General features: G+C 42.0%; 5 protein-coding genes and 2 long non-coding RNA genes across 10 annotated transcripts in view; 5 read left to right on the forward strand and 2 right to left on the reverse strand.

The window, feature by feature from the left end:
- The first annotated feature begins 231 nt into the window (after positions 1-231).
- On the forward strand, positions 232-18,397 carry pard6b (par-6 partitioning defective 6 homolog beta (C. elegans)). The gene is made up of 3 exons (XM_086159789.1): positions 232-598; positions 2,020-2,242; positions 16,650-18,397. Exons 1-3 carry the CDS (start codon positions 536-538, stop codon positions 17,579-17,581), a joined length of 1,218 nt encoding a protein of 405 aa, XP_086015915.1. The 5' UTR covers positions 232-535; the 3' UTR covers positions 17,582-18,397.
- A 3,669-nt stretch (positions 18,398-22,066) lies between these two features.
- On the forward strand, positions 22,067-54,432 carry arfgef2 (ADP-ribosylation factor guanine nucleotide-exchange factor 2 (brefeldin A-inhibited)). The gene is made up of 39 exons (XM_086159829.1): positions 22,067-22,404; positions 25,953-25,983; positions 26,303-26,426; positions 27,720-27,866; positions 29,600-29,779; positions 31,192-31,495; positions 31,592-31,726; positions 31,840-31,943; positions 32,673-32,806; positions 33,173-33,407; positions 33,563-33,662; positions 34,079-34,218; positions 34,396-34,504; positions 34,590-34,779; positions 34,883-34,994; positions 35,081-35,286; positions 36,234-36,318; positions 37,716-37,887; positions 37,993-38,144; positions 38,229-38,357; positions 38,454-38,612; positions 40,551-40,698; positions 41,304-41,400; positions 41,499-41,539; positions 41,621-41,790; positions 44,047-44,198; positions 44,367-44,539; positions 44,695-44,855; positions 44,949-45,079; positions 45,352-45,481; positions 45,618-45,753; positions 46,189-46,327; positions 46,941-46,998; positions 47,121-47,229; positions 47,303-47,442; positions 48,284-48,461; positions 48,826-48,964; positions 50,044-50,161; positions 51,964-54,432. Exons 1-39 carry the CDS (start codon positions 22,239-22,241, stop codon positions 52,126-52,128), a joined length of 5,499 nt encoding a protein of 1,832 aa, XP_086015955.1. The 5' UTR covers positions 22,067-22,238; the 3' UTR covers positions 52,129-54,432.
- Positions 54,433-54,778: 346 nt separating this feature from the next.
- On the forward strand, positions 54,779-85,449 carry bcl2l1 (BCL2 like 1). The gene is made up of 3 exons (XM_086159830.1): positions 54,779-54,925; positions 58,872-59,634; positions 80,965-85,449. Exons 2-3 carry the CDS (start codon positions 59,080-59,082, stop codon positions 81,106-81,108), a joined length of 699 nt encoding a protein of 232 aa, XP_086015956.1. The 5' UTR covers positions 54,779-54,925; positions 58,872-59,079; the 3' UTR covers positions 81,109-85,449.
- Positions 85,450-87,658: 2,209 nt separating this feature from the next.
- On the reverse strand, positions 87,659-94,096 carry cox4i2 (cytochrome c oxidase subunit 4I2). Of its 2 annotated transcripts, XM_086159742.1 has the most exons (6): positions 94,044-94,096; positions 93,806-93,916; positions 90,322-90,421; positions 89,089-89,253; positions 88,252-88,383; positions 87,659-87,915 (listed from the first exon to the last, which is right to left on the reverse strand). In XM_086159742.1, the coding sequence occupies exons 3-6, from the start codon at positions 90,419-90,421 to the stop codon at positions 87,782-87,784; spliced, it is 531 nt and encodes a 176-aa protein (XP_086015868.1). In that variant the 5' UTR covers positions 93,806-93,916; positions 94,044-94,096; the 3' UTR covers positions 87,659-87,781. The 2 variants fall into 2 exon arrangements, with proteins under 2 accessions (XP_086015868.1, XP_086015867.1); XM_086159741.1 differs by lacking the exon at positions 94,044-94,096 and having other exon boundaries at positions 93,806-93,946.
- A 9,435-nt stretch (positions 94,097-103,531) lies between these two features.
- Positions 103,532-110,175, reverse strand: LOC147227388 (uncharacterized). The gene is made up of 3 exons (XR_015107126.1): positions 110,045-110,175; positions 104,584-104,724; positions 103,532-103,752 (listed from the first exon to the last, which is right to left on the reverse strand). It is a non-coding gene; the product is annotated as an uncharacterized LOC147227388 (long non-coding RNA).
- A 218-nt stretch (positions 110,176-110,393) lies between these two features.
- Positions 110,394-112,575, forward strand: LOC147227389 (uncharacterized). Its single transcript, XR_015107125.1, has 3 exons — positions 110,394-110,415; positions 111,686-111,848; positions 112,167-112,575. It is a non-coding gene; the product is annotated as an uncharacterized LOC147227389 (long non-coding RNA).
- An 18,555-nt stretch (positions 112,576-131,130) lies between these two features.
- LOC147227390 (protein FAM110A) overlaps positions 131,131-144,179 on the forward strand; it is a 14,488-nt gene continuing 1,439 nt past the window's right edge. The window contains exons 1-3 of one of the 3 annotated variants that reach the window (XM_086159246.1): positions 131,131-131,282; positions 142,091-142,401; positions 142,758-144,179. The exon at positions 142,758-144,179 is cut by the window's right edge and continues 1,439 nt beyond it. In XM_086159246.1, coding sequence (XP_086015372.1) covers positions 142,768-144,174 — 1,407 coding nt within the window. In that variant the 5' untranslated portion in view covers positions 131,131-131,282; positions 142,091-142,401; positions 142,758-142,767 and the 3' untranslated portion in view covers positions 144,175-144,179. Of the gene's footprint in view, positions 131,283-141,880; positions 142,402-142,757 lie in introns of those variants that run through there. The other 2 variants (XM_086159248.1, XM_086159245.1) reach the window with 2 other exon arrangements.

Raw genomic sequence — 144,179 nt, forward strand, 5'->3', positions numbered from 1 at the left:
GCTATTAATCAGTCAATTTGATTTTCTACTCAGCAATCAGCTGGAGACAAAATTGTATGTCATTAATTTCTTTCTATTGAGTTTAGTTTTCTTTTATTTTTTGGCCAAGGTTTGATAGGAGTGAGCGTCAGGAGAGGAAAAAGACGGGGCTCTTATTTTGAAGGCACGTTGACTTACAAACAGCGACTTCTATTTTGAAGTTTTAGTGTTTCAGGTCTCCAGGCGCAGAAAGACAGGAGCCGCGGAGACCGGCGGTCACAGAGGTGGAGGCGCACTAACTGCACCAAGTATGACGGGAAACAAGTTCACAGGCTGATCCAGGCTGGTTGACAGCCGTCATCTCTGTCTCGGAGAGATAACTCAATCCCGCCGGACTCGGAGAAATCGATCTTTTCGGCAGAAAATATAAGATCGACCGGGTGACATATACGGATTTCGGATACGAAGCGGCAGCAGCAGCGGCGGCGGCGGCGGCGGAGCCGGAGCAGGGCGAGTGTTTGGAGCGCTGTGGCGGCGGTCCCGCTGCTAGCCAAACATGAACAAAAACCACCGAATGCCGAGCAGCCGTTCTCTGAGCGCCGTGGAGGTGAAAAGCAAGGTGCCTATGGAATCTTTATCATTATTATTATTGTTATTTTTTATATGACACCTTATACTTTCTTTATGTTGCCTTCTCACCACACCCTGTGATTATCATTCCGGCTAATTTAGCTTTGCTAAGTGGCTTGTTAGCAAGTTAGGATGTCGCCAAAACAAGTAGTGCATCCGTCAAAGCAAAACCGAAGCTTCTTAAATTGGTTTCCAATCTAAAAAGGAAGCTTACAAATCGACGCAGAACACGGGTTAGTTTAAAGTGGAGTTTCCGCGACAAGTTTTTGCTAATTGTTCTGTAGTTTGAAGGTGGAGGTGTCAGCTGACGACGCGGTGAACCAGTTGTCACCTGTCGCCGCCCCCCGCTCAGTCCCCGCGCGTTTACACAATATTGACTTAAAATTCGGGGTGAGTTGACAACTCCGAGCGTCGTTTTCAACACATTTCCATACATTCAACGGTGGTGGGAAGTCAGTTGACGCCTGGACGACACATTCATTAGCGCTGGCCCGTGAACGGGATGTCCTCAGCGCGGACAGGTGTCAAACGGCCTGCGGCGGGCTAATGGCTACGGCTCCTTCCGCGGCGGGCTGCCTCCCACTCGCCCGCATCCGACAATACGGAAACTTTTTCCCTATTTTTTTCTGTCGTCCGTTTAAAAAAAACAGCTATCCGTTAACATGCACTTCAACTAACTAAGTTTTCATGTGCTTCTCATAAACAAGACGAGTTTGCGCAGGTGCCACCTGTGTGTCCATGCCTTTGTGTACACTCGTAGGAAAAGGAGTCAACAGCCAGGTTTCAAAGCCCAAACTGTATTTAAGTCACATTTTCCCGGGTTTGCACGGTCGCGATCGTCGGGTTGGCAATAATTTGTATCCTCATCATTTTGGCATTGCTGGGTAACAGTAACCACAACACTGTTCTCCTTATCAACATGCAAGTGGAACATTGTGCTTGTCTCAGCTTATTGTTGCTCCAGTTGCTCCATTGATTGCTGTGTTACTCATCAGGCAGCTCGGAATACATGTGTGCCAGGGACACAGCGTTTCATCCCCATACCTCAATTTGAGTCCAGTAGCTTGGTTTAACGACATGATTGGCAATATGCTAATAAGACATAACAGTCCACATTTATAATTCATCATATGGGGAGCTCAAGCTCATCCACGTGGACAATAGAATTGTACAGGCAGTGTACCGTTGTTCTTGAAATCATCTACAAAAAAACCTAGTTGGTCTTATTGATTTGCAGCACTGAGTGTTGTACTTCTTAAAGCGCCGTTCCTTGATATTTTGCACAAACTGTGCAAGAGTCAGCCTATCACTGCCTGACCACAATCTTCTGTAATCTTTGTCCGTTGGATTAGGCAATTTCCCTATCACCGAGGATGCATTATTGTTGTCTTCTTGTCCGACCCATCTCAGTTTGGTGCAGAGTTTCGTCGATTCTCGCTGGATCGGTCGAAGCCGGGCCGCTTCGATGAGTTCTACGGCCTCCTGCAGCATGTCCATCGCATTCCCAATGTGGAGTTGCTGGTGGGCTATGCAGATGTGCATGGTGACCTCCTGCCCATCAACAATGATGACAATTACTACAAGGCTATCTCCACAGCCACCCCTCTGCTCAGGCTGTTCCTACAGAGGAAAGGTAAGACCACAATTCTTGCTCACCACCACCATATAACTAGATTTTTAAGGAATCAAACTGCTGACTCTGTAATAAAAAATATTAATATTAGCAATCACAGCATCATTTGTTACTAACATTAGGGCAAATCATAGCAATTTTTATTTTTAATGGTTTTTTTTTTCTCGCAAATTTGGTGACATTACTTAGTGTGGGGTTACAAATTCTAATCAATAGGACATTTGAAAACGAGTCGTTATTAGTAGTTACAACATCTTTCATTTTCCCCTAAATTCTGAAAATCAGAAAATAATCCACAGTAAAGTAGTGCGGGCCATTATTTATTCAAATTTTCTGGGTCTGGGGAGGTTGTTCTTTTGTCCTGCTCCAGTATGCTGACTTTGCAATGTCTTCATTATTAGTATTAGCTTTGGCCACTCAAGCTACCTTTTAGGGATTACAGGACCATGATTGGTAAAAATCCATCGAGATTTTTTTTCAAGGGAATCCTAACAAACTGCTTGTGACCCCTCGGATGCATGACGGACCTGGGGTCTAACAGTCGAGGCAGGTTTTACCACATGCTCTGTTGTGTGTAAGCTGTACTGGCGGGCCATATGACCCTATAGAAGCTAAGCCACTTTGTCAGGAGGAGATTAGTGAAGTCACTGTTCTGCACTGCATGGGACCATGTTTCAATTACACGCTCCAGACACGAGCCCCCACGCTGGGTTCATTGCTGCTTAGACACACGCATACACACACACACACACACACACACACACACACACACACACACACACACACACACACACGCACAGGCGCATTTGAAAACTAGCAAAATACAGGCAAGCAAAAATCACACATCAGCCACACACAAGAAGCCACACAAACACACACACCAAGACACTACTCACCAAATGTCCCCCTGACACCCTCTGACTTGTTTACCCCCATCTTACTGCTAAGCACCAGGAGTAGTTGGTTAAAGCTTCTGAGCCTCAGTGGTGAGCTGATGCAGCACATTCGCAGCTGATTCACCATCTATTTTATTTCTGCAGACAACAATTATTATACACAATGGCTCCATATTGTGTTAATTTAACCATGATCTGAGGCTGAGTGTGATGCATCAACAACTGATCCCACATCACCAAGTCTTTTTACACTCAAGACCTATATGTGCTTGTATGAAGTGTCAGTTATATTATATTGAGGATATCATCGAATATGATATGACTAAATGTGTTTTACACTGATTGCTTAGTTGCCAGAAACTAAAAATCACACCTGGTCAGTAACTTAGTGGGATTGAGGTCCACCCTGGTCAGCAGGTCTGTCAGGTCTGCACAATGTGTTTGAGTGGACCTGTAGTCTGGACAATGTCAGGTGAAACCCCCCGAAAAAAAACAATTTGAAATGCATAATTTGAATGTGACCGGTTTATCTGAAGCAACTGTTGTGTAAAAAAAAAAAAAAAGCTGTACAAAATCTTAAATTCTTAAATTATATTTTATTTTCACATTTCTTAAGATTTAATGAATTTAACAATAAAACTAAGCTCCTGAGTCATTGCTCCCATCTGCAGCATTGGGGAAAGGTTGGAATTGAAGTGTCACACCTCTTTATAACGCCATCATTCTGGTATCATGTCTTAATGTTGAGATGATGGTTGGCAAGACATCGTTGCTAAGTTTCTATCCTGTGTTTGCATGCTGATATAAAATGCTTCTAGACTACTACTCCTTCCTTCTAGAGGGCAATTTCGGATGTAAATGTATTAGATGAGCTGAGATCAAATGAGATGTCAGGGGCCATTATTGAATGCGAGCAGGATATCAGACAAGGCTGCAGTGTGATTCTGTGTTTTTTGGCCTTGTCTAACTACAATAAAATCCTACTACAGACATCTGGGAAATATGTCAAGACATTCAGTCGCAGTGATTATAAACCAGTTCCCAGGAGAAACTGTCAGCTGTTGTGATGTATATCTTTGTGTGTTTTTAGTTTTCAAAAGAATATGAGTTTTGTCTCTGCATATTTCAGTTCTTGACTGCTATGAGATTATTTTTGGAAATGGTATCTTATTTTTTGAGGAGGACTAAATTTAGTTTACTTTTATCTTTGTCCAGCATCTTAGTGGGTTCTGTTCATCAACTGGCGATGGCTGGCTAAAGGGCTGGGTGTTTTGCTGTGTGTGATGGTGTCTGCTTGTTGAATAAAGCCCACATTGTTGTTCGCACCATCACTGACTGGCCAATACTGTTGTGCAGTTTGCCATTGTAAGAGGCTGAGTGTTTGGGCCTTGGTGCTTGTTTGTGCCCCTTTGTTGGTGTGTTTCAGTCAGATAGCATCAATCAGGCTGGTATTTCTAAAATTGATATAACACACACCAGTACCACTCTGTAGTGGGTATAAGCTCCTCTTCAACCCCCCACATCAACAGTGTGTTGATGACCATTGAGCTTGTGGGGTTGTGACCTTTGTTCACCTGTTGTCATGGTAGCATTGAAGAGGGGCTTGTTTATAGGTAGATTTTAACGTGCTGATTTTTTTAGAGTCTGAATGCTGCAAAGCTCAACATTCTGACATGCAAACAACCTTTTGTTCTTTGCCTTTTCAATGAAATCCTAAAATGGGGGATGTGGGAAAGGGAAAAAACAGATGCCTGTGTTTCCAGTTGATATAACTGAGAAAGTGCATTGGGAATCACATGTCTTCGGCAGATTGATTGAGGACTTTAATTAAGAAACATTTTAAAAAGTTGAACATCGTTTAATTGACTCCACCTAAAACCCACATTTCATTATGTAGATAAATGTTACAAATTCTATATGTTTTGTTATGGTTGTTAAATTTCCCCTCCTGAGTGAAAGGAATTTTTTCTTTGCGTTTTCTTTTTCATTAGCTGGTTATGGATGGATGGATGGATGGATAGTGGACACCAATTTTCATGTAATTCATTGCTGATTTTTGACAGAGGTTTTTTACTATTTTGCCCTCAAGTCTTCATTTTGAAACCAAAACAGCTAATTTGGTGATGGGGAACAAATGATAAGTAAATTCAATTAGCTTTTTGAGTTTGACTTTTTGTGTCATGGGAGGTTGCAGCTGTATGACATTTTCACATCTGTAAACCAGGTCAAAAAGATCTTTTAATTACGATGTAAAACACTTAGGATATAAACCATTTAATGGTTTCCTTTGTCATTGGGAGTCCGGTGAAGTGTCAAGTAAACTCGAAATATATTTAACAACACAATTATGATCGATTTTAAAATACCAGATACATTGTTGGCTGCAGTGTAGTCAATGCAAACTTTCAAACCATGATACACACATCTGAGTTAGAGCCGCAATTATTAATAATCTTTGTTCACTATTGTTTTTTTTTTCATGTTTTTTAACCTGCAGGCTTGAAAAATATCTGGTTTTGTGGGACCGAATGTATGAAATCAACTTTGATTTAGAAAATGATTACTTTTCAATGGACTAATTGTTGCTGCTCTCTTCCAGATGTCCTAGTTCAGGGAGCACTTTTCTTGTTCAAACTGAATGCAGAGATCAGTGGGACTGGCAAGCCAGTGAATTAACAACAGTCTACTGTACAGACAGAAATGCTCAGTTAGGACAATTAATATCTGATGGTAGGGAACCAGTGCCGTGATCCATAGGTTTTATCAATTCACTGAAAAGGAAATGAATTTACAGTCTTCTATGAATGGAAAATTGAAATGAATAGCTATAGGCTGCTCAACCCGGGATGTGAATTTTAAGGATCACCAAAATAAAAGATGACTGACTTAGTGTAACAAGTCACCGTTTTTATCCATTTATTCATTTATAATCAATTTTTTCAGTGGCACAGTGGTTAGCACTTTGGCCTCACAGCACGAAGGACCCTGATTTGATTCCGACAAGGGGACCTTTCTTTGTGGAGTTTGTATGTTCTCCCCCTGACTCTGTGGGTTTCCTCTGGGTTCTACAGTTTCCTCCCAGTCCAAAAACATGCAGCAGGTTAATTGGATAAAATTGCTCTGAATGAGTGAGTGAATGGTTTTCGGTTAGTTTATGTGGCCCTGTGATTGACTGGTGACCAGTCCAGGGTGTTCCCCGCCTCTTGCCTGATGATAGCTGGGATAGGCCCCAACATCTGGCCCCCGCGACCCTGAGTACAGGATAAGAGGCAGATGATTGATGAGGGGATGGATGTATTTGACAAGATTATCTGGTCAACAGTCAGAGTTGGATGAGATATAATTTTTGTTATATGAACATCCCCGTGTACATATTGCAAGAAACACACAACTATCAAGCTTTGATAAACAATCTTGTCTACATCCAGACGTAGATCAAGGTAAAAACCTAGGTCTTTGGTGTTTGTTTTTGCTGTTATTGGTTTATTTCTCACATCTTTTTGATTATTGTCTTTTTCAACAGCACATTTACACATTAAAAAAAAAAATAAATGAAATGAAGCACAAGTGAGCTAATAAGAACGATTGTTTAAAGATCAGTGATTTTATCCTGACAGACCAAACATCCCTCACCTGAATATTGTTGTGTGAATAATAAAAAATAATCAGCATTGACATACCAGCAAAATTAGCAAGTATTTCATGAGAAAAATTAAGATGTTTAGGTATGGATTTTACTGATTTGCCTTGTTGTTAGTTCATGTTCCTTGAATTTGTACACATGCAGTTCGTGTGTTGACATCCATGTCATTATCTTTTTCTCGGGGCGGCAATTTTTTGCATGATGTCACTTGCACAGTTTCAGTTCAGCCTTACTCATATGGCCTCACCTTCCTTATTGAGGTAGAGGCAAAGGTATAAAAAGTGCCAGGAATGTTTGTATTTGCTTATCGTCTCAGGGACTGCCTTGGGAATTAGTAACCAGAGCATGAGTCATCTATCTGGAGAAAAGGACATGTACAGTTTGAAAGTACAAGTAGGGCAAAGTCTACCCACCATGCAAAGTAAGCAGCAGAGCAGGACAACAACAGCAAGTTAATGACATAGCGGGATACTGAAGGTGCAAGATGGCTGGTGTGACACGAACAGAGACGGTCAAAAGCAGAAGAGCAACATTGAAGGGGCAGAGATCAGTTACATTGAGCAAAAATCTAATAATGAAAATGTATCTGATGGCTTTGAGATGAAAGGATTTTAAAGGAGGGAGAGAAAGCGTGTGTAATGGATGCCAGTTTTCCCAGGGGATGTGCAGAGGAGAAGTTTAACTCAGTTTATGGAAAATAATAGAACAGGACCACACTGGTGTGGATTCTGAAGATTTCCCCAGAGCTTGAATCATTGTTCCCTGGGATGCTGTAAAGGAACAGTGCACTCACAGGGCTACAGGAGGAATGCTTGGAGGAGGAGGACATTCTAGGCCTAATGTGAGAGCTGTCAGGATGGAAGGGAGAGTGAATAAACAGTATTAATTCGGGAGTAATGTATAAGGCATTGTTTAGGCAAAGCATGTAATTAGAGATGTAGGGAAAAGGAGAGGGAGTAGTGTAAATGTGATAGGAATGCAACAAGTGGGAGAAAGAGAGGAGGATAGTGGGAATTGTATTAGTGAGGGAGGAATGCAGAGTGAGGCCCACGCTGGGGATGGTGGAAGAGAGAGAGAAAGAAATTGGGTGAAAGAAAGGGAGTGAAAGATGGAGGAAGAAGGGAGGGGGCATTTTGGGTGGAATGTGGCCAGGCTCTGATCATGTCTGCAGGCTAGATTAGACAGGACAGCAGACCAGACCAGACTGGACCCTCTGCTATAGAACTTTGCTTCAGCTATGAGGGGAAGAGAGACGCAGAGAGCGAGTTGTAGAGTGAGGGAGAGAGACTCAGGAAAAGTGCAGAGCTGGAGAGTTAGGATGAAAGTACACGCCGCCGAAGAGGTTAAAACACTTTATCCCTGGAATTCACACAGCAGGAAGACGGGCAGTGATGGGTGAGAGCGAAGGGTAGGTGGAATAAGGTGGGTCTTAACTCAGTCATTTAGGAAATATTTGATTAAAAAAATGAGGGAAAACCAAATGTCCAAAGTACAGTGATGTTGAAAGATTGAGCTGGATGAAACCAAATATATTAAATGCTCCAGCGACTACCACCAGTCTTAAAACAGATGCTTTTTTAATTCTTTGATAAAAGTATTTAATACACTCAACCTACACAAAAATAACCCTATTCATATGTGATCCGTGAAACCACAAGTTCATACATTAATATTACCTCAAAGTTTTGCCCACTAAAGGGAAGTTCTTTTGTATGTCCAATTATCCTATACAAAGCATGATGACTAAATATTTTTGCCAAATGCTGCTGAAGAGAAGGAAGGAGGGTAACGGCAACTTTGAATGTGTGATGTGCAGAAGTATAGATATCTGAACTTTGTCAGCAGAGCAGGCCATTCAGGCGATCATAAATACAAGCTCATAAAGGGCTATTGTTGGAGATATCTCACTCTGACTCAAGAGTTAGGAGAAAACCGCAGTGATTTTAAACTAGCAAAAGAATGTGTTGGCAGCTATTTGAGATTAAAATTGAAAAGGTAACATAGTCAAGCATCTTAAATAAAGTCCTCAAACAATCCAAATATCCCATATGGGATTAGACCTTGAGTCAGTGCTGTGTGTTATCACCACCTGTTCAATGGTTGCAGCAGACCTGGACTCATACTGCAGCGTGCTAGCTGCTTTTCTTAATTAAAAATCACATTGTTTTTGTCTGGGCAGGGTGCCACAGCCACAAGGAGATGAAATATGATAACTGATAAGCTTATCTGTAAATAACTTTCAATGCACTCTTCCAGCATATTTACCCTGGCAGGCACATGAGCAGAATCATCAGGCTCTGACATGCAGCAACCAAACCCTGTTGCCTGACTACAGTTACTGTTTGGACTTGGTCTATTTGCTCCTATTCATCCCGACTGCAAGAGTTTTTCCAGTATTAATATGTCAATAGCTAATGTAGTTACATCCCTGTTTAGCATTTGTAAGCAGTTTGTAAATAGCCTATAAAAGTGTGTAATGTAGTTTTTAAGTGGAAATTGCTGTTAATGTTTGACTGCAATAGTCATTCCAACTGTGTGGTAAAACAACTGGATGCTGTAAAGAAACCGAGGAAATATCATCATATGAAAGTTAATGATCACCCGAAGTTAAAATTAGATTAGCCCAGCACTAAGTGCTGTGATACAGTTATATCAGCATTTTCTCCTGATGGTAACTGACATGATATGTTGGGGTAGGTGTAGCATTATGTTTTAGTATCAAGAAGGGTACATGTCATCTAGCATTTTATGATTTTAGTCTGACCATGTTAAGAAACTATTGTCAGTAAGACCATAAATAGTAATTTATATGATGATAACATTTTATCAGTAATGCTGTGAATAGAGAACAGAAATGCATTGCATTAATTCAAATCCAGAGCAAAGGAGAGTGTGGAAAAGAGGTGAAGAGACGGCAGGTTCAAGCAGGTTTGAATGGGTGGAGAAAAGTGTCAGGGGTACTACGCGATAGAGGACTATCAGCCAGAATGAAAGGAAAGGTGTACAAGACAGTGTCGAGACCAGCGATGCTGTATGGCCTAGAAACAGTTACAATGACAAAAAGACAGGAGGCAGAGCTAGAGGTCGCAGAGATAAAGATGCTAAGGTTCTCTTTGGGAGTGACCAGGATGGATAGGATCAGGAATGAGTCTATCAGAGGGACAGCACGTTAGATGTTTTTGAGTGAACGCCAGAGAAGCCAGACTGAGGGTTAGATGGAGAAGGTCGATTGGCTGTGGCAACCCCTGAAGGGAAATGCCGAAAAGTGAAGAAGAAGATTATTTCAAATGGTTTGCCTGAATGGTGTGGTGTTACTTCAATTTGGGCTACTAAACTTACAGTCAGGCCCAAAAATATTTGGACAGTGACACAGAAAAGTTGATTGAACGGTGCTTCACAGTACAGATGGACATTGATCCAAAACAAACTGCAAAAGCAACCCAGGAGTTTTTTGAAGCAAAGAAATGGAATAATCTGCAATTGCCAAGTCAATTACCAGATCTCAACCCAATTGAATGTGCATTTCACTTGCTCAAGACAAAACTTAAGGCAGAAAGACCCACAAACAAGCAACAACTGAAGAGGAAAAGGAGGACACCCAGCATTTGGTGATGCCCATGGGTTCCAGACTTCAGGCAGTCATTGCCTGCGTGGGATTCTCAACAAAATATTGAAAAGTGATATTTTACTTTGGGTTATGTTTATTTGTCCAATTATTTTTAAATACAGCCACTGAAATGAGGAGCATTTGTATAAAATAGCTACAATCCGTACATGTTTAATCATATATTTTTGTTCAACCCCTTGACTTAAACATTAAAGTCTGCACTTCAATTCTGTTGTAGCTCTTTCATTTAAAATCCAATGTGATGGCATGCAGTGCCCAAACCATGAAGATTGTGTCACTGTCCAAATATTTCTGGGCCTAACTGTGTGTTGGACATGAATAACCGAATATATACAGTGAATGGACACCACTTCACCATGTCTCTGGGTTGCACCAGTTGGTAGCGATACAGAAACTAAAAAAATAGGGAGTGAAGGAGGATGATTTTACGTGAGGGTTCAGGCCCTTGTGCCAGAGCCTGCGAGAGAAATTTCAGCATCTCAAAGCACAACATAATTCTCCTTGTGTTATGTTTTTCCCAGGTATACATCACCATGTAAAATCCCTGATGTGATGTGGTAGAACTCTGCATTCTAAAAAAAAAACTTTGAAGCTCATTTAGACACATACCACATGGCTAAATTGCTGAAAAATTAGATACAATATTTTATTTCCCTGTTCATACACTACAAGCTCATTAGGAATTATGTCCTAAATAGCTGTGTCTCTCTTGGCTTGTCATTGGAGAAGCACAGGCCTTCCTATACAAAGCAATGATGGTTTTGTTTTATTCATGTGTCCCAGTAAGAATTGGTTGTGTGACACAGAATCAGCAAGTACAATAACAGGGCTCAGAAACCAAAGCAGCTAAATGTAATTCAGCCATCATTAATTTTACATGTCTTCTCCCCCGTCATCTCTCAAAAAGGCCTATTTAGGCTCTCAGTTCAATTAAAAATTCTCACTGCGCTTCTCTTGTTTATGAAGTTGTTGAAGCCTTCCCCTTGCTCCGGGTTGGTAATTGTTTTCTCAGAGCCATATGCCAAAGGCAAGACAAATCCAAAAGGATAATGCCTACTTACCCATCTCTCCCCAGTAATGTTTCTATTCACATGTACCAGTATCTATTTTGTTGTCACTTTTCTAGACCAAGTGCTTCATCAGTGTTAGAACTGTGTCCGCTTCTTTCCCATCTCTTATTCCAAAAGAAAAGACCAAGCGAGAGAGACAAACGTCGACCACAGTTTAGGGCTCCGATGAGGGAGGACTTTCAAACCCAGATTAGCAGATGGAGGTGGAAGAGCAGAAAAGGCCTCCTGTTGAAGGATGGTTTAGCGACTGAGAAGTAGCAAATGTTGAGAAAGATGGGAGGGTGAAGGAAGGAGACAGCACAGGAAACAGGGGTCATGTCTTTGTCAGCAAAAAAGAAATTGATTGAATTCCTTCATACTTTGATGATGACACACTCACACACACATACACTCACACTGAAAAATGTAGCCCTTGAGTTTGACCAGGCGAATGAGTCCACCATACCCTATTATTGCTAGTTGTTGTCTGTGACATCAATCCTGGCGTCATCCACAGTGAGGATAATGGGCTCTTATTATTATTGAATTAATTAATGGCGCTATTCGGGACAGAGTAATAAATCAACAGTGATGAGTATGATAGAAAATTCATGAGTGGAGGCCCAGAATCAGGTTAATTAGCTTGACTAGAGTCTTTTGAAATATGGAGTTAATAAGCAATTACTCAAACTGTCAGCTTGCAGGCTTATTCCCTGCCTGGCTCTGCAGGTCTGAACAGCAATGCTTCTCCTTCCCATCAGCACACTGTTTTTGTGTCATTCTATTCATCCTTTCTACTCAACACTCTCCCTTTTACTCACTCCCTCCTTCCCTTTTTCTTGCTCCCTCTCTTATCAGCAGCATTAAGGTGCTTTTATCTGGGCTGTGCCAGGGAGGTATGTGCACCATACCAAGAATAGTAACCCTTCGGGAATTTACTTGCTTCCATGTTCGTTATCGCCTCCTCTCTTTCTTAATTCTGCTCCCTGCTGCATTTCTGTCTTTTTTTCTGCCTGTCTGTTTCTTATCATTACATTTACAGCCACCCAGTTATTTATTATCAACGGCAGCTTATATACAGACACACACGCACACACGCACACATGCATGCATGCATGCACACACACACACACACGCACACAAAACCCTCCTTGAATAGTTCTGTGTCAGGAACACTGTGGCACCGGCTTGTGAGAACGTCCATACTTGTCATCAACAAACCTGACCGTTTCCAGCACACCACAACCATCAAGGACCCCCCTCCAAACACACACACACTTGGCTCACTATGAGTAATTTTGAACCAAATGGTATTAGTCTATAAATCACAAGTAAGGGTCAGGTACTGTTCCTTCCACTGAAGGCTTTACTTGTGTATTTGTCCCATCACTTTTAGGCAGCTGTATAAATATGACAAAGCAAGAGAGGGGCCATCCTGTCATTGGAATAGTAGCATTGGTACTCATGACTGTCATGCATCTTTTTCCTCCAGTATCAGGTTTCCCCTAACTAAATGCCAAGGACAATGATAACAAGGAAGTGGTGAATTGGTGGTGGTGTTATTGTTGTCAGGGATCATTATATTACACAATGAGCCTAAGCCATGTCATCCTTTATTATCATTGCATTTCTGACACTAGCTGTGGAAGTTGTAGTTCCTCGAGAAGTGGGGAGAGCAGAGTACAGTGAGTAAGCCTCTACTAATGAGTGATTGTGCACTAGTATGAGAGAGGAGTATACTTATGCTGTGTAACAGCTAGAGCTCTACAGGTGAATGCTCATGTTCAGTTTCCAAATGTATTGTTATGTGTTTAAAAGGCAGACATTAAATGACACTGACAAATATTAGTGTCACTAGCTGTACTGTGTGTAGAATGCCTGTGCATTTCACTTACTCTGAGCCATTAATGTTTCTTAACAAAGACGGATGGAGTGCAGAGATAGACCTTGGCTTACAGAGAGGGGTGATATGTTTCACCATGGCATGGCCGTTTGAACAAGTGGTTTCCTCTCCTTAGGCCAAGTTGTCGCTTTGAGTGAATTCCCTTAGATTTTGAAGATGCATTAGTTGTTCAGCCTCTGTGCGTGCATGCCTGCGTTTGTGTGTGTGTGTGTGTATTTGCACATTATCAACTATAGAAAGGAATCTCTCAGCATCACTGCGTGTGTCCTCACATGTGAATGGAGTGTGTTGGGCCATCATTTTCTCTTCAGTTGCTTTGCATCCTTTGCTCCTCAGTGAGTCTATTGAAAGTGTGGGAAATCAAAGCAGCCACAGCATATTTGAAATGCCTAACCTGTACAGAACCATGGCAATTGCTGTGCTGGGGATTATGTTTTTTTTCATTCAGAGTTTGTTGAATTATGCCTGTTGGGTACCAGCTGTGACTCAGATAAACTGCAGGTGAGGCTGTCACCTATGATCAGCAGCTTTGCTAAAAGATGAAACTTACAGAGCAGATGAAAGATTCAAAAGATTAAAGAAAAAAAAAACAGAGGCACATGCTAAATTTGAATTTGGTACCATATCTTATGCTACTCTATCACTGTGTCTCAGTTAAGGTCTTTCATCAGACTTTCTTTGCATGAATATGCATAATTATGTATGGGTATATGGGTATAAGTATGGGTATTCCAGAGTCCTTTATATAGTTTTGTTTTACTGATTGCTTTTGAAAAGAAAATGCTGTTGAATAGAAATTACTTCTGGCTACTGGAGCTATAAACACATTTGCATTTAGGGTCAAGTCAATCAGTTCATTCCAGTTTGCCAAGTGAAAAAGGCAAAGACATTTAAGTCAGACCTAAATCATCACCCTCGTGGTTGCCCATGCTACCCATTCACCTCCTGTGTTTTAATTGAAAATGGCATTATGTCAAGTCATCTGCAGATAGTGAGTGTGCATATGCTCGTACAGCAACTTGCCTTTAGGCACTTGTAGCTTGTTAGAGTTAGAGCTTTGCTTCTGTGCCCCAATGACCTGTGATGGAGGTATGGGATACTCTGTGTTGTTTTTGTGTACTGCAGTTCATCACAGCAGAAGCATAATCTCCAACCATATATATGCATCAATGCATGATTGTGTCGGTGTTTAAACGAAGGCCTGCATGCAAATACCTGCATACGCTGTTTTTAGATGTGTACTGGTGTTAAAATCCTTTATATGACAGTCACCACCCGCACTACATTCAGCATGTTCCAGTGAGTGGCCCTGAGGGGAGCATCTGGCTCGCTTTCTTCAACTGTAACTGTATTGCCAGGGTAGGCCTTTAATACTCTGAAAGTACAGGAATGGTTCAGATGAAAAGAAGTCCAGTAAGTCTGAACTGAGTCATGCTTGACTTCACCGCTAGAACCACCATGTACACTCTCGATCTGAAATAAATAAATAAATGAATCTAAATAAAATCGTCTGTTTGGCAAATATCGAAGATCTTGAAATAAGTGTCCTTCCATTAGACTGCCCGGGCCCCTCTGAAGCCTCTTGTAAGGTAGCAAGGATATGATGTTTATGCATTGGACTCCTGGCCTATGGGACCGAAATATGAAACTGGTGCTTTTTCTGGGACAATTGATCCTTTGTTTTGGTTTTAGGGTAAGAGAGGGGAGTGGTGGGGTGCGTACCTGTCAGAACCTGAGAGCTGGGCTCTTTGTCAACCACCTGAGTGCATGTTTTCCCAGGATACACAGGCATGCAAGGGGGAAGAGACAAACAAAATGGGAAAAATGACTGATATGAAATTGAAAGTGCTTTGTATCTAGTTTCTTATTTTAAGAGCAGATTAGCAGTTAGAATGGAAGATTAAAAAAGTGAAACGTGTTGAGAAATTTCTGACAAGTTATTTAAAGCAACAGCCATAAGGTCAAATGGTGGACTTCTTGGTGAAGGTAGTCGCAGACAGAGTGATTGTTACACAACAGTTAATGTTTAGCTGCTGGTATTTCACTGGTTAACTGATAGAGAGCCAAGGTCTTGTATTCATTCTCTCAACTGATCATCCTCATCCAGTGTCCACAGCCAAGCTGTCATAGTGTGACAATTTAAGCAACAGTTCCTCAAGATGCACAGCATTACTGTTAGCTCAGGTTCACATTCAGCTGAAATGTTGGCAGTGACCCTCATACATACACACATCTTTTTTGAATAGCAAAAATACAATTGTATCATGGCTTCTGCCAGCAAAGTTATGTGAAGCACTTGTAATGAAGTGTTGTCACAACGTTAAGTGCATTCACTCTGACAGACACACCTGCCAGTGCTCCACCTCGATCTCCTACATGGGATATCAGAAAGTAGCTTACAGCAAGTCCCTAAAATCTTGCCCCGTAGTGGGCTTTATGAAGGATCCCCAAGATCAGTTGCATGTGCTCTCTGACAGCCATGCAAACACCCCTGGCTCTCTGCTTCAAGCCTCTTTAGAACCCCCAAAAGTAGAAGCTACGTTCAGGGAGGCAAACAAAGGGGGTGGACAACAATCAGCTTGCTTATTTATTCAAGTGCACGACCATGCTGGTACATGGTATACCTCCTGTATTCTGTTGGAGATTGTAGTTGAATGACATTCATCTTGTGTTTTTTTTCCTGCTTTTTCTGACATTTCTCAACTTAATTTTGTCATTTTTGGCTGTACATTTTAGATAGCTATATTATTGCATTATTACTGAAAGTATAGTATTGTACTGGCATTCTTTATATATCTAGCTGGGTGGACAACCAACGTTCATTACAGTTGAGGCCTCTTACCATTAGCACAACAATTCATGAAAGTGGACGATATCTTGGCCATCTTCCAGTTGTAGTTTGCTCGGGTATAATGATGAAGGGCTGGGTAGAGCTGTGGCTCGGGCTGGTGTTTCAATCCAACTGGAGGGGAGTTGTGGAGAATCAGCACTGCGTGTGTTCAGCACAAATAGCCTGCAGGGATACCTCAGGCTGAGAGCTGCTCTACTGCAAAGCATTGTTCATTCTCCTGGAAGGACATGATGCAACAGAATGTCAGCCTAAATAATGACCTGATGTCTCATGAGCACTGAATGATATTAAAGGAGCATCAGCCTGTATTTGATAACACATTGTTTCTCTCTTCCTCTTCTCTCTGCCAATTTCCCTTTCGTCTCTCTTCCTCATCTGTGTCATCTCTCACTTTCCTCCGCTTCTATTTTCTATTTCCTCTACCATTTATTTTGCAGAGGAAGCTGATTATACAGCCTTTGGTACCGATTCGCTGACCAGGAAGAAAAACACTGTACTTTCAGCAGTTCTTCTGCGGCCCGATACCAACAGGAAAAAAACACCGGTTATCATCAGCCTCCCGAGGGACTTCCGTCCTGTCTCCTCCATCATCGATGTGGACATCCTGCCAGAGACGCACCGGCGAGTACGCCTGTACAAGCATGGCCAGGAAAAACCTCTTGGCTTCTACATTCGTGATGGCTCCAGCGTACGGGTTACACCTCTGGGCCTCGAGAAGGTGCCTGGCATATTCATCTCTCGGATGGTGCCAGGCGGGCTTGCGGAGAGCACTGGCCTACTTGCGGTCAATGATGAGGTATTGGAGGTGAACGGTATTGAGGTGGCTGGGAAATCTCTGGATCAGGTGACGGACATGATGATCGCCAACAGCCACAACCTCATCATCACTGTCAAGCCTGCCAACCAGCGGAACAATGTTGTTCGTGGAGGAGGAGGAGGCGGCGGTACAGCTTCAGGCAGCTCGGGGCGCTCATCAGACAGTGGTGCAAGCTACTATGGCTACTCGTCACAGGGTGGGGTAAGTGCTGCATCTTCCATGCCATCGCACATCATCCAGAACTTCCCCGTTGGGGAGCTTGAAAGCGACGAAGAAGAGGAAGACCTGGTGATTGAGGCGGGAGGTGAGGCTGAGCCAATCAAACGCACACCGTCCAACTACAGCATGCCCTTGCTGCCTCGCTATGAACCACATCTCAATCTATGGGCTCCTGCCACACCCACTGTCTCCATCAATGCCAATGGGACCCTGCCAGCCAGCGCCAGCAGCGGATCACTAAGCAACGCCAAGACTACTTCCACAACATCATCACCAGACAGAGCCATGGAAAGGCGCAGCCTGGAAGAGGAAGGCACCGTTATAACGCTGTAGACTAGGCATTCACATACACTGGAAAGCAGAGACATTTACACACTCTTGGGACCAGCACAAGATATTGGAATATCCTGTTTGTCACAGAACCAACATCTGTACACTGACTGTACCTGAGAAGCACACCGTGTGAAAATAGGAAATCTCATTACATTTAAATATTTGTATGTCCTAACAATAACGTATGAAATATCACAGCCCACACTTTGCTCCCCCTCATGCCAATACCTGTGCATGTGTGCCATAGAGAGACATGCCTGGAGAAAGTAATTTTATCAAAATCCATGTACCTCCCCTAATCACGCTTTATTTCCAAAAAAGGTGTTACTGATATACCACTAGAGGGCAGACATAATGCCTCCAAACCCTATGAGCAGATGAATGTCATGTGGAAAAGTGCCCCCACCCATAACACACTGGATCAATATATCAGCTTAAGCTCTTAATGACAATCTGAACATTGACTTTTCATCCCCTGTTCCAGCACCCTACATCAAATTATAATGCTTTCGCGTCCCCTTTCCGCCAGGGACCACAGCATGCTAACCATAGCAGTACCCTACACAGTATATGATCACACAGAGCTGAGATCTGCAATAATTATAACAACAATAACAGTAATGTTGTTTTGTAATTTGAGAAAATTACTTAAACCAGATCTGACCCTTTTGCTTTGACTGAGAGGCTTTTGAACACTCTGCTGTGTTACATGTTAATAATTTTTCAATAATTCTCGGGAACGGTTTATCTTTGGAAATTGTTTTGTCATTATCCCTGTGTGCTTTTTTTTTTTCTTATATTTTTCCAAAAAGAAAAGAATCTGTTCCTTTTGTACAATACTTGTCTCAAAAGTGACTTCATGATTAGTTAGTATTTTTTGTTGGAAAGGTAGTCACAAATCTGATTTGGGAAATGGCACATAACAATGATATTTCTTTTGTGTATCCTGCATATTGCACTCACTATCTTTTCTGTGATGAGGGCTATCCCCCCCTGCATCTGTGGAAATGAAAAAATGGGAAAGTGATAAACACTTTTTTTTCTGTCTACATTCCCCTCCATCTGGACCATGACTCAATGTATGATCCCAGAGCTGACCACTAAACATAACTCTAGTTTTTCCCTGATGGGTCTAGAGTTCACTTGGATGGTTCTCTATGCTGCCTTCACTCTTCGAGTACACTCACAATAAGGCTGTGAGATATTGTCTGTACTCCAAGCAGATATTTGCTTGGCTCTAGGCTGCAAGCGAGTGGCAGGACTGTAATACATTTTGAAAAAGTTAGTTGAGAGAAAACCACTATTAATCCTCGGTCATACTTAGACCTGGTGAAGCAAATGCATGTCTGACTAGACATTGATCTTTATTTGATAAAGGTTAGGCACTTTTGCTGTATGTCTTGGTTCTGATCTGCATTTAATATTTCACTGATGTGGCTGCTCTCATTTAAAGGCTCTAAGAAGGATAAAGTAAACTTCCTCATAACAAATTGGATTGAAAGATTGGGCCTTGGATAAAGTAAAACTCCCTCTTTTACTCAGTTCAAATACCCTTAAGGCTTTTTTTGTGATTTTGAAATATAAAAAGACCAAACGGGAAATTTTGATGGTGGAGTTAATCTTAGTCGTTTATGGCTTTAGATAAAGTTTTGCTCATTGCTTCGACTGGATAAATGACTGTCCAATGAGAGGAGCAATTTTGCCAGATTGAAATCACCTCTTAAAAGTGTATTATACATCCATTGTGTTAACACACTGCTGCTAAATGCCTTTCTGAGAGCAGATGGTCTATTATTTCTCATATTGATTTTCAGGAGTTTGCCCTCCTGTTTAAAGTGCTTACACAGACTTTATCTCACTGGGTGGACTATGGATGAAAGACACAGTCAATATATTAGTGATATTTATGGGCTTCTCAGTTGTGCACTTGTAATGATGCATGTGTTATGGTACGCTCACGAATCTCCATCACTTTGATGTTCTTTTTTTCCCCGTCTCATTGTTTGATTATGTGTTGACCCTGTCCTTTTTAAAAGAGTGTGTGTGTGTGTGTATGCGTGCGTGCGTGCGTGTGTGCGTGTGTGCCTTGCTTTTTTTGCCTTCAAAGGTACAACTGGTGCTGGTGGGTATTCTGTCTTTTTCATACCTGATATTAAGCCCTGTAATGAATGGCAATCTGAATGGATGGGTTTTAGAAATTAATGTTAATTTATTTTCTTTAACTGTACCACTGGACACTGGAATGGTAACCACAGTGAAGTTATTTATTCTCTAATCATTTGTCTGAGTATTTTTCTTTCCTTGTACACTTTCTATGATTTTATTTTTTTTTAATGTTTTTTTTCTTTTAATGATCAATATTTTTTTGTCTTCTTAGATGCTATTGCCCACTAGAGATGATTCAATTAGGTTAAGGTTGATTTGGTTATTTTTGCAAAAAAATAACCAAATAAAAAGACAAAATTGCTTTCCTCATACTGTGAATTATTTTGTGGGAAACAAATTGTATAAGTTGAAAGGTTGTTGTTGTTTTTTTAAGTGATTGAATAATGACCTTTGCTTGCCAGATAAATTCTATAGTATAGATTTGTAATGAAGATTGTCAGTATTTTCATATTGATGCTTTAAAAAATGTACATTTTTATCTTACAATGAAGGTGTTTTAAGTAAGCAGGAGCTATATAAATAATTAGATGTACATCTAATGATTTCTGCTTGGAGGAGCTGGGTAAAATAATAAAGTAATGTGTAGGAACTGTTGGTGTTCTTGCTGACCTTTCTGTAGTTGTTCATAAAAGGAAGTGGCATAAACAGAGCAATTGTTTGTGTGATGTCCCTCATGGTTAAGTGCACAAGTTTATTCTCTCCCCAGGTTTTAAATGTTTAAGCTCTCACCTTGATTAAAGGAAAAAAAAAACAACTTTATTTTAAGTGGCATGTCTTGAAACAGGATTTGCAGCGTTTGACAAAAATGTTTTGAAGCCAGTCATATTCTGTAGGATCCATAACCATAGCAAAGTAGAAGAATTTACCAGCAATTTAACCTGTTAACTCAGGCTGAAGTTTCTCAGTCATCCAGATCATATTATTCACAGACTAATCATACCAACCTTGTTTAATTTCTTGAATCAGAATCCGAAATTCTTTGATTGCCAAGTAGTTTTCTTATACAATAGATTTTCTGTAATTCAGGGCTGCTTACAGACAATATGGAGCAATCATAAAAAGTGAATCTGGAACTAGGGTAGTGCAAAGAGAGTAGGGGTCAACACCATTCAGTGGAGGTCCCAGGCCTTATTGATGAAGCAGGCTTCCGACAGGAAGAAACTGTTATGGAAAGGTTTTGGTGCTGAAGGTCCGTAGTCTTACCTGCAGCCCTGAGCATACAGGTCCTAGGGAGATGGCAGATGAAACGCTGCGGTCTGTCTTTGTCTTTGGTGGTGGAGGCGTACCAGATGGTGATGGAAGAGGTGAGGATGGACTTGATGATGGTGTAGAAGTGCACCATCACCGCTTAACTGGCAGGTTAAACCTGTTTCACTGCCTCAAGAAGAACATCCTCTGTTATACTTTGCTGGCAATGGAGCTGATTTTGAGCTCCCACTTTAGGTCTGGGGAGATTATAGGACTCCATAATGCCAGCTGGGGAGTCCTCCAGGGTGATGGGGGTGGATGGGGCTGGGTTCTGTCTCAAGTCGACCACCATATCCACTGCTTTCAGAGGATTGAGCTCCCAAGATGGTCAATCTTCTACCTGTAGGTGGTCTCATCTCCACCAGAGATTGTTCGATGAGACTGGTGCCTTCCATGAACTTTAAGAGCTTGACGGATAGGTGACTGGAGGAACATGGAGGGAGTAGAGGGGAAAGGACACAGCCTTGGTGGGAACCGGTGCTGATGGTCCGGGCATCGGACAGGTGTTTTCCCAGCTTGAAGGCAGAGCTGAAATCTGCAGAGGGGATCCTAGCGTAGGTTCCTGCTGTGTCCAGGTGTCGTAGGATGAAGTGGAGGTCCAAGTTCCCTGCACAATCCACAGACCTGTAAGTGAACTGCAGGGGGGATCCAGGAGACGTCTTTGATTGAAGACATTGTTAGGTTTTCTCATATGAAGAATACATAGAGTGATACGTCCTGGATTTTAATTTTTTTTTGTATAATTTTCCGCCAATCAACTGTAAATTAGTAATTCTATTGCATGTGCTCTTTCACGTACGTTGGAAGAGGATCTTCCCAGTGTTTAGCGACATCTGCGGGACACCAAAGGAACAGCTTTTGCTATTGACGCGAGCGCCTGTATGCACACGATGAAAATGGCCAATAGTTACACAATAGTTCCATTTAGAGCTCCTTTATTATGCACGTAGTACATTTTGAGTTACGATTTATACATCATTCCTGAAAATGATACGAATTACTGGTTTGTACGGAAGTATGGTTGACGGTTTGTGAACTCCCCGGGGGGCTGTTGTCAAAACCCAGCCAGCTGAATGTCACGTGACATGACGTAGAAGCAGTATGGCGGCGCTGGGCTGAGGTAGCAAGCCTACTGGACTGACACGGATAGCTAGGTTTACGTTAGCTTCTCTTGTCAAATGCTCTTTCGCAGGACCAGGCCAAAGATGACGGCCTGAGAGAGAAGCGGGACGGAGACCGAGAGATGCAGCAGCAACGACAACAACAGCAACGAGCGTCGCAGTTGAAGGCAGAGAACAGTAAAACCAAGAGCATGTTTCTGTCTCGGGCGCTGGAGAAAATTCTCTCGGACAAGGAGGTGAAGAGGAGCCAGCATAGCCAGCTGCGCAAAGCTTGTCAAGTGGCCCTGGGTCAGTGTGTTACCTCTGTATTGTGACTTGTTTAGCCCTGAGTGTTACAGCCCTCTGGGTAGATACGTTTCAGTGGCCTCTCGTCTGTCTTCGATGCTGACTAACTCCCCTGTTAGCATGTGTTAGCATTTGCCTAGCCTCATTAGCAGGTCCGTTGGCGTGTACACGTAGCGTTATGTATGGTTTGTCAGCTTCGTCTCCGCATCTTAATGTTTACTTTGCTGTGTCAACACTCCTTCACGCCACGGTCGCCGCTGCCAACGTCGGTAGGTACGCGGCGGGCCGGTAGCTGCCGTTAACTTGACACGGCTAGGATAGCTAGCAGGACAGACCAATCCCCGTCATGTACGTAGCGCTGTCACCCAGCCGGATTGTCCAGTCTTGTTCTGCGGAACCAGTTACCCTACACCAGGATTCTCTGACGTCCGCGCCTTTCCACTAAAGACAATCAGGGATAGTGTTACACCCACCGGGTATCTTGCCTTCGTGCTGCCCTGCCTGACTGTGCACCTAGGCTGTCACCTGATGTTACTCAAGAAACACCCAAGAAATCTGATCCTGAACTCCATATGTGACAACTGTAACTGTCAATAAATTTACAGTTTGAACTATTAACCAAGACCCAGAACAATGTGGCTGGCATTGCATGTGTTTTGCCTCAACAGATGGATAGAAGCCTTTCAATAAGCACACCTAAATGCCACCCACTTCTCCCACCATTTGAAATACCTGAAATTGAATTAAAGTCACATCAATTTTTAAATGTTGACGTGTCAGATCAGATATTTCATATAATTTGCCAGTTGCTTCTAACATTATGTCAGAAATCATGCTGGACAGGCCCACCTTCTACAATTGGCTTTTTACTGTGTAAAAATATCAGAGCAAATCCGGCTGTGTGACAGCTGAGGCAGAGTAGTTTAAACTGCCCCTGGAGGTGCACATCCTCGGTTGCTGATACTTACTTTTAGGTACATGTATATCCCCATTGAGAAAGTGTTAAACTGTTGTAGAAGCTTTATAGTTGTCAGGTACTTGGCCTGCCATGAACTGAAATTCACCAAGAAATTAAAAAATAGGCAACCATGAGGATTAGCCTGGGTCCTGTGGGGTAATGTGTCCTTTTCTGACAGGAACGTACCCATTATTTATGGTCCCAGAAGAGACTAACAATCCTTTTGACTACATAAAAGGTGTAGTTCCTAACTACTCCACTGTCACAGCAGTTGCCTGTGTGGTGAATAGGTAAACTGGGGGAGCTCCAGGGGCATCTCAGCTTTTCCACTGCCACACATTGACCTGGTATGTTTAAACTTTAAATATGTACAAAGTCACATGGTGCAGTGCACTCGCATTCATCTCCGCAGACTATGGTTAATGAAACATGCAATAGAGAGCGAGATTATTTGTTTGCTTTATGCATTCGTATATTTAGGTCCAGTCCACAGTTTTGAATATCGCTCAATTGGCAATGGAGGGCTGATTTGAAAAACACCTGTGAGGCATCAAACAATGTCCGTTGGAGAAACGTCCGTTATAGCCATGAAGCAATATCAATTTCAATGAAAAGTTATGAGATATCGACATGCACATGCTAGGTGATCCAGTGTATGTTAATCTCATTGATTATGTTTGGTTATGATCATGAGAAATCTGACCATTTTTAAATTTTCAGCTCTGATTTTACTCAAACATTGTGATGAACGCACATGACCTCAAATGGTTGTTTAATCAATGACACAGCTCCTTTGTGACAATTCCATTAGTCACCAAATATGTGAACCTTGAGCGGCCAGAGGAATCTGAGTCTATGCTAGCTGTGTAGCAGTGCCACACTGTAACACTGACTCCCCATAACAATTTTAATATAATTATTCTGTTGCTGGAAGTAGATTTGCACAGATGGGAATTTTGAACTCAAAGAAATGTTAATACACATGCTTATCTTAGGCTTCACTGGAATTTAAATCAAAATTTTACTTTTGTTGTCCACTTAGATGGTATTTCATGAAAGTGTGACAGTTTTTCATGGGCTGGCAGCAGGCCTGGCCAGGGTCAGAGAATGCTAATGTTGCAACGCTCGTGGCTCAATCAGTCGCGGAGGTTTGCCGAGGTGCATGCACAGATAGGGAGCCAGACAGTGGAGGGGAAGTTCAGTTACATTTGGCTGTGCTGTTGGCACAAAGGTATTTGTACTTGTGTACATTTAGTTTTCTATTGACTGTCAAAGCTGAGCATTTATTTTAAAAGCTTTTAAATCACAGCGTTGCATGTGCATAAACTATAAAGTACCATGATGTAGTTCAATATGCATCATATATATATCTATATATAGATATATGTATGTATGTGTATACATATATGTATGTATGTATGTGTATATATGTATGTGTGTGTATGTGTGTATATATGTATGTATGTATGTATGTATGTATGTACCGTAATTTCTGGACGATAAGCCGTGACTTTTTTCACGTAAACAACAATGCGGCTAATATATGGACTTTTTGGGGGGGGCTAACAAGCTTCACGCCGCTAAAACATTTATCCTCGTCACATCGGACCGATGAAATGACCGGGAAATTCTGAGTCTGTTCAACTCCGACGCCGAAGAAGACAACTTTGACGGTTTTAGTGCGCAGGAGGAAGACCAAGATAGCGATTGGCTAGCCGGTGTGGCTTATATTGAGGTGCGCTCAATAGTCCGGAACTTACAGTATATATATATATGTATGTATAGTCAGTCAAGCCAAAGATTATTCATGTCCCTGGCATATTTTAACATAGAGTTTTTTGGTAGTTGGTGTGAGAGAGGAGGATACAGAGAATAGGGTTAGATGGAGAAAGTTGATTCGCTTTGGCGACCCCTGAAAAATATAAATATTTTCAAGGGCCAGTAGCCAGAGTGCAAATATCATTAAAAATTCAAGAAGTTCCACACTGTGACAAATCTCAGAGGATGTGGTCAGAAGGCGAAGTGACACCTGTACTCGGCCAGCAGATATCGTGAGACTAAGGTCATGGTGGAGAATTTGGGCTCTGCTGGTGGCAATGTCTCAAGGCAGACTGTCTATGGACACTGCTGGGTTCCATGAACGCAGACTAGCATGCCACTTCTCCAGATAAGGCACACAAAAGCCTGGTTGGCCTTTGCAAAAACTCATCTGGAGAAGAAGATGACTTCTGGATATCTGTTCGATGGTCAGAAAAAACTAAAATTGAATTGTTTGGCCACAATGGTGTAGCCTTAATGTGGTGTTTAAAAAAAAAAGAAAGACAGACCGAAAGAGGCTGTGTGTGTGCGTGCGTGCATGTTTTATATAGTCACCTCTAACCCACAACAGACACTAGGTGCCACAAATAGAATAACAAAGCTTTGCTGGCATAAGATTTGATAAAGTGCTGCTGCTGACGGGTGCAGGTCTCTCAGTATTAAATGCTAGACTGTAGATGTGAACCTGGATCTGTCATTAAATCATGTCTAAGTGATGCTAACCAAAAAGTCAGATGCTCAGTAGGATTTGATATCTGTGTCTTTGTCCTTACAGATGAAATCAAGGCCGAGCTTGAAAAACAAAAGTGAGTACAATTATACATGCAAGTAACCCCTGGTCCCTGCAGGGATTAAAATTTAATAAATGAATGGACTAAATATCGTGGAAGTATGACTTTTCTTGTGAGGTCTTGTGTCGTGAAGCTGAGGTAAGATTCTGCCTGATGCGGAGAAGATTAAACCATGTCTACTCAGTTGGAAGACTGGTTTGATATGTCTGCTTTTAAAAGAATACATCAATAGTATGGTTTGTGATGTATAGTCTGTTATTCTGATTAATATAAACATGCCGTGTTAGTAATGCTTTTGTACATGAGCTTAACTTTTCCTTCCTCGTTACTGCAGAGATGGCACAGTGGTCCCACCCCGTGCCAACTACGTTGAGGCTGACAAATATGTGCTTCCCTTTGAGCTGGCCTGTCAGTCAAAGTCACCTCGGATAGTTAGCACCTCTCTGGACTGTCTGCAGGTTAATATTCACTGCCACACAAACACACTGGACTGGGCATGCTGGGGATAATTAAACTCAACAGCCTTTACTTCCTGTTCAATCTAGCAGGCGATTTTGCTTGGGACGGGGACGGGGTCCATTACTAGAAGACTGGAAGGATTGAAATCCCGCCACACATGTTTAATAACATGTATTGCTTGCATAATAATAACAGCTCTGCATTCCACACACTCTCATACCCAGAAAGGCTGTTTGCTGTAGCATTTGCTTGCTCAATAAATTTAACCTTTATAAAGGGGTTACTGAGCCCAGTTAGTAACCTTAAAGCCAGTCTCTATCTTTCTAACCTATCCAGTCACTATCTTAACTTTAATATTTTCCTTTCTTGTCCAAGTGACACATTAAATAATAAACCAGAGTGCATGGCGCATCCCTCACAGTCTACACTAATGGCTGCTAAATCACTCTTTCCCTTACCTCTTGTTAATCTTGAAGGATGTAGAAGCCAAACATACACAGGCTGCTATTTCACTTGAATGTGTGCACTTGTACACACATCCCACCCCTAAATTGCTATACTCGTGTAGCCACATTAGTTACAATCCATTAAGTTGGTGAATTTCTGTCTGGTATTTACACCCACTTGAAGGGTAGAAGCTTAAAGTGGAAAACCTGATAACCAGGGTTGACTTGTCTCACCCCAACCACTCGGTATTATGTCAATTTTTTCATTTTGTTGTCATACATTTTTTTTGTGCATGGAAGAGATTGATGGTTTCCCTTGATAGCTGAGGGTATAGCTTGACTTTTTCTTTTATGAAAGTGCTATGTGGCGAGTTGAAAAGAAACAAAGTTTTATATAACTCAGAAACTATGTTTTTATGTTGAATGCATAAATACTCCCAGCTGAAAAGCAATGGAATATGAGGAGGACGTACTAGATATGCAATTTGCATATCTAGGACAGTGCTTATGAATTAAGCACTGAATAGTAGTTCAATATTGTCTGCTGCATATTATCATGTACAGTAAAACTGTATGTGTGAAACTTTAGAATAATCTGTGCATTTCAGCCAAAATATATCTGGCAAGGTTTGCATAATCAGTCCCATGGTGTATGTTTGGCCCCTAATTGAGATCTTCTGTCCCAAAAGTTTTATGTCATCTTTCTGTAGTTTTTCTGCTTCACAATGCGGAGTTAATGATATGAAATGCAACACAAATGCCAATAAAATGAGTCATTACACACATAAACAATGCTCCACTGGCTACCATTGCTGCCTTAACCTGCGCTTTGTCTCTCCATGTCAGAAACTGATCGCATATGGCCACATCACAGGGAATGCCCCTGACAGCAGGGCCCCGGGCAAACGGCTGATTGACCGGCTGGTGGAAACAATCTGCAACTGCTTCCAAGGGCCGCAGACTGATGAGGGAGTCCAGCTGCAGATCATCAAGGTTTGCATGCTCCTTGAATGAGCTTGTCTTGCTGCCAGGGATAGACACTTCAAGCCCTGGACAATTCAAGTTCAAAGTGTTTATTGCCATGTGTACCGGCGGGAAATGTGTTTTCCTGTACAACGAAGACCCTTATCACAGTGGCCAAGTTCATGATGCCGGTCAATGAATTGTAATAAAATGCTTTCTTAGTTTAGGTGTGTTTTCCTGCTGAAAAACAAGTCTCATTCCCCTGACTTAGATGTCGGCACAGGACAAAATATAGTGGTATGATTTAACCTGAATTTTGAAATTTTCCTTATGCTCACCAGGCAGATTGACAAAATCAATCCACAAGTTCATCCATTTCTTCCTCCCGTTAGGGGCCGGGTCGAGGAAATAGTAGACATCGTCTACAACATCCTATGTTCTGGGCAAGAGGCCCATGTCGTGCGCAGGCTAGTTCAAAGCCGTACTTTCCATTATGCTCTGGGATGCCCATGGGTCGTGTATCGCTGAAATCCTGAAATGAGAGTGGAGAACCAGATAGTTTGAAATCTGATCCAACTGTCATACTGCTGCGATCTCCTGACGGACAGGTGGTCTTTTTAATGTACTTTGTCCCCAACCTGTTTTTCCCAAGTGGTGAGTTGGTATGTTTCTAGTATCTTAGTAATCACTTAGTTTGTGTAAACCTACAACCACACATCAATATCCTCAATCTGTCAGTAGCTAGTTGTTCAGTATTTACACAGCACTTGTTTGGTACAAAATTGTGCTGGCAAATACTTGCAGTTTAAGAGCCAAACCAGACATTTTTTTCTATGACAAATATTTTGCCAAACAATTTTGTCTTCATGGGGCATGGATTCATGGTTAATCCAGAATCCAAAACAGCCTTTCCATTCTGCAGTTTGTGCAAGGTGTTTGTTTATTTTAGTCAGGTCAAACAGTCCAGATTGCTGTGGACAAAATGGCATGGCCTTTTGCCAAGCAGCAATACTCGTGGCTTTCTTCTCCCACTTGTATCCTGTGACCAGTGAATTTCTCATCGCATTTTTATCCTTATAAGATTTGAAGGGTCTTCATTCATACATTCTTAATTTGTTACATCCAAATGAGTGTACTTGGCAGCAAAGTCACAAAGAAAGATTTTATTTTATTTTTTTTCCCTTCAGAACAGTTTTAACAAGACCTTTTTTTTTTTTTTTTTTAAGTATGTACTTATGTATATATATTATTTAGTATATATGGTTTTACTTCCTCTTTGTTTGAAAACGGCTGAATGTTCCACTTACATTTGCTTGTCTTGGGCCGGATAGCCTTTTCCTCATTGCTGCTACACCTGATCATACATGGATTTCCTCCTTGTGACTAAAATGCAGGAGCTAGCTGTTTGAAAAGGGCAAAGTCTCCTGCTATTCAAAGCATGTAGTTTTATCAGTGTTGACAAAAGATTAATGGGGTGGATAATAAACATTTGTTTTTCTCTACTTTCACTGTCAGAGGAGACCTGACTGAATATAGACATAATAATAGTAATGACTTGAATGTCAGCCCTGTTTTTATTCTTCCTGCAACAGTCACTGAATTGATAAACGGTTCATTTGGGGATATGGCTCTATAGGAAAGTCCAACAGTCATACAGCAGGAAACCATATAGTTCTCGTCTCTGTTTTTTCTGCAGTTGCACCATCTGTATCCTCTCGGCTAGAGATTACATCTGATAGTCACTTCCCTTTCTCGCTACGCAGGCCCTTCTGACAGCAGTGACCTCCCCCCATATAGAGATTCACGAAGGCACAATCCTCCTTACCGTGAGAACCTGCTACAACATTTACCTGGCCAGCCGGAACCTTATCAACCAGACCACCGCCAAAGCTACGCTCACACAGATGCTCAACGTTATCTTCACACGAATGGAGAATCAGGCTGTTTGTACTATTCATCACTCAATACTAACCATTCTTTGCTGCAATTTTTCTCAGGCTGGGGTGTATGTAACAGAGACGGGAAGTTGTTTTTCATTATGAATATTTCTATCACTCATTAGATTTAACAAAACACGTGTTACATGAATACATGGAGAGCTGAAAGCATTATTTTCATGATCAGATCCCAAATTTATCTGGTATAAATTCATCAACATTTTCAATCAAGTTTCGAATTTGATTATAACTTAACTATTTTTTATAATTCTTTGCTTGTTTTTATTTAGCGCCTTCTTTTTTTCATATTCTTCCCATTGTTTTTGCAGATTTTTCAGGTGATTCTTGTTATGGAAAAAGTTGTGTCCTTAAGTAATTTAATGTCATCCTTACAATTTAGAGGAAGGGTGGGCGGACAGTGGGTGGTGGGTGTGGTGAGCGGTGTGCCGGTGATCTGGGAACAGTTGGTTTGATAAGATGCAGCATCACACGATGGAGCTGAACCCAAAGTTTATACCCATTACCTCTGAGGTCTTTAATTCTGTGATGTATAGAACTATAATAATCTGATATTATGTCATTTTAATTATATATTCAGAATTGTGGGCAAAATACTCTGTTTTTGAGTGTGACTTTTTTCAGAATTGTGGGGAATAATATCACCATCGAACTGAAAAACGTCCATAAAATTGACATGAAAGTTCTTCAAACTAAGACTATCAGACATGAGTTGAACATTTAAAACATCACGAAACCTGTATTTCTAGTTTCATGATTATACATTTCAAATGTCAGTTTACATGATCTTAAATCCAAATGTTAGGCATCTGAGGGCAGGGCTGTCTTCACCCTCATTTACATCAAGGTAACATTTTAGAAAAAGCTGTTCAGTAATCCTGGACTTACTATGGATGTGTGACTCTGGCCTGAGAGTCAAAAGGTCACACAAGACTGGAATTGGCTGCATGTAAAAGTGCTGTGTCTCCACAAACAATTCTCAAAGACTGTCATGGCCAGAAGTATTTTTTTACTTTTACATTTACATTTTACATTTTTAAATTTCTGCTTTTACATTTTTTACTTGAAACTCTGGCACAACAATTTCCTTCAGGATTAATAAAGTTGTTCTCATCTCTCAAGTATTCAAGCTGAATCGTACACCAAAGATTGACCAAGGATTTGAAATGAAGCCATCAAGATATGTATGAAGTGCACAGAGCTTGGTCATCAAAGAAAATGATAATCATTTATTAAGTATAGAATGTCAAGCCTGAGTTATGAATCCAGCCATGAGGGAAAATGTTGAGCTATCCTGGTCTGCATGCTCAGTTGGTTCTCCAACTATCTGGGACAGTTGCCTTTCTCTGTGAGGCCCACAGCCCCTCAAGTGACCTCATCTTTCTCTGGCATCTCTTCAGGCTCTGGAGGCCCAGGAGCAAGAGAAAGAACGGCTGCGTCTCCCCCAGCAGAACCCGTCTCCGATCCCAGGCAGTAGAAAATCTGGGTCTCCTCAGTCCGATCGCACTCCAACCCCGGAGCCCCAGAGCTCCCCCTCTCCAGCAGCCAGTACTCCCGACGTAACTAACACTAACGCCACCTCCACACCACCACCCCCAGACACAGACCAGGACGGAGCAGAGGACATTCCATCTGTTAATGGGGAGTCAGAGGGCCGCAGCACTCCAATAACTGAAGCGGGAGAACCGGTCACACCGTCAAGAGGCAAGTGTCAAGTCTTGCTGACAGGTCAAGTAGTTTTTCCTCATTTCAGATTATATCCTAAAACCTGAGCTCTGCCTTGGTTCACACCGTATTCAGTGTTTGAAGATGAGGGTACTGATGGTGCAGCCCAGAAGGGGGAAGCAGGGGACAAAGCAGAAAGTAAGCCCAGTCCGCCAGCTACCGAAACAGGGGAGGGAGAGCATCAGCCACCAGAGGTTCATGCAGGAGCAGGTCAGAGCCCGCAACCACGGCTGTCTTTGACTCAGTCATCTTCTCCGGTTGATGTCAACATCCCCCGTGTCCCATTATGTTTAAAATTTCTCATTGTGGCTTGTCCCTTGTAGGTGATCAGCTAGCCGAGCAGACCCAGCCAAGGGTCCAAGGAGAGGTTCAGCAGGTGAACGGCATCATCGAGGACCGATCCTCAGTTTCCTCAGCAGACATGCTGGTGAGAAATGTGTGGCATTTCTTGTTTCTTAAAGGCGCAACAACTCACTTCGGTTGTCACATTCCCCTGAGGCACAGAGCGAAAGCTGAGTAGTAATTAAAGAGAACAGGCTTCTGTCAGAAATATTATTTATCCTATTTCCTTCCTTTTACTGATCATAGTTGAGTGGAGCCTTGTGTGATAAAGATCAATACTGAGGGAAGGAGGGGTCAGAGATGTGATATTTGGGTTTGATAGCTGCAAATAATATTTTGATTAAATTGAAACAAAGCGCATGACGTTCAAGGCACTAAATAACTGAAGGTTGGGTCAGAAGTACACAGACATCAAAAAAGTACTTTTGTGTTGATCCTTTTTATATCAAAGGGTTGTAAAATAACAAGTATAAGTAGATTATGGGCTCTTCATATCCATTTTGCTGATTGACTCAGTGCCAAGCAGCTCTGGAGATCTGATTGAAAAATGTGTGATTTAAAATAAACAAATAAAACAGAACACTGTTCTGGGATAGAAAATCCATAACTTTGCTAGAGGAGCAAAAAATTCAGAAGTTAGCGAGGCCTGACCCTGGCCTTAGGGTCTTAAACCTCATCCGCTCCCCCCACAGACATCCCCTGATACAGAGCTCTCTCCACAAATGACAACTTGAAGCGGGATTGTTCCATCCTTGATGTGTTTGTTAGCACGTTCTGCAGACAAAAGGAGACTGACTTTCCTCGTGTATCTCAGGATGCTGAGACCCTGCAAGGAGCCAACAGCGCATCCCGCTTCTCTCATATCCTGCAAAAGGATGCTTTTCTTGTCTTTCGCTCCTTGTGCAAACTGTCCATGAAGCCGCTCGCGGATGGACCTCCCGACCCAAAGTGAGTCACCTATAGATTTTTAAGCAGCTCCATGTCCATTGCAAACGTTGAATATCTCTAGTATTTTGTATGCTTTCTCTCTGCAGTAGTTTCCACAGTAAATATTGCAGCCCTTTTTTGTGCATGGATTTCCCACATTAACATGCACTTTTCTATCCTGTCATTTCCACTTACTTTTACTTTAAAACCCAGTAAATCCACCAGGGAAAAGAAGCTCAAAGAAAAGTCTGTCCTGATAAAACCCCATCAGACCCTTCTGTTCCTGTTCTTCTAAAGTTAGAGTTAAAGGAAATTATTGGAAAACTGTAATTTATGCAAATTTCCTCTGTATTACTGCAGTATAACTGTTGTCTGTGTTCTTCGCAGGTCCCATGAATTGCGCTCCAAGATTGTTTCCCTGCAGCTGTTGCTATCTGTGCTGCAAGGCGCAGGGCCGGTGTTCCGCACCCACGAGATGTTCGTCAACGCCATCAAACAGTATCTGTGCGTGGCGCTTTCTAAGAATGGAGTCTCCTCTGTACCCGAGGTCTTCGAGCTCTCGCTCGCAATCTTCCTCACCTTGCTGTCTCACTTCAAGGTTCATCTTAAGATGCAGATTGAGGTGAAAAGCGTTAGAGTGATGATAATAATGCATTTTAATTGAAGGTGCCTTTCTTGATCCCCAAGGACACAGTACATGATGTTTGTGTTTTGGAATTCTAAGTGAAATCGTGCAACAGTTCTTAAAATCTCCATTCCTCTTTTGCTGTTCCTCAGGTGTTTTTTCGAGAGATATTCTTGAACATTCTTGAGACGTCCACCAGTTCCTTTGAGCACAAGTGGATGGTGATCCAGACACTGACACGCATCTGTGCAGGTGAAAAAAAAAACACAAGGGATCCTTGTATTGATTTTTATCGGAACATAAAGGAAGAATTTTGTTAACATTGGTAGGGGTTGTACTAGTATACAGAAATTAAAATTGGCATCTTTTTTTCATTCTTTTTTCCGCTCCTGTTTTTTCAGTCCTCCTGACATTTATCTTGTAATTGCCAGTGTTGTTGCTTTGCAACGTTGATTTCACTTTTTAGTGACTGAATTTACTAAATGTTACAGTGGAATTCATAAATGGAAAAGGATCTTCTAATGCTGCTGCAGGAAAATAAAGCTCTAGATTGAATGGAAAACATTTTAACATCAAAGTGACTTTGGGTTTGGAAAAGTCAGACACATATTTAATTGTTATTACTCTGTAATGTATGTGTCATCACTGGATGATATTGTCTCTTCCAGATGCCCAGTGTGTGGTTGACATCTACGTGAACTACGACTGTGACCTGAATGCTGCAAACATCTTTGAGCGTCTTGTCAATGACCTGTCGAAGATTGCCCAGGGCAGGAGTGGGCAGGAGCTGGGGATGTCTCCTCTGCAGGTACACACTGCAATTAGTTTGTCTTCCCTTTTACTGAGATGCAAATTTTAGGATCTGAAACTAGGGGTCTGATCTTTTCTGATCAAGGAGAGGCAACCTTTTATCAATGTGCTTGTTTCTGATGTTGTGTTTTGTGTTGAAATCTTCTATGCATATGTGGCTTTGTAAATCTCACAGGAGCTCAGTCTGCGTAAGAAGGGTTTAGAGTGTCTGGTATCCATACTGAAATGTATGGTGGAGTGGAGCAAAGACATGTATGTCAATCCAAACCTTCAAGCTAGTCTAGGTGAGTGTTCAATATGTGAATGATATACACGATACTCCACAAAGTGGACTCAGCACATTATATTTGTGACATGATGTTTCTGCAGGCCAGGAGCATCCGTCTGATAATGAAGGATCTGAGCTGAAGCTATCGGAGCAACTAGTGGGGCGACGAGACAGCGTTAGCTCTCTGGAATCCACTGTCTCTTCCAGTATCCCCACATCCCAGGTGGACCATCCCGAGCAGTATGAAGTTATCAAACAGCAGAAGGACATCATTGAGCACGGCATCGAGCTGTGAGCCTCTTTATCTCGATTCACCATGGTCTGTTTTTGGTATGTCAGTACCGGTATCTAAAGACAGGTGTTCTTCTTTCCACTCTGCCCCCTTTCCTGCCAGCTTCAACAAAAAGCCAAAGAGAGGCATCCAGTACTTGCAGGACCAAGGCATGTTGGGTTCCACAGCTGAGGACATAGCCCAATTCCTTCATCAGGAGGACAGGCTGGACACGGTCGGGGCCACACGAGCAGAACCGTCCAGTGGTGAGACACAACAGTGTCTGTCATGGTTGTGACCCCCTCGCACCTGTGCTCACAGACCCAGGTGGGGGAGTTCCTTGGTGAGAACATCAAATTCAACAAGGAGGTGATGTACTGCTACGTGGACCAGTTGGACTTCTGCGGGCGAGACTTTGTGTCGGCACTGAGAGCATTCCTGGAGGGCTTCAGGTTGCCGGGTGAGGCCCAGAAGATCGACAGGCTGATGGAGAAGTTTGCTGCTCGATATCTGGAATGCAACCAGGGGTATGACTCCTCTTTACTCATAAATTACATAACCCTACCGTAGATTAATATCAAAATGTCATGGCATGGAAGAACTTTTCTTTCTGAGACAGGTACTACTATTATTTAGTCACTGGAGTTTAGATTTCTTTATATTCATATATTCTGTAATCAGACATCTTATGTCCCTCTGATTTAAAAAAAAAATATTCCGTGGTTTCTTTGAAAGATGAATTGCGGTGCAGTTTACAAAAATTGCCCCAAATAAGAACCCTTCCTCAAGTTAGAGGGGACAGAAAAAGAAATGAACCAAAAAGGTGAAGCAAACTCCACATATTGAAATGGACTTCATTTATTCAGCTTTTTTCGTCCTGATCACAGACCACACGCAGCACCTTTACATGATGCACATACATGCATGCATACACAAGTATTCTTGATATAATTGCTCCTGATACTGCTGAATCAGGAGCAATTACAGGGTCTTTGTGTTGCTAGAAGACACTTTTACATGGTTGAACTCCGTTTTAACCAGTCACCTCAGAATGTAAGCCAGTCACTTTACTGCCTGAACAATTGCAGCCCAAGAATTCCAGTAAGAATAGTTGTATGCCAAATTATGCTGGCTTGTATTTATGCTGGCTGTATGAACTCAGGTTGCATTTATTTTTGAAAAGAAAAAAAGGAATATGGATGTCATCTATTGGATATATTGAGATTTATGGAATCTGGAAGAATTTATGAGCATAAAGGTCACCAAGTCCATCACTTAGACAGCCAGACCCTTTATTCATACATAGCTGGTAGAATAATGTTGGCTCTGACAAATACCAGGAAAAAAATAGAAATGTATACAAAATACTTGTATTGCCCAAGTTTTTGCAAACTTCCATATTTGGAACACAGGTTTTGTAAGCAGTCTGCTCAGTATCCCGCTAACATAAGTTCTTTTTGTTTTCCTCCTGCAGACAGACACTGTTTGCCAGTGCTGACACAGCCTATGTCCTAGCCTACTCCATCATCATGCTCACAACAGACCTCCACAGTCCCCAGGTGAGGATTTTTTTACTGTAGGACCACCACATCATGGCATTTAGCAGCACAAAGGCTATACTCGTGCCACGTCTGGATTAGCAGCGTTCTTGTTTAGTCACCAAAACACCACTGCATTGTTTAGTGCCGGGCACTTAGAGGAAAAACAGCATTTCCAGTCAGAGAATCACACCCAGTTGACCAAACATTGCGCCGCAGTTTATTGCATCCTGTGTGTGGAAAGTCCTGGGCCCTTTGATTTCCGTGTCTTCTTTGCACCGTGGAGATGAATGACAGCTTTCTGCAGTCTATCCATCACACAGTGGCTCCGCAGCTGTTGCATTTGAGACTGATTTATCACCAATGATAGGCTGCTATGGCAGAGGAAATCACACCTGAAATTTAAAGTCTGGGAAAACCGGAGCCTGACACACAAACTGAACAGCAGGAGACACAGTGTGTGTGAGAAATAGTGAGGCATCAGGCAGCAGCAGAAGTTTTATTGACTACTGTAAAAACACGCTGTAAATCCAATGACGCGGTCTCCTGTGAACAGAGCAGAAGACCGTCTTTGTGTCCTTTTGGAGTTTAATGACACAAGAGACCTCAGTCCAGTATGATGTGATGAGGTTTCCACTTAATCCAGAAACCTTTTCTCAGGAATGAGAAATAAAAGAAGAGCAACCCGACAGTCAAACACTTTTTAATCAGATAGGAAAATTGTGACTATCAAGTCCTTAGTTGATATTTTTAGTCAAAGCACCATCGCGTAACAAAATGGCTTCTTTGTGTCTGTCTACCATGTACAATCAGATGCTGGAATTATTTCCTGGATTCTCCAACATCTGTTCATGGAATTCACTCAAAGGCTGTTTTCAGTTAGCTGCCTCAATCAAGTCATTCAGCCACTTCAACTTTGGTCCTGTGCTAGCTTACTACATTTTATCCTTCCAGGCGAATCACCTTTCCTCTCTGCTGTGTTTTCAAAATTTGGAAAAAAAAAAAAACATAAATAAATCTTGATAAATTGTTGGCATCATCTGACAAAACTACCATAAATCTGTAAAAGTGTGATTTTACTGATTGAATTGTTGAATAAAAACGCTCCAAAAATTAACCTTCAAATCAGAGACCAAACGGTAACCTAAAGAAGAAATTTTCTGGAAATGAGCAAGAAAATACCTAAAAATTAGGATGTTAAAGAATTATACTGAAGGTGAAATCGGGTATTGCTGAAAAATGTCAGTATTCATGTTTCACAGCATCACCTAGTCTTAGTTATGTGGTTAAATTACAAAAAAAAAATGTTACCTCACTTTGCTAAATTTTTCCACTTACTTTTGTGGATAAACTCATGAGGGCTCTGATAGGTAGAGAAAATACACCTCTAATTATCATTTACTGTTCAACCTGTTTAGGTAAAGAACAAAATGACAAAAGAGCAGTACATCAAGATGAACCGTGGTATCAACGATAGTAAGGACCTGCCAGAGGAGTATCTCTCGTCCATATATGACGAGATTGCTGGCAAGAAGATTGCCATGAAGGAGAGCAAGGAGTTTTCAATCACGCCCAAGTCCTCCAAGCAGAGTGAGCTGTTATCCTTCTGTTTCCGATGAGTGTCCTTCACAGGCCGCCTGGCGTGTCACCTTGGCTCAGTGGGTTTAAAACATATTTCTGCTGTGTTCCCTCCAGGTGTGGCCAATGAGAAGCAGCGTCGCCTGCTGTACAACATGGAGATGGAGCAGATGGCTAAAACTGCTAAAGCTTTGATGGAGGCTGTCAGCCACGCTCAGGCCCCCTTCTTTAGTGCCACACACCTGGAACATGTCCGGCCAATGTTCAAGGTAGGTAGATTATTTTTTTAGCTCAGAAGGGGGTGTTTAGAAGGCCAAAAGCATAATGAGGTGGTTGTGATGTTGGCAATCTAGTTGGCGTGGACGCCCCTGCTAGCAGCATTCAGTGTTGGGCTGCAAGACTGTGATGACCCAGAGGTGGCTTCTCTGTGTCTGGAAGGCATCAGATGTGCTATCAGGATTGCATGCATCTTTAACATGCAGGTACACTCTTACTTACTGTATTCACACCAGCAGCGTTGTCCTGATTGGCATGGTTAGTCCATCTGTGTAGTAGCTGAGTGCACTTCCTGTCTGCAGCTGGAACGAGACGCCTATGTCCAGGCCCTGGCCAGATTCACCCTGCTGACAGCCAGTTCCAGCATCACTGAGATGAAGCAGAAGAACATCGACACCATCAAGACCCTGATCACTGTGGCCCACACCGACGGAAATTACCTGGGCAACTCCTGGCATGAGGTGACCCCTCTACGACATGATTCACAGCATTCGCTTCTTAGGGTTTCCAAGTCACTTGTGAATGAATGCTTGGAACAGATCCTTTTCTCCCAGCTGGCTGGCGGTAGAATGTAATTTTTTCAATTCCCGGTGATAGAGGCATGAAAGGGTATCCATGCACCCATCCATCCATCCATCCATTCATCTTCCCGCAATGATCGGGAGTTGGGTTGTGGGGGCAGCAGTCGGAGCAGTAAGGCCCGGACCTCCCTCTCCCCTGCCACATGGACCAGCTCCTTTTGGGGAGGGGGGCCCAAAGATGTTCTCAGGTCAGCCTGGAGACGTAATCTCAACAGCATGTCCTGGTTCTTCCTTGCAGTCTCCTCCCAGATGGACATGCCTGGAATACCTCACCCGGGAGATATCCAGGAGACATGCTGACCAGATACCTGTACCAGCTCATCTGACTCCTCTATGCTGAGGAGCAGCAGCTCTACTCCGAGCTCCTCCCGAATGACCGAATTTCTCACCCTGTCTCTAAGGGAGAGTCCGGTCACCCTGTGGAGGAAACTCATTCGGCCGCTTGTATCCACGATCTTGTTCTTTCAGTCACAGCTCGTGACCGTTGGTGAAGGTGGGAACGTAGATCGACCAGTAAAGTGAGAGCTTCGTCTTTTGGCTCAGCTCCCTCTTCACCACAGCAGACCGGTAAGGAGTCTGTATCACAGCAGACGCCGCACTGATCCGCTTGTTGATCTCCGGCTCCATCCTTCACTCAGTCGTGAACAAGACCCCGAGATACATGAACTCCTCCACTTGGGGCAGGACCTCTTTCCTGACCTGGAGTGGGCATTCCACCCGTTTCCAGTTGAGCACCATGGTCTGGTTGGGAGGTGCAGATCCTCACCCAGGCCGCTTCACACTTGGTTGCAAAAAGTCGCACTGTCGTTGCCCACGTGAGCGTTGAAGTCTCCCAGTAGAATGAGGGAGTCCCCGGTTGGAGAGCTCACTAGTAGCTCCTTTAGGGACCCCAAAAAGGGTGGTAAAACTGAACTCTTGTTGGGTGCATAGGCACAAACAACAGCCAGAACCTGTCCCCCTATCTGAAGGCGAAGGGAGGCTACCCTCTGGTCCACCAGGTTGAGCCCCAACGTACAGGTGCAGAGACGGGGGGCAATCAATCTGCCCACACCTGCCTGGCTCCTCTCACAAGATGCAACTCCAGAATAAAAAAAAAAAAGAGTTCAGCCCCTCTCAAGAGGCCTGGTTCCAGACCCCACACTGTGTCGAAGTGAGTCCGACTATCTGGTTGGAATTTCTATGCCTCGCGCACCAGCCCGGCCTCCTTCCCAGGCTGGTGACATACCTTGTCCCAAGAGCCAGCTTGTGCAGCTGAGGACCGGACTGCCAAGGTCCCCCACTCCTGCCACCGCCCGGCTCAAACTGTACCGGACCCCATCCCTACATCTTTCGCTTTATCTGGGATCGGGTCACGGGGGCAGCAGCTGAAGCAGAGCCCCAGACCTCCTTCTCCCTAACTATGTGGTCCAACTATTCCGGGGGATCCCAGGTTTTTTTTTTTCGTGGCAGGTTCTTTTTTTTGCCTTTTTTTTGGACAACATTTTATACACTTGTTGGGACATGTAAATGCGTTTTATGAATAATGTTGGAAATACTAAGTGAATAACTAATAAGAATACTGCCCCGGGGATGGAGGACATGCAGAGATTTGAACCTGAACTGAGGCTGTTTGAACTGAGCCAGAACTGTATATCATGACAAAATTGTGAAAGAACCAGCTACTCAATCTGTCTGTGGTATTGATTTGGATAATTTAGGAAATGACCAGGACTGCAAGGCATAATCTCAGCACCTAAAACATGTTTGCTGTAGCTGCTGGAAGCGGAATTTCCATCCAGAAGTTGTCTTTGCTCTTACATAATTATTCTGTGTCTACAGATCCTGCGGTGTATCAGTCAGTTGGAGCTTGCTCAGTTGATTGGGACCGGGGTGAAGACACGCTACATATCAGGGGTCATACGTGACAAAGAGACCGGCATCAGGGGTCTACCCTCTGGGACCGAGGAGTTCATGCCCCTGGGTCTGGGTAAGAAACAACAAATATGCTGGAATAAAAGAGTCTGATGGTGATATTCTGTCTCTGTTGAAAGCAAATACATTGAAATGTGAAGCCCGATAGATATACTTTATCTGTGCCATTGAGCTTCACTGATAGGATGTAAATGTGCAATTGTACACAATGATGTATCCCTTCATTACAGAGTACAAACACGAGTTTATTACAATCTCAGAAAAGATAACACTTATTTGATTTTGTATGAATCAACCACTAAATGCATGCATCAATGAGTGGAACAAATGGACCTTGACTTTTTCAGTAACACGAACTGTATATTTTAATATCCTATTCATTAAGTTCTCTCATTGCTTCATGTAGTCTATGTACTATCAGCTGCTCAGTGTTTCCGTTTAAAAACTCATCTCATGTCGTATAACAATAAAGTAATGAGCTGAAAGAGATGCTATTTGTTGAAAAAACAATCCTGTTAATGGACTGTGTTTTTCCATGAGAGTTTGCTTATTTTTTCATCCCCAGACTGCTCAGAACATAGACCTTCTACTCATCCTTTTACAAACCCCCTGTTTTTGATGCATGGATGTAGAAATTCATGTATGTTGACTGTTTTGCAGGAAACCTTGTGGGCGGTCAGGACAAGAGACAGATGGCTCACATCCAGGAGTCAGTCGGAGAGACCAGCTCGCAGAGTGTCGTCGTGGCTGTGGACAGGTGACATTCAGGACTGGCCTTATCTGCCTTTTATGATTCCTGACATTAAAGCAGTTAATTCTCCACCACAAACTCTAAGGCTATTTTGTTGTTTGCAGGATCTTCACTGGTTCCACGAGACTCGATGGAAATGCGATAGGTGAGTGTGTTATCTATGTCTTTTAGCAATGGATTACAAAGAAAGGGCCTTGTTCTCAAGTGTTATGTTGTTTCCTTGCAGTGGATTTTGTGCGATGGTTGTGCGCGGTATCCATGGACGAGCTGGCTTCAGCGCACCAGCCAAGGATGTTCAGCCTGCAGAAGATAGTGGAGATCTCTTACTACAACATGAACCGTATCAGACTGCAGTGGTCGCGAATCTGGCAGGTCATAGGCGACCACTTCAACAAGGTCAGTGGGTCACATGGTCTTCATGGGCCAGCAGGCATTTAAGCCTTGAAATTTCAAATTGAAGTTCTGGATAAGCCATAGTGTTTAATTTTGTTTCATCAAACGAAATTAATCAGGCTTTGCTAAGTAATTCTGCGTGGATGACCTAATTAAGTGTTTTGATGAGTGACTAACAAACAGCAAATGTGACATTTATTTTTCAGTCAAGATTGCCTGCAGCTGGGCGAGACGGATAAAAATAATTATCACGATACCCAAGAGCAATTCTTTTGATTTTGATATTTTACATGACCTACAGTAAAACTGGCAGAAATCCCCATAAATGGCAAGAATAAATTCTCAAAATTAGCAAGGAGTTACCACAAAAAAAATAGAAATTACCTCTTAAAAAACAAGTATTTACTTGGCATGGAATTTGCAAAAAAAGGAATCTCTTTAAGATGAGAAAGCAGTAACATATGAAATACCAGGGTGTTTACAAAAAAGAAAACAAGTTAGTTAGTATTAAAATGATTTATTTTCCATTCATAGACCTTCCACAAAGTCCTGTCCTTAACCATTGAATAAATATAATAAATATGGATTTTGTCAAGTCCTACCTGCAACACAGAGCAACAAACAAAAGTTTTTTTAACTTTATTTTTAAATTTTGTCACAGTTTATACTTCCTAAATAGAAATAGCAAACTAAAATGTTGTCAAGGTACATGCTGTCTGAATATTCAAAGAGGAGATAGGTCCAAGATATTGCCCAAGATAGAAATATCTTGGGCAAATGTCTTCTACCTTTTTCCTCTAATCCAGAAACTGCCCCCGTTGGCCTCTTCTGCATGAAAAGATGTGAATCACTTGGCTGGTCAAAGGTGATTTGGTTGGATCTGGATGGGATTATGGCCTGAACAGCCCAACAGAGGTCCTCTATTCAACCATTTCTCCAGCAAAGTGACCCACATGGAGAAAACTGGCAAACTCTCTGTGGTCTGATTCACCCACATTTAACAAGGAAGGTGTTAAAGCACCTTAGATATATTTAGAATGAATCATGACAGCATTTCTAAAAGCTATTGAGACACAAAATATGGACTGTGACTGGGGTTTCGAAGTTTTTTGGTGTGGGGTTCACCAGGTTCAACACACATACAATCCAGTCTCATTAATGAAACCTGGAGGATTTGAGACACTGTGGTGCTCATTTTCCCTAATGAAAGAACAGGGTGTCTGCAGTCTTGTCACAAATCCTTCACAGCAATAACCGCACCATAAAAATAATAAAGAAAAGCCATGAAAAAGCCACTAGTATACACAACAGCCTGTTTAAGCAGAAGTTTTATTAAATCACTAATTATAGAATTTGAATAATGCATTAGTGGCACATAATACATAATTAAAATTCTATCTTGCCATATGGTCTTGATGTTCCCTGATATTTGGAAGCCAGTATCATGCTTGTTTTTCCATATTGTTATTGTATTATAGGGCTGTAATCACAGTTCTGTTCAGTTTTCATACAGTCATTAGCTAAAGCACACTTCAATTTCAGCGAATTATAGGGTGAAGGATTGATATTCTGACAGGTCACAAGCAAGTTTAGCAGTCTTGTGGGTGAAAATGTACTCGGAAGCTTGATTTGCGTACTCAGTGTGTATAAGTATGCAAATGGGGCTGTGCAAAGCTGACTTCCCAGTCTTTTTTTTTTTTCCAAAAATATCTGTGATAAAATTTTGGTGTGAACAGCATTCCTGTTACCAACAGGCATTTTCTTGTCCTGTCAAGAGTAATTGGCAACACAGTAATTGTCCTTCATTGCAGCATACTGTTCACTTATTGATGATTTTAAATTTCCTAATACCGTATACCTAATTCAGGCAGTGTCTCAGTAAAATGACAGTCCTTTTTTCAGAGGCCCATTTTGCCTGTCTGTAATAAAAGCAGCATTTCTTTTTTGCCTTTTTTAATTCACATTCATTCAAACATCTATCATGTTGACCATGAAATGTCCATTCTTTTCACAAGAAAATTACCCCAGAAGTCATTTTAGCAAGGATCTCATTTTAGAGAGAGATTCTGGAGAGAGAAAGAAAGACTAACCTCCAACCTATCTCCAGAACATATCAACAAAATGTGTTGATATAACAAGTTGAAATGTTGAAATGTTGAAATGTGTTGAAACAAGCCTCACCTTGTGCCTATTTTTAGCAAATCAGAGTTGAATAGAATATAACACCGGGCTAAAACTGACTTTTGTGCGCACCCTAAGGTGGGCTGTAACCCCAATGAGGATGTTGCCATCTTTGCTGTGGACTCCCTGAGACAACTCTCCATGAAGTTCCTGGAGAAAGGAGAGCTGGCCAATTTCCGCTTCCAAAAAGACTTTCTTAGACCCTTCGAGCACATCATGAAGAAAAACAGGTAGAGAAATGTGGGCCTATAAAAACAAAGTTTGTATATGTATATATAATTTTCAGGATGTTAAATACTCAAAGTTACCATGGTATGTCAGATAGGCATTATAGAGGCATTGTTTACCACAATATTAATCTCTGTATAACTATGAAGTTTCGTCTCCCACGCCCACAGGTCTCCCACTATCAGAGACATGGTGATCAGGTGCGTGGCTCAGATGGTGAACTCCCAGGCGGCCAACATCCGTTCAGGTTGGAAGAACATCTTCTCCGTGTTTCACCAGGCCGCCTCGGACCATGACGAAACCATCGTGGAGCTTGCCTTCCAGACCACTGGCCACATAGTCAGTGAGTAGGAGCCACCTTGTGTTTTGTGAAGCTGTTCAACCCAACCGGCTGATGGATGCCTAATCAGGACAAAGCCAACCAAATATGATTCTAACCAGTATCTGTACTCTGTTTTCCTTCTTTCTTCCCTTTTTCCCCAATCACTCTTCCCTCAGTGCAAACCTTCCGGGAACACTTTGCCGCCGCCATTGATTCCTTCCAAGATGCAGTCAAGTGCTTGTCAGAGTTTGTGTGCAATGCAGCTTTCCCTGACACTAGCATGGAGGCCATCAGACTCATCCGTCACTGTGCAAAATATGTATCTGAAAGGCCACAGGTGGGAGCCGCTGAACAGAAACCGTGCCTAGAAACAGTTTTGGAACCAAATAAAGACATTAATAATTATAACTCGCCCTGCTATTTGATCTAGGCTCTGAGGGAATACACCAGTGACGATATGAATGTTGCCCCTGGAGACCGGGTATGGGTTCGAGGGTGGTTTCCTATCCTGTTTGAGCTTTCCTGTATTATCAACCGCTGCAAGCTGGATGTGCGAACCAGGTATGCATGACAACAAATCTGTTACAATCCTTCCAGATGGAGCATAACACAGGGATATTTATAAGTCAAAGTATTTGCCCAAGAACAGGTGGAGAAACGATTACCACTGAAAATTCTTTCACAAAAAGTTGACTTTTAGCCTGTCATTTAAAAAAAGTGATGCATTCTAAGCACCTCTGAGTGTTCATGTTTCTCTACGTTGCTTGCTATGTTTTAGTTGAGCCATGAAGAAAAAAGAAAGCTGGCAGAAACTGTGTATTTTCTCCTGACAGAGGCCTGACAGTCATGTTTGAGATCATGAAGAGTTATGGTCACACCTTCGAGAAACACTGGTGGCACGACCTCTTCAGAATCGTGTTCCGCATTTTCGATAACATGAAGCTCCCGGAGCAGCAGACAGAGGTCAGAGGTCACGGATGACTGGTTACATTTGTCCTTTTTGTTTTGACAAGCTGCTTAACATGTTGTGGACTTATACCGCCGAACATCCGTCTGAATTAATAATTTGTTATTTTATATTTGTGTGTTTGTGCTCTAGAAAACGGAGTGGATGACAACCACATGCAACCACGCTCTATATGCCATCTGTGATGTCTTCACCCAGTTTTACGAGCCTCTCAGTGAAATCCTGCTGGCTGACATTTTCACACAGCTCCAGTGGTGTGTCAGGCAAGGTTGGTGTGGAAGAGCTGCAGGCATTACAAGGCATAGCCTCTAATAAGCATGTCAACAACACACGGGAGAGATGATCCAACAGTAGAAACACTGGCTGGTAGTTGGAGATTCCAGTGTGTGTTTGTGTGCGGATAAACACTCCCCCAAGAATCTCTTATAGAATTAAGGCAGTAAAGGAATGTTGGACAGCCACCAAATGTGGCGAGTTAAATTTCTATTTGATTGTTGCAAATGTATTAAAAATCAACTCAGTCCTTTTTCATCTTAACAATCTCTAAAATTTATCATCACTAGTATTCTGGGTTGATACTGTGACTGGCAAACAGTTGCATTTTTTATTGGTGTAGCCTTACTAACAGATCAAAAGAATATTTAAATATATGTGACCTTTGTGTGTATGTCATGGGGTCTTAATTTCTTACGGTCTCCTCCAGACAACGAGCAGCTGGCCCGGTCAGGGACCAACTGCCTGGAGAACCTAGTGATCCTGAACGGGGAGAAGTTCAGCCCTGAAGTGTGGAACATCACCTGCTCCTGTATGCTGGAGATCTTCCAAAACACCAGCCCTCAAGTGTATGTCCTTAACCACTGCACCACAGCAGACACAGTCAACATGATTTAGTATAAGCTGAAAAGTATATTTGGTTAAATTTGAATTAAATTTGAGGATCAAGGCAAATTTATTCATAGGTTATTGTGGTTGTTGCTGTGACAGGAAGTGGTTTATCACAAAACTTTATACCTTATAATAAGAATAATAAGAATAATAAGAACAACTTTATTAATCCCGAAGGAAATTGCTGTGCCAGAGTTACAGAAAATATAACAGTAATAAATAATAAAAGAAAGGCAGAATTAGAAATAAAAATAAACTATAAACTATAAAGTGTCTCAGTGAAAACTATAAAGTGTCTTAGTAAGCAGTGATAAAACTATAAGTGTTTTAGTAACAAGTGAGGTAAGGAGTGCACAATAGTATGATAGAAGGGAAAATTGTAGTGCAGCTGTTATGAGATTAGATGAAATATGGCACAGTGTAGCTGTTATGAGATGAAATATTGCACAGTTTCTGAATATTGCACAGTGAAATGAAATATTGCACATTTTTTGTTTGTTTTTTTAGGTTAAAGATAGGTTTTAAAGATAGGTTTATCAGCTTTTTCTTTTTCTTTGTTTGTCACATCAGTCTGCTGACCTGGCGGCCGACTGGACCAGAGGATGACTCTGCCGATGGCAAGCATTTTGTAAGAACAAAGAAACTTGCTGGGCCAGTTCAGAAAAATCTCCATCAGAAGCTCAAAAGCTGGACTTGTCACACATCAATTAGTAGACTATTGGCATCTTATTGTTTGGTTCTTCTCCCCAGGATGCTGATCTGGACAGCCAGTCCCAGAGTAGCTTTGACAGAGCACTGTCTGACCGGGGACACAGTCAGATGTCTAGCGACGACACCTGGAAGGGCAAGTCAAACACCAGTGAGTACAAAATCACGCAGATAAGCAATCAGAAATGGCTGCATGAAAAGCCCGATATTTTCCTCTGCCTCAGGAGTGTCAGACCAGAAGCTATTTGCGGGTCTGCTGATAAAATGCGTGGTCCAGCTCGAGCTCATCCAGACTATAGACAATATCGTCTTCTACCCCACAACCAGCAAGAAAGAAGATGCTGAAAACATGGCTGCCGCACAGGTATTGAACAGCTGCAGTGTCATCACATGGGTGATAGTAGTCAGAGGGTGATTGTCAGATGCTTTGTCACGTCTGTCTGCAACACCAAATGCAAGACGGTTATTTTTCCCCTCCTTGAATGACGTGTGGATCAGTTTGGCCTCAAATCATTTGACACAGTGAATTACTTTTTAAGTAGAACATTTTCATTTACCTTATCTGGATGTGAAAATGCACCGTGGCTGCCCCATAGAAACATAAATAGATAAATAAATCAGAGGGCGAACCTCTAAACGGATAGAAGAATCAAGCCAAATCTGCAAACCAACCCCCATCTCCAGACACAAGATCTTGCTTTACCTGCTATCACTGCTCTATGTTTAAAGGAGAACTACTTTAATTATGTACTGCAATTTCATTGCACAGCTGTTAAAAACAAGGAATTGGTTCTGAAGCTATTTGATGTAAAAGAAGGATGAAACCTTTTTCAACCATTTTTGTTCCTTGTTTGTTAAATGTATCCTGATTATATTAAACTGCAAGTCTTGTATTGCCTTTCAAACCGGTTTTAAGTTGGCTGTATAGCTTATGCCAACTGACATGAAAATGATGTCCTGTCTTTCGGCTTACATTGCACTGAACCACATTATACTTGGGACAGCCACCCTTCAACATGTGCGTAAGTTGGCAAAACTGCCAGAAAACGTTATACTTGAAACACACCCCCCCATCACAAAAAAAAAACAAAAACCAAAAAAAACATAGAGAATGTAATAGCAGATAGTGCATTGCCCCCATTGGAACATGGGGAAGTGATGGGGCTTTCATGAGTTGTTTTTTTATTAAATTGTCCTCCTATCAGCGTGATGCTCTAGAAGAGTCAGAAGTGGAGGGAGGCAATTCCGTTTTGGATCAGGGAATGTACAGACACATGACCTCCGCACACCTCTTTACGCTGCTCGACTGCCTGCTGGAGTCGCACACCTTCGCCAAGGACTTCAACTCCAACAATGAGCAGAGAACAGCTCTGTGGAGGGCAGGTAAGTCAAATGATCCTCAAAAAAAAAAAAAATGATTTGCTACATATTGCCAGAGATTGGAGTAGGACTTAAATCTTAGCCACTCAAATCGAGTAACCCTGAATGTTGTAGGTTTGCCTTAGCATTCATGATCAGAACTCAGCTTATCAGGCAAGGGAGCTAAGTTCTTATTTGATCTTAATTTGTTTTTCAGTCATTCTCAGAGGTTTCATATCAGAGGAAATAAGGCAAGGTTTGATGTAACAGAGTCAAAGACATAGAAAACATCTTGGAGGCAGAAAAGCACTGTTGTTGTGAGGTACCCAGTGTGAGCACAAAGCCATTAGGCTCCTATAAACCTAGATTGTCCCTGTGTCAATGTCAGGCTTCAAAGGGAAATCCAAGCCCAACCTGCTGAAGCAGGAGACCAGCAGTCTAGCCTGCAGCCTCAGGATCCTGTTCAGGATGTACTTGGACCCCAAGCTGCAAGACTCATGGCCTGACATCCAGACACGCCTGCTGCTGTGAGTAAACATCACCTGCCACATTGAAAGCAAACATGATGATGTAATTAACACCAGAATGAACATTTGTGTTTTTCATGAGATCTGCGATGTAAAATGAGTGTAAAAATGTGATCTTGAAATCTTACAGAAACCCATTTTGGAAGTTTTCTGTCCAATATCTGATAGAACTAACTGAAAGATCTTGATGTGATCAAATATAAATGTGGAACAATGAAATGGAGTCTGTTGATTGATTTTGTTATCTGTGAGGGACGCTCTGATAGCTGCAGCACCATAACATATATACATATAGAGGCAGTAAACAATTGCATGTGCGTTTGGAGATAGTCAGTCAAAATAGATTAAAAATTTTATAGTCATGGTGACTACGGAATATATCACCCAGTAGCTGATTATTGTGGTTTTTAAATAGACAGTGACAGTGAAAAAAATAGTGCTTGCTCGTGGGGGAAAAGGGCTTTTTTCTGTATTTGTTTTCTCAAGGGAAGGATAAAAAGTACAAATCATCATGCTTACTGTAAAGGAAACAAACTTAAAACTGATGTTTCACCTAGAAATGTGGAGGTCATGGTACTGCCCATTTAAATGTGCCGCCTTAGATAACAAAGCACCAGCCATGTGGTTTGAGCTTTGTGGCTATGCTAATAATAAATAATCTATAAAGCCATTAACATGGGCATAAACTGTATTTTACGATATTCGGTAGAATCTCCTCGGCCTACAAATTAATTCATTCTTTACTCTGTTCGTGAACTTTATGGTTCGTTAACAGAGACAAAGAACGAATTAAATCAATCAATCATTGAAATCAATGTAAATCCCATCGATCCGTTCTCTGGCCCCAAAAAACATACTGCACTCTTTTAAAACTTTTTTTATAGGTTTCTTTGTGGCAAAAACAGAGAAAGGAATTAGCTGAGGCTTGTTCGCGTGATTCAAAATTTGAGTAAAAACTCTGTTCTTAGGCCAATTTGTTTGTGATTAAGGACGTCCGTACACTGAGGCTCCAATGTATAGGTTGGTGACACTGGTTTTTCATGTTGCAGGAGTAACCTATATATGTCTTCTCTCTTCAGTGTGTGCAGTGAAGCTCTGGCCTACTTCATCAGTTTGACCTCAGAGAGCCACAGAGAGGCTTGGAACAGCCTGCTAATGCTTCTGCTCACTCGGACACTACGGCTGACAGACGACAAGGCAGGGACCGATACACACACTCGCATTCCACACTGTGTTAGATGTTATTTTGAACAAGAGTGTGAGTGAGACATGCCGGGATTCAGAACAATGGAAATTTATAGTTCCACCCAATGTTTTTAATTTTTGAGAATGATACACTTTCCTCTTCTGGTCTGTTTTGTCTTGGATGCTGTTAAGTGTTTGTCTTCATTGTTTATTTGTCTTCTTGGTTCCTTCAATGTCTCTTGGTCTTGCTGAGCTCACAGGAGCACTTCATGTTCTATAAGCATGTCATTTTTTTTTTCAACATTTCTGTTTGTGATTCATTTTTTTGCCAAATCACAGCCTCCTCCATTGGTATTGAGACTTTTTTTTCAGTCGTGTTGATAGTTCTAGTGAATCAATTCAATACCAGGCTTTTATCCTACTAATATGCTATGTAGTAACAAGGGAACAGGTCACTATTGGCCTGAAAACTTTTTGTCCATCAATTGTTACAATTGTTACTTTTCAGGTTTCAAACAGGAGGGGCTTATTAAAAATGCTTGCAGCTCATCTACAATGAATGTAATATTTTTACTGAACCCCTTGAATTGAAAGTGAAAGTCCACACTTCAGTTACTCACACACACACACACACATACACACACATACATACATATCCTTTTCTCTTGAGCACGTGTTTGTGTGTGTGTGGGCGGGGTGTACAAACACCTTTTAAAAATGTATTTAATTCCCTCTCAAACACTGGAGCACACACTTAATGTATCCTTGATACATTGATTCTACAGTCAAGTTTCCCTTATGATTCATCCATTCCGTGTGTGTCCATGTGCATGTTCCTGTGTGTGATTCATGGTGACTCATGCAGCTTATGACTCAGGTTTTCTTTCCAAAACTTTGGGAGCCAAAATCTCCAGCAGTTAGTCTGACAACAAAAAAGAGGTCCAGTTTGCTGGTTGGCACTGTAGGAAATGTTGGCACCTCGCTGGCAGTCTGAGAAGGGAATGCCATAAAACCATGGTGTAAACAAGAACTAGAGCAGCAGTTGGAAAGTGGACTGGCTGTGGACCGTAAGCATGCTCTGCATGTGGCTTCATCAGAAAACCACTGAATGGATTTTGTGTGTCTGCAGCTGTATTGTGTTGTTTGGTATTGATTTTGTTGACTGAATCAGCTGTTTGGTTTGTTGTCCTTGTTCCCCGGACAACTGTGGTTTGTTCATCGACATACACTCACACAGTAATATACTTCTATTTTTGTCATGGAAAAGTAGGCTATTTCAATGGGTGGGAATGTTTGTCTTCCTGTGATTTTTTTTTTTTTTTTTTTTTTTTTTCTCTTTTTCGCTCAAATTAAAGTTGCCCCTTGTGTGTTATAAAAATACATGTATATCTTTCAGCTCATTGATCAATACCTTTCAGTTCGCAATTTTCAACTCTTGGAATAATAACTTTAGATTATTTCTTTACGTGCTCATATTATGTGGACCTTTCAAAGATGGGATTGCTGTCTGTGGTTGCTTATCAAAATATTTCGATCGGCCCTTTAATGCCCAATTGTTTGGGTGATTTTTAAAATTGTGGTCAAAAGTTAATTTGTAACAGTGCAGTTGGCACACTGCCTGTGTATTTATATTTTTTAAAGAAAAAAAAGGCCAGAAAATTAGTAACTACACTTTCCTCCTGAGACAGAATTTGGACAAGTCTTTAAAGACACTGCTTGTTGCTCATCTTGTGATCTTTTGTGTTGTGTGAATTCTTCATCTTTTCCCTCGTGCAATTTGATCATTTCCTCCCCTTTTTATTCTTTTTTTGCAGTTCAAGCCCCATGCCTCCTGCTACTACCCCCACCTGTGTGAAATGATGCAGTTTGACCTGATCCCCGAGCTGCGGGCCGTCCTCAGGCGCTTTTTCTTGCGCATTGGCTGTGTCTTCCTCATCGCTGCCCCCGATGGGGTGCCTGCCCGACCTCTGGCCTCTTAGAACAGGCAGAACTGGAGACGGTAGAGTAAGAAAGATGAGGGTGGAAGTTTCTTTCGAAACTTTTCCCCTCATTTTGACTGAAGGAGTTTACATTTGGGCTACAATGTAGCCCAGGTCCAGGATTGGGCATTTAGTGTTCGGCCTCCCTTCTTTCTATGCAGGGAGGTGCAGAACTGTGACCAGCTTCCTCTGCTATCTGTTGTTCACCACCTCCCCAACTCTAATCCGGTTTAAAAAAAAAAACTGAAAAGAAATATATTTATTCTCAAACCACACTTGATTTTCTCAATTTTGGTTTTCCAACATTTGGTTTTACAAAGCCTGAAAGGATATGAACCACCCTGGTGATTCTGATAACCACCAGACTTGACCTCCGTAAACCTCTAGGGCTGCCTGTGCCTGTTAGAAAGTAATGACACCATCAGCCAGAGTTTTGTGATCTAATCTAAAAATGTTGTAGTACTGCAATTTATCAACATCCACCAAAGGCACCATCTGTCTCTTTGAAGTTCTGTTCTCTGTCTGTTGGTTAGTTGCGGGTGATCGAAGCTCAGAGCTGCAGGCGATGACAATCTTAGCACACTTGGTGTTTTGTGTGTTAGACGCACCGGCAGTCTGTGACACCACGGTCCCGCCATTTTCATCCCTCTTGCCTGTCATTGAGATTTTATCTATTTATTTTACTTACTGGTTGTATTTGCTTTATAATTCAATCTATTTTTGTGGATAATTGCTGAGTTACAATGAACGGTTTGTTTAATGTTCAGCCCCCTCCTTTTTTGTGCATTCCGTTGTGTTGACCCAAAAAGCCTTAACACCAAAGGACTGAACACGGTGTCAACCTTTCCTGATCGTCAGCACATTAAATCCACCGCTCCTCCATGTATTGGCCCGAAATGGCAACACATCCAAAAACCCACAGTTGTGTTTTGCACATCTGTTACTGTCCGTGCGAAGAAACGCTGCTCATGTACAAACTCTGCTCATTGTGGACACAAGCTCTAGATGATTTGAAAGACCATCTGTTTGGTCACATTCAACTGTAAGGTTTCAAATGCAGGAGGGTTCAGGAACAGAGCCGAACCAAAGCTGGAAGTCGAGAGAAAGCTGGAACGACTGCCTCCTGAATCCTTGTTTATTCCATGCCTTTTTTTAAAGAAGGATGTCTGTAATTATTTAAAGCGCATTTAAATATTTTTTTGAGAAGCATTCCTTCCCATGCAACTATGGATGTCTACTTTTTCCCTAAAGCTTGGGAATATATAAATATATATATATAAATACATATATAAATATATAAATATACAGTAAAAGGAGCAACTGCTGACTGTAAAGTTTTCAATGTAAAATACATAGAAATGAAAGTGCTATACATAGTATTGTGATGTAATCTTCCAAACATTTGGTGGAGTAATCAATAAAACTGAGTTCTGATCCATTGATTAAGCTGGAATGTCTTAAGATCTGTTTCATCAATTAAAAAAAAATGAATAAACATAAGTGGATAGTGGCAGTAAGCTTCCTTGCATCCTCATTAGAGGCATTTTGGAAGCAATGAGTGTTCAGTGACATGTCAAGTAGGCCCAAGGGCAGTACAAGACCATTTGCAGGGCCTGTGCATCAGGTTTTTCAGATGGTTTATTTTCATTGTTATGTTTTAGGGATGTAACAGTAAAAATGTAAGCTGAAAGTACCTTTCCAGTGTTTGAACTAAATGGATCGTGTTTCTCTTGCGGTCATTGTTATGTGTGCTGTCAAAGCAGGAAAACAAACATTGTAAAAGTCAGTTCCAAGTGGTGTGACATTTGCTATCTAGGAAATACCAGAACAAACTCTTCATCTTGTGTCAATAACTATCACATGCTAATTTCTTCTCAACAACTGTTTATATTCTTCATTAAACTTTAAAATTAGTGTAAACACCATCTTTAAACACGGCTCTGTCGGGATGAGCCTATTTTATTTGGGTATTACGGGTCAGTGAACTCTGACGTCATTGAAGGAATTAACTTTCCGGAAGTCATTGGGCAGTTATACCAACATTTGGTCTAGCCAATACCGCGACCCCAATTTGGAATAAGCAGTAGGTGAATGAATGAATGAATGAACGAACGTGTTTTCGAAGGCGACTGATTTTACGGTAATAAAATTCATTTGGTAATGACTCGATGTAAGAGTAGCGGCGTCAGAATATTCTGAACCCCCTCAGTCGTGATCGCCCCCCTGGTGGCGCTGCAGTGCGGTTGTAAGCGGCCTCCCCCGCTTTAGAATTTGGGCTAACAAAGGTTACCATAGAGACCCCCATCCTTTGTTTTGGAAAGTGGAAAGCCGCTACACGTATCCCATTAAATAAAATAAAGTATAAAACAAAAACAAAACAACAAACCGATGCTAAAAGCTAGTCAAATAGCAAGGAGCGAGGATTGAGAAGTCACACGTTAGCCGTGATACATGAAGTAGCTTACTTTTAGCCAGTCGCGCTAAAATGACTTCTCGCTCGTCTCATGCTTATGTCCGTGTTCTGCCTTGTCTAGTTTTACGTGTTTGTTTTTAAGTGGAACAGTTAGTGTACGTTTCGTTCAGTTCAGTCCATCACTGGACTGAAGCCAATACAAGCGGCCAGTGTGCTGAGGCTACGTAAGTCAGAAGACGTGCTGTGGGCGGGTCGGATTCAGCCAGTGACTGGCTAGGTGGTCTTGGCGTTAGCCGGGCAGGCTAGCAATGACTGATTGGATTATTCCTTCCGAATTCCGGATTTTGAACCGCCAGACATGAATTTATGGAAACCACCCTGCAAGTAAGATTTTTCAGCATTTCGGCTGGTATATTTCAGATTCACATGTTCATATCCGTTGTGAAAATACGCGAGAAAGAATGGCAGACACGGTGCGTTTCCCTTTTCCAAATCCAGCTAAGAGGAAGGAGGTCGACAGATTTGGAGGAACGCCTAAGCATTCTTTAGCCCCCCCTGGCATTTTATTTCGTTTAAAATATTTTCGATCTGATCCGCAACGCACTTGGGAATAGGGGCTAAGTGATTCGCGATGCAAATACGCGTTTCCAATGCAGAAATATGTGGCTACAGCCGGACGAGTGACAGCCATATTCCGCCGTCTCCTCATACGTTACAGGCGGAGCTGCGTCTGCAATGCTTTGCTAAGGGATGACTAAGTTTTGCAATCCTGGTTCAAGGATGTGGGAGTCATCTGGAGCTTGAACTGAGGGTGGTGTCTCGCTGTGGCAGCTTTACGTGCCGCTATTAAAGGTCCTTCCCCCCTGTTGGTAATGTGGTGAGAATGGACTGGTTTGTGCTGCTTTCTTAACACTACTTAACCAGCCCCCCTGTAGGTGAATGAAACTGGAAAGTGACCTCCAAAACGAAACTTCCGATGTGTCTTTTCTAGGATAAACGAGTCGGTCCTTACGTTTGTGCAGCAACGGCTCCTCGATCGTATTAATAGTTTACACAACACGCTAGTGGCAGATAAACCGTGATCAAGGCCAAACAGCTTTCGTTGTCCAACTACCATTATGTGTGGAAACATTAGAGTTGAATCGTTACTTGATCTGGATTTGTCGAATAGTCGTTTTGCGATTATTTCTCTGAACATCGCTGAGGGCGTCGTGTTACGTAATAGAGGAGGGATGTAGAGAGAGGACGTAGGAGGACGTATATTCGCCGTACACAATGTGGCAGTAATACGCTTGTGGGTTTTGACAGCTTTTGTACATACAGAGCGACACGCTGAAAGATCCGGGGCGTCGCGATCGCCGTAATCAGGGACGTAACGTGGGATTTAACCCAGGGATGCTGGTAAGACTAGGAAAAGCCTTTTTATATTACATTTATTGCGGGTATATCAAGGAATTACTAACTTTGAGATTTCCTAATAGAGACAACAGCCCACTCGGGCTGCGTCACCAACGCTTCTTTATCTGGGAATAACAATCCGTTTGATAAAAACCGTGGCCAATGTTCGATATTTGAGCGAGTGTTCTATTAAAAATGTGGCGTTTGGGTGCTTGTTTTTTTTTTTTTTTGGCGACTCGCTGTTTTTCCAGAAGGTGCTGCACGGTGTTTACACCAGCGTGGGGCTATTAAAACCCGAGCCACGTGCTGGCAGCATGGGACCATGTGGTCACTGTAAACACGGCTTCCCCGTGGCTCCTCATCCGCGCCTCCGATCCGATCCTTAGGCGCGTTTGGCGAGGAACCTTTAATCGCGAATAGGAAGTAGTTCTCTATTATGTAATATTTCCAGCAATTCTTGAATGGAGATTCGCACGCGCACACACGCACGGCCACATGTATCTCTTTCAATGTCTTATTAACAGAACAGTTCTTAGAAGCAGCGGTGGGGGATAATCGGCATGTCTTTGTCCCTCCAGTCAGGGACAGAGACTAAAGGCTGATATCTTTTGTTGCTGGGCTGAGGCTCAATTAGACTCAGTGTACTGGCCACAGGATATCGACATCAATCTTTAATGAGGGCAGATTTTACTGCACCTTGCAGTATTACGCTGGTGTCTTGAGTTGTTTTTATCTACGAGAATGTTTCCTTTATTTAGAAAGAACCTCTCGGTCAGCAAAACAGTGCCCAGCACATCAGTGTGTCTTAGACAACTATGATCTTATACTTAAATGGAAGAACTGCTGTCACGCGCAAATGAATGATCCTGTAAGTTACCAATGCAGCTTTGTATTGCCAAATAATGACTTTGTTTTGTCATCCATCTTTTGTTATCAGTCGTTAAAACATTGGCAACTGGACTTGAACGTCTTCCCTTGAAGACGTTTCACCCAAGCTTCTTTAGTTCTGAAGAAAACTGATGAGGCCTCTCGGATGATGGGCGAAAGTGAAGACGTTCAAGTCCAGTTGCCAAGACAAGATCTCAACAAGAATTCACCATGACCTGGATGATCGAGAACCCCCAAGGACATTGAAGGGTTTCCTTTTCTGTGAGACAAAGGTGGAATAGGCTGGAGAGCATGCAGGGTATATACATACTATACAAACTTTTAAACTGTGATCAAAGAAAACCACAGATGTATGTCTAATATTGTCCATGGGTTTTTGATTGTTATACAAATGCTTAACAATTTGGTCACATTACATTAGGAATAACTATGTTTGACTCAGGATAGTCTTTTTTCCAATTTGAATCCTCAAAGATGGTTGTCACTAAGATAAAGATAGGAGGCAGTTTGATTCATGGGAAAGTCATCTCTGCTATCATCTCAGAAGCGGGAAAAAGAAAATGAGTCATTTCGCTTTAATCACTAACAAATTACAATCAGCCATTTCTTCAGTGAAATATTCAGTTAGTGTGAGGCTGCTCCTGTTGTTGCTTATGTGAGTGAGTGATGTGTTTGTAATTGTAATGCCACTATGGTATCTAAATCACAGGATTCTTTATAGTGTTGTATTATATTGACTATTTTTATAAATAAGACTCACTTGCAGCACAGTTGTCCCTGTTGAAACATGAGATATTTACGCAGCAAGATGTTCCAGGAAAGATTTTTTTTGAAAACTTTTGATTGAATAAATGACGATAAGATCTACAAAGATCTACAAAAAAAAAATACAATCTACAATCTACAAAAACAGCTAAGACAGCTAAGACAATTTATATTTCATATATTTCTTATTCTTCCTCCTTTCCACTATTATCTATTACTGTTATGTTTTTACTTGAAACTCTGGCACAACAATTTCCTTCGGGATTAATAAAGTTGTTCTCATCTCTCATCTCAATTACTGGTGCATACGCAAATGCTTTTTTTCGTAACATATGCTGAACTTGGGCATAGCAGCCCTATTTCCTTCTTCGACAGGCAGACTGATCACTTTCAACTTGAAAACCACACTATTTCTGTGTCTTTTTCATGATGTTGGTGTGTGCAAAAGCGCAAAATGGCTGATCTTAGAAATTATTGTAAATGCGGGTTTGCCCACTTGCCCACTCATTTGTCCACTGTGATGGTGTTGACTGAAGGAAGCTACCATAATTACCCTTTAAAAATTATAAATTAGCCACATTGTAGTACAAGCCGCAGTTCTCAAAGCGCGTGGGAAAAAAAGTAGCTGCTCATATGCCGTCATTTACGGTAAGTAATTTTATGATGTAATGTAAGAGAATGTGATGTCACAAAGAGGATGGCACATGATGTGTAACATCATATAGAACAAAGAGCACTGTAACACATCACAGCTTCATAAGAGTCAAGAAGAAGTGTCAAACTGAAAAGTAGGTTGACTGAAAATGGTGTAATTTAAAACTAAATCCTATCACTGATAAGTATGAGTATGCTTGAAATTAGTCATTTGTGTGACATGTATCACTGTGATATAATATGTGACTGGATGCTGCTTGAAGCCAGGAAAAACAATGTGCCCCAGAGGTCAGAGGGCAGTGATTACATGAGAGTTGCCGATTGTGTGGACCTTCAAGACTGAATGCGAATCACCTCAACTTTGCCCTCTATACCCCCCCTTCTGTTTATCTCACACTGTCTCTCTTCCTTCTCATTGGCTGGTGCACACATATCCGCTCCACCATTGTCTCATTAATTTCATTGCCATCTGGTCCATATGTAACAGCCCAATTAGAGAGCTGCACTTCGACCTTACCTGTCCAAATTTAATTTTAGAGAGATATATCCCCTTCCCCCACACACTTTTAACACAGCATGCTATAGACTATCCAGACTTTGACCATTTGTTGTTGTCTCTCGACAGGGCCTGAGCTGATTTGTCAGCCTTGTGTAGGTTTGGTTTTACTCCCGTCCCCCAAGTGTCTTGACATCAGCTGACCATGGTGGTCTGAACAGAAGGAACACAAGACAGAAATCCTGGCAGTGTGCATTCACTCAAAGACAACAAGGCTCTACCAAGAGAGGGAAGGACCCAGATTGGACCATATAGAGAAGCTGATTTAAAATTCACAATGTCTCAAAATAGAGAATTAGTTGTTTTCTATATTGCTTATAGACTCTCACAGAGGAACTATCCTCTCAACCAAATGGAAATCATAGAGCCTCCAAACAGGACTGATGGTGGGGAGGAGGGATCAGGTGAGGAGCAGCGAGTTGCCACACACGCCAATGGGACTTTTAATGGCACGAGTACTGGGACCCCAGCAGCATTGCCGGGGCAGGAGCAACGGTTGCCATCGGCATTGACTCTCAATCCAGTAAAAGAAGCCCTCCGGGATTCGGCCAACGAGTTCGAGCTGCGCTACGCCCGCGCTTTTAGCGATCTGCACAACCAGCTGCACATCACGCCAGCCACAGCCTACCAAAGCTTTGAGAATGTGATGGATGAGGTGTTCCGGGATGGCGTCAACTGGGGCCGCATCGTGGGGCTTTTCGCTTTTGGTGGGGCGCTGTGCGTCGAGTGTGTGGAGAGGGAGATGAGCTCACTGGTGAGCAGGATCATTGAATGGATGACGGTTTACTTGGACAACCATATTGAGCCGTGGATCCAGAGCCAAGGAGGATGGGTGAGTCTTTCACATCACGCACACACACACAAACACATGCATGCATAGAAATAGTCTTGAGTTTTTTTCAGACCATATTTGCTTGGTTATCCAGTTTTTTAGCATTTCCGTTCAAAGGTTCTGTTCCATAGGCAAGACAAGCTCTTGCTTTAGTTGAAAATTAGGTTCAATATTTTTACATAGATAGACCTGTTTATTGGATAATTATATGAGCCAATATTTTTTTGTATTACAGTCACAGACTGACAGTGTATCTAATTATATTCCACTGTGTTTAAGATTTAGGCATAAGTGAGGTGACAGCCGGCGCAGGCTTTGGTCACCAACTTATGATAACACAATTTCTCAGTAAAATGCACCAATACCATATTCATATATTGATATCCACCACTATATGCCATGCCCATTGAACAACCAAAAACCTAATTCTCGCCAATTGTAGTGGCTGTTATGATGTGGATTTTCCTATGTATAGGGAACATAGGGTCATAGTGATCAAAAAAAATACTAACCAGGAAATCACTAGATTTCCACAATAGTAATCCCTATTTCCACGATGTTTGGTCTGTGAAGAAAAGATTTCTCGTCATCATTGTGTGTACGCATATGACAACTGCAATATGTCAGTGGATTCAAAGCCAAGGTAAAAACATAAAAACAAATGTGGTTATTTTTTTACATCATCGAGATGGCAGCAAAACTAAAAAGCTTTTGGAGGGGGAAAGGGGAAATATTCTCTCAACATTTTTCCCGTGATGTCTGGAAAATGTGAATGATGCTCTAGCTTTATGTTGATCTAATGACCTGTCTGTACTTATAAGCCTTTGCAGACCTGTTTAATAATGAAAGACAAGATTTGCTCAAGAGTGTTGCTACCTTGTATGTGCCTGCCTGGACAGCTGCGTCCTCTATCTGAACAGTTAGACTTGTCTATCAGCCTGGTCTGACCTCCAGACACAATCAGTGGCAAAGAGGCGGTTTTCTCAAGGAAGGATAATCCACTGCATTGTGTATTAACTCATATACAGGGTTCAACAGGCGCATATAAGACATAAAGGCGCTGTATCAAGAACTCGTAATACTGTATCGGGCACAGGTGTTTATCCAGCGACCAGCTGAGGAGGAAAGCGCTTGTTATAGATAGAATCTTGCGGACAGCACAAGTATAAAATGCCATTGTGCCAAAAGGCAGTAATTAGGGTCTGTTTGCATGGTCAGCGGCTAGTTCATCTGTTCGCGAATTGATCAACAGCATGGATCTCAATGAACTGAATCGAAGGGAAGCTTAACAGGCTACATCAAGCTTTGTAGGGCTTTACACTGGGATCGAAGGTCCCTCATCACAGTGGGATGAAGTCAGGGCCTTTTACAGATAGCCCTTTGTTTTACTGCATTCACTTGATTGGCTCTGTTTTTTTTTCCACTATCTGTCCATTCTTCTTTCCTCCCCTCCTTGCCCTGTCCTCCCTTCTGCTGTGGTCTTCATCAAGGCAGCTGCCTGCAGATGAAAGACCTATTTTTCGTTGGGGTTAGCTCAAAGTGGGCCGTCCTGGTACTGACAGTGCCTGTGTGTGCGTGCACGTCAGGGACCGTTAAGGTCAGCTTGTCCTTTGTGCCAGTCATTTGATGGTATGAAGGAGAAGAGGAGCAAAGGGAGGTGCTGTTTCTGTTTACTCTGGTGTTGTGGAAGGCCAGGTCAAAGGTTGATCCTATGGAAACTGACATCCTTGTGACTGAACAGTACACCTGGGTAAAAATCCCTCTGGGCAAGATGTGGCAATGGTGTAGTATATTGGTGGCCTTCTTGGTTTCATTATAGAACTGAATTTTAAGAGATTCTGTAAGACGGAGGAAGTTAGGGGTGACTGGATGTGTTTGATAATGTAAACACTAGAATAGAATATTCTTTTAATCGGCCCACAGAGAGGACATTTCAAAAAAAAGGATAGGACTAAAAAAAAACAGTTTTTGTAATATGCTTTATTCCGCTTTTCTGTCTTGAAGAGATACTGTAAGTTCATTATAAGCAAATATTTGTACAAGATTGGGGTAATTAAATCGCCATGTCCATTAAGTGAATAAGAGTAACAAGCTCTTATCATGGTATTAATGAAATTAAAGTTAAACCAGAAAAGTACCACTTCTACTTTGTGTTGCCAAAATGTGACAAAATTGGCTAGAGTCAGTGTTTGCTTCTTTTTTCATAATATGTTATTTCTTTTTTTCTTTGCTGTTAAACAGTTTGGCCATCTTTGAGGTGCCCCCAGCAATAAAAGAAAATAAATGGTGCTGGCATTAACTCTGGAGATCCGACTGACTTAATTGTTATGTCAGTATTGTGATTGTAAGTGATCTATTATAATCCGGTGCCACAATGTGCTGACTGATTTTTACATGAATTGTGCAAATAGCACAGAAGTCTTAGCAATACTAATTGTTGATTTTTCAGGGTGTTGTTGCATACTTTTGAGATGGAACAGTACGTGTCCTTGCAAAAGTATCAATTTATCCAATTGACAGTTTTCAGTAAGTATATTAATGTTGAACGCAGATCCATCTACTGAAGTTTTGATCTAATGATTTATTGATCCTTGTCCTTCCAAAAAATGCATACTGTATGTACACTGTAGTCATAATACTTGGCTCAGCACATCTGACATGAGCTCAAAGTTTCACGCAGTCAAAATTATTTGCCAAAGTTGCAAAACACACGCTTGAACAAGACCAAAAACATCCTGAAGCTGCTTGTGGTTAGTGTCTTGCATGTCACTTTGACCAGGACTTGGACTGCCTCTGAAAAGTTGAATGGATCAGCATATTGAGTGTATCTTCAGCTATGCTTTCACTTCTGCTGATGGCTACCACTGGGCACATGATGCCACTTCCTCTCTGTGTCATGTAATTATTATGCTTTGCCGATAGGAAGCGCTTTGGTCAGAGCAGTGTCCCACGTTGTGATGTTGTTTTTCGTGCACATGCAAGGGGCAGTCCAAAGCTGCATCATTCAAATTCAAGAGAAAACCCCTATAATTTCTTCCCCAAACTGTTGCTTTTCTGGCTTTGGTTTCAGCGCTTGCATCGCTTTCTTGTCACAATGTCAGTATATCTCAACCTACTCTTTCCTTGAAATCTACCAGTATTTGAGTGTCAAACCACATGAGACCTTTTTCTTCTTTTCTTTTTTTTTTTTCCTTCCATCGATGCCTCTGTGCGGGAATAAAGCACACAGCCAGTGACAGATGTGGAAGCCGGGGTATTACTATGAGGCAGGTGTGCCCTTAGTGGTAGCTGATGAAATATTAGTCTGCTCTGCAACACCAAGGTCACTTTCTAACTCACTCACTTACTCATTCACTCATTCTCTCCCTCTTTTACTCAGTCGCACCATCTCTCTGTCTTGTGATAATGTTGGTTTTGGTGAGGTGCATTGAAATGATTGCATTATGGAAGGGGAACAAGGAGAAAGTGGTTGTTTCTAAATCCCCAAACTGTTGCCAGATCATGAAATGTGTTTTTTTTTCTTTTCCCAGCAGCTCTAAATTTACAGTATCTGCAATGTTCAAAGGGCTATTATCAGACACCCATTGACCTCAAAATGATTTCCTAATTGCTAATGTCTGAGTTTGTTAGCTGTAGTGAAATGACAATCTTTAATTGTATGTCATTTTAAAAAACAATCAAAACATGATCTCATTTTGTCAGCCATGAGGAGTTGATTCTTTTACTTGCACTGTTAAAGACAAAAACAGCAAAGTATTGATTTTTTTTTTTTTTTGTGCTTTGAATAAATAAAGCATTTCAACAGAGCTGTGTGTCTGCTATCGTATTAAATGCTCTACACTACAGACAGACTCTGTATTTTTTTTTCTGTCAGCACTCACCAACGGCCATTCCTCACACCGTGATTAAATTCACCTTCAAATAATTTTTATTCAGAGTTAATTTTCTTATTGCTCTAGTCCTCACCAGTGACAATGTCCTTTTTGCTACTGGAGTGATGGAGTGACAGTAGAGTACTATCACAGCTTAAGTCACTTTCATGTCTAGGATGTTTCAGTACATGTCAGCAGCTCTGAAAGTGGGATGGATATTTTCAAGTCAGACTGTCCTTTCACAGCCTGCAGGACTAAAACCATATCATGTCAGATAATAGTGCCGTGGCAGACAGGAGAGGGAAAGACAGGGCTGTGGACGTAATCTTTGCTGTCTACAGCAGCAGAGCAGGCGATAGCAGTGATTACTCAGAGGTGACTGAGTTGCCTCAGGGTGAGGGTACAGGGTTATTACCAATTATAGATGAATAATATCTTGACCTGCTACTAGGGGAAACTATGTTCCCCCCTTTGACAGACTAATAAATGCTAAACTCATTTAGAGGATTCAAGCTGCCATGGTTTGGGGAAGGTTGACTGGAACAGTATGCGTATAAGAATCAGGGTGGGGGTAGGGGGGCATTGGAAGAAGAAGGAGACCATTAGCCCAATTGTTCTCCATGCTGCTGACAGTCTGTGTAAGGTCAAAGAAAAGTTAACTGCAAGAAAAATGACTCGAGGCAGTGAAGGTTAGCTGCTTATTTTTAGTGTAGGCTTCGATATACTGTTGTTGTAAGTCTTTGGGCAAAATTAACCTTTAAAGAATTCTGTACACCTCAGTGTTAACCATAGGGATTTCTGATAATTATTTTCTCTGTATTCATTACCTGTAACATACTCCTTTGTGGAGTAAAGTCCCATTATTAACTATTTTAAGCATACCTTAATGACAGAAGCACTTCCGACAGCGCCAGATATAGAATAATCTACCTCTTAAAATGGTCTCCAAAAGCAAAGCAAAGCGGTACCAGAGGCTGCTGAACCATATGTGCACACAAAATTTGGCCTATCCAAAGTCATTTACGATTGAGTTTTAATTATTGTAGCCCAGATGTGGGGCTAATAATATATTTTCCTAGATTCCTTGCATTCTCATGCTAATTTGGTCCTCCTGTATATCTAAATCTATATAATTTCATTTGCTGTTATATATTAATAAATATCACAAACCACTCGCACTTTGATTTATTAAGACATCAAAACTGCATTTGCTGCGGAAACTTACCGAGAATTTTCTTCTTCAAAGAAACAAGACAACAGATTTCGCTTGAGTGCCTGAAACAAATTGTCAAAGGCTTTAGAACCGGCTGCAGTCGCGGACAACTTAAATGATCAGACGGATCATTGAACAGCGCCCAAATTAAATGTATGACTGTGCGGCAAAGTGGGTTAGACAGTGTGGCTATAATTAAAGGCGTAAGGAGGCAGACCATTGACTTGTTTTGAAAAAGGAGACACCTGAGCTTCCCCCTACATAGAGTTATTTACTCTCTCGTCCTCTCCTCCCCCTCTCTGTTGCTCTGTAATTAACATGCACATAGGATAGGCAGTTAGATCCACACAGTCGCCTGTCAGACTGCACTACCAGTGAAGAGCAGGAAATCTCACCCTTGGGACCTTTGCATCCGCCCTCCACCTCCCGCTCCAACCTTTCTCCTGAATATATTGCTCTTCCATCTCCTTCACGCACACAACTCCCCTACTACTGATCGATTTCTGTCGCATAGTCTTCTATCTGTCCCCCTCCCTCCCCTGTCTGCTACATCAACTCATCATTTTGAGCCACTTTATTTCCGCCTTTCCTACCTCTCCTCTCTCCCCATCTCCGCATGTCCCCTTGTTTGTCAAGACTGTATAGTCTTAACATCTGCCGCACCAGAGATGCCTCCCCAGTCCCATCATTTGCCTCTCTTACCCTTGTCGCCATGCCTTTCTCCTGTGTTTCTTAGTTTGTTTACTGAAACTGAAAGCCCATGACATCGTCATCAGCCCAATCAATTCCCCCCCTTACCACCCTCTTCCTCAGCACCTCCTGTAGTGCTGTCACATTACTTCATCTTTCCCTTCATCCCTGTTTTTCTTCCCTACTTATCTGCCTCCATCCCATCCTTCTCTTCTGCCCTCTCATTGTGAAGGGCTCACGTGTGAATAGTCCTGAAAGAGATTTTTGTGTCCCCCACTGTTGCATTTTAACAATCGGGCCTCAACCAAAGCTCCCACTTTCCATCAGCTGATGGTTTTTAAACGTCCAGTGCAGGTTGTTCTTGTCTCACACATTTGAATGTCGTATTGTATTGTGATACGCTGCAAAAGGGAGGAGATGGCGCCAAGTCATGTGACCATCTCAAACAAAGGCCTCGAGGCTACTCGCACACACACCCACACACAGGAATGTGCTTCCCTGGTGCATTAGCTGTGCCCACAGGTGTGTTGTCGCTTTGCAGACTGAACCATGACTGGAAAAAAGACGTGCCAATCAAGATGAAACCCCACACAAGGACAATGTATCCACAAACCCTGTTCGCATTGAATCAATATTGTGCATTTATTGTCAATGGGCCATTAATATGCGACTGTGTTTTGGTTGTTTGGCTCTATGGAGACTGATATCCAAATGTTTTGAATTAATGTAGCTAGCCAAGCATGGATATGTCCCATTGTCAAATGCAGTTTGTATCCATCAAAGGTAAAGTATTTATTTGTTTGATCTGGCACACCGAAAATGGAAGAGACAATTGTATCATTATGTTTCCTTTGGGTTCATCACTATAAAATCAAGGGCATGTTTGTCCTATAATTGGAGACTTGCGAGACTTTTGAGGTGGTGATGTGATGGAATTTGACCAGTACAAAGTGTAATGTCGATCTGACAGATCTGTTTGACTGAGTTTTCAGAATGTATTTGTCAATTCATGTAATGCTAAAGCCTTAAATCTATATTTATATTTTACATTTCTATAAATGGAGGAAAAAAAATATTTTACTAATAGTTCAGTCTGTGAAGGTGCAGTTGCCCATCTGACCGGCTGTGTAAAGGTACCCTCTGATCTGATGGTTCTGCCCACCTTGTCCCTGCATGTGTTTGTATTTAATAACTAGACCTGGAGTCTTGGAACATTTAAATGCAGACAGATACGCTACAATTAGGCTATAGATCTCTTCAGCTGATCCTAAGGAATACTAGTTGGTTAAATACAGGTATATTTCGAAGTCTAATGATTTGATCCTTTCTTCTCAATTCTGGCCTCCTTGCCATATTTGTGTTGCAGTTGCTCCGCTTTGCAGCATTCTGTAGTTCGGCATTTGCCCTGATATAGGAAAGTAGCTGTGGGATTGAGGACAAATATTTTAAATGCACTGTTTATTTATTCCTGATATTCATGTTCTTTTAGTAAACAGTGCTAAATGTCATATAGTTGACATAACTGCGTGTGGGAGTGTGTGTGTGTCTCAATCTATCTAGTGTGTGTGTGTGTGTGTGTGTGTGTGTGTGTGTTTATATGTATATACACACACACACACACACACACACTCCATGAAGTGTCATTACCATACTTTCCAGCAATATAACAATTTATATTGTCACTATCATTCAGCTGCAGCTATATTTGCCCGGTTTAAATTTAACAGAAGGAATGTATTGTTACTGGTATTACTGTATGAATCGTGTAAGTGTTGGTTTTTTTCTCCACAAAATTTTGTTTTGGGACAAAATTATCATCTTCACAATTTTATTTTTGAGATTTTTAAAAATATTGGGATTTAGTGTGTTTTTTATATCACATTACTTTCTTTATTACTTGAACCTTTTTTGGGGGTTAAAAAAAAAATCAATGTTTGTGTGTTGTCAATTTGGACAGACATATGTTATTTATGGCCAGAAAAAGCTCATGGATGTTTCCTAGACTGAGACTTCCCAATAGTCTCTAATGGCTACAACTGCAGCATTTAGACTGCCCATGGCCAAATCTCTCTGTGTCAACTCGTTGAGTGCACACACAGCAGCGACACCTCCGTGTGCTCCATATCCAGATGGTGTTTACATACAGGTCAGATATCCAGCTGTGTAATAAATGAGTGTGTGGGTGTCTATATTGCCTGCACGCTACACAGCCACAGTAGCTTTGCCAGAGCGGTAGACATCAGCCCCCCTTCTTTACACACACACATACACATTGAAAGACAGTCTCACACACATCAGGGATGTGTGATCTACATCTCAGAGCAGAAGGTAGGGCACACAAGGTAGTCAGAAACGTTGATAGTGTCAGACTGGGTAGGCAAGTGACTCAGCCAGATGCAGCATGTAGGTCAATAGGTTACTCCATACATACAGAGCAGGTTGCACACTGCTATCTGTGCATGTTACATGTTGTGTTAATGCAGAAGTGTGTCTGTGGCGCAAAGAGAAAACATTGCATCCGGTTGCTTGCGTGTGCTGCTCCACTTCTCCAAGGCTTAGTGGTGAAATCAGGTCACAAGCGTGTCTCTTCTCCTCTCATTCATCTTCCTCTCTATATTTTACCTCTCTGCTTCAGCCCGCAGCCAACGCTTTCTCCTGCCATACATATCAAAATACCCCTCCATATTTATGCATGTACTCACATCCTCTGATTTCATTTTATGCCGTACCATCCTTCTCCCTTCCTGTGTCTTCCTCTCTCTATTCTCATATCTGTGATCAGATTATGAGGCATATCACGGGATTAGTGAGTCTCATGGCATGTATTAAAGCATTGGAGTCCCGAGATGATAGAGAAGGGTTGATGAGTGTTTCATGGTGATGCTGCACCCAATATTATATAGCACACAGACTAAATGATGATAAAACGTGAAGGCCAACATTGTTATATTAATCATAGGCTTATTTGAGTGGCCGATGGGGGGTAGAAGCAATAAAGACCAAAGATAACTTTGGTGCCCCTGAAAGAGGAGAGCGGATAATAAAAAGACAGCTGATCTGTGCTCAGCCTGTAGACAAGATGTAAACTCTGTCTAGTGAACTGCTGTACTTTGATGGAGAAATCTCACTTTTTCTTTTTCTCAGTTCATCATCATGTCCCCCTCATTCAGTTCCCTTTTTTGGTCCCGTTCCACCTCTCCCTGACGTCCCCCTTTCCCATCTATTTCAGTTACGCTCATTGTTTTCTCCCTCTCAATGTCTTTCCGTGTCTTCTGTCTGGACAGATGGCAAATCTTGGGGTAAGGTGCTGAAGTGTCTGGGTCGGGTGATGGCCTACAGGGTGGAGGATTGTACTGTTTGGGTTTTTCCATCTTTCTTTACTCTTTCATGTGCTATCTCTGCCAGACCCAGTCAGTCTTGAATCTTTTGTGTGTGTGTGTGTGTGTGTGGGGGGGGGGGTGTTTGTGTGTGTGTGTGTGTGACAGAATGGGGTTTTGTGGAGAGACAGCCCCAAGAGTGGGAACAGATTGGCGTCTGAGCCTTCATGTTCTGACTCATTAATCTCCTCTTTAATTCATGGCTTCACTGCCGGCCCAACACGTGCCCACACACGCACTGTCAACTTCAAGGTCCAAATGCAGAACAATATGTAACAAATTAACACACTGGTGTTGGCACAAACAACAGAAAGTGTCACCATTAAAGAGGGTTGGGTTAATGTTTAAATTTCCTCTTTTTGTGGGTTCCTTCCTACTGTGCACTGTTGAGTATGCCCACAAAATGTAAAAAAAACATTGCGATTGTTATAACGATCGCAGAAGAATTAGGCACTAGCCATGGGGGGGAATACATTTCAAATACTTAGAAGGCCATTATCAACATCTATAAAAATAAAATAACAGCTCAGGTGAGAATCATATGTAAGAATCTTTTCCTTTTGGCTTTTCCCTTCAGGGGTCGCCTCAGCAAATCAACCTTCTCCATCTAACCCTATTGTCTGCATCTTCCTCTCTCACACAACCTAACTGCATATCCTCTCTCACTAGGTCCATAAATCTTCTTTTAGGTCAGCTTCTAGACCCCCTGCTCCAATTCCAGTATCCATCTACCAATAAATTCACCATCCCTCCTCTGTACACGGCCGAACCATCTCAGTCTGGCTTCTCTGACCATAGCACATCTAACATGTGCTATTCCTCTAATGGACTTTGTTTTTTCTTTGCGACCTCTATCTTTACCTTACCCTGTATTTCCTTGTACTCTTGTCTGTTCTCTTCAGTCCCCTCAGTATCCCACTTCTTCTTCGCTAACCGCTTTCTCTGTATATACACCTGCACTTCCTCATTCCACCACCAAGTCTCCTCATCAGCTTTCCTTCCAAATGATATGCCAAGTACTCTTCTACCTGTCTCCCTGATCACATTAGCTGTAGTTGTACAGTCATCTGGAAGCTCTCCTTTCTCAACTGCTCCCTGAAAATACATGTAACGCTGCTCCCTTCCACCACTTTGTCCTCTGCTCTGCCTTTGTCCCTTTGATCTTCTTTGTCACCAGAGTCATCCTACAAACCACCATCCTATGCTGTTTGGCTACATCCTCACCTACCACTACTTTGCAGTCACTGATCTCTTTCAGGTTACCTCGTCTGTAAAAGATGTAGTCTACCTGCATGCTCCTACCTCGGCTCTTATGAGTTACCCTATGTTCCTGTCTTTTCCAAAAAAAAGTGTTCACTACAGCCATTTCCATTCTTTTTGCAAAGTCTACCACCATCTGTGCCTCTGCGTTCCCATCTTTTATACCAAATCTGCCCATCACTTCTTAATCCCCTCTATTGCGTGCACCGAAATGTCCATTGAAGCCTTCACCAATTGCCACTTTCTTATCTCTGGGTATATTCTGCATTACTTCATCAAACTCATTTCAGAACTTCTCTTTCCTCTCTAACTCACATCCCACCTGTGGCGCACAGGCTCTAACAACATTGAGCATCACACCTTCAATTTCTAGTTTCAGACTCCTAAATCTATCTGACATTCTTTTCACCTCCAGAACATTCCTAACAAACTCCTCCTTCAAGATGATTCCTACTCCATTTCTCTTCCTGACAGTACCACGATTGTACAACTTAACAGCTGCTCCTAAGCTTCTAGTCGTATTACCTTTCCACCTGTTGTCCTGGACACGCAGTATATCCACCGTCCTTCTCTGCATCATGCCGACCAACTCTCTTCCTTTTCCTGCCATCGTCCTAGTATTCAAAGTCCCAGACTATCGCCCTTCCTCTTCTCTCTCTGCTTCTGAACACACCTTCCTCCTCTCCTTCTTTGACCTACAGCAGCCCAATTTTCACTGGTACCCTGTCGGTCATCGGTACCAGTGGCGGTCGTTGTAAACCCGGGGCTCAACCAATCAGGTATGAGAGTGCTGGGTTTGATTTGCATGTTTGGTTTTGGCATAAGATTTATGCCAGATGTCCTTCCTGATGCAACCCTCTGGATTTATGCAGGCTTGGGACCGGCTCAGGGAGACACTGGCCCATGCCCCCCTGAGGCTACATTAATCACATGTCAGAATAACATATCATGTGTAAACTGAGTCTCACCAAAGAATGGATTATCTTTATCTAAATTTTAGTAAGGATGTTTCAATGAGGCCTTTGCATTCAAAGGCCTTTTGCAAGTTTTGAAATAAATTACTTTACTTCTCTTAAATATATTCAAGCTATTAACATTCAGATTTTATGATGGCAATTACTTTTTCAATGAATACAGATGGTAAAATGAGACACAATTTTTTTTTATACAGCTTTGCCCCATAAGGTAAACAAAGTTTTCTCAGTTTTTTCCTAAATCTCCCTCAGCTTAACACTACACTTGTTTCAAAAGATTGTGACAGGCTTTTTGCATGTTAATCTGCTGCCTGTCATCTCCTTTTTTTTCCCAGCAGCAGATTCGAATATTTTAGAGCCCAAGCAAAAATAATCTCAATCATTCAAGCAAATACTTGGGTGTGAAAGAACCATACAGGCGTAGGAGAACAATTCTGGCTGTATGAAACATGCACATTTTGAGCAGAAAGAATCAAATGGATGCACCCTTTTCAGCAAGTGTAATTTGTATTTTCCATATTTTCCATGTGGAGTGGATGAGTGCCCTTGTCACTTACGGGGGCGCGTGCGTGCGTGCGTGCGTGCGTGCGTGCGTGCGTGCGTGCGTGCGTGCGTGTGTGTTCATTGCTCAACGCAAGCTCTGTAGTAATCCCTCCTTGCCTCCAGTCATAAGGGATCTCTGGATCTCCTGCAAACACCCTAGCAATAATAATAAAGATGTTAAAGAGCAGGAACATGTAGAAGAGCAGCAGGAAGTGTGGGACCTCAAGGGAGAGGAGGACACAGAGTACTAGGCAATCAAGAGGTTTTTTTTTGACTCCCGAGAAATGACGTGTTTAGCACCTCAGGGAATTTTGTTGCATCAAGTTTTCAAGCTTTTGTAACAAGGTTTTGCAAGCGGAAATTTTCAGGACAAATGTCATAAGAGCTGCAAAGCGTTTGGGCTGAATTACAGCATTGTGCACTAAAATAGGAAATAGGAAAATAGGAAAAAACACAGATTTAAATGTTCTGACATAGAGGAAACCAAAAGAAGATTGTGTCACATATGCTGCACAATTAGATTTGTCCTTGAAATGTATGTAAGAACAGTTTTGAGTGTCATTCTTCCATTGGTAATCTAGTATAAATTGCCCTTCAACAAGCAGCCTCTTGCCTTTAAACCTCTGCAGCTCTTTTTGTGTTTTACGAAAACTCTGGTGAATGGTCTTGAACAGACGATCAGTATGTATTCATATTAGGGAAAAAAAAACATTAAACATCCAACTGTTTTCCAGTGTAAATTGTTGTTTGTGTGGAAAAAGTTCATTCCATATTCTCTGTGGAGAGTTTGGACTAAGTTAACTATTTTTTTCGCTCTTGAAGTGTGATTGCGTCTTGATCATTTTGTTTTTTTAACTCAATGATTTGTGACAGTCCCCTGTTGATGACAGTCCAAGTAAATGGCAGACGAATGCAAAGAATGTCGAGTCTGATGGACTCCTAATACCCCAAGGACTACTGATACCCCAAGGATTATTAAAATTATATAATAATCTCTTCTATAAAAACCATTGACAAAACGGTTGAAGTGGAAATGTGAACAATGCAATCAACACCTTGGGTGGAGTATGTCATTCTGCATGACAGGACTATTTTGTGAGTCCCAGCAAGTCTTTCTTCATGTCCAGATGTGTATGTCACTGAGATCCTGTGGTGTGTTCTGGCCAGGAGGTCACAGCATGTACATCGAAGCCACTGCTCTGGAACGTCAGCCACTGTGACAATAGCAACTGGTTCTGTCTAAACTTTGAGCTTGCTCAATATACAAAACCACATGATGTATGTCTCAATAAGCCCGGGAATTTGTGTGTTTACAGAGGTATGCAAAGTTGTCACAGTTGTTGCAGCTTTCAGGAAAGGTGCTCAGCAACAGCAAGGTTTGATCTCATCATACAGTGTACAGTTTGTGACTCGGGAACCATTGGACCAGGGTCACTAGCTTCATGTAAACTTTCAAAGTACATTATGCTACTGCACTGATTCCTCCTCACTGCCACTGAATCAGAGCCATGTATTGCTTAGTACCACATAATTGACAAGTTTAATAAAACTTGAACCCAGGTTTTTGACAGGGATATATCACAAGATTCAAATGTAGGATTCAAATGTAGAGGAAGCCACATGACAAGTCAGTCAACAGAAAAAAAAATGATTAAGGTCAAAAAAGTGTCTCTCCATAAAATATAGTTTTGGGTCTTCTTGTAGCCTGGATGTGAACAATCCCATAAACATGAAGAATGTTCTCCTGTTGGCATTTTCTTCCTTCAGCTCACTGATTGTACAGATTCTCTCCTCTCTGTGACTCAGCTCCCTGCCCCTGAAAAGATACAAAGATTCTGACCTTTGTAATTCAGGCATGAGGAATTTCAAAAATTCTCAGTCATTAGTAAGGGTTTGGTATTTCCAGTGAAACCCAACTACCTCCCTGGTATTCTTTTAACAAATCCTGTTTTTGTGCTAAAACAGCACATCATCATATGGAGTCTCATGGTATTTACCATGTTATTTAACAAAGTCTTTACCCAAATTTTCAGCTCTCCGCTAACTATGAGAACCTTCCAGTTGGCTGAGTGCGTGTCCTTCTTTGTTCCCTTTTGCTGGATGGGACTGGTTCAAAGCTGGTTGATCTAGATTTTTTTTTGTTAAGTCATTGCTATTCAGTAGGGGTGTTGCCCGCCTGCACACAAACACATGCACTCACACACCCTCAGAGGCTTTTGTGTGAGAGTAGATTTTTCTATCAAGTGTAAAGAGGCTTTTGTATACTCTCTATCTGTGTGTGGAGAAGTTTCCGGTTAGCATCAGTAAACCCTGTGGATCCCTCTCTGCATGTGAATGGGACCTTGAGTGTGTCCCTGGCGTCACACTGCTTTCGCTTTTTATTTACAAGACACATGACTCCAAGTACAGATTGAGGATTAACATCATTTTATGCACTGTAATTTCATTTTTATACCCCATTGCATTATTGAAAGCAAGAAAAAAAGATAACAAATTACATTTCATTTTTGTTTCTGGGAAAACCCTCTTCGTCCCACCCACATCAAAACTAAATCTCTTACTAGAATTGCAGTCCAGTGAATGTATGTAGGGTCTGGTAGGATCTATGAAATATTTTTTGAGTATTTTATCAAAGTGTCCTAAGGCTGTTTTTTATTTTTAGAGGAAATTATCAGGGACGGCCTCTGTTGGAGCCACTTTATCGTTTTTGCACATATCTCAACACAACAGTAGTAATGTCCTCATACTCAGGACAGCTTTGTCCCTCCTTTTTTGAAAAACTCAGGCTGACGACCCAAGTCAGTTCATCACAGTAATCAGCTTGGAGTCCTTCTGCAGTTAAGGGTTGCTCAAGGTTGCCATGGTTACACTTGGTCTTATTTGGTCCCAAGAATTCAGCTGAAATACACTTTACAAAATCGGGTCAACTTTTTTTGAGATATACAGGACAGTAGGCGCTTACTGCTGTCTGCATGTGTATGCCTTGCTTTATAATTGAGTTGTTAAAACAGTTTCACATTTGCAACTTAAAAATAGATGCATGTTAACCACAATTCCTAAGTTTATATTTCCAAGAACTACTTAAAGGTTGCGTCAGAGCTAACCTGGCAGTCAGAAGGATTTACAAGAATCTCAAACTGCCGCCCACCTTTCCATTTCCATCGTACAGAAAGCATGTGCATTTGATTGCTATGATCTGATTGATATTTGTGTCTAGCCAGTAATGTTTTGCTTTCAGACGTTGTAAGCATCGACTGGAAGTAAATTTTGGTGATTATTGACAAAGCATTCTAACATGTGTGATAGCAATTTTATTTTCAGTCCTTCAGAATGAAAGAGAACAAATATGAAATATAACTAGATCAACATGAGTAAACATTGAAAATCTGTCAAGAAAAATATAAAGAATAAACTACAGCCCCAAAACTGCCCTTTAAAGAAAAATCAAGGCTAATAAATGGTCTCCATACAAAGCGCTCTCATCATTCATTTCTAAGCGCTTTCCACACCGGATTACATTCACAGACACACACACACACACACACACACACACACACACACACACACACACACACACACACACACACACACACACACACACACACACACACACACAAATTCATACACTGATGGCAGCAGAAGTCCCACCAAGGTGTCTTCCAGACCATCAGGAGCAACTAGGGCTTCAGTATCTTGCCCAAGCACATTTCACCATGCAGATGAAAGGTGCTAGGATCCACCAAACTTCCAACTGGAGGGATGTCCACTCCTCCAGCTGAGCCACAGTTGCCCCGGTGATCAATAAACCATTTGTCCGCCCAAGTAATTGCAGAGCATCTCCCTAGACCCTTATCGATGTAATGGATTACTTCCAAGGTTATTGGCCTACATGTATATCTATATGCAGTTGTCTTTTTTGACAATGTCTCAATGCTACTGACGTTCAATCCAACCATCCTTTTCTAACTAAAAATGAAGGTGTATGTGTGTGCCATGCATAAAAGGGGGTTTCACCAACAGGGAATTAAGTGTTGCAGCTTGTTATGGTGCAACACTGGAGCAACCAGCTAATCAGAGCTGATGAATGGGAAGATCCTGCTAATGATAGTTAAAATGCTTCTTTCTGCACATGCAGTATCAGGCCATTTATCAGCCACTGAGATGCTCCTACAACCCCAGACACACTTGCACGCATCACATGGACTCATCAGCTGCTTTCCAGTAGCCGTGGCAACCAACTGCCGAATCTCCTTCCCTGTGCCCCCTCACTATTTCTCTAACCAACCCTTTGCTTTCATGAGCTAATCCTTCCCTCATCCTTCTTCTCACTACTAATGAAGAAAGAGAAACTTTGAGGCACAGAGAAGCAGAAAAAAACAGAGACAAGGCCTGTAAGCATTCTCTGCCCTGCCAAGGAGCACCTGATTTCCTCTGGGAACTGAGCAAAGCTGAAGAAATAAAGGCGTGACCGTGTGAAAGGGAAAAGAAGAGAGAGAGAGCGCAGTGGAAGGTAGATAAAAGAGTGGGTTTACCTGCCAGGTAGGACTAGAGTGAGATTGACCAGAAAATACACCCTTGTCTTGACATCTTTATGCTTGGCTGACAGGTAATACCTCTAAAGAAATGAGATGCTGACCTGCTAGGCTTTCTATAGATGGTGTATTGAAAATGTGATCAATATCTTATCCAATTCCCAAGCGATCTAAGGGCTAGGAAGTGGAGTTACTGCATCTCAAAAGTTATTTCTTTTCCTGATCTAAACACTGATGATGCTTAGGTGTAAAGCAGCAGAAATAGAGCCACAGTAGATGGCTCTGTTGCTAAAGCAACGAGTGTCTCGTGTGTGTCTGTGGATGTCATTTGTTTCCAATCACAGATGTCCAGACCTGTCACCAGTGCTTAAGAGTGTGAAATCCTGACTGTGAAATGAATGATTCAAGCTGAGACTTGCATGGTAAACAAGCCACATGCAAAAGAAACATGATTTGGACGTTAAAAAAGGAGTGAAAAGATATATTCTAACAAAATGCATTTATTAGTTGTCTTTGAAAACAGATCATACTACATGCTGCAGTGTTATTTTTATTGGTATGATATGACAATGAATTGACCCATGATACAATGGAAAGGCATGAAATGGGAGAAAAACAGACAAACGATAGCAGAAAACAGACAAAAACTGAATCAATAAACATAAAAGCTCCGTCAGCAGCCAGTTTCACCATCAGGGATTATGGCTGGTATTAAATTAAGTTGTGCAAGGGATTTACTGCTGGAGAAGCCATAGTAATGTGACCTATCGACTTTCCTGTTGTTGGAGCAGCCTTCTCCGCATCAGTTTTGGGGAGAGACCACACTTGCCAAAAAATGGCCCTTCTTTTGTCTTTGCATGGCAGGTCCTTTTTTTTTTTTTTTTTAACATAATTTTCTGAATCAACAGTTCCTCTATCTGCACTTAGTGTTATGTTTGACTGCTTGGCAGTCTGTGGTTTCATATACCAGCTCTAGTAGCTGTCTTAAAGTATCTCTTTGTCAACAGATTTTTCTTCGCTGCACTTGGCCTATCACAACATCGCTATAAATGCTAAATTATCAGCCGCCATCATTACAAACACTTGGTGTTGTAATGAGTGCTAATCTGATGCTAATTCCCAATGCCTCCAGTTTAAAATGCTAGATTTCGTGAATATGTTATTGTACACTAGTCTGATATACATAGTTTATCATCACAAATATTGGACCCTTCCCCATAGCCTCATGTAAACTTTTATAAAACTTAAAGGAGCGGGTTTGGGAGCCTATCCCAGGGTACAGTCCAGGATCAGTCAGGATCAGTTAGCGATCAGTACAGGGTACATCCTGGACTGATCGCCAGTCAATCGCAGGCCCATATATATATATATATATATATATATATATATATATATATATAAATGTGCGTGCGTGCGTGCGTGCGTGCGTGCGTGCGTTCGTGCGTGCGTGTGTGTGTATATGTTACCCCTTTTGTGCGGCTAGTCAATATAGCAACATAGAACGTGTTAGTTTGTGAGGGGTAAACACCCGAATTGGCAAAGGTATGTTAGGAGAATGAACCCTATCTCAGTTCAGTTACAGTTGATAAAACGTGTTTGAATTTTTGAGCGATCTTTGGTTTCAGATTTTTGGTTTCAACTGCGAACACATTTCCACACACATTTAGCGTCAGAAGACAGGGGACAGGAATTATCTAGAAAATCAAAACAACAATTGGGAACAGAAAAGGAGGGAGAGGGTTGTAAAAGTAGATCGTACTACATTAATGAAGAAAAAAGGAGGTAGCAAGCAAATAACAGCAATCTGTTTGTTTACTCTCTCAAACTGTTGCTCTTGCTAGTGGTTGGTTTTGGTTTTTCAAATTATTTAGTCCTTGATCCCTCATCTGGTGGGGGGGTCAAATATGTGATAGGTGAGTTGAATAAGTTCCAAATGCTAGTATCACAGTTGCTAGTGTCCAGTATTTTGAGTAAAACAAGAGATCTATCCTTCTGGCCAGTGGTCAAGGATGGGTGCATCTGGTTTGAACGGGAATGTCAGGGACTGATTGCCAGAGACATGATAAGGAGAGTTGAAAGATGTACAGATACAGCTGTTGGGTTTTTGTGTTTACATGTGATTTGTTGACAATAAAAGAAAAACGAGTTTACCAACAGCCTTGTCCTTGAGGCCACTATCTTCCCTCTGGGGTATGTGGACCCTTCAAAATGAGCCTGCCTGACTTGCTGCTATAACCTGTTCTCTCCCCCCCCCCCCCCCCCCCCTTAAAGTCAAATCCTGCAATCATTTTTTTAAATAAGGACCAACTTAGCAAACACTGATAATGAAGATAATGATCATCATTATTACATGGACTTGGAGACTTCTTTACATGGGTTGAGTCAGTGCTCCTGTCATCCAGTCTGTTTTTTTTTTTTCTTTGTTTTTTTTAATTATTTTCGTGAGAAAAAGGGGTAACCTTTAAAACATGTGGTAAACTATTATTCAAAGTTACTGGCATTCAGATAATTAATTGCAGAGATATCTTAAGTTTTGCTTTCAAAATATTTTAAAATATGACTCTTCCGCAGTGATTCACTCATTTCATGTTTGGTTAGGGTACATGCCCTGACTTGCCCACCATACAGGTGTGGTCACATGCTGTAGTATAAACCCGGCCCCATCATTCCTGACATATTTCTTCAAGATACCAAGTAATGGGTCAGCCCAGCTCTTACTTTTTAACAGCACTGGTTTCAACACAATGAAAGAATGAGTCATGTCTCTTTAAGCAGGAAGTAATCACATGATGTCATGATTTACTTAAAAACACTCCCTGGTGGCTACTTGGCTCTTCTTGACGTTCAGGCACTTAGGAGCAGGACATAGTTAATGCTAGTGTTCATTACCCAGACCGCAGTGTGTTTGTCTTGTTTGATCCATATCAAAAGCCGCCGATCTTTAGTTGTTGGTCAGAGGCCAAGAGGGCTCCCACATCTTGACGGTGTCTTTGTTTGAGGATTTTAAGGAAGTCTTGGTGAGGATGAGGAAAAACACTCTCCCTTCTCAATGTGAAGGGAGTGTGTGATACTGACGAGGAGAGTCAGAGGTCAAAAGAGGAGTCCACAGCATCCTGTTGACAAACAGATGTATCAGTTTTCATCATGCAGTGACACTTAACCTGACGTTGAATATTTACTCATTCCAGAGAATCCATTCATTGACCAAAAACTGTGACAGACTTGAGCAATGTGTATGTGTGTGTTTATTTCGAACTACACTATGAATGAATAGTGCTACTGTGAGAGGGTGTCTGACCCTCTTTGGGCCCACAGTCTGTCTCACAGCTCCAACAACTTGAGACAGTGTTCTAAACACAAGGCTTGCAGTAAACAAATGTGATTACTGGAAAAAGAAAACTGCTTTCTTAAGAAACCAACAGTGAGTAATAGAATTATGCCTAAATACGCTTGCACTGAAGCTTCCACTAATTCCTTGACTCGGCACCTTTGCTGCCTGTTGATTTTTTTCATTTAGGGTTCAGGAACTTGCTCTTTGAATGCTCTGATTGGAAAACAAATGGTTCCACAGAGCATTTTCTCATTACAATTGACCGGACAAAGTATCGAGCTAACAAACCAAAATACAAAGTAATTTTTATAATCCTAACAACACGGGATTTGAATTTTTCATGAGGATTACGTAGTGGGTTTTAAGTCTGATGCAGGACTTTAACATCTAACCATTTTTCATTTCCGGCATGTGTTGTGTCTGTCCAACACTAAACTGATGTCGTCCTTATCCAGTGGTCATCAGGTGAAGCGGGCACTCCACACTGTAGCATTAAAACAAGTTCCTGATTGACAACATTTGGATGCAGTTTTAATAACAGATGATTAATTCATGAACATATACTCTGTGTGGCTTCAGTTACATTTTCAGCTCTTGGACTTCAGTTTCCGTTGATTTCAGAAAAAAGACCCCAACTTCCTCTCACTGTTTGACTACTGCTGCCACAATGTCCTCTATTTTACTACCCAGGTTACAGAACTCTGGCCCCCCCTTCTATTTCAGGAACCTTTCAGTGTCTTCCTGTCTTATTTCTTACCGGTTGCCAGTATGAGACCGCCCAGTTGTTTAAACAGAAAATGAGAAAGAAATGGAAGAGGTCAAGAGAGCAGGTAAGAGTGAGAGAGCAAGAGAAAGTCGTCCCAAATAATGTTCCCACTTCTATAATGACCAAATGGATTGGTCTTCTCACACTTTGTCAAATTTCATTTCCGTACAAAAAAACTCTGCTCGTCTTGCAGCTTCTGTAGAGTTGGTGGTTGCCCCAAGCTGCTATGTTAGTGCGTTTTCTCTGCGTCTCTCTTGCAGGAAATGATTTCAGTGGTTAGTTATGCAGGCCTTGCAAACGGAGGACCAAGAGGGGAGGAATGTCAGCAGCAACAAAGGTTCTGCTTCCCCATGAGCATCTGCTCAAGAGGGAGGAAGCGGGAAGGGTTTTATTTGATTTCTTTTTTATTTCTATTTTTTTCTTAGGGGGGGGGGCTGTTAGAGAGAGGCTGTGACTTGGTGTCTTATATTTAATCCAGTAGTGGAACCTTGATCTCATTGGCACAAAAAAAAAGAAGGTAGCTGATGTGTTTTTGGACTCTGCTGGTAAATTTACCTGGGTGTATGATGGGCGGAAAATTTCCACATGTGGGATCTGACAGTCATATGATGCCAAGCTGTGGGTGGTGCAGCTGCAGTTTGTGGTGGTGTGTGACTGGTAGACCTGGTTTACCTGTTTTGGTTAGCTTCTTTCATAGGGGATTTTTTTTTTTCATTAATATTATCATATAGCAATCCTATGTATTAACACTTTTCTCCCACTTGTTTTACAGGAACGTTTTGCTGAAATATTCGGGCAGGATGCTGCTGCAGAGGGCAGGCGGTCTCAGGAGAGCTTCAAGAAGTGGCTGCTGGCAGGGATGACCTTGGTGACCGGTGTGGTGGTTGGGTCACTCATCGCGCAGAAACGCCTGTGAGGAGGTGGGGCAGCAGTTTCTGCTGCATCTCCCTGACCCCTCAACCTGCCTCCTTCACTACATTTAACACACAAACCGCAGAATGAAGGTCCCGTTTGTCTCGTCAGATCTGCTGATGTTGTTTAGCCCTCCCCACAACACGCACACACACACATACACACACACACACACACACACGGACACACTGCTAACAATTAAACCCAAATCTGTCTAGATATCAACAGTATGTGTGTGTGTGTATGTGTGTGTGTGTGTGTGCGTGTGGTGTGTGTGTGTGTTTGCGTGCGTGCATGTGTGTGAGAAACTTATTTTGCTGCCAGGCTACTGGGTCCGCGGACATCTCCATGATACCTATGCTTGTGCCATATAGAGCAAAAGAAGGGGTGATGTAGCACCGCTCTCCACAGCTTTCTTTTCTTTTTTTTTTAAGCCCCCACTTCCAGCCAGCAATCTTAAGCTCAACAAGATCATTCTCCATTTCTCCACATCACCTGTCCCTCTTGATTACTGGCTTTTCATGACTGATGCGTAAACACATGTTTTGGGTGACAAAATATGTCATTAACTTACACTTGACTGGGGCTTCTTTTTTCCTTTAAAATTGACAGTTTTGTATTTTTCTGTCATTTAAACCACCACCACCGTTCCTGTTGATCTCACAGTCACAAACTCAGCCTTTTTTTTTTTTTTAACCATTTTTGTTGCATTAGCCTGTCCAATGCCAGGCCGCTGTGTTTGTCAAGTCCCAACAATTGGTAGAGCTGTAGTTCATACAAACAGGGCACTGCCACTCCAACTAGACATGTTTACCACACAGTTCCTGAATGATACAGCCAATATTGTAGCAATACTTAAACAGATAATGACAACAGACCCCTTTTTCAGTGTTTTATCAATGAATCTTACTGGTTGGATATTTGTCTGTAAAACTGTATCGCTGTTAAACTGTCTATTTTAGAATCAGTTTTTGAGCACTTAATAAAATGTTTATGACACATGATATAATTTGAGATAGTTTTTGACTAATTCTCCATTTGTTTTTCAACAACTGATTTAAAAGAAAATAATCAGTGGAAAAGCCGTAAAGGAATGGCTGAAATTCAATTGGCCGCAGGCACATGTGCCAATTCATGATGAAACAGGTGAACAACCAATCTGGATCTGTGTGATCCTGCTCTGCAGCTCCTCTGTGTGCCGAGGCAGGGCAACATCTGAAATCACCAGGATGTGTTAAGGGTCGTAAATAAACCCATGTTTTTTATTACAGGTGTTGTGTGGCCAAATACCATGTATATATATATATATTTATGGTTAGCTTCTTTCATAGGGGAGTTTTTTTTTCATTAATATTATCATATGGCAATCCTATGTATTAACACTTTTCTCCCCCTCCCACTTGTTTTACAGGAACGTTTTGCTGAAATATTCGGGCAGGATGCTGCCCTATCATACATATGTATATATTTGGCCACACAATAACTGTAATAAAAACATGGGTTTATTTTGTGACCTTATATATACCTTATATATATATATTTATATATAACAAAATCTAGTCCACGCTGAATCCTAGAGACAGCTGTCACTGACTAGAATTGGAGAATTTAGTTACTCAGCTTTGATTTGACTAGATGGATAGTGGTCTGCCAGAGCTTTACAGTTATGTTAACCGGTTATATGCAAGGATTCTTAATTGTTAAAAGTCCAGCTGGCCAGTGTGACCAAAGCTGATGACTCCTGATAATACTTGAGCAGATGAAAGTTCTTTGCATTTATTATAGTTAAATGGCCTGTAGTAAGCTCCGCAATCCAACTGCTAGCAGATATGTGTTTGTTGTGCTGCTGCACAAACAGGTCATGTTAAGTTTTTGCTGGAGAAGATGATGCACTGGATGCTTGTCTCTCTAGTCCTCTCCTCTGATCAAATTGTCCCTCCAGACATAGAGGTGACATTTAAAGATTTTTTTTTAAATAAGTTGTGTAATATGACACGAAAGCTATAGATCTCCCAGTCATTTCAGTTAATTATAGCGAGTTGGCCAGACATGTCAGAGAGACGATCCATTACAGCTGTAGCCATGTGAATTCAACCGTACAGGTGGATCCATGGTGAGAAACTGTGCCTTGGCCAGTAACTGTGTCATAGTGTTATAAACATTTTATTAATTTCTTTTTTTCAAGCCTCAGTGAAATACTTATTGCAAGACTTCTTACAACAATGTTGTAGTATCATTTTGTTGTTAATGGAACAGAAAAAATTGTAATCACTTGACTTAATTAAGTGGCAAACACTTCACGTTTGATAAATATGTTCAGTATGTTCTACTTAAATGTCAGGACTTTCTACCTAGGTTTATGCTCTTTAAAATTTAAAGTTTCCGGGCGCTTAGCCGGTTGATCAGACAGACCAAGATGTGTGGTGTCAGTAAATGTCGCATGCATATGCATCGCTGTGGTGTTGGGGAGGTTTACCGTGATCTCGCAATAAAAAGGAAAAATAGGCAAAGGATGTGCTGCACTCACACAGAACGTATCCAGTCAAACGCATCTCTATATACCGATTTATTTATAATTTATTTCTGAGACTTAAAAAAAGAAACAGTTTGATGTAGCAAACTGATGTCTGTCAAAAGGTAACACTCATGCTTCAGGGCTTATTGGATCTCCCTGTCTTATTGTCCATCACCTGTGGCAGATGAGTCTCTTAACAGTTGTTACAGGATCATAAACTCATACTTACTTCCCCAATGTTAGCTGTGCTTTGCTTTCATGACTCCTCTGTAACTAAACCCCTCGAGTCCCCAGCCACTGCCTCTCCTCCCCAGACACCTTGTATCTGTCAAATCTCCGTCCGCCACTCTTCCTCTCCCTCCCTCAAGCCAGCTCCGCCTTGCCTCCATGCTCCCCTGGCTGTCACCACACCTAGTCACGTGTGTCAGTCACAGCTGGCCCACCTGCTGCTCACGCAAACACATCACACCACAACGCGCACACACACACACACACACACACACACACACACCTGCCAGTCAGTTGAGTTAGCAAAGATTGCAGGGGGGGGGTTGGGGGTTCTCATTTGTCTCTAAGCATCTTTGATTTTACGCTGTAACATCACAAGTTTTGTGATTATTCCGTCGGTGTGCGGCCTCGGCATTGGAGCAGGGACGCACGGTGCCATTTTGTCATCACAGGGGGGTTCAGATATGTGTTTGGCACTGTTAGGGTAAACATGAAAGGATGGAGTGTAAAGCGTTGCCCTGGATGGTGTGAAACATCTACCACTGTAGAGTCAAGATGCTGATGATGAAGCATGGCTTCATCATCAGCATCCCTTTTCATTAATTCTCTTTTCTTTTTCTCATTTTTAGCCTCACAGTCACTCAAATCTTGTACATTCCCATTTAAACAGATAGAAGTCCTCATGGTACCCCAAACAAATACTCCCATCAAAAAAATGCATTGCTTGATTTCATCTGATATTCATCCTGTCGTTATTAGCCAAGGTCTTCTCTCATACATTCCAGTACAATTTATAAATACATATATATATATATATTTTTCTAGTGTATTTCCCGCCAAGAAGCTGCTGTCTGGGCCCAACACTGAAGCAACTACCCTTCCTGCAAACGCAAACACACACACACACACATACTCACACACACAGACACACACACGCTCGCATACACATCTGTGTATTTGTGTGTGCGTTTGTGTGTGTTTGAATTTATTGGCAACAACGTTTCCGAAGGAGGCACAAATGAAGGAAGTGTAACAACATTGGCAAGACCCCATATAAATACACACACATATATATGTGTGTGTGTATATATACATGTATATATATATATACATGTGTATATATATATATATATACATGTATATATATATATATATACATGTGTATATATATATATGGACGTACGTGTATAAATATATATGTACAGATACGTACATATATATATGCTAGTTATTTAAACTGATTAGAATAGCATTCAACTTAGCAACTTATTTAAAAAAAAAGAACTGGCTTATAAACATTAATTTATAGGGTGTAAAATAAACAAAAGCATAAATGTGCCCCTTCAAATGGCCTTAAACTCCATCTTCATTTTGTTGATGTGCATTGTCATTTATCGTGTTCTGTTTTTATGTACCATTTATATTGTTGACTTGTTACTAGACAGAAAAATGCAAAGAAACAGATCTTTTCAAAAGTCAGTTGTTCTTAAAATGCACACCTTTTTTCGGATCCCGACCGAGTTCCATGGTCTGTTTGTCTTAGAATGCCAATGTATAACTTTAAATTACATTGAAGCTATTAAAAACCATGTTGGAAAAGCACTTGTCTCCGACCGTTCTTGAAATCTTTCGTTGGGAGTTTTTTGGGTCATCTGCCATGCTATGAATTTTCTTTTATAGGGGCCTTACAAGACCACAGCAACCTTGATCAAGATTTTTTGAATAAATTTGAGGTATTTCTTTCTTTAGTGCATCACAGCCTATTGAGTGAGCTTGCAGGAAGGAAATACAGAATCCTTTATCATCTAGACTCCGTTATCCTGGCAGTTGTCACACTGGTTCCATGGACACCAACTAGCGCTGTATTGCTTTGTGTTTTCAGAAATTCAAACATCACAAAGGTGAGGATGGCGTGTACAGACCATTACTCACATTTAGGATCGTTTTATGTCCCAGGATGTGTCTCATAGTGTTTTACAGGCTCTGTTTCTCGTTGTCTCTTGAACTGCTCTGCCCTGTGAGGCTCCTGGATCTCAGCAGGGGAGCCCAAGAGCTTCACACACGCTCTACACATCTTTACATCTCAAGTAAAGACAGTGCTCGGGCAGTCTGACAATGCATTTACCTTGCAAATTTCACGCCAAAAAAACAACAAAAAACAGGCTTGCAAAAAGATCACGACTACAACAGTGCATGCATCACTCCTGTGACACTTCCATAAGGTTGTGGTCTACTTGTTCCAGGGCAGCCGAACCTCTTGAATGTATAACAAAGATTAAAACAATTTTATGACTATGATTAAAATATGCTGTTAATTCTACATTGTGATTTCCTGTCGGCTTTCTCACCAAATATAATTTTATCTGAATGGTTTCAGAATTGGCTAATGATGCACAGTTCTACCTGTGTAAAAAACAGAAAAAAAGAAACCACGTATGAAGTGTATAGACATTTTGAAAAAAGTCATTTTAAAGATGTGTGAAAATAATCACCTGCAAATTGGATGAAGAAAAAAATCATGTCAACTTGAAAGATTATTTTAAGTAAAAGACATCTGTCTTTACAGGTTTCCTTTCCAAATTTAAATCAGACAAATGATTTCCCCCCTTACTAAGCTCAATCAATTTGGCTATTTTGGTTAACTGTGGCTGAGAATCAAAACTGTAGGCCTATAAAAATAGAATATTATACTGCAGTATTGTCTTCGGTTGCCTCTCTCCCCTGTCTCTGTTTAGTCGTAAAGAGCTTCAGCCTAATTTAAATTTTAGATTAAGAAAAAAAGAGAGTCATCAGATCAGCAGTGAAAACAATTTACCCCGAGGGGGAGATGAGTTTTTGGTAACATTGGTATCAGACAGATCTGCAAATGTGAACCTCATGGTGCTGGTGTGTGTGTGTGTGTGTGTGTGTGTGTGTGTGTGTGTGTGTGTGTGTGTGTGTGTGTGTTTCGGGGGGGGGGGGCTCAGCATGTAAATTAATACAAGTAGTCATCAGGGCAGCATTTATCCCTCCATCCAATAAACCATTGATGTCAGTGATAGTGTGTGGGAGTGGGGGTGGGGGTGACAGAGATCCCCCCTCTTTTTTATTTTACTTCGGGGTGAGGTGCTCAACAATTGCTGACAATAAGATTTCAAAAGTCGGAAGTGGAAAATGTAATTGGTGAGCTGATCCAACTGGCAGAGGGGTGTGTGTGATGTGACACTTCTGGACACGGCCTGGAAACACTGTTCTGTCATCCATCAAATTTAAAAGCAAGTTGGGCCGGGTCTTATCTGAAATTCATCGTTTCAGTATAAAACTGTGACAAACTTTCACGATTCAGCTCCAACGTTAGACCTTCTAGGTAGGGAAAGATGTTTTGATTAAAAATATGTCGAAGGTAATTGAGTTTAATATCTGAGCTTCCTGTTGAACTTAACTACATTTATTCTGAGGGTTGAAAATATTACCATCACATTTTAATACTAAAATGAAAAGCTGTATGTATCATATGACACTGTGCACATGGACCTGACATCTTATGAAATAACACTCTCGGCCAAGAAATACCAAATGTTAGAAGGTATTTTACAGTGTTTCCTAATATCAGAGCATCCAGTGTGTTTATCTTCACACACTAGATGTGAGCATTGATGCTAACCAGTGTTTTTGTACGAATGTGTCATGAATTCATATTGAAGTATCATATCCCCTTCTTGGTACAACTCAAAGGTACCTTGGTATGTGCTTAATTACGTGGATTTCCTCTTGAACATGGGGTGAGTTTTGACCTCTTAAGAATTCCAAAAAAATGTACGGGACAAGGACATACCAGGCTAAACTTTATTACGACATGGTTGTAACACAGACGTGATGTGCTGCATCGGCTCCATGTTTCAAGTGCAACTTCACCAGTGTGTGCCGAAGGGAGGGGGGCTGTGACTGTACCGTCTCATTTCCACTGGCCCTTCTCGTAGTCCCACTTGGAGGAGAAGCCCTGAATAGGATTGACCCTCATGTCCAGCATGCGCTTCAACTGCTTGGCCTGCCATTCATCGTCGAAGGTCCTGGGGCGGGGGGGGTAGACTGGAGCAGACAGACGTCATTAACATTGTGCCTCGATGGAGTAGAGCCTTTGTGATATTATGAGTTACGAGGAAAATTATGTTGGTTTTTTTTTTTCAACAGTCCTAAAAACATGCAGCGGGTTAATTGGAAAAAAATTGGGTAAAATTGCCGCGAATGAGTGAGTGAATGGTTGTCTGTATGTGTGGCCCTCCGATTGACTGGCGACCAGTCCACAACTTGGCGGATGACAGCTGGGATAGACTCCGGCATCCCCCCCAAATGATGGATGGATGGATGGATGGATGGATGGATGGATGGATGGATGGATGGATGGATGGATGGAAGCAGACTCACCATAGGCTGCCTGCCACAGGACCACCAGGCCAGTGAAACCCAGGAAAATGAAGATGCCCCCCATGACTGTCTTCCATTCACCTGAGGTCCTCTTCATTTCAGGGTAGGTCTGGTGGAACATCAGGCGATACACTGCAAAGGGATAAGTTAAAGTGTGTGAGGGTTTGCATCAAGCACTAGATGTCTGTTTTTTACGTATGAAAAAAACCTGAAAAACTCCAGGTGCCAGACAGTGTTTTAATATTTTAAACCCCAGATTCCCATTTTTCACACCCTGATTTGTGACTTTTCACTGGCTCAAACTGCAAGCCCTTTATACCTCTTTTTGAAAGTAAAGAGAAATAAAATAACTGAAAAATAAATTGTGTATCCCCAAACCGAACCTGATGGGCAAAACACACACACACACACACACACACACACACACACACACACACACACACACTGTATATATATATATATATATATATATATATAGGTATTTATAATTTATAATGTATTTAGATCCATATGTATATGCATATGCAATATGAAATATTCCTTGTGTTGCAAACTTGTAAGTAGTTTTAGTCTTTTACAGAACTTGGAAAATGTTTGATTCATTGATTTTTTTTCAGATACTTATTGAGATAAAAAACTTTATAAAACTACTATTTTGCATTAAATACATGTGTTAGGTGGGTATCCATCTGGCCAGGATTGCTTGTAGATTTTTTTTTTTTTTTTTTTTCCAATAAACAGTGTAATATACTTCAAAAAGTTGGAGCAGCTCAGCTGTGACTGCATTGTACTTTTAAAAGGCTGAAGTAAATTTGCTTCAGCTTTCCCAGAACTTACAAGCGATCTTTTCCTCCTTGGTCAGTTGGCCCCAGGGCCCCATCTCCTTCTGCTTCAGGCTCTTGTCAGCGGCGGTCAACTCCTCTTTGTATGGCCGGTCAGGCAAGGGGGTGTCCTGGCGGTCCGAATACATGGGTTTCGACATGTCCACTGACTCGGTCACATCTGAAGATAAAGGTGAAAGATCAGAATCTGAAAACATTGTTGAAAACAAAACTGGCCCCTGGAGGAACAATGTGGAATCCTTAGAGATCTCGAAGCTCAGGACGGCACAGCAGCGCCCTCTGCTGTTTGTGACCCAATATAACCAGTGGCCTCGATGTGGACCACAACACCCCAGGTTACAGCAGTTTGGCTGATTATTTAAACTGGTACAATCCTCAGGGTCAAATATTACATTGCAGCTTTGAGACCAAAAACTTGGCAGCGATTTGTTGTCACGGTTACTACACCCACCGGGGTTCCGAAACACGTCTCGCTCCAAAGCCAAAGGCACCGCATTCGGTAACAGACAACATCCAAATGTCATGCGTGATAAAAATTTGAAGAGCAGTTCTGGGAAGGGGTTGGGAGAGTTGGGGGCAGAATTGGAGAGGGTAGGATCACAGACGTGGGTTTGACATCATAACTCCTCATTAGAATATTTACTTAAATATCAAAGCTGATGTCTGAGACTAAAAAAATCTAAATTGTGTTACTAAAATTGTAAATGTAACAAAGCTTGCTGTGCATTTTGAGATAAGAATGCCAGATTAGCAAGAATTCGGGCTTTAAGCTATCAGTTGAGGGATGTTTTGGCAAAAAAAAAAACAACTTTCCACTGTCCATTTTATGCTCTGAATGATAGTTTCAGTAACTACTTAATAATTTATCCTTTGGTAACCCCCATGGGGAAATTCATTCTATGCAATGAACCCATCATGGATGAACAGTCATGCCATCAACCAGCACCAGGGGAGCAGCAAAGGGTTCAATGTGTTGCTCAACAACACTTTGACACACTAGGAGGAGCCGGGAATCGACCGAGGAATGTTCGGTTCCACAATTGCTCTTCCTCCTGTGCCACGACAACCTTCCGAGAGCAGCACTGAGTGACCATAGTGACTCTTTTCTTAAACAGAGAATGAAAAATAGAAAATAAAAAGCCTGCAGCTTCTTGATTTCGGCACAAAGGCCCCACTATTCGTGATGTTCCGCATGCGACGTGCAGGTTGCACTCAGGTGTGACAATACCGTGACCGTGGCTCGCCATCCTTGCGCTGCTGGCGGTCAAGGCTGCTGTCACACGGCGGGCCAAGAGGCTGCCTGCGCGTCCCGCAGTCACGTGGAGCATCTGCAGACAGTTGGAATATTACTAAAAAACACATGTGACCTTACAGTGTGTTAACAGGTTACAACATACTTAACACTTGTTAAACTTAGAGTAGAATGTAGCAGATGCACAACAGCGTTTCCAGAGTGAAGTCACACAAACAAACAGAGAGGGCCTTTTCACAGCTGACATATCTGATTTGTCAAAGGAGAAAAAAGTCACAGGTGTTAAAACCGACTTTAATAACTCCGTTTCACTGGGCGAGCAGGTGTTTCACCCCACAGCCCTGGGATTAAGTGATCTCCCCATTTGTGCCGATACCTGACAGACAGTTTCGAACCTTATTTGAATCCCTCAAATGTTAGACGTCTGAATAAGTGACCTTAAATTCAATAGGATTTCAGGTAATTTGATTGCGTCCTTTGTAAACTTCAGCAGCCATTTTTGCAGGTGCATGCAGGTTAAGTGTAGGTAACGCTGCAAGAGTAGCACGAGATGATCCTTGATCCATTTCAATGGGACAGGGTGTTGTTTATGTTATTATCTACTCTCATATTTGTGTTGAAACTGTAGGTTGCATTTATTTTTAGTTACATACATAACCGGAAGGTTTTTAGTCAAGTTTGCCTGTCGGGAAAAATCTTTCCCTTTGTAGAATCGTTTGATTCCAAGCCAGAATCTGTCATTTAAACAAAGCTGGCTGTGCTTCAGTTTCCAAGATTACACCTGACTCAAAATGTCATTGTGTGTCCTTTGTGCTTTTTGGTGGCTTCCAGTGAAAGCGAAAGCAGATATTTCCAGAACAACTAAATTCAAACAGATAGAATTCCAAGAATTTCCAAGCGGAAAAAATTACACATTGATATTGAGCTGATTGTTTATTCAAATGTGGACGACAAAAAGGAATGTCAGCTGATGTTGATATTCGGCTTGTATTCAAAGGCCTGGGTGTTTCTGTTTCAATGTCCACGTCATTCTGACGGATGCAAATAGTCTACGGTTGCAGTTAGGTGTTTAAGCGACATGTAAATTTCCTCTCCTGTCTTCAGTCTTTAAGTGTTTCTGTCGAAAAACATTGGCTTGGCCTTCCCAATTTTCTTATTTTTTGTGTCTAAAAAGCAGCTTTTTCTTTAGCTATAGTTACATCACGTGAATGAAGCACGGACTGCATTTTCACCAGCACACTGCATATTTGTGTCAAGGTAAACAAACAAATTTGGGGGAGTCTTGTTGTAGAAAGATATTCCTTTTAAAGTGATCCTTTATTTGAAACCAAAATACACCTTTGACAAGTCCAAGTTCAATGTTGAATGATTTGAACGACAACAGAGAAAGTTGGTGTTGATGCCCCCTTTTCATGTTCTCTAATGAGGTAGAAATAAAAATGTATAAAAACAATCATCAAAACATCATCGGCATTGCATCTGTGTAGGTTCTGTCATCCAGGTCCTGGTCAATCTGTGTCAAATATTATTGTGACGACTGTTTTATTCCATGAAAACATCCATCCATGCATTCTCTATACTGCTCAGCCTGCACACAGTGCTGTGGGGATACTGGAGTCTCTCACCTGTCACTGGGCAAGAGACTTCTCTAGTTCCCAGAGACTGCGGAGCGTTTTCCCGTGGACAACTGCTAGTGTGGGGGTTGAAGGGGCGGGTGGGCACTCGTATAAGGTGAATGGGCATCCCACAGAGGCGAATTTATACATTTTAGAGGCAGGGCACTTTTCTCTTTCAGGGACATGAAACCAACCCACTGGTTCAGCTATCTGGATGACATATGGGTTAAAATCAGGAGACAAGAGGCGGAAGCTTTTATTTCTCACCTCAATATGATTGACATCTACAACGGATTCCCCTGGGAGGATGTCAATGATGACGGGTCAGAGTTCAGGATATAAGGATATACTGGAAACCAACACACACCTATAAGTGCTTGGTATTTGACTCGCAGAGCCTCCTCTTCAGGTAAGAACACCTGGAGCGCTCACACCTTAAATACATTGGCCCTCCTTTGAGAACAGCTGTGTTTGCAGACAGGTGGTTTCAGAGAGGAGTCAAAAGAAGTCATCTTTGTCGGATTGGAGATCTTTGCTGAACAAAGAAGCCTCTTAGACACAACTTTCAGACACATCAAAAACTAATGCACACACACAAATGCCTACAGATGCACCCTACAAATCACCAGGAGACCTCAACGGCCCACAGTAGCCTGACTGTACGGTTACCTATTCAGTTCCCCATAATCCTTACCTGTTTTCCCAACTACATAAACATAGAGATACACACACTGACATAGCAAATTTGTTCAACCGAATTGCTGTAGCCTCCCTATCCCCTTAACCCCAGCAGTTAGACACAAAGAACTCCCCACAGAATGGAAGAACTGAAGAAGCCTCTCAGATAAGAGATGCTACGTCTTCTGGGAGAAAATCCTGGTCCAGTTGCCTCGATAACATTTGACAACAATCACAAGCCCTCAAGCATTGCACGGAAGAGGCTCTCTGATTCTGTCCATTATCACCGTGCGCGGTATCACGTACGCCTCTACTTTCACTTTCGGACGGGTCTGTTTTCTTTCTTCTTCACTGCAGTTGGCTGCAAACTTCCCAGCAGCTGGTCCATGTTGATGCGCTCGAAATACTTGAGGAGTGCACGCTGTGTGCGCACACTCTCTGAGTGTTTTTACGGTGTGTGATCTTTTTAGTAAACTTTCCAAAGAAGGCTCCTTGAGAATCACATTTCAACTACAACTCAAGAGGTTCCCCAAATCTCCAGGTAAAACTTTAACTTTGAGAGGAGATCATGATAAAACAGTTTTTTCTGGCATTGTCCTGCTTCGATATTAATCTGCAGAGACCAGAAGCAAACCGTATTTGTTTGTTTATCCGGCGTGTGTGTGTGTCTACGCACACACACACACACACATGCACATGTGGGAAAACACAAAATGCAAAAGGAAATGGCGATGGAAATTGGCTATTTGTCAAATTGCGAGTCCGTGCTGACCTTGATCGGGACACAGATAAAACAGACACATTTAAGCACCGGTATAAAGAAGAACGATTGTCTTTTTCCTCGGTCTTCTTTTCCATTGCACAAGCGGAGGTTCGACACAGCTTATCTGTGCGTTTGATAAGAAGCCGCTGCTTTCCTGCTCTTTGTTCCTGCGTCACGAAGAGGATCGTACCTTTATTTTGAGTTTAAGCGGTTGCATTTTCAGCATCCCGGACAGGCAACAACTTTCAGGCAGAACCAGAGTGATCTCTGTCGTGGTTGTCGGTGATTTCCCGGGGAAATCAGGAGGACCAAGTGACCCTGACTCCAACCCAAGTCTTCTCCGAAATCACACATTGTATGATGTGCAATACACATATCCAGACCGGGAAAAGGAGATACTCACGTCGATCGGAGAGAACGCGGCTGCAGAAATAATAGACCAAATCTTGAGTGAGCCGGCCTTTCTTCCCTGTTTCTTCTCTTGCAACCACAGAAACTAGAGGGCGGGTGAAAGCTTGGAGGAAAGAAGGCGGAGGAAGAGGGACGAGTGAGGAGGGGGACAAATTAAACTAGTGCGAAAAAACAATCTAGCAAGCACGCAGTTGACTTTCGGCAGCAAATCAGAGAGAGGACACGTTTACCTCGGTTCCCTTCGTCGCAGACGGAACAGGGTCACGGTCGATGAGGTCACCTCAGGACAAGGGTGCAGGGGGGGGGCGGGGCACCAGCGGGAAAGAATTTATAAATAAAGTTCGCAGGTCTTTCATTCTTTAAAACGTGGAGAAGTGCAGTTTGGCGTGAGGCCATCGCAGAGGTCTGGCCCGGCGGTGGAGGGAAGGAGGAGCTGCGTGTGGAGCAACACAGAGCCAACGGTCACCGGGACGGAAGTTCACAAGGTCGGATGAGGACAGACGTTGTTTTTTTCTTCGAAGGAGTTACAAATCTCTGCAATGTAGAGCTACAGGCAGGCAGCGCTAGAGTATCAAGTAATATTTTTAAATCGGCACTTTTAGCCGCATTATTAATACAATGACCTCATTTAAGAATCCAAGTACTTCATCAACTCGACTTGTTTTTTTTTCTACTTATTCAATCAGATTAAACAGACACAAGCAGTCATGTTAATTAAAAGTAACATTAAAGACTGAAAGCTTCTGGAGGAAAAGTTTGGTCAATTTGTTTTTATTTTTATTTTGTAGGCCTGTTTCTACAGGTCAGCTGCTGCTGCAGGGAGTTTGGAAGAAAAAGTTTTTTTTATTCTTATTTCTGTTTTAGTACACATTACTGAACACATTTACAACGCAGGTGCAAATACCACTCTGGGGGAATCTAATTTTTGACTTTGAATTTTTTTGCTTTAACATAAGAATTACACACATTTGTTCACTTTCTTAATGCAAGTGGTATCACCAGTGTGGGATCAATTTCTGTTTATTCTTTTTTGGCTTTTTTTCAATCACTTATCAAAGAAGGGCCAAAGCATGTTCCTCTTGCTCATCTTTCCTTGTGTGTGTGTGTGCGTGTGTGTGTGTGTGTGTGTGTGTTTGTGTGTGTGTGTGTGTGTGTGTGTGTGTGTGTGTGTGTGTGTGTATCCGAGGCTCCTCAAAGGAAGATTTAGTTAAATGTTTATATTTTCAAATATTAAAAACAGGTTTTAACACAAGAATTAGCATCACTGATCTGAATTAATTGTTTTTTGACATTTTCTTCTTAACGTTCCCAATGTTCTTGACTTTTTTCATCATATAGCAATAAATTATATAATTGTAAGACCCTTGATCTCCTGTGGTTGGTGGATAAAAATGGCCAGATACAAACCTCTCCACCAGTAGTTGACCTCACATGTCCATGTCTGTATCTGACAGCTGCTCACGCTGTACTAGACAAACACTGTAGTATCTGGTATTTGCAGTAATTAAAATACGTTGTAAAAAAAAAATGAAAAAATGATGTGTTTGTGTGTGTGTGTGTGTGTGTGAGTGAGGCAGCAATCACCTTTGTCAGCCTTCATATTGCTCGCAATGTATGTTACTTTCACAACAATCAGTGTAAGAAATGAATTTTAACACAATTAACTAGATTTCCTAATGCAGTCTTATTTCCAGTCCAGTCTAATATTATGGTGCAGTACTGTAAAATACTCCTTGCTATTGTGAAACAAAGGGGCGCCTCCTCGAGTTGCAATCAGGTACCGCAGTGTTGAGGCCGTCAATTGAAGCCAGTGTGTAATAATAATAATAATTCATATTTAATCCTTTATCCTTTATGAATCCCCATGGGGAAATTCATTCTCTGCGATGAACCCATCATGGATGAACCATGAGCAGTAGGCTTATCAGTAGGCTCGTGGATAAAAGTATTGGATTTGTCCCAAAATATCTTTGTTTGAAATTATTAACTCATATCGTGACAAAGACACTCAAAGAAATTACATAAAAATGCATTTTAAATTGTTGACTGGGGAAGAACCCACTTTTGAATTATTGGATTTGTAATATAAAGGTCAGAAAAAGGCTCTGACTTTAGATACCTATCACAGGTATGCAGTATGGAGCAATCAATACTGAAAAAAACACAAAATTGCGATTTATTTATTGATTCAGCTATTTATTTCTGTTATTTTATTATGTCTCAAAAGGAAATGCTAGTTCCTGTAGCTCTTCCACGCAGAGGAGATGGTGCACGGTGGGGGTCATTGTCACCTTTTTGTCCACTAGATGGCAGCGTAACACAAGTTGACGTGGCCTGAGTCAGGACATGCAGGACACACACACACACACACACACACACACACACAAGAGAAATTCAGAAACAACACAGGTATAATTATATATTTGACTGCTGAAAACAAAAGGCGAGGGCTAATCTGGCTGGACAAGTTCTCCAGGCATCATGCCATCCAGCTCTCATTTTACATTTTATCAGTTTATGTCACCCAGCAGGAAGTAACCCGAAGCTTATTAGCGTTTACTAGAATGTCAACTTTCCCCATTGCCAACGTGTAGGTTGACAGACTCGACGCTTATGAAAAAAGACGCGAACCATTTTCGGTTTTGGATTTCACTTCTGGGAAATCACCTGGCATGTAAAATGAAGATGATTGTTGTGTGGCAAACTTGCAACCTCACAGAGGAGAAAACGATCGGAAATCAGTTCCGATGATTGCGTCGCCGTCCCCGGACAGGCATAAAACGTCAGGGTTCGTCGCCCCCCCCCCCGGTAGTGGCGGCAGGTAAAAAGAGATGCCGCATCTGTCAAACAAGACGGCAGCTGGCGGAGGAGCACAAACACAAGGAGGCACACGTCCTGGATTCATTTATGGAAATGAGGTGAGGACCGTGACGATGCAAATAACCCCCGAGTCTACCCCTCTCCAAATCCTTTATCCTCCTGTTTTCACCCCTGCGCCGACACCTCCCTATTGGAATCGGAGGTCTCCCTCGAGGGGGGACGTTCGCCAGCCGTCATTTTTCCTCCCCCCCCTCCCGCCTTTTGTTTCAGATCCAAGCTGGGATGGAAGGGTAGGTCCGGAGGTGTCACGACGGAGTCAATCTGCCATTTTAACCAAACGTTCCGCCTCCTTTAAACGGCTCCAACGGCAGGTCGCTCGGCCGTAATTTCTCCCGTTTGAGATTTCGACAAAAGACAGTTCCAACCCGGCGCTGGCCGAGCGAGACAATGGCTCCTCTCAGTGCCGGTGCCGGCCGAGAGGAGGCTCGCGGAGGCTCTTTGTCATATTTTACCATCTTCATTAAACGAGATGAAGGCCTCGCCGGATACTTTTAATGAACCCCGGCTCATTTCAATCTGCAGAGACGAGATTCCGAGCGCCGCTTTTCCGTCTCAGAATTCTGCAGCACTTTCCCGAGTTTCTCTCTCATCTCGTCACGATGCGAAGCATTCGCGCCGAGGGGTGGAGAGGCGGACGGGGGGTTGGTTCTCGGGGAGGAGAACGCGTCTACGGCGAACCCTTAATTCCTCTAACGGGGCGAATGTAGGTCAGCGAGAGTGGAGGAATCAGCCGGGCGCCGCGGGGCGTCACATCTCACCGTGTCACCGTCCCGGCCTGAGCACGTACACACTTGTTGTCCTCGCCCTTTTCGCGAATCCCTCCGAAACACCAACGAGACTGCGTTTGCGCCGGGTTTCGCCGATTGTCCGTCCCCGGGGGTTCCGTTCCCCCCCGAGGCATTGTGCCTAACTGGGTCATTCCCCCATCACTTTCACGCCAACCCACCCCCCTCTCCACTTCCGCTAATCATGCCTCGTCCGCCTCTCCATCACTCCCGCCATATTCCGCTCCCCGGCTTTGTGTTGAATCGACGCGCTCCATGCCCTCGCCCCCTTGTTGGCATCCCCTCAAAGGGAACACTTGCCGCATGACTAAGGATGAAGAGAAAGCGGTTACCACCGAGTGCCCGCTCGGCTAGCACGCACGGCGTTAGCCACACATGGAACCTGTGTGTCATATTGATCTTTTACTGGAGAACACCCGTTTTGAATTTGCAAAGGGAGGATTTTATTCTATACTGCTCAAAAAAATTAAAGGGAACACTTGAACAACACAATGTAACTCCAAGTCAATCACACTTCTGTGAAATCATAGTGTCCACTCAGGAAGCAACACAGATTCATTTTGACTTGTTTTAAGGACATTACATCAAAGTTGGATCAGCCTGGAGTTTGTTTTTACACTTTAATTTTGAGTGTGATTCTTATCCAGACCTCCGTGGGTTGATACAATTGATTTCCATTGATCATTTTTGTGTGATTTTGTTGTCAGCACATTCAACTGTGTAAAGAGCAAAGTATTTCATAAGAATATTTCATTCATTTAGATCTAGGATGTGTTTTTTAAGTGTTCCCTTTATTTTTTTGAGCAGTGTATATTAGCTGGGCATGTCCGCCCGCTGTGGCATTAAGAGGCTGCAGGCGTGCTGATGGAGCGGTCCAGAGAGGGTCGTCACCTGCGGCCACGGTTGAAAATGAAACATCATTTCTAGAATGGAGAAGCGAAAGATAAAAAGATAAAAAAAGAGCTTTGGACCAGAATCAATCCATAGGCCAGACAAAGCTGTCTGCTGATCTGCTGGCTCGGCGGCCTGCGAGTTTCCACGAAGCGGAGACACTCTGGGCTGCTCAGCTACATGAACGGATTCAGGAGACGGGGAGGGTAAATCAGTCTTAACCTTGGTTACACACACACACACATGCACACACACACACCTTAATACCAGTAACGTGACACCCATTGTAGACATCAGATGTTGAGCTGTCATCCATCTGGAGCCGAAACTGATGGGATTTGACCTGCGTTAACACACCTGAGCCTCTCAACCCGCGGGGTTTGGATCCCGACGAAGCGATCAGACATCCAGCCACAAAACTGGGATTAATAAAAAACTGAAACCAAAGTTTGGGCGAGTGGATAGTCTGTGCCCCAAATGGGGTAAAAAGGCAATTATAGAGAAAGTGAAAGAGGATAATGCAGAAATGCAGAATTGGGTCTCTCGTCAAGCTTATACAATAGTGATCCCTCGCTATAACGCGGTTTACTTTTCACGGTTTCGCTTCTTCACGGATTTGCATGGTGCATTGTGTTCTGCATTCTGATTGGCTAAAAAGTCACTCCGCTTCTTCTCTACCTGTGCGTCGATAACGTTGCAGTTTAATATGTACACGTACGTAAAACAGCTTGCCAAATTTACATTACGTACGTGCAAATTCTCTTGCAATTTTGAGTTTCTCTAAAACCCATAATGTTGACAAAACGCTCTGGACCGACAAAAGCACCTTGCAGGGCCCAAAAGGCATCGGAAGATGCTATCTATCGCAGATAAAGTTAAACTTCTGGACATGCTAAGGGAAGGTAAAAGCTATGTGGCTATAGGTCGGCATTCCAGAATTAATGAATCTTCCGTTCGTTCCATAAAGAAGGAAGAAAAAAACATAAGGATGACAGCAGCAATGCATAATAGAGTATTTAATTGTATAATAATTGTAAAAAAAAATAAAGGTTTCTAGTTCACAGATTTTGCCTATCAGGGGTTCTTTTTGGAATGTAACCCCCAGGAAAAACAAGGGTATGCTGTATACACCAATAGCTTGATAACATTAATTACAACTGTATTACACGGTCACAACCATGATCAGCTTTGCTGTGAATGTGTCTTCTTAGGTTGAAGTTAGATGCAACGGCTGGTCCAAACATAAAGCGCTGGTTCTGTTTTCCAAGCAAGATATCTAAATAGTTCATCCACCTACAGGTCCACCCGGTGAAAGCGCTCTACGTTCTGCCGTTGCCGATTTGAGCGTTATTTTCAACCCCGACCCTCAGTTGAGTTTCGTAATAAAACGCATTCTCTGGAACGTCATTTTTGGATGCGGTTTTGCAAACTGCCTTACTTTCCAGACTCGACGCTCAAAATCACGTCTATCAATCCCATCTTGTTAAGCAACCGTCATTGGCAAGCATTACAATGATCACGTTGTATCCCGTATGACTATCCGCTCGCGGAGAAAAGTTCGACTCTTAATTTTTCGGATGCTGACCTGAATATTACGCACCTAATCGGCCCCGAGGCATCTCTTTTGTTTTCTCCCACCCGCTTCTTCCCCCTCCGCTCTCAATCCTCTTCTCATTCCACATTTCAGAAGCGAGCGGTCTGCTGCCGCGTGATAACACCGTGCGCTTTCTTTCGCCTCCACCGGGCAAAATGTCTCTCCGAGATGTTACCGAATCCTCCCTGCCGCGCGGGGTATCAGACTAATCGCCGCTAATTCACCTCACCTTACCTTTCGCCGACAGAGATGACAAAATTGTCGTAAAAGTGTCTCACATTGAACCGCCTCCCTGCAGGAATCACCTATATGGTCATTACATCTTCTCAGAAGAGTTGTCTGGGTGAGCGGGATTAGATGAGATGAGATGAGAATAACTTTATTAATCCCGAAGGAAATTGTTGTGCCAGAGTTTCAAGTAAAAACATAACAGTAATAGATAATAGTGGAAATGAGGAAGAATAAGAAATATAATGAAATATAAATTGTCTTAGCTTATATGAGTGTTTCTCATCTGATCTCAAGAGGGAACCCATGGAGTTTCAGGCAGTCGGGAATCCCAGGCCTAATACATAACTCATTTTAATCTTTCCCTAAAATTGAGATATAAACACGATCTGTTGATTCAGAAGTTACTCGTGTTAAAAACTGACGGGAGCGGGAGGAGGTGTGAAACGTCGCTGAAAAGCTTGTTGTGCTCAGAAATGAGATCACGATCACCCGGCAGGATTACTCACTGACTCACCGTTACTCAGAGCCTGAGAGTTTCCAAACATCTGAATTTTATTTTATTTTTTCTCCCTTGTTGACCGCTTTCTCTTTATTCCATTACAAACCACAGCGTCAGTGAGGAGCTTTTCCTCAATGATTCTTGAACACCATCCGTTTTTAAGGATGCTGTTTTAATAGAATTTAGGAACATTTTTTCCACTATCGCAGCTCACACTCGCGTAACAGCGCATTCATTCTTTCTGCATTCGAATCCTTCGGGTTCTTTCCAGATTCACTGATCTCTTTTACTAAAATCCATGTTTTTTTTTTTATCACGCGAGTGGGTTTCTTCAATGTTCATTCTCATTTAAATGATTGTCACCAGAATATAAATGTAAATGAGAAAACTTTTACAGAAGAGAAGAGGGTAGGCCAATTCAGGTTTTTCAGTTTAGGAAGACCACAATGCGGGTTTTCTCCTTTTCCTTTTTTTCCTGTTAGTATTGTTTTGTCGGTTGGTTACCAAGGCTGTGAGGCCTCGGTTACGAGCCTTCCTCTGTCTGTCAGGAGAGCCTCGCTTCCCATGATGGATTACCTGTGCGCACAAAGCCAGGGTCCCGACCCAGTGGGGTCCCCACCTAAACTCAAATTAAATCAGTTCCAATCAATCCACTATACTCTGTAACCTCTGACTGTTTTTTGGGGCCCAACAGGGACGAATCCGCGCCCGGTCGGAGGAACTGCTCATCAGGATTATCGGTCGCGTCACAGTCCATCGTGAATAGTCTCGGGTCACCGTGCTATTCTGAGTATTTCTTGAATAATCTGTAGAGGGAGGTGAGGGTACATCGACAAAGAAGTTATAAATAACGACTAATCACAGACGATGTTTATAATGACGTGATATATAGTGATAACAGCGAAGCCCTGTAATAATCAGTGTGTTATTAACAGTCTAGGTCAGACAGGCTTTTGGTATTTAGCAGAGCCGTGGATTGATTCTGGTCCAAATTTGGACATTTTAGTTCTGCAGATATCTACATCCTGTGATTATAAACACGCATGAGGCAAATACCGATGGAAAGTAATACAGCTGAATTATCACAGCGGATTAACTGAGGCGGGGAATTTTTTTGGCGGGGGATAACATCATATTTGAAAACAGATGTCACTCATCAGAACACGGTGGGAAAAAAAACACTCAACTTTTTCTTCACTTTCTTGTCTTCGCTATTGCAGGTTTTCGAGGAACAGGTGGCCGAAACGGCCTTCGAGATATCATCTGGTGCCGCGTTCAAGGATTACTAAACAAATAATGAGACTTTAATCGTTTCCGTCTTGAACGTGCCAAACTGAGTTTGTTGCGAGACACACTGTCGTCATAAACATTATGTCAAATCTAATCTCTCACTCGCTGGGATGATTCGCGTCTTCCTTTTCCATCCCTGGTGGCAAAACTTCCAACGCCGGCTAGTTTTGTTATCATTCTTTCATTATTCATTTCCATATAATCCATAATTCATGTTCCAATGAAGCGCCTCTATATGCGTGCATGCAAAGAGTCCACAGGGGGTTTCACGCTGCTGCTAACTGACGCACACACTCTGGATCATCTGTCCCACATGGTTAGGCCTGAGTTTGTGCGCAGAGAGGCAGTAGTAAGGTATTCTGGGGGTTAGCGGTGGGTGATGATGGGCGGGAAGGGGGAGGTTCTGGCAGAGTGGCATTATATAATGAGGCGGGACATCGGTGATAAGACAGAGGGCGGGGAAATGAAGCTCAGACTCGAGCTACGCTGGAAACTTTGGGCCAACACGGGTACAAGACGATTAAATCAAGTCTGTTTTTTTTGTCACAGCAAGGAGTTTAACACGACAATGGAAGCTGGTTTTTCAACAGAATCAGAAAATGAGACTTTCTTTAATCGCCATGTAGTTTTTCGAATGCAAGGAATTTGCTGTGGTTTATTTGACAACATGGAATACTCATAAAAAAAGGGAAATCAGAACTAGGATTAATTGGTAGTGCGAAAGAGCACATGATACAATGTGGTGCAAAAAGAAAAGAATTTTCCCTGTGGGGATCAATAATATCTTATCTTATCTTATCTTATCTTATCTTATCTTATCTTATCTTATCTTATCTTATCTTATCTTATCTTATCCAGTGGGCCTTTTTGATGGCATTATTGGGCCTTATTGATGAAGGTTCCTGCAGACAGGAAGAAATGTTGGAAAATCAATACTTCAAATTGAACAAAATTTTAAAAAGTTCTCTACGGGATCTCCCATCTTCTACCTCAGTCTAAAATGTTTACTTGGTTTCTTGATTTTTTATGGGAGTGAATGGGAGGGTGGGATGTCTCTATAGGCGGCCTCCGGTGATCAGCTGAGCGATCAAGGCTAAACACCACATCTCACACAAATGCCAGCTGGAATTAGCTCCAGGACTGTAGCATTACAGTCTATTATGATTCATTGAGTAATATACTTTAGGGTTTGTGAGGTGTTAAAAGGACAAGTTGTTGTGTTTCAGAGGCTTATAGATAGTTTGCGGGCCAGGAGGAGCGATGAGTTATGGAGTCCAAGGTTTTTTCCAAGTTCATTGACCCACTGTAACTGATTCAGTTGCGAGAGGCACATTCAGCCTGGCAACTGGACAGCTCTTCCCAGCTCTGGGTTTATTTCCAGCGGCCGATCGAGCCTGTCATTCAAACTTTGTCAGGTTTCTAGTCGGCTCGTACGAGCAGGTCTTTGTACGCGATTGAGCGATAGCTACTGAGGAACAGGAAGAAGCGCGATGCGGAATCGAGCATCCTTGCAGGTTGAATATGTAAAAAAAAACCACATATGGCTCCTGCTGCTGAGGCAGACCAGATGACATGGATTGTTTTTGGGTTAAAAAGTTAAATGTACACCCACCTTTGCTTGCTGCGGTGATAACATTTGTAGGTTGTTTGTTTACATTGGCTCAGGGCCGTGCCTTGCCTTGAGATTTTGGGATGACATTCCTTCACACTGACAGGGTGAGGGTCTGGCCAGTCGTGTCCAAAGCAGGGTTTATCTGCGGACATTGTTTCTGCCAAGTGGAAATATGAAATGGCCTGAGGGACAGCAGACCAAAATGCTGAGATGACCTTATGTCACCGGATAAAACACATTGAGTTTCACGTAATTGTCATATTAGCATTAGCAAAATGCGGGGGATTGCAGCACGCTGAGAAAAACAGGAAGTCATGCACATGGTTAACATGAAATTTTCATCCGATGCTCTCTGTTTTGTCGTTGGTTTCTGTGGAAGGTGGGGACTGGTGTGTGTGTGTGTGTGTGTGCTGCACCTTGTTCTTGTTTAGTATGAATGCTGCCTGGCTGCTGTACAGAAACTAAGTGAGGTTCTCTGACCTGCCTTCTTTTAAGAGCAGGGATGTGCTTGAAGCTGCGCTCTCCTGCAATAACTTGATATAAAATGCAGAAAAAGTTGAGTGTGATGATGTGGGTGATTGACAGTTTTAGGGGGGGTGGGCAGTTGTTTGGAGAGAGAGAAAGCATGGGGATGACAGAATGGAGTGATTATTATTTATCTCCCATCTGAGGTTGTGTGTGTCAAGGGTGGAGGCCGGCGCCGGAGCTTTTGCCTCCCTCGGGCTCTGACCCAAAATCTGCAGTTAAAGACCCGGACTCGACATTATACACCAGTGGTTAATCCCTGTAATGAGTGTGTGGGTAGGGGTCTGCTGGACAGGGACCCCCAAAGGCAGTTAGAGGGGTGTTTGACAAAGGCCACCAGAGACTGGCATGTGTGTGTGTGTGTTCAGGGGACCATGGAGTTCAGCAAAAGTGATGAGTGTGTGTTATAATAACAGCGCCGGTGGTGACTGAGGTGAAGTCAACACAAAAGATCAGGCCTCACCTTTGACCCCAAGTGTCTAGTTGCACCCATCCACCCCCTCTCGCCACCCTGCCAGCCCTTCTTCCTACTTCTCTCGCCCCTTTCTTCCTCTCTGGGGATCAACTCGCCCTCGGATGGAGGTATGGAGCAGCAGCTGCTTGTCTGCTGAGCAGGCCAGTTGGTAAAGAGAAAAGGGGAGGGGTTAAAAAATAGAGAAATGGATCTTATTGATGAGTTTCATGTGACCTTTGGCACAGATTTGCGTTGCCTTTCGATACCTTTGACTTCAGCAGTCGTCAATGCAAAAGTGTTGTAGATTTATGACCCTTGCTCACTCATTGACGCTCCTGTGTTTTGAAACGTCACATAAGACCAAAGATTTGCAATGATATCCGTTAATTCAATACATAGCTTGACATTGTTTTCAATCATAAAGCACTGCAAGCAAGAAATGTACAAAATACAGTCCTGTGAATATCTGGAAAAGTACAATACAGGTTAGCAACATGTTATCATTTTCACCAAAAAAATCAAGAGAAACTGTAAATGATTCACATAGGACATTTTTACCATTGTGACCAAAATATGGAGTGATAAGCAAATGAAAACATTTTCTGAAATCCATGTTGTGTAATGATATTGCTGTATAATGAAAGATTGGGTTTTCAAGGAAACACAGAAACGCTAATAAAAAACAGCGACACAAAAAACACAGGGTGTATTGATGTCACAAAGCATCTCTGCTGATAAAAGCATCAGCTCAACTTTTACTTTATTACAAAAAAAAAAAATTATGATGGTTATTCCCTCTAAATGTTTCCTCCTTTGTTGCCACATCTGCAAACCGCCCAATCAGCCAAATTACGCTCGAGAATCGCCTGGGAAACCAGCTTTGAGAATTTTACTCTGTTGTACTATAGTAATTTCACTTAATTTCACTTAATTTTGAATGAGCTCAAAATTATTATCATTATTATTATTCATTTATGTATTCATTTTATATCAACCAGGATGTTTAAATTCACCCGTTCCTGTACTATCTTGAACTAGATCGATATCTGTAACTTGGCCCCTGCTGTTTGTTCCACCTTGGATGAAAAATCAATGTATAGCATGCATAGTCAACAGTTAGTGGAAATGGCCTGCCTGACCTCTGTGGGCTCGCTCCTTGTGATCACCACAGGTTTGCTTCTTTTTCTCTCTGGTTTCATGCCTGTTGACTTACACCCCGAGGGTGGCGTCCCGGCAGGAACCGGCTATGGGGCACTGATAAATCACCATCTGTCTCCACCATGTGATCACCAGACCTCAAACTGTCAACCTTGACCTTTTACTCCTCCACCCCCTCACATGCCTGCTGGCCTTTTTACCCTGTTTACACGCCCATATGCAGACCAATGCACATCTACTTTAAGTCTGTAGTTTTATATATATATATTTAAACCAACTCCTTGGTGTCAAATAATCTGATTCCAATGTTTCAGCATCTTGCTCTTAAAATCCCAGCTATACAAACTGACACACACATATATATATACAGTATACCCTTGTTTTTCGTGGGGGTTACGTTCCAAAAAGAACCCCTGATAAGCAAAATCCGTGAAGTAGAAACCTTTATTTTTTTTCACAATTATTTTACAATTAAGTACTCTATTATACATCGCTGCTGTCGTCCTTATGTTTTTTTCTTCCTTCTTTATGGAACGAACGGAAGATTCATTAATTCCGTAATGCCGACCTACAGTCGCATAGCTTTTACCTTCCCTTAGCATGTCCAGAAGTTTAACTTTATCCGCGATAGATAGCATCTTCCGCTGCCTTTTGGGCCCTGCCGCAGGTGCTTTTGTCGATCCAGAGCGTTTCGTCAACATTATAGGTTTCAGAGAAACTCGAAATTGCAAGAGAATTTGCACGTACGTAAGGTAAATTTGGCAAGCTGTTTCACGTACGTGTACATATTAAACTGCAACGTTATTGACGCCAAGGCAGAGGAGAAGCGGAGTGACTTTTTAGCCAATCAGAATGCAGAACACAATGCACGATGCAAATCCGTGAAGTAACGAAACCGTGAAAAGTGTAAACCGCGTTATAGCGAGGGATCACTGTATACAGACATGTATTTGATACCAAGGGGTTGGTTTATCCCACATTTGTTGAGTTTCCATTTAACAGCTATAAATCCAGGCATAGAGTGAAATGCAACAAAAAGAAGGAGAGAATGGTTTGCAAGATGCATTTTTTGCTGCGCAACTGAATAATAAGGATAACTTGAGCTGTAAGTCTAACAAGAGGTTGGGACATTTTTCTTGGAAATTCTTGTAGCCCCCTGGTGGCCGATAGACTGGCATCATCTCACGGGACCACAGGCTGCAAGCTATGACTCCGTCCGGATCCAGGGTGGAGGACATTTCAGAAGCTGTGCCTCATATTCTGGCAAGACTGAAAGTACTTTCCTTGTGTTTTGTACAAAAAGAGACAAATCAGGACCACAATGTGGTTTTCTCGCCAGGGTTTGACTCTGCTCAAGGTACAGAATGATAGGAAGCACTTGGGCATGTCTGCAGCCCTCGGTGGTTGTTGCTGGATGTGAAGAGAAATTTGTTCACTTTTTTATGAGCTCACAGTGAAGCTGAATGTAGTTATTCAGCAACTGCCGTTTTGTGCGCGTGTGTCAGTTTTTCCGTTTTTCTCACATTCCAGTGAGTGGCGGTAACACAGCTATACACTACCATTATAAAACCCAGAAGAGGGCTGTGGTCGGCTCTGCTGGAAGTCTTGTCTGCTGCCTGGGCAATCGCTCGGGCCGCCTCTCACGTTTCAGCCAACGCGCCAAGGCAAGCCGTACTTATCCCGCTGATCTCGACCGCCGCTGATCTCGTCTTTCTGACTTTTTAGCCCCTTTTGCTGTCAGTTCTTTGCAGCCGACTTCCATTGGAAGTTTTCAGCTCAGCTGTTTGGATTTTCTAGTTTTCTATTTGGTTCCTCACTGTAATGCCTCAACACTTTTGGCTTAAGATCGCAACAATCCACATATGTTCACAACATAATAACATAACGGGATAGCGTCCAATTATTGGTATTAGGGAATACCCGAATTTGTTTTTCTGATGAAACCTTGATGGCTTTTAACTTTTTGTAAATAAAAGAAAATCCAACCATCAAGCTCTATCCATCATATTTAAAGCTGGAGATAGGAGAACTGGGTTCTGAGCCGCGTCCTTTCACATTCCATTCAATTTAAATCCACATCAAAATAAAAAGCTAAAAATAATCCAATCCCCTTCAAAACACCGCAGTTCTTTGACAGGGAAACCGTGTTTCAACTTCCTCCCAAACAACTGAAGCAGAATACGACTGCCTGTTCAAACTAAAGAACACAATCGGGGAAAAAAACAAACAAACATAAAATCGCTTAACACTGCTTGGCAACTGGGATGCATGTTTGTGAAAGCTCTGACCGGTAATGTTAGCTTTAAAAACAACAATAACAAGAAAAGAGCAATTACTCCCTTTTTTTGGTTGCAATGCCCACGGTAGCGTCACGGCTTGAAGTGCGTCCGAAGCTGGGACACACAAATCATGCTAGGTGAGTTGGATAATATCTTATTTAATGTTTCATTTACTTTTAGAAGGTTTCATTAAGCCTATAATGCGAGTCAAGGATTTTATGGCCATAGTAATGACCATCAGCTCCCAACTCCTCTCTGTAAACAAGGATTAGGCAGCAGCCAGTTCCATGTTACCAACACACACAAGTCTTTAGCCGGTTCTCATTTCCCTTCCTTTTCCTCTCACAATGTTGATAATGAAGAGGTTTGAGTTGTTTTTTTTTTTCTTCTACTGCTGTCATTGTAAGAAACGATCACCTTGATGGAGGTCTGAATATTATCCAAAGCACGGCTGAGTTACTAGCTGACAAAGTATTACAGAAATAAAAACAGCAAAAACTTTAACTCCACAACCTGAAAGGCGTTACTTCCTCGAGTGATACAAAACCAACATTAGCCATGATTCTCCAAGCAACAATATTGGAATTGGGTTCAAGCCATCCCATCACCGCCCCAGCTCACGGTCTGACTATATATACTGTAGATACCGACTGATTAAACTATGTATTTTATAGCTTTCTTAGGATGACCTTGCTGTTACAAGGATAAGTGATATATTTGGTGCTTTCGCTGATTGACGGCTTGTTAGATGAACAGTTTCCAGGACACATCTCAGGCACCAGTTGGTTTGCTTGATAGTACAATCGCATAAGTTCCAGTAAGACCAAGAAAAACAAGGCTGCTATTTTTACATGCCTACATCTTCAGAAGTTTCATAAATAGTTTGTGAAGAGAGGCGAGGGTTGCCAAGGTGTGAGTTGAATGAAGTCAGCAGAGAAAAAAAGAGCTGCCGACTTTGACAGACTACCTGCGTCCACGCCAGCAGTCTCAGCAAGCCTGAATAGCAGGAAGCCAGATGAATAAATAGCCCTGTTGTTGAATACATGCTGATCGGAATGAGACAAACACTTACGTGGCCCAGGCATTGTGGCCACAATAAAAGCTGATTGGATGGTGAGGTGGACATTTTCATTTGTATACAGAGCATGAGGGTGACTTAACAACACGGAATTTATATGTACCAATAACATCTAAGCAGACAATAATAGACATTCCCTTCATAAAATGACTGAAATAACACAGCGTTTTACTTACTTATCTGATAAGTTGATTGTCTCTCAGGAAGTCTGCCAGAAAACTTCTGCGGAACCTCTAGATATCAGTGCGACCTCCTCCGAGCGGTATATTCAACTCCGCGAAAAGCTATCCATCACTGTACATTTTTTGCCGTTGCCAGCACACTTAAATGTTTCAAAATGGTTTATTCCAGCAATACTATCATGTGAATGTTATGTTTCTGCATCGTGCTTCCTTAAATCAAACACCAGCTCTCCAATTTCCAGAAGTCAATGGCAAAGTGTATTTCAGCATGTTAGAATTAATGTCCACAGAGTGTTACACCTCTTCATCATGTAGCATCAGAGTTCCTCCTACTCATTTCCATACGTCTCCTCCGGCCTGTCTGCTCTTTTTTTGAGCAGCTTTTGACACTTTTCTACATACTATTTAACTTGAAGTATACGGAGAAGCCCAGTGGCAGCTACCATCAGCAGCGGACTTACGGCTCAGCTCATGCTGCGCCTGGAGGTTGGAGGATGGAGGAGATGAAAGAACCGCAAAATGCAAACTCCCGGCCAGGCACCAAGCAGAACACACAGGCGTTATCGACTTGCAGGTGAAAATATGGGTTTATCTAACTGCTAAAAGGAGATAAATACACTTCTCGGTCGTTTGTATTGACTCTTCTTTGCTCTCCACAGAGTTGTATGGATCCAATGTCAGACCACAATAAAAAGCATGATTTGACAGTATAAGTTAATCACTATCACTCCCCGACAAATACATTTTAAGAGACTCCATGAACGGTAATTCACCCTCTGCTTGTTCCATCCCCGTTCTGCTTTTCTTCGTGTGTGTGCGGGAGCCTTTGTGATCAAAAACAACCGCAACGGCTGATGACATTGCGTCTCGGGGCCGCCAATTGACTTCCTCCACTCTGAAGTCCAGTGGTTCGAACGAGGGTCAATGTCTAAGAAGTTATAAGCTTCCGTCTCTGGAACTGGAAGTCAATGAAAGGACAAAGGAGCGACCTGGGAAGAGCGATAAAATATGACAGCCCGGTTCTCGGAAGGGAAGAGATTCTTTGTTGCATAACAAGGGAAATAGAAGCGTTTAAGGAATGTAATAACCAGCACTCTGCCACATTACTTAAGAAGCTTTCACCACAGTGCTTGAACTGTAACAGGTAAGAAAGCTCAGATAAGTTTATGTTTATATATGCCTGACCTTAAACGGTTTGTGTTATGACGCTCGGGCCCAGGCAACAGATAAAAGAAATAAGGGTGTTGTTTACTCAGAGAAATGTGGACCTGCCAGTATCCATGGTGCTCAGCTTAGCAGCAAGTATACGCCTCTGTTCCTGGAAGATGGAAAAAAATAGAATAAATATAATTTAAAAAAAAAAAAAAAAAAAAAAAATATATATATATATATATATATATATATATATATACAAATTTCTCAATAAAGATGACAAAGATTGTCTTATGAAGGATTCTTTCTGAAGTTTATTTTTACTTTTGTACAAAATAATTATATTCAAGTATGATGTACCCAATCTTTACCTTCATTTATTTTCATTAGTTTTTTCCAAGTTGAATCGAGCTTATGTTTTGTGTTTTCAAGTAGATGACTGTTGTAAAACAGCAAATCATTGGTCTGTAGTTTATTGTTTCGTTCAGCTGTTTTGAGGGAAACCTGATGAGACTCCATTTCATCATTCAGTTGTTGTAAAGAGCACCACAAAGCAAATCCTCAACGCAGGGCTTCTTGGTGAATATTGGATGGTTGGCTTATAGACAAAGGTTTTGATATTGCACAGCAAAATTTGGTCGTAATTCTGGTATTTACTGTAGATGACCATCACTCTGTGAGTGACGTGACCTGCAGAGAGCCTAGCGGGGGCTAATTTGTGATGGTCAGGATAGCAGTTTGAGAACCTGCGAGAGCCTCAGTTTATTGTCTTGAGCAAATTTGTGGGGTCATTGGGATATGTCTCATCTTTATTAGGGTGGATTTGGTGGTTCAGTCATCTACACCCAACATAGGAATACATTTCATAGTTAGTTCATGATTAAAAGTCAGCGCAAATAGACTTCTGGCTAGATAACAACCAGTTTTCTTGCTGGTTGGGGTGGCTTCAGATTATTTTGATTATCTATTCAGATTATTTTAATGATCTATTCTTTCCACATAACCCACATAACCCAGCTACCCACATTGTTTCCCAAACCTTCAATTGCATTGTGCGGACCTGAAACTGAGGGCAAACAGCAGAAGTATAATTTTCCAACAATGTATTTTTTTTCATTCCTTCAATTGTTAAGCATAATCACAAGTCATCTGCTTCACAATAATAACCTTCTGCAAAAGAATTTGTTGTTCATTCCTTGATTGTGCGTGTCGACCACAAAAGACCATCAGGTCACAACAATTTCATGTTTTTCGGTGAGCAGTTGCTCTGGTGAAAACAGGATGAACAGAATGGGAAGTAGATACCAGAAGATATTCCTGTTTACAGCTGAAGACTTCGAGGTTTCAGCCTGTTTGAAGACAGAAGCACTCTGTCCGATCCATAGCTTCAAATGTCTCATTAAAAGCCACGTGGCGTTTCCAAAGGTAAGGATATAATCACAGGTCACCTCCATGAAGAGCCCTGGTCCTGTGCCCTCATTTCTCATTTCTGTGTGAGTGTGAGAAAGGAAGTGATGAAGCAACTCTAAATAAACTTGTGCGCTCCAGTAGCCTATGCTTGTCCCTTCTTTCCTTTCCATCCCTGCCTATGTATTAAAAAAAGGTTTCACTGTATATGACTGGCTAATATGTTTGAGCAGAGACCTTCTCTAACATGTCATCAAAAGACTGAAATGGCATGTGTCACTTATGTCATTTTAATTAACTAACTAACTAATTGATTCATCATCTGTACATTCGCAGGGTGGCTGGAGCCTATCTGAGCTGTCATTGGGTAAGATCACATAGTCAGTCCTGGATGTTACCCATTCATCCCCAAACCTGGGGAATTCAGGGTGTCGAGTGAACTCACCGCATGCTTTTGGACTGTGGGGGGAAACTGGAGAACCCGGAGAACACCCTGTAGGCATGGGTAGAACATGCAAACAGAAAGGTCTCCCATGAGAATCAAGCCAGGAACCATCTTGATGTGATGCAGAAGCCCTAACAACTGTGCCACCATGCTACCCATGTCATTTTCAATTAGATTTCAATGCTCTTTTTTTGATATTATATAGACCAGCATTATCGTTGTTATGATAATGTAGACCTCCTCCATGGGTCTTGTTCTATTAAATGAGAACTTCAAAAAATTAGAAATAAAATATATTCGATCTTTTCATATTTACAGGAATATCTCCCTTCACAAATGTTGTTTTACGCTTTTCTTCTTCTGAAAAAAAAATCACGTGGACCTCACTTGTCAACAAAAAAAAATCACATATAAAGTTCTGAACAATCATTGTTCTGTTTTTTTTTTTTTTCTTTCAAAAAGCTCTGTTTGACACGATCACGTGGCTGCTCAAAAACACAACACGTGGTTCTGCCATGATTGCTCTGCACTGCCTCGCCTGCAGCTCTTCGGTATGTGCCAAGTATACTTATTACCACAGTCACGCTTATCTCCACTTATTCAGACATTGAAGCTCTGCTTTTTAACTAAAAGGAGGGCAAGTTGTTGAATAACACTTGTGTGTGTGTGTGAGGGGAAAAAAAAAAACCCAAACATTTATTGTCCTCATGGGAACCGCAAGTAATGGTGGCAAGTGCTGCATCCTTTTCAGCATGCACGTGGAGAAAGAGAATAGGGAAAAACACTCCTCTTTCCTCAGAACTGAGGTCATCCTGAATTAGTTAATTAAGGCAGGTTGTTGCCAAAACATTAGATCATCCCCCAGCTTGTTTTGCCATTAGATGAACCCCAGGCCCTCTGCTGGGCCCCCCTTCCCCTGAAGGAGAGGGGGGGCGGGGCGGCAGGGGGATGGTTGCTTTCACAACAGAAGTAACTTTCCGTCTCATCACTGAGCTTGACGTTTACCTTCATGCTGTCATTTGGTTTATCATGGACTGAAGATTTCTATTGTACCCAATGAAGGGATTCCAAAAAGGTTTCGGGTCCCAATTCCCACATAAATGCACCAGACTCCACATAACTAGTTGACAGTTCAGTTTTTTCTGTCTCAAATAATTGTTTTTTTATGATGCATTGGATGGCAAATAAAAGTAAATTTGTTGCTGATTGTTTTGGCAGTTTGTTTTTCTATTTCTGGTATTTCTATAAAAAGATTGGCAATTCTTGATCATTTTAACCAGCTGATTATTGAGGTTTAGAGGATTCCTATAAAACTATCGATTGAAAATCATCTCGCAGCCCCCTGGGCAGTTCTGACACCCTCTTCGGGGATCAGTGGTCTACATAGCTAGACTGCTGGCAAGATGGAGCTGGAAAATGTTTAATCTCAAAATGTTGTGACCTGTTTTGTTTCAGTTTCCTCCACATGCAGTGTAACTGTGCTGTTGGGAGGATGTCCAGTCACTGCAGTGTTCTTCTTTCACACAAGATGTGGTGCATGTGTGAAAGCAGATGCCAGAGTGTGTTAGATCGGACATTAAGCAGTCTTTACTCAGACAGCTGTGCTATCATGTGGAGCAAAAACATCAGATGCCAAGGAAGGTGCCACATATGTCTTACCAAAAAAAACAAATACAAGGAGTTTCAGAAACTTCTGGGGATGCTGTACACTCAGCTGCATTATTTTGGATTTAGTGTTTAGCTTTAGCTCCTTTATCTGATTCAGAATATCTCATGCTTTTTGCTACGTGTGAATGACCGGCGTAAGTCTATGTCCAGGCGTGGTTGGCGCCTCACTGACAGGAGATTATATATAAATAAGGCCCAAGAAAAAGTGCTCTGTGTCACAGGATGCAATATAGATAGATGGAATCATTGGACACTAAGGGGTCCATTGAGCAAGAGATGACTGCCAACATCTGGTATAGCCTTTGGCTATTTGAATGTGAATTAAAAACTGACTCTTCTACAATTTTGAACTGTCATGGGACCAAACTAATCAAAACAGGATCATTTTCATGGGAATGAAGTGTTCTAAAAATACATCTGCTATTTACAAATGACGTCTCCTAAAATTTAAAATAAAGCATGTATATAACCTAACATTGCAAAAAACTACTTTGCTGGGGTAAAACAAGTACAAACCTTCACACTCTAACAAGTATAAAGTTTGCAACAAATGCAAAATCAAGGAGAGAGGAAGAAGAAGATAAAAGAGAAGAACCCAAATTAAAATGCATTCTGTGAAAGACTTCCCTAGATGAAAGTTGAAGTTGATGCTCGCCTGTGGCTCTTTCAGAGCTGATTTTAGGAAACTTCAATTATTAGAGAACCGGAACTGTTTTTATTGTGGCAACAGTGAATCCCTCAATGGGAGGTTTGCGGGACCTGAGAACAAGGGCCTGTTGAAATACTTTTGAAATGTACCCAGCGAAACAAGTTTGGAGCTGTAAAAAGGCCAGATTGGGGTCTTGCTGTGCTTTTAATTGTATTTCAATGATACTTAATAATGTTTGGTCCTATGAACTTTCTCAGAGTGCTTTCAAGGATTTTATAAAGCACTTTGAATTGTGAAAATGTTGAAATTAACTCAATTTGCCTGCAATACCATTAAATATAGACTGATGCGCATACTACTGCAGTAAAGAAAATTGATAGCATAAAATGAATCAATCAGCATGAATTAATTGTTTCCACATTTGGACCCAGCAGTTTCAACAATATGAGCTCAACATGCAGATTTGGAGATTCAATAATGTCTGATGGTATATCATTTAGTAACTGCAGTGTCCTCTATTGCGTGTTTTTTTTTCCCCCAAAAGCTGTGTGAGATATTAATGGAAGAGAGGAAAATCTCTGTAACTGTGAATTGTGCTCAAAAGAGACTTTTACCAATAATTATTTAAATGTCATTTAACACTATTTGCATCTGTATCTGTGTTGAGAACTTTTTACTCATCTCAGTGTTCACCGTTTAATTTTACAATATTGTACCAAAACAACAGCTGTCAGCAGTAGTGATTGGCCACCATTAGCTCATACGGAGCCAGGGTGTTGAAACTAAAAATTTTTATCATCCTTCTCCTTACACGACTGTCTTGCCATCGTAGCGTGTGAGTTAGATGGTACATCTCATAGACTAGAGACCGTATTTAGTTAATTGTATGCCCTTGCAATTTCTGTCATCATCTTGCCCTGACAAATCTTTCATAATAATTTCAAAGGTGTCCCTCCTATCTGCCATGTATACAGATAGATCAAGAATAATACACATCAAATACATAAATAAGAGAAAAAATAAATACCCAATAATTTCAATTTGTCAAAAGTTATTTAGTTATTGTTTTGCACAATGAGAAGCTCTGCACACATTTGCTTTTCTGGTATCCCCTTTTCACATAGGCTTTCACACACACAAAAGGCTTTCACTGTATTTGATTGTTCTGCATTTTTCTGAATTAATGACATTGGTTCAAGATGTGCATTTTTTTCTTTCCAATTAAACTGTTTCCCTCATGTTTGTTCTTAAAAAAAAACATAGCGGTTACCCAGGTGCAGGCCTCGCTGCATCGTCCATAATTGTACACGAACGAAACTGACCAATGAGAGGACTCCGACTCTACCAAAGTGCGGACTGAGGTAGGTTAAATTTTCCTGCCTTAATTGATCACATTTAATACTGAAAGTACGTAGTCGGTCCACAAACCCCGTAGTGACATCTACTACATGTATTAATCCAATAATATATCAAGCGGACTGTAATGGTATTCACAAGAGTATATAATAATATAGTAACTGCGCATTGTGGGCAGAGTCCATTTATGGTATCATCCGCGCCAACTTTGAAAGACAGGAGACAGTGAAGGGATTCACGCCAGCTTTCACTTCACACAAGTGGCCTAAATAACGTCTCGCTTCGAAAAACTATCTGCCCATTTTTCGTTTGGCTGCGAAGAAAGAAAACACTTGTTGCGGGTGAGTCCAGATGAAAGCCGAGATGAATAGTCCGGGAAAAAAATGCCCAAATAATTTTGTCACCCTGAAAAGCGTTACTTTTAAGGGCAAATTCATTCATTTCACTAGCGTATACTGTGTGCTAAACGACATCGAGCTGTGACCGATGTCTCTCCCGATTAATGTGCCAAGCACTCTTTTAGTGGCTTTTCGCTACAATCTCAAGTAATCCGAGATTCTAGGAAATAAGTCCAGTGGTCGTTGGACCTTTTCGATTCCCAGAAACTTAAACGGTGTGATGTAACATTGTTTCTGCGTTTTCACGTGAATAGGAAGTCTACTTCTGCATTAGAGGATGAGTGTGTGGTCTGGTTTAAAGGTCAGTGTAAAGTTGTTGATATATTTACGTCCAGCTCTGCAGCGGAAGACGGCTGGCTGACTTCCGGTGTTTGTTCAGTCAACTGGCAGCTCAAATATTAAATGTAGTTTGCATGTTTTAGGGCTTCATTAATTATTTTTATGTAATAGCATTTGAACACATTTTTGTAACATTTTGATAAAGTGGAAAAGTTCAGGTTTTCATTTTTTTTTTGTTTTCCTCTCAAATAGTCTTCTACCAATTTCCAGACACTTTAGGCTGTTCCTTTGAATTTTATGTACATATAGGTAATTGCACATTCTACTTACAGAAGCAGGTTTTAAAAAAAACAAAACAATAAAATTAATTTACCGAGTAATCTGGTTGGAAAATAATGCCTCACAATTTCTGATGAAAAAAATCTTAAAAAATCTTTTGATGCATATTTCCAAGTACATTAAACACAAAACAAAACACGAATGTCATCACGATCACCACCACAAGGTTGCTTTAGGGCGCATCGTATTTTTGCCGCCTTGTAATTGTACTGTCATTCACAGGTGTCAAATTGTATTTGGGGAAAAAGAAAAAAAACAACAGGAAATTGTCTCGCATTTATACCACTTTCAACTTTTAAACATTCAAGATGTTCAAGGCACTCCATGGGTCTTTTTCCTATCATAGAGTAGTGCATGAGGGTAAAAAAAAACAGTTAAAATAAACCTGATAATTGGCTCAAAATCTTGCAAGTCCTTAATGATGGGCAAAAGCTGTCCACCTTGGGGAACAAAAACAGCACCTTCTAATTTCCACTTTTAATCATTTCCAGTCCAGGAATGTGCATCTTCCTGCTTTGTGAGTTTGCTCGTCTGTGTGGCGTCGTTTTCATGGGCCCCTTAGTGAGCAAGCTTCCATCTTGGCAAAAACAAGCGCAGCTGTGGGCTCAACATTGGCATTTACTAAACTTAATTTAATGGAAAAAGCATACTGTTTCTAAATTTTCCATAACTGCCTGTGTTCGAGTGCGGACTGTTATTCTCGTCTGTCTTTGAGGTATCTGCAGAGACTTAGCTTCCCTGTTTCAAACAAGGGAAATATCAAATGGCAGGAAGAGCGTGAGCTGGTGATATCTGGAGAGAAGCTTATGGGGGCTTGAATTAGAGCTGTAGACCTACCACAAGCCTTGAGTGTCCTGTTCAGGAGCTTTACTTTCACGAGTGCCATCAAAGCTGAGCCGGCCTGGCCTGCATTTGTTACGTCGGCTAATTATCCCAACAGCAATGGCAGTTTTGTCTGATGCATAACTGTTAAACTGGCAAAATGCAAGAGAGCAGACCTACCCTGACACTTAAGGAAACAAAAGGAGTGCTAATGAAACATCTTTCCTGCTTCCTGGCAGTTTTCTAAAGTCATGCTCCTTCCTGAGACAACTCCTGAGACCTGCTGTCTTGCAGGTGATTTACACAAGTTCAAAGCTGTGCTTTCATTCCTGTTTCTTCTTCCTATTTCCCTTTTGGCTTTTCCCTTCAGGGGTTGCCACAGCAAATCAACCTTCCCAATCTAACCCTCTTCACTGTATCCTCCTCTCTCACACCAAATAACTTCATATCCTCTCTCACTACGTCCATAAATCTTCTCTTTGGTCTTCCTCTAGACCTCCTGTCTGGCAGCTCCAGTTCCAGCATCCGTCTACCAATATATTCACTATCCCTCCTCTGTACATGACTGAACCATCTCAGTCTGGCTCCTCTGACCTTCTCTCCAAAACATCTAACATATGCTGTCTCTCTGAACTCATTCCTGACCCTATCCATCCTCGTCACTCCCGAAGGGAACCTCAACATCTTCCTTTCTGTAACCCCCAGCTCTCTTTTCATCATTGTCACTGCATATAGCATTGCCGGTCTCCTCATTGTCTTGTATGCCTTTTCTTTCATTCTGGCTGATTGTCTTCTATCGCATAATACCCCTGACACTTTTCTCTGATTCCAAGCTGTTTGGACCTGTTTACCTCTTTTCCACACTCTCTGTTGCCCTGGACTGTTTACCCTAAGCAGTTTAAAATCCTCCAACTTCTTGATCTCCACACCCTGTTGCCTCGGCGTTACACCAGGGTTCCACTCATTCACACATATATTCCATTTTGCTGTGGCAAACCTCCATTCCTCTCCTTTCCAGAGCATACCCCCACCTCCCTGCTCTCACTACAGATCACAATATCAACTGCAAACATCACGGTCCTTGGACATTCCTGTCTAACCTCATCTGTCAGCCTGTCCATCACCACTGCAAACAAGAAGGGGCTCAGAGCTGATCCCTGACGAAGTCCAACTTTCTCCTTGAACTTGTCTATTACCCCTACAGCACACCTCACCACTGTCTCACAGCTAGCATACATGTCCTGCAGCAGCCTAATATACTTCTCTGCCACTCCAGACTTCCTCATACAATACCAGAGTTCCTCTCTTGGCACCAAGTCTCCTTACATGAAGGCATACTACTGCAAATGCTGACTTCTGCTCTCAGTCTAGTTTCCACAACTCTTTCCCCATAACTTCTCTGTATGGCTCATCAACTTTATCACTCTATAGTTACTGCAATTCTGCACGTCCCCCTTATTCTTAAAAATGGGCACCATCACGCTTCTCCATTCCTCAGGCATCTTCCCACTCTCTAAGACCCTGTCGCACAATCTATCCAGAAACTCGTACTGCTGCCTCTGCTAGACACTTCCATACCTCCGCAGGTATATCATCAGGACCAACTGCCTTTTCACTTTTCATCCCCTTCAATGCCTTCCTCACTTCAGTTTTACTTTGTGGTCTAAAATAGTCACTCCTTCGCCCTTTACCTCTCTTTTGTTTTTCTCATTAATCAGCTCTTTCCATCTTCCCATCACTCTTCTAGCATCTGTCAATACATTTCCCTCTCTTTCCTTAATCACCTGGACCTGTTGTACATCCTTTCCATCTTCATCCCTATTTTGTCAACCTGTATAGATCATTCTCTCCCTTCTTACCGTCCCACCGAGCATACAGGTCATCGTACCCCCTTTGTTTTGCCTTTGCTATCTCTATCTTTACCTTATGCTGTATCTCCCTGAACTCCTGTCTGTTCTCTTCAGCCCCCTCAGTGTTCCACTTCTTCTTTGCTAACCGCTTTCTCTTTGTATATACTCCTGAACTTCTTCATTACACCACCAAGTCTCCTTATCTACTTTCCTTCCTGACGACACTCGCCAAGTCCTCTCCTACCTGTGTCCCTGATCACATTAGCTGGAGTTGTCCAGTCATCTGGATTCCCTCCCTGACCACCCAGAGCCTTTCTCAACTCCTCCCTGAAAACATACAACACTTCTCCATTTTTAGCTTCCACCACTTTGTCCTCTGTTCTGCCTTTGTCCTCGTGATCTTCTTTATCACCAGAGTCATCCTACAAACCAGCATCCTATGCTGTCTGGCTACACACTCACCTACCACTCCTTTGCACTTTGTCACTGATCTCTTTCAGATTACCTCATCTATACAAGATGTCTACCTGCTTGCTCCTACCTCTGCTCTTATAAGCTACCCTATGATCTTTTCTTTTCTGGGGTAAAAAGAGGATTCACTACAACCATACAGCCAATTCCATCCTTTTTGCAAAGTCTACCACAATCTGTCCATCTGCGTTCCTGTCCTGGATATCAAATCTGCCCATCACTTTTTTATCACCTCTATTGCCTGCACAAACATGTCCATTGAAGTTTATACCAATTACTTCTCCCTCATCTCTGGGGATATGATGCATCACTTCATCTAAGTAATTCCAGAACTTCTCCTTCTCTAGTTCTCATCCCACCTGCTACTAACAACATTGAACATCACACACTCAATCACACATTTCAGGCTTCTAAGTCTATCTGACATTCTTTTCACCTCCAGAACATTCCTCACAAACTCCTCCTTGGAGATAACTCTTACTCCATTTCTCTTTCTGTCAGTAACATTAAAGTACAACTTATAACCTGCTTCTAGCCTTACTACCTTTCCAACTGGTCTCCTGGACACACTGTATACCCACCTTCCTTCTCTGCATCATGTCTACCAACTGTCTACCTTTCCTGTCATCGTCCCAATAATCAAAATCCTTACTCTGTCCCAGACTCTTGCCTTTTCTCTTCTCTCTCTGCTTCTGAACACGACTTCCTCTTCTCCTTCTTCATCCCACAGTAGCCTAATTTCCACTGATACCCTGTAGGCTATCGGCACCAATAGCGGTCATTGTTAACCCGGGCCTTGATCGAAGCAGAATTCTTTGGTCTGATTCACATTTGGTTTGGCACATGTTTCATGCCCAATGCCCTTCTTGACCCTCTGCATTTATCTGGGCTTGGGACCGGCTGAAGAAGACACTTGCCTGTCCCCCCCCCCCCCCCCCCCCCCCCCCCCCCCCCCGAGGCTGCATTTTTCATTCCTGCTTCTCCACTCTGTTTTCATATTTCCAACACTGTTCTTGGCCTCATTCTTTCTTGTTGTCCCTTTTAGATATCAATAAATCAGCCAAATGTATGCACATCATCAAAAAGCTGAATGTAATTGAAATAAAAGTATTTTAGAAGCTAGAAAAGAATGTGAATTTAAGGATGTAATAAACAGCTCCAATGTAGACATTTTTTTAATTGGCCCCTGAGTACAGAGGTCCATAATTGCAGATTGTCTAAAAATACTGTTAATCCATCCATTACAAATGTACTGAGAAATAATCTGATACATTTTCTTCTTGCTGAAACAGTCGCCTGCCACCATTAGAATATAACTTATCTGTCAGAAAAGCCGCATATTCATACCATTTCTAAATGTTGACATCCGAACCCTAATGAATCTAAGCACTACTTTTTGTCATTTTGGCATATTTGTGAAATGTAAAGTCTTCATAGGATAATCCTTCTCTTAATCTTCTAATGAGCAAGTAGCTCAGTCAATTGTGAAGCTTTTTTTTAAGTCCTAAAACTGTCAGACCATATTTAGTATGTGTAACTACTTCATAATCCTTGGGCTGAAAATATGGGGTGTTTAGGATCCACATCTCAAGTATATTGTAGCTGTTGTATTGTTGGTTTCAAATAAATCACCACATCTGAGTTTTGGTTCATGATTTTTTTTTTTTTGTTTTCCAGAGGCTTCTGTAGTATTCCCCCCTTTTTTTTCTCTGCCTGCCTTTCCTGTTGTTTACTCTTCAGTACACTGGTCCTTGTGGTGGTGGTGATGTCTCAGCTGGCCTGGGTAAAAAAAAATGAAAGAATCTTTTTCTAATTGGTGACCATGATGGATGTTGATGCAGTTGTTGCCTAGTATAAGTTGCAAAACAGACTAACTCTGGAACATTTAACCTCGACTGTTACATCAGCCCTCTTGTGGTGGCATGCTTAATGGAGTATCCAACCGCTGTGGCTAATGCTGCTGATGCTCTGTTTTCTCTCATCTGATCCAGAATGTCTTCACGACAGCAGGACTGTGTAGCCAGAAAAGATAATCTATTTTTCCTACCAGACCTACATACCACCCATCACAATGAATAGCCAGCAAATAATAGTGTGGTCAAGCCTCGATTATACTCCACTAAATGTGGTGTGTCACTGGAGCCAGCATCATTGTTCCACAGCAACTTTGGAAAAAAATCCTTGAGTGTCCTGTCCAGGAACTTTACTTTCACGAGCGCTATCAAAGCTTTTGTAATGTCTGCTAATTATCCCAACTTTAATAGCCTTTTTGTCTGATGCACTACAATTGTGGGTGTTCAGAACAAGATTCCAGTAACTTTGTGTTTTGTTTACATGTGTTGTGGTATCTATTCTGATTGCAGCACTAAATATTATTCATCACGGAGAATGATTCATGTGGCATGGCTTTAGTTCTCACGCTTAATATCTGGCTGCAGTCAAAGTTTTGGATTAATATACTGGCGGTGCCAAGACCTGTTGTACGTCTCCAAATTTCTCTTGTCAGTTTCCCATATGTCTGAAAGGAACTGTCTCGTTCTGGCTGGTTTCTAGCCTTATTTCCATGCTGACATGGCTTTTCGAGCATTTTATCATCACCACCATGTGACGATGAGGTCATCATATGTTGCAGTGGTGTTCAAACCCAGCAAGTAATCTGTTCCACTACTTGGCCAGAGTGTGCAAGACTGCCAGACACGTACACACACACACACACAGGCATTATGCAACCCTGTTAGAATCTCTTACCCCTTTCACACCGGAAGGAGAGGGGAGGAAAAAAAATGAACAAGATGCATTTCAATGAGGCTCAGTCCATTTTGGATGCAGGCCTGCTGGAGGTAAGCACAATCCTGAAATAAGCTTTGAAAACATCAATTTACTGGCTGGAGATGAAGTGAAGATGGTGGCACATGTATGTGTATGCATCTACATTGTATTTTTTATATGTATGTATATACATACATACATATATATATATATAATATAATATATAATATAATATAATAATATATATATATATATATATTGAGATATATATCAATAAGATGTTATGTTTTTTTTTCAGAATATATGCATACATAAATCTTTTTCTAAAAAAATGCCCCCAAAATGACTTAAGTGTAGCTACTACACTATTTCTGGAGAGACATCAAGTTGTATTTGTTTATCTTTTGAATTGAACAAGCTCATGTAGCTGATCTTGATGTAGCTGTCTTGTGTGGTGGTGATACTTATTGCTATCGTTTGGTGGGTAGCCTTTGTCATAAAATATGGGGAATCATTCTATTGCGTAAAAGTGAGTGTATGCATACAACATAATATGGTTTTGCAATAGACAAAACCACTCATCATGAACAATTTCCAACAGCATTTTATCTTGTTTCTACAAGCAAAATGCAAGGATGTGATGCCTCACTTTTAAAATGTGTACTTTGCATTCAGGTTAAGTCCTCTTTGGCTCAAATATCCTAGACAGTAGGGGGCATGTGGCCAGTGTCATTGGGTTCTTCCAGCAAGTCTTCCCTTGAGGAATGAGTTCAGTGGGACTTCTTGGTCTGCAAGATGTCCCTCTTGCTGAGGGACTCACATGTCACACACCCCCAGTTCTCGGGAGAGCATGTGAAGTAGACTGGAGTCCACCTGTATTTGTGATGCAGAGAAGAGAGCCTTGCAAAATGTCAGGGTTTTTTCAATGCAGGGGACTGCTGACATTGTTTTTGTCAAAAAAACTAGTCGATGTGATTGAGTTTTTATTAAAGGCCAACCTCAAGGCAGCCTTGTCTGCTACTTTTACATCTTGAACCAGATATTTAGTTATCGTTGTCAGCCGGGTGATACAGTGCAACCAGTGCCCCTATCAATTGTTATTTATATGCAAATGGAACAGAAACAGTGAGTCACTCATCTGAAGGCTGAGAACCAGACAGTAAATGGCTTTATCAACAATGACTAATGTATTATCTGGTCCGATGAGGTTGTGTGCTTTCTTACTGTACCTGCACGTCGCTGTAGTGAAGGGCGTTCACGTGCATTTGTCTATTTGCCAGGCAGTGTTTTGTTAACTTACTTGTGGGGAATCCACCTGTCCCTCCCCACAAGAAAAGTGACATTCTGCTTGCCAACATATCTTTCATCATGGCTGCATGTTCTCTTTTCCAGGTACACTTGCTTCCTCTCTGCACGTGAGACAGCCCTTTGCTCAATGCCAGTGTGTCTGACTTTTTTCTTTTTTTAAGTGTCTCTGTTTAGGCCCTCGCTTCTGGTTTAGCCATTGTTTGCGCCACTTGAGGCCTATATCTGAGCCCAGTGACCCACTGACCAGAAAGAGCAAACAAGCATACTGTTTATAGATCCCTGTTGCCATGTCACACTGGAATCACTTTCACAACTCTGTGAATATCTGTCGTGCGTGCGCGTAACACGTGAGCATTCACCCAGCAGATTATAAGTCATTTCTACATAGTAGCGCTGCACGGTCTTGTCACATTTATCCTTATCAATATTGATCAGTTATTTCTGGTGACTTTTTATAGATCATAAGGAAAAGTTTCTGTACTTTTGCATTCCCCTCAAATTTCCTTTGTTTCATTTTTGTTCATATGACAACTATTACAGAACCCTTTATTTCCCAAGTGCAACACACAAAAAAAACAAAACCCACCTCACTGCTACCTTTATGTCCTGAAACCATCAGATGTATTGAATATGAGCCTGAAAGTCAGGTTCAAACTAGCAGATTCTGTCTGGCATAAACTGTCATTCAAACGAAGCACTGCTTTCACTTTCATGGTTTGCCACATTTCTGCAGCAAAAATCTTTGCACCAGAATCAGATTGGTTGACGTACCATCTAAACGATGAGAAGCTTGATCGCAGAGCCAACAATTACAGAAAAGCAACACACTTATGTGGATCTGTGGAGGTTCTCAGTCATCCAGATTGCTATGAATTATTGTCGAAATCTTCTTGTGGGGACAAAGGAGCAACTTTTGCTCCCTTGTCCCCAACAAACGACAACCTATTAGTATAACAACCCCCTTAGACCTAGTTTCTGCCGATCAACTCTTCCATTTACGTAATGAGTCACCATAACCTAGACCCGCCCAAAACCCAGGAAGTTACATTCAGAAACTCCCCACAGGTCGTTAGAACTGAAGAAGCCTCCGGGATGAGGGCTGAAATATCTTCAAGTGAAGAAATTCAAGTAAAGTTGCCACAACAAGAATGCTTCGTCATTCATGTTCTGATTGACCCCATGCGGGGCGGACCGAGATGGCCAAAGGGCCACATGTGGCCCCTGAGTTGTAAAATGCCTGGTTATGGTATAAACTCACAACCTTCTCAAAGCAAATTCTGAATGTAAATATGTATACAGCACAATGGGCCCACTTCTCTGCATTACATTGGATGAATAAATGTGTCCACAATTGACAGCATTAACTTCCAGTCTCTTTTCATATGGGAGATAAACCAGATCTGTACTAGTAGAATTGAAATTTCCTCTTCAGGAAGGTTCTGTTTATGTTTTATATATTTTGCATTGGGATACAGATTACAGGATTACAAATGTCAAATTCATGAGCAGACAGAAATGCGGGGACGGACGGACGATCAGTCTTCTCAGTTCTGAACTGTGAGCCTATTTCTATCATACTGAATCATTGTGACTGTATCCTTTCCACAACCATATTGGAGTCCACCATGAGGCTACTCCTCTGTGATTAGCAAAAGACCATTAAAATATCAGAATCAGAGATTCTTGGGGTAGCTTAGCATCCTAGAATGGATCAAACATCTATAAATACATAAAATAAAAATAAGGTAAAAATAAGTGAAGAAAACTCCAATATCATTAAATAAACTGTACATCAATGTAACTGGCTGTGCATGTGTACAATGGGCAGAAGAAATATAGCTACTCTGTGTACATCTTTTTGTGTGGTTACATTGGAAATACTGGACTGACAGATGCCAGAAAAAAAATCCAGATGTGGATTTTGCTTGGGGGGGAAAAAACCTTATTGTCAATCTGAAGTGCAGAGCTTTTGCTGCCCCCTCTGGTATTACTGTGCAGACGTTGTAAGCACTATAACATCATGTTTAGCAGCAGCAGAGCTTACTGTAGCTCTCCCTCACTCAGGATGCATTTTCTTCAAATCTCCATGAATTAGAGGAAGGAAAAACACCAAGTGACAGTTGTCAAACGAAAGAAACAAACTTATCTGCACTTCTTCTGCCCCTCACCCCACAGAAACTGTACCTATGTTCTCAGTCTCTGCCAGACCGTTTCCCAAATTAACTAAAGCAAAACCCGTTATTTACATCTTTGCTCACCTCAGTCGCTGAATGCAGATATGCTGCTTCATCTAAAGAATTAATCCAAATTCACACTAGAATTTTTATCTAATGCTCACAGATTATTTTAACTTGTGCAGTCCACATAACAACTGCCACCTATTCCTGTAGTGCTCAGACTTAGCACATTAGTCACTGTTGGTTGAGGAATCACTCCCAAGAACCATAGCAAGATTTCTGATTGCTGATATCCTGAATCAACATTGTGTTAAATAGTTTGGAAAAGGCTTTAACGTAACAGTTTTTTATACATTAAGGTCCAGCTGCTGATCTCTCAGCAAAAATTGACAGTGTTGCAGGGCATAAAGTGGGCTGAGGTCTGTGTAATGGCCATTTTGCTGATTGGTGAAGGGAAATTAATGAATACATAGCACTCATTTTTAAGGCAGGGGTGGTCCTGTGCTTGGAGTGTCCATTGATGTCAAAGTAGCTTAAGGTAAGCGGGCTATCCAACGACTCAACGTACCGGCAAGTTCATTTAGAAGATGAGCAGAGGCAGGAATTTCACTGCCCGTTGTTCAACTTGCATGGGCCTTATTTGCATTGAGCTCTGAGTTGTGCTGTGCAGAATAATTTATTTACCAGCTGTTTCTCGTTGAAAGGGGCTTCGAAACAGGTCACGTGCTTCCCTCAAGCGTACTTAATGTTTAAACAAGCCCAGAATATTTGCTCTGCTTACTAGAGGCCAGTTTTAACAATGAGAATGTCAACATGCAAGAAATGTCGGGGCCTGGTTGTAACGCTCGCTGTTCAGTTGTACTCTAACTCCTGCAAATTTAAAAGTCTGTAGAGTCAAGGTATAAGTTATTCAGCTTAGCTGGCCATTCTCAAAATCTGAATTGTAAACTTTGTCCACTAACTTGGAATATGTTTTTCCCTGCATAACTATCCAGCTCATTCTGATTCTATCCGATTTTATCTAGTTAGATGCAATTTAACACCAGCAACAAATGAGGATGCAGAACGATACGGATGGAGCCTGTTGGGGCACGCCAGCAAGAATTGTGAGATGACAGAGTTGATGCATTCGTGGAATGTTCGTGAACTGGCAGAGCTCAAGAATTTGATATGGAAGAGACATTGGTATAGAAACCTTATACTCTTATTCCTCTTTCAGCTGCTTCTATAAAGAGAGTTCAGGCTGGTGAATCACAGGTGCTGTCATCACGTGCTTATACTTGTGTGTTGCAGTATGTGCCTTTTTTATGAGGGTAGAAAACATGTTTACTTTTACACCTCTCTACCCCTGGCCAAAAATGAACAAACACTCCCTGACATCTGGCTTTTATCTCCATTGGGAAGAAAATACAGTCAATGTTCTTTCCCATGTCAAATGACTCTGTAGGTCTCAAATATTTGGCAGTGATGGAAACATGACCTGTTGGTAGACATACTAATCCTGGATCGTTTTCTGGTGCATTGCTTGCTCCAAAATGATGCAAGCGCACCTGGCACCTGCCAAGTATGGTGGGGCTTAAAGCAGATGCGCCAGTCATTACTAATTTAGCAAAATTTACCAGGGGAGCTGTACATTGGTGGTAACAATTGTTACAAACTCTGTTTCTTCCTGCTTGGAGGTAAGTGTGACCCTACAATGATTTACTGTACCAAAAAGGCTGTGCAATTAATCTGCACTGGATTAAAAAGGCAATATAAAGCTCTGCAGTTTTTAGCTTGCAAGACGCTGCTTATCATGTTTCATAGACGTTGTTTGTTAGAGATCCTTGAAACATGACAGTTATTGTTTGTCTTTTGTCCATTACAATAATAATTTCCTTCTGATATCAAAAGCACCACTATCAGTTAGAAAAATATCTGCAGTCTGTCTTAGTGAAAAGTGGCCAGTCTAGGACTGTTTTCTTTATTATAGTCCCCCCCCAAAAAAAAACTTTAGGAAAACAAGAACATGGATACTAATCCAAGAAGTCAATTTCCTTTTTTGGTTAGTTAATCACTTGAAGCACCCCTTCCAGTCAAATATGTGTCCTTGCCCTGTCTGAGCGTCACTATGGAACAATCCATATGAAAATAGATCTTATAAGGCAGGCTGAGAAGCGGGATTTGTGACATTGAACTTTTGGAGGTGAATTCTCAGCCAGACAAAACCGATGGTCAAACTAACAAGTGACAGACTCTCGCTTTATAGCGAGGAAGAAGACGAGATTTTTGTAAGACAAAATATTACCGCAACCTCTGTTACACACATTTTTACTCTCACAAAATGACCTATCTGATTTTGTTGTATACTCTTCAGCTGCCTTCCTCTGTTTGTATCTTTGGAAGGAGTGTGCTTTCTCATGGAGGTGCCTTACTGCTGCCAGAGGGCCGGGTGGAATTCTCACATGGTATTATGTGGAGTGAAAGCCACCCTCAGGCACAGAGATGGAGTCACTTACAGAGGATGAAAGGAATGAGACGGTGGACAGAAGATGATAAAAGGGTTATTTGCTAGACAGAATGGAGAAGTATAGAGACTGGATATACTGGGGGCATTGGGGGTTGTATTGATGGCTGTATGAGAGATGGAAAAACTTTTGGAATTTGTTGACCCAGCTGAAATATTTCTTGTCCGGTTCACTCCCTCCGCTTGACTCGTGAGCTGCTAAATGTTTTCCTCCACTGTGGAAGTCACTCCCTGCTACCATTCTGTGTGCGTGTGCGTGTGCGTGTGCGTGTGCGTGTGCGTGTGCGTGTGCGTGTGCGTGTGCGTGTGCGTGTGTGTGTGTGTGTGTGTGTGTGTGTGTGTGTGTGTGTGCGCGCGCGCACCTGAATGTTTGTGTTTCTGTATATGTTTGTGTTTAAGTGCCACAGGGAGGCCAGCCTGCTGCACCCCGCCCTGCTGGCTGCTCCATGTGTTTTTGACTGCAAGGAGTGAGGGCAGCTCAGACACAGGAAGTTAGATAAATTACTTGTAGAAACTAAAACAGACAAATCCTTTTACTGATTTATTATTCTCATGAAGTGAACACAAATCATTATATACAACTATTACAGAACTCTTCAGGAGGTATTCCTGAAGTTGTAGCTTCTCTGTAAGGACTGCTGTGCATTCCCTAATGACAGGATATCCTCAGCTACACCTACTTTAATGATATTCCTACTCATATTGACCCACCACTTATCACACTTCCCTTCACTCACATTTTCACTTACTGGAATGCATTGTTCATTACCTTGGAAGAAAAGGTTAATGTTATCCAAAATGACTTATGTCATACACTGTCAATGATGTGTTAGAAGACAAATCCCTGTAATATGTTCATTTCTTCCCATTTTAATGCTTGCCCCACTTTTTTCTGGTACATTTTAATGTACATTTTATAACCTAATTTGGACTGGAGTCTTGCTCCTTCAAACAGAAAATTTGTCTCTTTCTTCCTTTTTTTTCTCTCCAGACAAAAGGTAATACATTACTTTATAGTGTGGATGTATCAAAATATTTCAGTTTCAGGAGAATTATCAGACACTTGTATACCAGTACTTAATGACAAGATAGGAAGGCTAATAACACTGACATTTGGACTAATTGTGTTTACATGTTTGAATATGCAAACAGGTAATTTAAGAAATTGGGTCTGAAGTCAGGGACTTTTCAATAATAATGAAAATTAATGAGTAAAAACTTAGATGAAATGGAGCCATTTTAGCCAACAAGTCTCATTAGATCGATTTTTGTTCTTAAAATTCATCAAGTAATTGTGAACTCCATGCCACTAAAGTCAATTTTGCTGCCATCATTTTTAAGCGGTCTAAAGTGTAGAATTAAGACATGTAACCATGTTACTAACCAGGGATTTGTCACTTCATTGAATTACAGTTCTTTATGGGGAGTTGCTTCATTACAAAATCAGGTCTATCAGCCAGAACCCAACAATCCATACTTTATAAAATGTATTTATTTATTTATTTTATTATTTTGTGGAGCGGTTGTCCCAGCATGTGTGTATACATGTAGTATTTGCTCACTTTTCTGTGATACCATGCATAGGACAGACTACCATATATGATGCACTGATATATTTGGTGCCATGCATCAGTCCAATTTCACTTATTTGTATCCAATTTCAACTCTTTCAACATTCTTTATCAACTGATTTGGATGACCTTGTTTACATATCACAAGGTGAGGTTGTATGAATATTACATATGAAGACTGGAATTCAGAAATAGGGGAGCTGCTTTGACCCCTGGGTATATTGCATAGCTTTTTAGTAGAAGAGAATGCACTGGAGGGTTGTTAATGCACATCTCTTCTCCTATCTTACTGTAAGCTATTATTTCTTTGTAAAGATACATGTTCAATTTAAAGCACATTTTGATGAATCTGCTGCAGTTTGTTTGGACTCGGAGGGGAAAAAAAAAGACTTTTCTGTGAGAAGCAGTATGGCCGTAAAAATAAATGATCAAATTAAAGATTTCTTTGGCTACTTCTATTATCTAGGGGTCTGTCTTCCTTGTCTTGTGAACTGCTACATCTTTGGAAAAAAAAAAACAGGTAACTGCAAAGACTTGGAATGACTGTAGCTGGGAGGAAGCACTCTCACTTCCTCTTCTACCAGCACTCTTCCTTCTTCTCTCTAGAAGGGAGGTGGAGTCTGTCTGAGCAGTGGGAGGAGAAGGGGAGCGTATTAATCTTAAGGGGCAGAAAGACGCGCAGGTTAGTGTTCATTTGGCTCCAGCACACAGAAACACACACATCAGCTCCTGCATGCTGACAAAGGCAGTGGGCGCTGCTGTGGTGCGTGTTTGTGTGTTAAGTTGCTAAAGTCCGACTTGTTCTGGAAAGTTTGGGATCCTACTACTGAGTCGCAGACTTCATGTAAGTAAACACTCTCTTCAAACCTGTTTGAAGACCTCCGAGCGCATGTAGTATGTGGACATGTGTACTGAAAGAGGGTAGGGGGTTCGTCACTCACATGTGAGGTAGGGGGGAGGGCTTTTTTCAAAACATACAGTCCGATGTTACTTATACATGACTTGAGTTCTGGCATGTCTTAGTAAAAACTCTCGGATGTTGTAGGGTGTCAAAATGATAATAGGGTATTTTTTCTTTTTATAGGTCATTAGCAATAACAGAGCAAGTGAAAAGCCGTAAGATGAGAGAAGCAGCTATTGTCTTTTTTCTACATCCTTGTCTGCCTCCCTGTCCCTGCGTTGGAATGCCAGCTCTAAAAATAATGGTCTTGATTTTTACATTTGGCAGCTCTGCCCTCAGACTATTTCCTTTCTCTGTCGTACCATGGTAAAGCTGCAAGTCGCTGGCACAGAGAGTGTACTTGTATCAGGCTGACACTGACATTTTCTGTCGAGCAGAAGTGAAAATTGTTTTTAATCCGCTATCAAGCCAGAGTTGCTGCCATTTAAAATGATCAGCTCGTCCCCCCCTTCATCATTGCATATTGATGCGTGTAAGCAGGACAGGTATGTGTGTAGGACAGATTGTACCTGGCTAGAAGAAAATAAAACTCTATATTCACGACCCTTTCTCAGACTGTCTCAGTTGAAGGGTAACCGAGTGTTATAAATGGTTAACTGTGTGTGTGTGTGTCCAAGCCAACAAGAGGCCTAGCCATTTAGTTGACTCCACAGTGACCGCTTTCCCTCCCCACTCCACAGCTGACTAAGAACGGTAGCATGTCATGCATCCACTGCTGCGTGTCTGTGGAATGTGTTCATCACACTAAAGGAAGGAGGGGTATTCGCTCTCTCTCCTCACGCTTTTGTCCCCCCCCTCCTCTCCAAGCTCTTGTTTTTGCACCACAGAAGTGTGTGCAAGTCTGTCACACTTGTAATGTGTGCTTCACTTGCTTGTGCATATTAGTATGCAGCTGGCATGTAATTGCTTGAGTGTGCATGTGTGACTGTACGTGCCCATATGTCCCAGATAAAGCAAAGTCAAAGCCTCCAGCAACTCCCTCGCACTCTTCTATGCAGGGTGAATTTGCCAATGACTTTTCAGGTTTTAATAGCGGGCTTCATCTTTAGCAGAGATGGCTTGCTTTAGCAGTTATTTCCCCCCCCTCAGAGGCTTGGCAAAGCCAGAATGTTCACAGGAACTGTAAATCTTGCAAGTCCCTTCATCTAGCACTTGTAGAAAAATAATCAACATCCTAACATTATAACTTCTGAAAGTTTTTCTGCCCACTCATGCCAGAATTCTGTGTGTTAATCATTTTAATTTCCAGATACCAGTACTTAAATTCATGACTTTCCTCTGTGTTGTACAAGTTTCCATCCTAGGGAATTCAGCATAGACACCACCTCTCCATGGCACTGTCGCCAGGTTCATCCAAAATTTTTCCCACCCAATTAAGCAGTCCAAATCAAGAGCCAGGTTGCAATCTCATCAGCAAGCAGGAAGTGATCCTGACTTGAACAGACATGTTTACCATCTAACATTAAAGGTCATCTCAGTCTGCTGCCATGTCTAGATAACTTTTTGAAAAATGATACTAAGCCATAATGTAGATGTGAGAGGGAAACAGACCTGGGAATGAGCTTTTATATAGACACTTGACTGAAGATAGTAACTGGCATAAAAGTAGCCATAAAAATGGATACTTTTTAATTAGACCATAAAATTAATTGTACTGACACATTGTTTTGGTTAATTTGAAAACCTTATCCGCCGTAATTATATACCTAATTGATTTGATATCAAAGCTGTCAACTGAGCCATGTTGTTACTGTGATTTGTCTTTGCCCAAGTTTAGGATGAGACCATAATATCACAACATCTAAGAATACAGAAGAAAGGTGACAGTTATTTAATAATACTCAAACTTCATTCTAGTCTCTAAACTTCTGATGGAGCTTTGAATCCTCTGCTCTCACAGCAGGATTATAGATCACACAAATTCAAAACAGTGTCCATTTATATTGAACAATTGTGTTTTTTTTTTTCCTCAACTGTCAACTGTTGAATTGATCTTGCAGATTTCAGTTTAGATAGTGGTTTTGAAATAACAATGTCAACAGTGTCAAGTATATAGAACCACATTTCCATTTCCAAAATCAAATAACTGTCACTGAATCTTGTTCAGAGCTATGTTTCTCCTTCTATCTGCCATTATCAAGGACTAGTTTCAAATGTGTTCCTTTTAATCTGTGCTTATTATACTGCTTTTTGTGAATTATATTGCTGGACTGTGAATTGATCCTAAGTAATTAAGTGCGTAACTGGTTACTATACCTCGGCATCATGGATTGTTTTCCCCCCTTTGCTAGTATCTGTTAATGGTGGATGTTTTTGTTCACTGCCAAGTTTTCTTGAGAGACTAGTAGAGAGCAGGTGGCTGACTGATTACCTACTCTTAACACGCTCTTACCTAAACACACACGCACACAGAGAAATAGAAGACCGCAACAGTGATACATGCACAGCAATACACGAAGAAAAGAAATCATTAGACCTCCCCCCGATCCCACTCTTGGGTATTTTGTGCATAGATGTGTATATTTCCTGGGGCAACAGACCCAGACAGTGGTGGGCAGAGGTGCGGGGAGCAGTGGATTGAGAGTGGGGGGAGGGACATACAAAGATGGACCTAGATGCTAAGATAACCCGCTGCTTATGCTCGACTGCATGTTTTTGCAGATGACTAGACCCCACTGCATACAGTTGCATAACCCCTCGGTCCAGACACTTCAGTCATGCATGTCAGTGAGTTCTCTAGCCGCCAAGGGCTTTTCTCTGTCAGAAATGAGCAGCCAGGTCAGCGCCAATGGCTGCAGAGTGCTGCACGATGAGGCCAGGGCATCAAGGTCTGTTGCTCTGGCTCTCACTTCTGTCTTTATTAGCAGTCTTTGGAGCTCTCTTAATCAGTCCTCATTCAGGAGATGGGGTGGTGACTGATAACCTTTTGAGCTCTCTTTTTAAGGTCTTTTATTGACCTGGAAGTAGGATGTTGCAGGGTTAATGTGCAGGAGCTTGTAGTGCTTCATCCCCAAGTTGTGGACTGTATTCTTCAAACATTGATATATATATATGTATACATACTGTTTGTTCTCTGTGGCTCAAAACAAGCTATTTTTTTGCTTCTTTATCTAAAGGCCCCTGCCCTTCAAAAGCTCACTTTAACCAGAATGGGCACCTTCCAGAAATCTGTCAGGAGGCAGTGTCCCTGTGCTCCATGGGTGCCTGGGCATGCTGTGCCTACAGCAGTGGACCATATAAAGACAGATACTCGTGCGCTTGACTGACTATTCATTGTACTCTGGTAATTAAAGTATTATTTGAGACTGGCATATCCAGACCTTTTGGACTGATTTACCCAATACATAAACAATGATCAATGGAAAAACCAGGGGTTAGTAGAAAACTAAGTTTTCTATCAAATTGTGATTTGAGCTGCAAACAAGCCTTGGTGCACAAATACACTAAAAAAACAGACTTGAGGGCTGTCTGTGTTGTGGCCTTGTAGCGTAGAGACGGTCATGACACTACGACATAGCTTAGTCAACCATTAGTACAATCTGGACGAACAAAGATGCACTAAAGATTGCTGACGTGGCTAAAGAGTTGACTACGGTAACGAAGCAAAGGTCTCTAGTTTTAGAAGTAAAAAGTGATTGTTTGTTTGGATTAATGAAAGACAGCTTGCCGAACATAGCTTTAGCGAGCATCTCTTATGCAAGAAGGCTTTACTTTGGCATGCTGACTAAGTGAAGGTAATGCTGAATACAAGTGCTGGCAAGAAGAGAAAAAAACACCAGAAACACAGTAATAATTAAGGTTGTCTTTAACACCTTTCTGTTGTTTTTTGCCGCAAATAAATCCCAGAAAAGTTTCAAGAGTACAGTATGTTTTTGGGGCCAGAGAATGGAACAATGGTATTGACATGGATTTTAATAGGAAGTCAAAGAACAAATTAAATTCTTAGGCCAAGGGTCTACTGTACTCACTATGAAGCAGATCTGCAAATCAGAGATTTAGCAAAAGGATGCAGGATAAAACGGCATTAGATGCGGGAGCTGAAAATCACATGAGAAAACCGTGACGCAACACATCTGTACACGGACTGAACAAACAGTAGTCAGTGTAAAATTACATTCTCCCTCTGTCAGTTCTTAACTAAATATTTTCCTAAAGTCCAAACTGTATGTGCTGACATAAGGAAGTTTCACTAAATGCTTTCCATCTTGGTTCTGGTTTGAAATCTGTGGTTCAGTCCACAAAGTGTGTGGATCAGATGGTGCCAGGATGCAGCTTGCAGATGAATTGGCCAATTCAGATAAATTAAAGCAGGGTTTAAATTTGCAAACATACTGCAGCCTATTCTCACTACAAAATTTTCAAACAATTTCAAATGTTTGCCACTGTCAACCCAATTGACTTCAACCACATTAAACCAAGTGCTTTGTCTCCGTAGGAGTCCAGGTCAAAATAATTACCACACAGACCGAATCCATCAGAAGACACCCTAGTATTGATTGACAAATCTTTCAAACTATTTACATTTCTTTTTCTGATATGTTGTCAGGCAGTGCGGTTACAACCGGAGTATGAAAACATTTTACAACGCTCGTGTGTGGTCATAGTAACATCAGCCATATGTTTCTACTTATAAACCTGCGACTCTCACAGCAAGCTAAGACACTAACACCCAGCCAGGACTTTTAGGGCTTTAGAGAAATCTATAATTAAGTTTCGGATCATTTTTTGATTTTTCCATGATGCTTGTAAATGTTGCTGACAGCCAATGCCGTAGCCCGACTAGCTGGGAGATTTGTCTACGGCACTGGCACTGCCAGAAAGACTCAAGGCAGGGAGCAGCCTGCCTAGTTCTCAGAAGAACCTGCCTAGTTCTCAGAAGAACTGGGCAGGTGAATAAGGTCGAACTGTTTATTAGAACCAAGAACTCCCACCACCGTGTGCTTCCTCGTACATTTCCTGCAGTGGTTTTCGATGGAAAACCAACCTGTGAATATCATTGCAGACTCATTTGCTACAGCATTACACACACACACACACACACACACACACACACACACACACACTCTTCCTTGGGTTTAGTGGCTATTGCGGTTATTGGGATTAGACTGATTTGGAATTTCAACAATAGCTCATTCTTCTGCAAAATTGCTATCTGTGTGACACGGTGGCTGATTAATGTGAATTTTGGAACCGGACTGTAAACAAACACAATGTGGAGGTGCACTGATTTTGCTTTAGGGCACCAGGTAAATATACCTTGAATACTGCTTTTGTGTTTTGCATTTTTTTTTCTTCGGTATTCAATTTAAAAAAAAAAAAGGTAATTAGACAGCAAAAACAGGGTGCATCTGCTTTGTCCACAGACTCCCTGAGCTGTACAGCTGATGCAGTAATGTTACTGAAGAGCTGAATTGACAAATGCCACTGTTGTGGCTGTTTGTAGTGCAAAGGTAAAACTGCTCATTTAAGTCGGACAGTAGTGTCCTGTGACATTTCTTTTGATTTTTGTTCTTGAACCGCAAATACGAGCGCATTTTATTTCTGCCACGGTACAATTTCAGAGTGGAAAATGTTACTGCATAATTTCTCCATTTGCAGAAGTAAAGGAGTGCTTTGTTCAACGCCATTTGTCTAGTAAAGGAAAAAGTGTGAATGTTAGTGAAAAGGCTGATTATTCTGTAGTTACATTACAAAAAAGCTGTATGACAGACATTCAAAGATTACTTCTTTATTCCTGTGTTCATAAAAATGAACACCAGTCAGTTATTTTTTTTTCCCTAAAGGGGGGAAAAGACATGTCGTGTCTGCGAGTACAGAGTTTTACAGATAATCACAGCTGTGGCTCCACTGATGGCAAAACAGCAAGGTTGTGATGGCTATATCGTTTTCGCAGCCGCATCATGAAATCAGTAAAAATTGCAGTTGAATTTCTGAAGTTCAAAACTTACAGCTTTCTGTTCTCTTTTGAGTGTAGCTCTCATTTGAAGAAATGTGATTCCTTAAATTCTGTTTTGTTGTTTGTTATTTTTTGTTTTTATTATTTCTCCGTGCAATCTGGGGTCAATGTCCGCGCCTGGGACCAAGGCCACTGTGATGTAACTGAGCAGCTGGCATCACAGAAAAACACACTCAAATATATGTACCTTATTCCAATCTCACGATGTTTGAGCTTTTTTGTTGTTGTTGTAGGACTTCTTCTATGGAAAGGAAAGGAAGCCCCCAATGTTTATCTTTGCCTATTCCTTCCTTCTGGAAAACTTCATCCTCACATGTTGCTGCTTGCTATTTATTCACCCACTCTGTAACTAAGTGCTAGAAAATATTGTGAGGCAAATTGCTCCCAGTCCTTGGCTTTCCCTGTAATTAGCTGTTTGAAAGGTGACCATAGTCAGCTGTGGTGGATTGCCACTCATCCCTTCCTCTCAGCTGGAGCTACATTTATGCTCCTAGACGTCCGTGTAAAAATGTCCACACGTGTTTCTGTGTCTGTCTTGGTCACAGAAAAACACAAGCTCTTTGTCACACAGTGGACCTGAGGAGCTGCATCATCACCTGGTAATGTAGCGGTTGGAATGCGAACAGATCCATGACAACGCTGCAGTGAATTTATTTATTTTTTTATTTTTTTATTGTATTTAATTTTATTTATTTTGGAAATCAATCAGCAGTAGTTTCCAATATGCAGTGGAAATGTTATTCCTCAGTTGGCCTCTTTGGTAAGTGTCTGTGGTTCTTTAAAAGGAAAGAAATCCGCTGTTTATGGAATTGCAGAACATGAATGGAAAGAAGAAAAAAATGGACAATCGTTTTTTTGTTTTTCTAGCAAGTTGTTATTACACTCAACCACAGGTTAATCTTTACAGGTAAAGTTGTTTGGTTTATTCATTCCTTGGTCAGGGGAAGAAAGGATAAGGACCAACACCATGTGTTGGTTGCCTGCTGCTTATGCTCGCCTGTGTTGAAATTTCGCTCATTTCAACATTGGAGATGCTGCTGCTGTGAGATGGAGCAGAGTGATCCAGGAGGCCCAGCAAGTTCAAACAGGTTAAATTCTCATCAAACTCTGATACACAATTTTTCATTCAGAGAACAGTTCAACTGCATTCGTGCTCTGCCACCACCACTACCACCATCAGCTTTGCAGCCCCTGATTGGCCCTATTCATAACCAGGCAGAATGTTGACAACCAACATACACAAACACACTTTTTATCGCAATATTTGTACATCGATTGTTCCTATCCACTCATTTAGAGATTGTGTTGGCATTTACATCTTAGGGGATTGAATGTATCTGTATTATTTTTTTCCCCAAATCGTCGAGTGAATGAGGTCTGGTCCTTTCACTCACGAATGCTAGCATTTCCTTGGTGGTAAGATGTCTCCTCTGGTCAATGAAAAAGATTCTAAATCTGGGCTGAGAGCAAGTGTTTCACATGATTTTCGTGGCCAATGACAAGGTCACCACATACAAACTCTTAGGCGAGGTTTCAGTGAGCAAACATGTGACCTTGATCCCTCTGGTAATGGCTGGATCCAAATACAACCACTTCTGTAATTACCTTTTAGCTTCTGAGCTCCGGTGTTTTTCACTGTGGGAACCAGAACCTCCTTTGTCTTTGCGGCAGCCAAGGGAAAGGTATCCTCTCAGTACACTGTCTGTGGTTAAGGAAAGTCACATGTTAGATATGTTGCAAAATATAAATTTGCCATCTCTCCTGCATATTTGATTCATTTAAACAAGAACCGTAGCAGATTTCAATACCTCAGAAATGGCTTTGGAAAGCACTTTTTCAGGGTATCAATGTTGTAATATTTACATTATGAGTGCTTTTTTAAAGAGAAACTAATACCCAATTCTCTCCCTAAAGTTTCCACATGTGAACATATTGAATATACCCTTGTGAATAAGTGGTGTGAAAATCAAGTCTCTGTTAAATGCAAAAAATATGCCACAGTTGGGGAATATAAAGAAATAATTGTTTATTGGAAAATGATCCGTCTTGACGTAGGTAGTGAATTTGTTCCCTGAAATTCAATAAAAATCTGATTCCATATCATGGACAAAGTTCTTCACAAAGCTCATGCTCAGCCCCTCTGTCCAGCATGGGGTTGGGTCCAGTTTCAACATGAGTGAAGAGTTGGCAGCATCTGAAATTTTTTTTTTCTGTCCGTCCGTCTCTCTCTCTGTCTCGGTTTGGCCAAACACCCAACTGTGATGTCATCAACCCCCATTCTATCATTCCTCCCCAGTGAACTTTGCGTTCTTGATCCGCGCCTGGTGCTCAGGATCATTTTTAAGGTTGAGAGAAGGTTTTGCTTCTCTTTTTTTCTTATTAAATGGAGAATCTGTATCCTTGCCAAAGCAGCTGTTTGATATTTAGTGAGGAGGATTAATTCTAGTGAGGACCATCGGTCCACCTCCGGTGTTGGTTATTTTGGCCCTTTGTAAACATTGTCCACCTCCTTTCTCCATTCTGGTTGTACTGTTTGGTGGAAACTGACCATAACACACATCATTTCATCCATATCTGAAAATTAATTGATTTTGCTCTGGTGTTGCACATTAAAATCCCTTCCAATGTAAAATATACACTAGTGCAAGTGTAAGATACATTTCGGTAGATGCAGTCATAATCCCCCCCCCCCTTATGAAGATGCTTCTGAAGTTGAGCTATGTGCACGATCTTGTTTTTGTAAAGCAGTCCTTCCAATTGAAGCTGATCTATTTTGGTAAAACTCTCCTTTGGCTCATCACATGGTCAAGATGAAAGCTAAGCCTGCTACTCTGTGTGCATCTCTCAGCATGTTTCAACACACTCACCTGAAATCCAGTGTGTGTGTGTGTGTTTGTGTGTCGAAGTGTAATCTGTCACGGTTGCTTTTGCTCTGTCTGCCGCTGGTTTGTTTTGGGATGAGAGGGAATGAGACAAAAGAAGTTGGGGAAACCGGGTCACATGTTGAGGGAGAGGAGAAGGAAGGCGGCTATAAAAAGACTAATTAAAAATGTGTGGATGGATCTAGTGAAGGTGGAGGTGGGGGTGAATCCGGTGTGACGTAACCCTGGAGTGCGCCGTTGCAAGTGAGGAGGAAGGGTGTCAGAAAATGGCTTACACAGGGAATCTAAAGCTTTAGAGGAACGAATGTTGGTACAACAGGCTCGCTGAAAATTATATTGCAGGTCATATTTCTCCATCACAAGCAGTTATTTAGGACAGCAGAAAACTGAAAGTGCAGTTTCGCTGGGCCAAATAAAGCTACAGGTACTTTAGAATGATGGTTCGAATTTTCATTCTATATTCCCATATGTCTGCTAAAACCCTTGTGACACCGAGATTTTTTTTTTTTTTTTCTAATGAGATTTTCTGTGTAAATTGGCAGTTAGATTTGATTTATCTATTTCTTGATCAGTAAAAGACTCTTCAAAACATCAAGAACATGCTTCAGATCCTCAGAAACAGAAAGAAAGTTCGAAGGATATATCTAATATTCCCTATGTAAGCCTCATTTGCATTTACAGGCTGAACAGTTGTTTATAATGCAGTTACAATCGGACTGGATCCTTCTCCTCCCATGGTGATGACAATCTCTGCTGTCACACTGCTGTGTGACACAGAAATCAAGAGCGGCCCTCGGCTTGTCACCACAGTTCTTTAGCCGTCAAGTGTTTCATTGCAGTCACCGGCAAAAAATCCTTCGCCCCTGATATAGTTCTCTCAACACTTGTGCGAATTAAAGGCTTTTATCCCAAAACTGAGAAATTGTTACGGAATATTGACCAAAGCCTCTTAATGGTGTTCACATTTCCCGCTCTCTTCCTGCTAAACGTGAGCTTTCTCCACGATGCCAGACATTGTGACAGCTAGATTGTATTTAAGGATGGGTTCTAATTTGGAGATTGATTATGAGTTTTGTGGATATCATGTGAAGCGTTCAGAAGATTCTCAGCCTGTGACGCTGGGTGTGAAAAATTGATATAATGAGGGCCGCCGAGCCGATGCTCTGTGGCCCGCGAGCTCCGGATCAAACAAAGGGCAGCAGAATAAAATTATCACTAAGATAATTCTCCATTGTTTGCCGACTGTCTGCTTCTCCCTCACTTCAGCGCTGGAGACAAAGGAGGGACAGTTGTGTAGGATTTCACTCCCATGTTTTCACAGCACCCCGCTGTGCTTGATGCAAGTCAGTGTACAAAATTGCAGCTGTTTTGCCAGTCGCCCCCCCTTCCCCCCCCCCCCCCACGCTCACCCTCCTCCAGTTCCACCTTCTCCCTTTCATATAATTTTCATTTGAATGAAAACCCTGCCTCAGTGTTTTGTTGTTCACACAAGGGGAAGGGCATTCCATTGGTCAGAATCCCTTATGACCTGTACCAATCGTAGTGCACCTCCCGCCTCTGTCTCCTCCCCCCTGCCCCGCTGAGCCGCCTGGCCCGACATGCGATTGGCCGTCAGAGTGGAGCGAGACATGGTATTAAAGCCTGTCCTGTCTGCTCCAATTCAGTATTGAAGAGAGTCCCGTCTGTCTGCCAGAGAGTGAGTTTGTGTGTGTGTGTGTGTGTCTGTGTGTGTGTGTGTGTGTGTGTGTGTGTGCGCGTGTTTGTGTGTCAAATGGACGCTTTTGTCAACAAGAAGCAGACAGAAAAGGAGCACTACCATTATCTGACCAGGACTTTTTTAAACTCTTCTCCAGGACTGTGTGACCAGATTGGTACCAGGATCACAGTGGCTGCTGTGGCTTCGCTAGCTGATCCCATCAACCTCTCTGGGTCTGACCAGTGACCCCCCCCATCCTCAGCCTCATCCCCATCTGGGTCACCACGGAGTTGACAGAGGTGGTCTGGTCAGACCCGATGCGGAATTTGACCCCCACTGACCCTGTCCCTCAAGAAGCTGTTCATTGAGCCCGCACTTTGGGGGGAAAAAAAGAACAAAAGAGCAAGAGACACGACACAGAAGAAAGGAAGGAGGAAAGCAAGCGCAGCAGCAGCAGCGAAGCGACCGGTGAGGAAGTTAAAGGGGTTCTGGGCCGGGGAGGGAGAAGTGGGGGTGGGGGTTATGAAATAGCTATTTTCTCGAGTTTAGAGAGGATATGTCGGAGCTCCAGAAGGATGTTCATGGATCATTAAAACTGCACCCACTTTTGTCAGGCCTCTCTTCATTTTTTACAGCATCTAATTTCCAATCAAATTTAAAAACATTTGTTTAACTGTCATTAGAGATTTTCACTAAGCACAAGACAATGCTTGAAACATTTGGTTCGCTGGAGAGAGAAACACAGTCAGAAGTGACTGCCTTGCTTTCTCAGGTTTTCGTTCATTTTGTTTACAAAACTTGTGAATGTCTCTTATCTCTGTCAGCACATCAAAGATGCCGGTGGAGACCCTGCGGCCCTCAGACGGACGTCTGACCGGGGTCCCTTTCACCTCCGCCATGCCTTTCAGGATCCTGAACAAAGGTCCGGACTACTTTCGCCGACAAGCTGAGCCCGGCGCCCGCAAACTGAGCGCCGTGGAACGTCTGGAGGCTGACAAGGCCAAGTATGTGAAGAGCCAGCAAGTGGCGCTCACCCGGCAGGCGCCTGTCAAACCGCCAATCATCCGCAAGCCCCTCGTCCCTCCCGGGATGATGTTCCAGTGCCAGATCAGCACTCCGCCGGCCCGTAAGGTTTCACGGTGCCCGGCTGATGTGGAGAACGGAGGAGGGAGAGAAGGGCCTGGCGGGAGGCGAGGACCCGCTCTTAACTTGGATATTCTGAACAACTTAATCAATGATGTATGTGACGGGCCGCTGCCCAGCTCCCAGTCCTCGACCTCCACCTCCCCTTCCTCTTCGTCGCCTTCTTCCGGCGCAAAGAGCATTGGCAGCAGCCTATCGGCAGAACAGGAGAGAAGCAAACGACTCCTGCATAACCTCAAACCGCTCAGTGTCACTGCCTCTTCATCCACCTCCTCGTGCACCTCCTCTCCGCTCAAAGGCCACCTCCGAACCCACGCGGCAGCGTCTGCGCTGCGGCCTCCTCCAGTTCCCGCACGAGCCCCCCGCATCGGCGTCCCCGTGCCCTACAGCTCCCCCAACTCCGTAACAGTCCGCAGAGTGGACGTTCGGCCCCATGCAGAGGTAAGAAAACCCCAGAGGCCCCCCCTGCGACCCCGACAGACTGCCCAGGGCCAGGTACCCCACCCTCAGGTCCCCCCACCGCCTCCGCCCCCTCCTCAAATCCAACAGAGCCAACCTCTCTCTCAGCTTAGCGCCACCCCACAAACTTTACCCTCCCCTCCGGCGTACCCACCACCCAGCCCCATGTTGGTTCGAGCGGGAATGATCCCACCGGCCTCCCCCGCCTTCACCCGACTATCAAACGCCAGCTCGAAGGGCTCCACCCGCAAGCACCCATCCCTGCACCGCTCCAAGTCGGACCTAAGCGACCGCTTCTCCCGCGCAACGGCCGACCTGGAGCGGTTCTTCAACTACTGCGGACTGGACCCGGAGGAGGTGGAGGGAATGGGCGGAGTGGAACGCTTCACCAGAGCCAACTCCGACATTGTCTCCATCTCCAAGCTCCGCAGCGTCAGCACACCCAGCTCGGAGTGCGGCGAGGAAGCCGAGTGGGCCCAGGAGGACGCTGGGGAGGACGACGACGAGGACGATCCCACCAGAGTCAATGAGCGGGTCCCCTACGGCATCTCGGTCATCGAGAGAAACGCTCGAGTCATCAAATGGCTATACGGTATCCGTCAGGCGCGGGATGCTAACAACGCTGTCTCTAACGTATAGAGTGA

Source organism: Fistularia commersonii, chromosome 14 (assembly GCF_037954325.1).
Source record: "Fistularia commersonii isolate RoL2024-O1a breed Wild chromosome 14, RoL_Fcom_v1.0, whole genome shotgun sequence".
Lineage (NCBI taxonomy): Eukaryota > Metazoa > Chordata > Actinopteri > Syngnathiformes > Fistulariidae > Fistularia > Fistularia commersonii.

Bases quoted from the DNA above. Each gene is read 5' to 3' on its own strand.
- pard6b (XM_086159789.1), top strand. From the start codon at position 536: ATGAACAAAAACCACCGAATGCCGAGCAGCCGTTCTCTGAGCGCCGTG. The intron at 599-2,019 runs GTGCCTATGGAA...GACCCATCTCAG, and splicing joins CCGTGGAGGTGAAAAGCAAG to TTTGGTGCAGAGTTTCGTCG. The intron at 2,243-16,649 runs GTAAGACCACAA...TTTATTTTGCAG, and splicing joins GCTGTTCCTACAGAGGAAAG to AGGAAGCTGATTATACAGCC.
- arfgef2 (XM_086159829.1), top strand. From the start codon at position 22,239: ATGCAGCAGCAACGACAACAACAGCAACGAGCGTCGCAGTTGAAGGCA. The intron at 41,401-41,498 runs GTGACATTCAGG...TGTTGTTTGCAG, and splicing joins GTCGTCGTGGCTGTGGACAG to GATCTTCACTGGTTCCACGA. The intron at 48,965-50,043 runs GTGAGTAAACAT...TTCTCTCTTCAG, and splicing joins ATCCAGACACGCCTGCTGCT to TGTGTGCAGTGAAGCTCTGG.
- bcl2l1 (XM_086159830.1), top strand. From the start codon at position 59,080: ATGTCTCAAAATAGAGAATTAGTTGTTTTCTATATTGCTTATAGACTC. The intron at 59,635-80,964 runs GTGAGTCTTTCA...CTTGTTTTACAG, and splicing joins TCCAGAGCCAAGGAGGATGG to GAACGTTTTGCTGAAATATT.
- cox4i2 (XM_086159742.1), bottom strand. From the start codon at position 90,421: ATGCTCCACGTGACTGCGGGACGCGCAGGCAGCCTCTTGGCCCGCCGT. The intron at 89,254-90,321 runs GTATTGTCACAC...CTTTATCTTCAG, and splicing joins GATGGCGAGCCACGGTCACG to ATGTGACCGAGTCAGTGGAC. The intron at 87,916-88,251 runs GTGAGTCTGCTT...TGTCTGCTCCAG, and splicing joins CCTGTGGCAGGCAGCCTATG to TCTACCCCCCCCGCCCCAGG.